This window comes from Pezoporus flaviventris, unplaced genomic scaffold, assembly GCF_033815535.1.
Source record: "Pezoporus flaviventris isolate CSIRO_AGI_PZ_B2104156 unplaced genomic scaffold, CSIRO_AGI_Pfla_v1 ptg000018l, whole genome shotgun sequence".
Taxonomy (NCBI): Eukaryota; Metazoa; Chordata; class Aves; order Psittaciformes; family Psittacidae; genus Pezoporus; species Pezoporus flaviventris.
The window spans coordinates 2,129,451-2,273,629 of NW_026892566.1; the positions used below are offsets into that span (position 1 = coordinate 2,129,451).

The window sequence follows — 144,179 nt, forward strand, 5'->3', positions numbered from 1 at the left end:
TTGCAGTTGCACCTGAGAGGAATGGCGCCAGGTGCAGAGCTTCATGGAGCTGTCCTTGGACAGCCCTGACTGCACACTTCTGCTACTGGATCCTCCTCTTTGTCCTTCCCCTTCGCAGCTCAATCTCCTCCCAGATAAACAACTCCCTCCATATTACTGTTCCTCCATTGGCTCCAGTTTTGCAACTTCCACACACAAGTTTGGTATTTCTGATACAGTTATCCATACCATCTCTGTCCTCTATGCTATTACTGATGCAGTTCCCAAGTCACTGCTGGCCTGGAAAGAATTGTTCCCTGGAAGACCCCCAGATGTTCTTTCCCTGTGAAGTTCAGCCACTTCTCACACCTCTGAATGGGCTGTGAAACCAGCCAGCCATCAGAGTGCCTGGAAATTCCCATCTTCTTCTTCCTCCACCACACTCTGTCCTGAAGAGTTGGCAGAGTCCCCTGCAGGGCCACGTCCCAGCACTGTCCACAGGTTATCAGCACGCCACCTCCACTCCTCTCCATCACAGCAGGGACAGAGGAGACACAGCAAGCAGCCACCCAAGTCATCCCTGCCATCACCCTGTAGAGGGTAGGAAGGGCAGGGGAGGGGGTGACTTGTGAGAAACAGACACAACTCAGCTGCCTTGTTAGTCACTTTCAATTGAAGCTTCTGTAGTATCCTGATGTCCCCAGTTCATCTTTGGAGACGCTTTTGGAGACTGGGCACAGCACCTTGTCCCTCACAGGTACTCCTGGTTGGATGGAGGTGGGGCCATCCCAGGTAGGTTTCATCTTCCCTTCCTTGAACAGTGTGTCATCCCAGAGCTGGGACTGGATCTGGAGAATTGCCCCACTCGTGTGAGTCCCAGAAGCTGCAAACTGCATGGGGGTCTTTTGCCAGGGCTGCCAGTGGTGGTGCTGCTGGGAAAGGGAAGTAACTGTCTTTGGCACCAAGAAATTCTCCGGAAGGAAACCCCTCTGGTCTGCGGGTCACTTGCCCTCTTCCAAATGCTCTGTTAGGAAAAAGGCCTCTCCTGCCTGGTCCAGCCTCCAAAGTGCTCCACTGCCAGCCTATGGGTTGGAGCTGTGGCTCTTCAAGTCCCACCACACCCCAAGAAGGAGCTGATGGGCCTTAAATCGGGATCTCTGCCTCTTCAGAGAGGTTCACTGGGAGCTGAGCGCCCTTTCTGCATGAGCTGCATCCCAACCGAGCTCAGGGGCAGGGGATTGTTGGTGAGTATTACACTAATTAACACTGCAGAGCAGCATTTATCTCTCAGGTTCATGTGACCCTGCTGGGAACTGATTCCTGCTACAGGGTTCTTCCCCAGGCTGGTGGAGCGAAAACCCCCAGGGAAACCCACTGCCTCCTCTTCCTCTCTGCTTGGTGCAAGTGTTTGACCAAGGGATTCAGATTTGCTTAACAGCCAGACAGGAGACTGTCCCCTTTGGCTAACCCAGGGCAGTGTGTTTCTCACGTCACACCTAAAACGCTGTTACAGACTGGCAGGGGAGCAGGCACAAACTGCCTGAGGTTGCTGGAGGGGTGTGAAGCTGCTGCATCTGTCACCACAACCAGGTTCTTCTTGGGAGGGATTCTCTACATGAAAGCAGTGGAGAGCGGGACAGCACGGATCAGCAAACGTCCCTGCAGAAGCTTGCTCCTCTTCAAGTTGTCAGCTTTCTTTTGATATCCCATTAAGCACTGCGGTCAGTTGATGTTCTGGTGCTTTCTGTGGGGGCCTGTCTTCAGGTCAAACAGTGAAGAGCTGTACTGACAGCACAACAGTCTGAGACAAACTGCCTTGTAGTTCCCATTCATCAAAAAGGAAAAGCTTAAAGCTATTAGACAAGTCTTTAGCCCTGCTCTGGATCCCCCTATGTGGATTAATCACTGACAGCCCCAGGGATCAGAGCTAATACTCATGTTCAGTTATTTCAAGCAACAGTACAAGCCAAACAGCTGTTAAAAAACATCTTAAGAAGACAGTAAACTCCTCACCACCCCCTCACACTTGTTACGTAGAAGCTTACAAAATCTCCTTTCTGTTGATGGGAATAAAGAGGCTTTGCTTTTCCCTCTCTCCAGTAGGTTCCTGCGTAGGAGTTAGTTGCACAGAAACAAAAATTACACAAGTTCCTGGCCTGATCTTGATGTAGGAAAACAGCACCCTACGTGGTAACAGATGTAGTCTATCTGGGCTTCTGTAATGCCTTTGACAAGGCCCCCCACATCATTCTTCTGTGTAAGTTGGAGAGATACGCATTTGATGGGCAGACTGTTTCAGTGGATAAGGAATTGGCTGGATGGTCAGTCACATCCAGAGGGTAGTGGGCAGTGGCTGAACGTCCAGATGGACATCAATGACAAGTGGCATCCCTCAAGACCTGTATTGTGGCCAGACAATAGGCTCTGCTTTCTAGCAGCCTAGAAATGGGCAGGGAAGCATCTGCCAATATCTGCACACTCTAGTTTCTTCCAAAGGAAATACATGCCACCTCTACTGGTAAAGGAACCTGATTCCCTCACTGGGTATATACACAGGCTTTATTTTTCTGGAAGCAGGAACAAAAATTATTTAGCATTCCCTAATTTCCAGAATAATTTTGTTTTTTTCATGAAAGGTACAAGGGTCAGATCTTCCCCTGAAAACAGCTGATCTTTGCTGCTGTCACAGCCTGGTCAGGACATGCCTTCACACGTGGGAGAGGTGACAGGTAAAGGCAGAAAGGAACCTTTTCTTTTTGCTTTTTAATCACTAAGGCCAAGTCACTGTAGCAAGTGCTATCTGGTTATCAGCAATACAGAGCGAACAGAAGCCCCTATAAATAAATGATGACTAGCTCTTGGCTTGTGAAAGGAAATGCCTGCCTTATCATTGCAGTTGGGATGGCTCCCAGTAATGGCTCCAGTTCAGTCCTGGGAGGACATTTACTGTCAGCACGTGGGATACTACAGAAATTAACATGCCACAGGTCTTCATCTCCTCAAAGGGGTGCACCCTGGTCGACCACCACACTCTGCAGAGCTGGGTCTGTTGTGGTGAAGCACCTATCCTGCCCCTGCTGCTCCAGAGTGTTGTGGAAGAAGGAGAAGGGCTCAGCTGCAGCCTGGAAAGACTTGTTCCTGTCAGTGCAGCCTGCAGGACTCTACATTACCAGGTACTGTGTGGCTCAGAGGAGCCTGCTTGGTTTTGAACTGTAATTCTGCAAGTCTAGTGTCTGGTGCATGGAGCTACTGGCTCGAACACACAGTCATCTTAGTAATGGGCTCCTGAAAATGCAGCCTTCTTCCCACCTTTCCTTTTGCTGTAGAAGCTGGCTCTGCTGACCAATGGGCCTGCGGGGGAAACCAAGCTTCTGAACAGACTTAGCCCCTTGTATATGTGCATGAGCATGAATCCCACTTCTGCTGCCACACACAAGTCCTGCACACTGAGCAACCACCTCCAGTGGCTGAGCCCTGGCCTGGCACCAAATCCCATCAGCGAACCGTGAGGCTGGGTCCCAGGCTAAGGCAGCCACTGGTAACCCTGTGAGGGCTGTCCACATCTACACAGTTGAAAAGGATGTTCTTGTACCACCTGAAGCCCAGGCATGGAGCTCTCTCCACTTCAAAGGCCCTGAAGAGGAAACTGGCTTTAAATGGATGATCAAAGGCTACCAATCAGGTAGCACTAACAGTGTCCTTGAGTGGTGCCTGCTGCACCCTCTCCTGAGCAGTGGGCTGGGAGAGGGACCTGTGGGTGCCTTTACAACTGATGAGTATGAGGGGGTTTGCATGTGCCCTTTTGAGGGGGTTTGTGGGGCCAGGGAAAGTCCCTTGCAGGTGAGAGGCTCTGCCCTGGAGCTGAGGAGGCTCCCAGAGACAAACCCCTTTGTCAGGAGTGTATGTGCCACCCCGCATCCACCACCTGGATGCCAAGGAGAAAACGTCCTGACTGACTGTCTCTCCCAGGAACATGTTTCTAAGGGTTCTCCCACAGAGAAAAACCTCCTGATCTAGGTCACTGCTGCTTCCTGCTGTTTGCGAACACCCTCAGTAACTGTGCCACTTGTTTCAGCACCATGCAGAAGTAAGTCAAATGCCTCACGAAAAGTCAGAGAAACTTGTGCCAGCCTGGATCTTCTGTGCAACCACTCCCTCCCTCCCCCCCCCCCCCCCCCCCCCCCCCCCCCCCCCAAACAGATCCTGCTCTAATGATGGCATCCTGCTTTCCTCCTTCTCCCCAGTTACTACCAGGTCTAGCAGTAACTACATTTGGGAGTTGTACTGTTTTAATGGTATGATAATCATTCCCCCTCTTGCTCTACTTCTGTGATCTCCAACATTCAGAAAGGTCAATGGTTTGATTCCTAAAGGAACTGAATATGTATTTCTTTTGTATCTGAAGGACTGAATAAAAAAGAGGGTGATTTTTTTAACATTCTATATTGGGCCTCACCTAAAACCTTCCGATTAGTCTAGTTCCCCTGATATACCTGCATTACACAGACCTCGCAACTCCAGCAAACAAAGCAGCTCTATCAGCAGAAGACAGCTTTTGCCAGCTGATGTAGAGCATCCATCTTTTCTATGGTAACACACCTTTTAAAGAGCAGCGTTTTGAAAGCAGAGGATGCAGCATCTATGTGACAACAGCCAAATGCGCAGGGAGGGGTGAGTGGGGGGACAGAACAAGCTGTCTGGGGAGCCTGGTGCAAGGAAGGAGAGCAATGGAGTGTGCAAAAGAGCTCAAGCATGGATTTGAGAGCAACCATGAACAGACTCACAGTTGTGCCTTAGAGAGGATGCTGAGCAAAACTTCCCCAAGGATCTAGGGGAGTTCTGGCGGTAGTGGAGGGGAATTACTAAGTGCTGGGAGGATACTTATGCCTGCCATGAACTGCCTGCCCTGCCTGAAAAGTGCCAGGAGCTAGAAGGAGTTCATTTGCTGTGCTTTATTTCTGTTTCAGTGACGATGAGCTCCCCCAAGAGAAAGTTGTTTAGTGCCTGTTCTGGCAAAAAGCTGCCCCAAGTGTGAGACTCATCATTGTCATCAGGGCTGCACCATAGGCAGTGTGGCCACAACAGAGAGATGACGAAAACATTCCTTGTGTTTGTTCAGACTTCAGGGTGGGAAGTGGGGTTCACTCCAGCAGTAATGGATGGGTGACTTGTTCTGCTTTCCTTGCACAGGCAAGAGGGAAGGAGACTGGTGCCTAGTGTTCTCCCTCCAGACCCAGCAGGCATAACGTCAGCTCTGTGGTGACCCTAAATGTCAAGCAGGTTCGTGAGGATGCAGAGCATGTGCTGTTGTTTAAGCAGATATCCCAGCCCCTGGTCTCTAGATGAGAACTGAGTTCCAAGGGTAGCTCAAGAGAATGCAGACTTTGCAAAGGAAGTGAAATTAGAAGCAGTGTATTGAAAGTGAACTGTGTATTGCAGCAGGTGAATTCAAATGAATGCACTATAAATATTAAACAGAATAAATAACATGTGATATAAATTCTACAAATATAACAGAAGGGAATACTTGTACCAAACATTCTGAAAGCTTGAAGATGTTAAACTGCCACAGATGGGTAGCAAAACACTGCACAGACTTCTGATGCAGCCTGGTTTTATTATTGTTCTTTTACAAGACCTAACTTGGCTCTCTATCTTTTAGTCAGTTCGAGAGCAAAATGAACAAACAAAAAGTCTGAATTACTTCTATAGCTGCTTAGCTTTTAGACCAGTAACGAGTGGTGTCCCTCAGGGATCGGTGTTGGGACCAGTCTTGTTCAACATCTTTGTCAGTGACACGGACAGTGGGATTGAGTGCGCCCTCAGCAAGTTTGCCAATGACACCAAGCTGTGTGGTTCAGTTGATACACTGGAGGGAAGGAATGGCATCCAGAGGGACCTTGACACGCTTGTGAGGTGGGCTGATGCCAACCTCATGAAGTTTAACCATGAGAAGTGCAGGGTCCTACACCTGGGTTGGGGCAATCCTAGGCACAGCTACAGGTTGGGTAGAGAAGAGATTCAGAGCAGCCCTGCGGAGAAGGACTTGGGGGTGTTGGTCAATGAGAAAATGAACATGAGCCGGCTTCAGTGTGCACTCACAGCCCAGAAAGCCAACCGTATCCTGGGCTGCATCAAAAGGAGCGTGACCAGCAGGTCGAAGGAGGTGATGCTGCCCCTCTACCCTGCTCTTGTGAGACCTCACTTAGAGTATTGTGTGCAGTTCTGGTATCCTCAACATAAAAAGGACATGGAACTGTTGGAACAAGTCCAGAGAAGGGCCACGAGGATGATCAGGGGGCTGGAGCACCTCCCGTATGAAGATAGGCTGAGAAAGTTGGGGCTGTTCAGCCTGGAGAAGAGAAGGCTGCGTGGAGACCTCATAGCAGCCTTCCAGTATCTGAAGGGGGGCTATAGGGATGATGTGGATGGACTCTTCACTCGGGACTGTAGTGACAGGACAAGGGGTAATGGGTTAAAACTTAAACAGGGGAAGTTTAAATTGGATATAAGGAGGAAATTCTTTCCTGTTAGGGTGGTGAGGCACTGGAATGGGCTGCCCAGGGAGGTTTTGAGTCCTCCATCCCTGGCAGTGTTGAAGTCCAGGTTGAACAGAGCCTTGGGTGATATGGTTTAGTGTGAGGTGTCCCTGTCCATGGCAGGGGGGCTGGAGCTAGGTGATCTTGAGGTCTTTTCCAACCCTAACTATTCTATGATTCTATGATTCTTGCTGAAGACCACATTCTCTGGTTCCTCTTTCCTATTTCATTGAGCTTAAGCTGAAAGTCTTAACATCATGCTGATTAACCTTCAGAGAAATCTAATGCATCTGAAAGAAATGCAAAAACATATTGCCTTTGTTACTTTTCTACTTTTTTTTTTTTTTTTGTATATACAACTTTGGGATTAAGAAATTCCCAAACATTCTGTTTTGTTTGCACAATACCCAGCTCAGCAGATTCAGCCCATCTCTGGGGTCTCTATCTTCTGCTGAAAAGGCTGCAAACCTTCCCTGCCTCCTCCAGACATCCATCAAGCTTGCATTCCTGCAGGAGCCCACTCTGGATCTATGGCTGACTGAAAAAGCACTACCAGATGCTTTGCTCCTTCACACTCCTTTGCCAGTTCTGAAACAGAGCAACTGTCCTTCCAAGAGATTTCTGCTCTCATTTATATCAGCTGCACCAGCTTGGGAAACAAGCACATTCCTGCTGCTTGCATAAAAACTTTGTGGTAGTGCTTGCTGCACCCCATCTCACCCATAGGGTGAGACACCAATGTAAACACTTGTGTTGTGTCCAAGAAGTAGACCATCTCCACTGCAGTGATTCCCAGCAGAGATAAAATACCACAGGATTTCTAGGCAAATATTGCTTTAATCAAAAAAGGTACCTGTCAGCTGCTGTGCTGCACTGCAGTCCTTAAGAAAAATCTCAGGGACCTGTTTGGAGATATTTGGTTTAAATGGGGGAACACTGTGTTCTGGAGGCTTTGTAAAATAAAACCTTGTTTGGTGGCATAATAAAACGTAAGGTCTGAAAACATTTATCCCGTGGTGCTATGCCATATTCTCCTTTCCTTGATTTCTGTGCGGTCTCTGGTTCCCTACAAACTTCAAATGAAAAAAATCCTTGCATTGAAAAAATACAACAAAGCTGCCACTTGACTATGGCTCTTGCATGTAGAGGTGTGCTGGTGCTCCTTTCCTGAAGAAGCCCTGGCTGCTAATGCACTGTTTTGTGACAGTCAGTGCCTGACTCCAACACTGGCCCTGTGCAAATAATTGAAACCTGCCACAGATTAGAGTTCTGCTCATTCTGAGTAGGAAAAGCACATCCTTGGTTAACTTTTGCTCACCCTATTCTTAGTGGCAGCAGTCCCCAGATGGCATTGTTTGGACACTTTATGTGCATTTTTCTTGTTTGCTTTTTTTTAAGGTTCTTCCATATATAATGAAGGGCTGCTTCCTAGGAGCCATGGCATATTTCTTTTTGTTTTTAGAATGTCCTCCATAGAAATGGCTTTATTCTTTTTGACTGTCAGTGTTTCACAGTGTTTACAGTTTCTCCTGTAACAGATCTTCTCCTCTCTTAACTTCGAATTTTCTTCAAGTACTGCAGGCAGCAAGAATCTGATAGCAAGACACCTGTATAGTATGCCCTGAAGCATCATAATCAACCTGGTATCTTGCTTTGCAGCTCTGAATTTCCATACTTTTACTGCTGAGTGTGTTTGTGTTTCTTTTCGGTTTTTAATGTCCTTTTTATGCCTGATTTCATTGTTAACTCATATTTCAACTACTTAAAGAAAATCAAAATTACTTTGATACATTTTTCTCCAAATAGCAAAACAAGCTAATAAGGGGCTTCTAAGCTGTTAATAACTGCTAAGATTTCTATTGCTATAATTTGAGGAAAAGCGTAAGAATAATTTTTGCTATTGCATTTAGTACCCAAGAAGAGGACACAGGACCAGATGAAAACAAGGTAACACAATGGACAGAAATGTTCAGGGAGAAAAGCATAGTGGCAGTGAAACCTGTTCCTGGGTGGAGGGGATTACATTTCTCACCTAGTTAAGGAAATGGTGAGGTTCAGAAAGAAAATGTCTGTTCAGTAAAGTCATTTTAAAACAACAAAATGAGGAAGACTGACTACTGTTATTCAGTTTGGGAACCTGAGGAATAGCTGATTTAGAGAAGGAAGGAGAGAGGTGATAGGCACTGACTGCAACAGCCCATTCAGAGACAGGACTGATCTACAATGTCCTGTGGGTTATAATTTGTTTACATTTTTACTAATAATTTTTAGCACAAGAGTTAGAACTGGATTATGTAAGGAGATGAGGGCAATGACACAGCATGAGTTTCAGTAACCTGAAGTGGTAAGATTATGCTCTTCAGAATCAGCAGCTGGAATCCTTGTTATCAGCTGCAATACATCAGAGGTAGTGCAGGAGAAATGAAACATGTGAGAATATGCCAGTTACAGGATGATCAGAGTACTGGTGGGGCACAACTGTGGGGAAGTTCTTCAGCTAGGTCATAGCCATTGCAGCAGGGAGGCAAGAGACACTTAAGAGTCTCAAGTGACCTATTGAGGCCTCCTTTGTGCAGCACTGGTCAGTTGCAATACCAAAATGAGTCCCAGTGTGACAAATGACAATCTTGGTGGGTGCAGCACAGCTGAAAGGGGCTGAGCTGCAATGACAGTGTCCTCTGCAAAGTCATCAGTGCAGGGGGATGGAAAACCAGCTGGGAGTGAGGAGCTAACTATGCTGGATGACATGCAGTGCTGCCGTATGAACAAGGGATCACCAGTATGTTGAACGTGGGAATTTGGAGCTTTCTAGCAACTGCAAGCCATCTTTTTGGAACAGCCTAAGAAGCTTGAATGACAGCAAGATGGACTATAACAGATTTATGGAAGACAGAATATAACATGATGGGAAAGGGATGGTTTTAGTGGCTTCTACTTCTCTGTGCTATTTTGCTTGAAAAAAAAAAATGTGATTTGTCATAATTAGTCCTTCTTTGTAAATTTTTTGGGACTGAGCTTAATTACTGTTACAAGTAAAACCCACACAAAACAGAAGGAAAAACAAAGAAAAGAAATCTTGCCCTCCTGTTGTAACTATTATACTATATGATTTTGGTGTTATGGATATTCTGATAATTACAGTTCAGCCTGCTGCAGTTTGAAATGGTGTGTGTAATGGAAGACTTCTGTTTCAATACAAGAGAATACTCAAGATGTCTGTCCTAATAGTAGAGATATTCAAGGAATAGAAAAGCATTTTTGCTAAGGGCTATATAGAAATCACATCTTCTGACACTTCTTGATTCTTAGTTACAGTAATTTGTGTGCTCACTGAAAGCTTTCAAAAGTCATTAAAATAGACAGAAAATACTTGTAATTTTTTTCCCTCCCCTACTATTAGGAACACCGGTGACCTTTGAAAATCTTTCAAAAGCTTAGCTAATTTCAATGGTGCCATGACCCAAGCCTCATTCTCCATCTATACTTCAAGAAAGGCACTGTGAATAGCTAAAGTAAGAGACAGATCACAGATCTTGATTAAGCCTCATTTCATTTGATGGATGTGCCAGAAGCTGTTTTGGAAATGAAAAGAAAGCTCAGACAAGGAAACTTTGTCAGTTTACTAGTGCAGATAAGCCTGCAATTGGACATAAGGACTCTTTGCCTGATTTCCTCTAGAAATAGGACTTATAAGCTCATAATGTCTCTATATGTCAGTGACAGTGCGTCTTAAGGTTTTAATCTTCTTGTCAAGTACAAAGAAACATGGTAGAGAAGCAGCAAAGCTGCATGATTTGAGGACACAGGTGGCTGAATAAAGTGGGGAGGTCCTAGAAAAGGCTAGAAGCAGTAAAGCGAACTTCTGTCTTATTAGACCTTAGGAACCCATGAGACTTCATAAATGCTTCAGTGGCAGGGGAAGCAAAAGGTCCAGCCATCTTAAGAAATGAAGCTATAGAAACCCTGCATGGTTTTGTATTTTTGATTGGCAAATCAGTTTTCTTGACCCAGATGCAGTGGCCAGGTGTAAATACAGTGACACGCAACACAAATGCAGTGATGCAGATGGTCTGTTTTAGGGACCAGCTTCACTGAGTGACTGCACCAGGCTTGGCTTCCTGTGACCATCCAGGCAGGCTGAGCTCCCTCTGCTACTCAGTGCTGCTTCCCAGGGCATGCAAAAACTGACTCTCAGCTTCCTCCCACAAAAAAATGCAGCACTCTGCCATTACAGCATCAAATTGGGGAACCCCACAAAGCAATGGTCTTGGAGCTATAGGTGGGGGACATGGAGGAAAGTGGGCCCATGTACAATGCAGAATGACTCTGGCCCACACAGGAGCAGCTAGCCTTCCCCACAGGGAAGGAAGTGGGTATGACTGCCTGACATGCTGTGAACTGGTGACAAAGCTACCAAAGCAAGAAGTTCTAGCCACAGGGTACTGGAAGTGATTTATACTGAAAATATAAGCACTTGAAAACCTATCTGAGAATTTATTGGTGCCACAGTTTGATGATGCTGATTCATTGCCCATGATGCTGATTCATTACCTTATGTGAATAAAGACAGCTACGTTATTGCTTCTTCCTCCCTCACAAATACTTTTGATTTTAATAACTTGCCCTCCAACATGTTGTTTCCTGTGCCTGCACAGTAACAAGCAGTGTTTCTGGACCTCTCTGCAGCCACTGACACATCCTATTAAGGACGCTTGTATACGTCCAGCTTCTCCCTGGGTGATGGCTTGGCTATTCAACATCAAATTTGAGAAAGTGCACACTTCAGTTAGCAAATGGGCAACCATTCTGTGCTCTTAATGCCTGTCAGCCTTTCACATTTTCTTCTTTCTTAAGCTGAACAGCTGAATACTGCCTGAGCATAAAGATCAGCAGGCTTATGATGCTAGCTTTGTACAGCTTGCTATTTCCCAGCAGTGAAAAGATCTCTCTCCTGGTAACAAATATATGTGATAAGAAGTGTCAGAGAAAAAGCTGGTTGCTAAAACGAGAAGTGCTTACATTACACGCTGGTATTTCTTAACATGAACAATGTGGTGTTTAGCTATTAATAAATATGTAGGCTTAAAGGAATTAAAAGACAGTATTACTGAACATCTGACACCTGCAGGTGAATTTTGAAGTTAGCACATTTTAAAATTAATACTTGGGCTTAGAGAAGGGAGAGATACAAGGCAAGAACGCAATAATGATAAAAAAAAGCTGGGCTAGGATTTCTTACTTAGGAAGGTTATTTCAGTAAATCCATATGTCATGGAAGAATGTAACTATATTTCCTACTTCAGCATTGTAATTGTTTATTACCATTGTTCATGGGGACCATGGAAAAGAGGATTTCTGCACTACGAGAAATTCTCTGTGGGACAAAGGCCACATGACTAAAGAAAGCCCTATAACACTAGGCAGATCAGGCAAACCAGGAGGGCTGGAGGGGGCTGAAGTTGTCACTTGCATGCTGGGGATAAACGTACTAATGTCATGGGGAGAGAGCAGCTAGGCAGAAAATGGGGCAGTCCTGTTTCTTTCGATTGTGGGCTGCAGTTGCTGGACTCCTAAGCGATCAAGATGCGAATGGGGCTGTTGCAAGTGTTCTGGTTGGGATGTTCCCATCATGCCCCTTTTCTCCCACTGCTCTGTGGATTCTTTAGCACCTGCTAAAGGGTCAGCTTACATCAGAGAGGACTTTCTTTGTGGGGGCACTGATAAGAGTCTCTTTGCTGTTTCCAGGTCCTCATTAAATCCGGAAGAACCAAGTATCACCGGGCCCCCTGTTTACTGCCTAGTGATGAGTAAAGGCCATTAGGAAGAGCAGGAGAGAGGCTGTCAAACATAGAACATGGCTACACAAGCTTTTTCATTAGGAATAAGAACAGAACAGGAAAGGAAACAGGATTGAAGGAAGAGACAAAATAATATAAGGGGGCAAAGTTAGAGGGAGAAGGGATTTGGGTCAATTTTCATGTGCAAAGTGAAGCTGTTGCTTTAGCTGTGCCCTGATTTGGCTCCTTCTCTCAGTGTCTGCCCTGAAGGCTAAGTGGCTGGCATTACTCTAGCTGGTGGAGTCTGCTGACTTTTCAGGAAGAGAGGGGTGTCAGAATGTCATCTACTCAAGTGGTTTTGGAAGATTTCCTTGAGGACTTCTTTTTTTTTAATTTGTGTTTTATCCAACCCATTTAGACTGAATGAAAAACTAACATCGGATCAGAGCATCCCAAGATCTGTTCTAACCAGCAGCACATGTGGGGATCAGCCTCAGCTATCCCAGCCTATACTTGAAGATCTCAGAGAACCTGCCTGCATGGGAGCACAACAGCAATTGTAAAGCTGGTGCTTTCTTAAGCAGAAATGGCTGTTTACATCTCTGTACAATTCTATGCAGAGAAAGGGGGATAGAGATATTGCTACTAAGCAGTGTAGGCTTTGAGTACAGGTCTCTGGGGGAAAACTAACAACCAGGCTCTTTTTTCAATTAGTTCTTGCTCTGCAGCTTTGCTTCCCCTTTGAAAGCAAGTAATTTCATACTGCAGCAAGGAGTAAGTCTGCAGTCTGCCGAAACAAAACAGATTTTGCTTTCCTACAGCTCACCACCTGAGGTTATCAGGGTTTATCTTCTTCAGTGGTCCCTGGCTGCCTCAATCTCAAATCCCTTAGGCTCTGTAAGCATGGTCTCCATAGTGTCTAAACCTGAAGGCAGCCTCTGTGCGTGTGCACGTGTGTAAAGATAGACAGCCAATTGTTTGATGTGGATAAAGCTACTGAAAGATTTTTTAATATGTTTTTGCTGTTTAATTCTCCTCTATGTGCAGAAGTTCTCATTCGGGCTCATATTTGAGAAGCAGGGTTTACAATGACAAGTGTTTCTGCATTGTCTTTTGTCTCAGCAACTACAAACCTCTGGAGATTTTGCAGTGCACCTGAAGAGAGGAGGAACAGTCATACTTCAGTAGACAGTCTTTGATAACCTTTTCTGATGTTTTATCATGGCTTAACTGCAGCAGAGACCAGACATACATTCAAATTACTAGGTACTGAAGAATGGAGAAATGATAGGAGAGAAGAAACTACTGTGTGTCCTTCTGATTTCTAACTACACAGCAGTACTTTCAGAGTGCCAGATTGCTTTGGAAATGTCATTTATTTATTTATTTATTATCACAGCTTCAATTTACTGTTATGCTACAGCACACTCACTGAAGGTAAAAATGGTGACTTTTACTTACACAGGTCAATTTTGAAACTGCCCCCATTCCTGCTCCTCCTGCATGCTCCCCAGTACAGTATTGTATGTATTTGGAACAAGTTTATGAAGTACCACTCTAATCATAGAATAGGGATGCTTGTTTAAAACACTGGCATGCGGTGTTCACATACCTGACCTTGTAAAGTTTGGACGAAAGTGCAGGTTTCACAGAAACACACACAGTCACATGTGAAACCCTGTTAAATTAGGACCACATGGGGAGAATATGGGCTGCAGTTCAAAGAGAAAGGTGGTAAGCTGCAGATGCCTAGAAGTTATTAACAGCAGGTAACCTGAGAGCAAGACTACAAGGTAATCAGTCAAGATAAGGCTCTTTAGGAAGGACAGGCCTGGCAGGTGGGGAGGGGGAGTTGCCCTTTATGTTAGGGATAGGCTGGAGAGTATGGAACTCTGTCTGGGGACAGGTGAGCAGTCCACAGAGAATTTGTGGGTCAGGGTTAAAGGGAATACAGCTATGGGAGACATTACTGTGGGGATCTGTTACAGACCACCTGATCAAGGAGAACCTGTGGATGAAGGACTCCATAGATAGGAAAAGCCTCACACTCACAGACCCTTGTTCTCATGGGTGACTTCAACCACCCTGACATCTGTTGGAAGGATGGTACGGCCCAGCACAAGCAGTCCAGGAGGTTCCTCGATTGTGTAGAAGACAACTTCCTTCTGCAAGTAATAGAGGAGCCGACAAGGAGAGGTGCCATGCTTGACCTCGTGCTCACCAACAGGGAAGGGCTCGTTGGAAATGAGACTCTCCAGGGCAGCCTTGGATGCAGCGATCATGAGATGCTCAAATTAGAGATCCTCAGGACAGTGAGAAGAGCGTGCAGCAAGCTCACTGCCCTGGACTTCAAAAGAGCAGACTTTGGCCTCTTCAGGAACCTGCTTAGGAAGGTTCCATGGGATACAGCCCTAGAGGGCAGAGGGGCCCAAGACTGTTAGTTGATATTCAAGGATCACCTGCTACAAGCTCAGGAGTGTTGCATCCCAACTAGAAGGAAGTGCAGTAGGAGGGCCAGGAGACCTCCTTGGATGGCTAAGGAGCTCCTGAGGAAAATTCAATTGAAAAAAGAGGCTTATAATAAGTGGAAGCAAGGACAGGTGGCATGGGAAGAGTACACGGATGTTGTTCAGGAAGCTAGGGACCAGGTTCGGAAAGCTAAGGCTCAGTTAGAATTAAACTTAGCTAGAGGTATTAAAGATAACAGGAAGGGATTCTACAGGTGCATAGCAAATAAAAAACAGACTAGGGAGAATGCAGGCCCCCTCAGGAAGCTCTCAGGAGAACTGGCTACACAGGATTTGGAGAAGGCTGAGGTTCTGAATGACTTCTTTGCCTCGGTCTTCACTGGCAAAGGCTCTGACCAAACCACCCAAGTCTTGGAAGGCAGACGCAGGGACTGTGAGAATGAAGACCTTGCGCCCACTGTAGGAGAGGAACTGGTTCGAGACCATCTTAAAAATCTGAACATGCACAAGTCCATGGGGCCTGATGAAATCCATCTGCGGGTCCTGAAGGAGCTGGAGAATGAAGTTGCGAAGCCGCTGACCATCATATTTGAGAAATCATGGCAGTCAGGTGAAGTTCCCAATGACTGGAAAAAGAGAAATATAACCCCCATTTTCAAGAAGGGGAAAATGGATGACCCGGGGAATTACAGACCAGTCAGTCTCACCTCTGTGCCTGGCAAAATCTTGGAGCAGATTCTCCTGGAACGCATGCTAAGGCACATGAAAATCAACAAGGTGCTTGGTGACAGCCAGCATGGCTTCACTAAGGGGAAATCCTGCCTGACCAATTTGGTGGCCTTCTATGATGGGGCTACAGAACTGATGGACAGGGGTAGAGCAGTTGATGTCACCTACCTGGACTTGTGCAAAGCATTCAACACTGTCCCACACGACATCCTTGTCTCTAAATTGGAGAGACATCAATTTGATGGATGGACCACTCGGTGGATAAAGAACTGGCTGGATGGCTGCATGCAGAGTCGTGGTCAATGGCTCAATGTCTGGCTGGAGGCCAGTAAAGAGTGGTGTCCCTCAGGGATCAGTGTTGGGACCGGTCTTGTTCAACATCTTCGTTGGTGACATGAACAGTGGGATTGAGTGCACCCTCAAGTTTGCCGATGACACCAAGCTGTGTGGTTCGGTTGATACACTGGAGGGAAGGAATGCCATCCAGAGGGACCTCAACACACTTGTGAGGTGGGCTGATGCCAACCTCATGAAGTTTAACCATGTCAAGTGCAAGGTCCTACACCTGGGTTGGAGCAATCCCAGGCACAGCTACAGGTTGGGCAGAGAAGAAATTCAGAGCAGCTCTGCGGAGAAGGACTTGGGGGTGTTGGTCGATGAGAAAATGAACATGAGCCGGCTTCAGTGTGCGCTCGCAGCCCAGAAAGCCAACCGTATCCTGGGCTGCATCAAAAGGAGCGTGACCAGCAGGTCGAAGGAGGTGATCCTGCCCCTCTACTCTGCTCTTGTGAGACCTCACCTGGAGTACTGTGTGCAGTTCTGGTGTCCTCAACATTAAAAGGACATGGAACTGTTGTCACAAGTTCAGAGAAGGGCCACGAGGATGATCAGGGGACTGGAGCACCTCCCGTATGAAGACAGGCTGAGGAAGTTGGGGCTGTTCAGCCAGGAGAAGAGAAGGCTGCGTGGAGACCTCATAGCAGCCTTCCAGTATCTGAAGGGGCCTATAGGGATGATGTGGATTGACTCTTCACTCGGGACTGTAGTGACAGGACAAGGGGTAACGGGTTCAAACTTAAACAGGGGAAGTTTAGTTTGGATATAAGAAGGACATTGTTTCCTGTTAGGGTGGTGAGGCACTGGAATGAGTTGCCCAGGGAGGTTGGAACTGGATGATCTCAAGGTCCTTTCCAACCCTAACGATTCTATGGTTCTATGATTCTATAAGATTGAAAGCACGGGAAAGAAGAAAAAAAGACTGAAGAAACTGGCTGCACATTGGCTGTATTGGAAACTAGAGAAGAGAGGAAAATCAGGTTTGTTTGGGCTGGTTGTTTTTTTTTTTTAATTTTCCCCCAGTTAAAATGTGAAATACAAAAAGTGAAACAGTCAGGAGAAATGGAGCTAACATGCAGCATTTCATTAACTGTGGAGAGTGTTGGAAGGTGGTGTGCTCTTCCCTCATGGGACACACCAAACTTTTTGTCTTAACCTGTGTTTTAATTGTTGCCGTACCCTTAGGGATGCCAGAGAGATTAACAGTATCACTTGGCTGCTTTAAGTGTTGGTTGCAAAGAGCTTTACCAAAATGTGTTCCTACTGGTTTAGTGGAACCCACGGTATGCCTGGTGAAGGCAAAGCTTGATAGGCCTTTTATCTGCCCACTTCTCAGCATACTTTGGGGCAATGCTTCCCATGAGGATTTGGCAGGGAGTATTAAATCCCTTCTTCTTCCCCAAGACACTCAAGTTTGCTTGAGTGGCTCTTCACAAAAACAGCATTAGCAACATGCTGCTCATGCATAGAAATACATAGATTCATCTTCCACATGAGTGAGTTGCGCTGTGCTTTAGAGGCTTGCTGGTGCTGATGAAGTGACAGCCTCCTGAACGGCATGGATTGCACTTTACTGCAAGACCTTTCCTGACACTCTGACATGAACGTTTTACCTTCTGAAGGCTATTTAAATTAGTAAACACCCATTGGCATAAACTGGTGCACACAACGCTGTTCATGTGCTTAGAAACTGGGGAGCGCACAAACATTTACTCTGAATTCTCATCAAATGAGCAGCTCTCACAAGGCATAAATCTGTCATGCACAATGGAAGAGGTTACACCCAAAACCTTGTAAAATGGGTAAAGAAATGCATATCAGCAATTTTGAGTACATTATGCCATAATATCCTCACAGATTCACAGGCAGTTACTCAGTCAAATCTAAAGTTTTGGGCAGCACTCAGTTTTTTTCTTAGCTATTTGATGCCTGCAGTGAGTGCAATAATAATGACCTTGAAAGCAAGTTGCTACAAGAACTTGCCAAATGCTGAGTGAGTGGAATGGTGATGCTCCTGATTGAATAGCCAAATAGGTACTAAGGAGTGTGAACCACATGCCAGCTAGTGTATTCATGTCTTTAGAGGAATCTTTTTGCATGAACACAGAAATTGGGATCTTATGTGGGAATTTTAAGGTGTGGAGCGTGAAGAAAGATGCAGTGTTTGGGGAATTTCCACCTTACTCCTGAAAGGGAATGTGCTGTATTTGTCCAGAAAATAAAAAGCAGGTATTTCTTAGTTGTTGTTTTGTGATTTATAAACACTGCATCATTAGGGTGTTTTGTATGTGTTAGTAGAGTTAACTTTTCTTATTTTCTGCTCAGAGAATCTTACTAGTTCAAAGTAAAACACAAAATGCTCATTAAAAGTAACAAAACCAGCTCAGTTTTCTGGACATAGAAATAACGTAAGTTTGAGGTGTGTTACATAAAGACATCTTAGAACTCGAAGCACACACAAAGTGGCTGCCAGTAAAAGCCAGAAGTTTGCTTTTGCCCTTACTAATGATTTAAAGCCTTGCACAGTCTCTCTGAATTTCACTGTGCTGTCTCTAGTCAGCTGCAGTCAATTACTGAATACTAACTTTCATGAGCCTTGCAAGCCATGTTTCTGTAAAGAAAGAACCAAACTGTATCTAACAAAATGCAGCTTCTTTTTTACATAATGGCTTTGCTTCTTCTTAGGAGATGGAAATGTTAGAAACAGTCTGAGCAGCATCATAACGTGGTAAAGGGGATCAAAAAAAGCACTTACTAGATGGCCTAAATGTAGCACACTAGCCAGAAATGTATCCCCAATCTGCCACATAAGCAGTGTGAGCCCAAAAGACACAGGCTCATTAGGACACCCTAGGAAAGCCTTGGAGGGATATGAAGTTATACAAAGCTTTCATCCCAAACCACTCACCTGTCTTTCACATCAAGGGAGCTTTGCCTAGTGACAGCTGTTGCAAAGTCCAGTATGAGCAGTTGGCCAGCAAAAACTGGCAGTAAAAGCACAAACTGATGAGTTTAAGTGGGAAAACACTCTCAGAAGTATGTACAATGCATTTGGCTTGTCCTTATGCAAAACAGATCTTATTTTGTGTCAAAGGAAATGACCCAGCAGAAAAACTGCTCTGGACCCCAATTATATAGTTCTTGTAGAGTCACATCACCAGGCACATAGCTGTAGGATGGTGGCTGTGAACAGGTGAGGTGTCACAGTGGCATCAAGCTGTCGCACAGCAGCTTTATCTGGTAACAAAATACAACTTAGGCCAGGATGGTGACTGCCAGACAGGCAGCCTGTGGCTGCTGGAGTGCTTCTCAGGCAAAACATGCTGCTCACAGGGCAAGCTAAGGAGTTACGTGTGCTGCAAATAATCTATTCCACATCTTTCTAGCAAAGAGTCAGGACACAAACTGCTCAGGTAGAGATGAAAAGCAGTTTTGTTAGCAGAAAGAAATTTCTGAGTTTTGACGCTGTTATTATCAATGATCATAGCGAGATCAGTATCAACGCTGCTTCAATCTGCAGAATGTCCTTTGTTTCCTTTTTCACAGAATTAAAGTTTTCTACAAATTTATGTCTCCTCTTCCACCTGCCATGGCACGCCCGCTAGTCTGTTTCCTATCAATGAAAAGGTTAAAAGGTTTAATACTACTCAGTAAAAAGAAATGTGTATGCATGTGGGGAGATCCTGCTTGCCACACACCTGCAAGTCACCACTTGTTTCTTTTCTCCTCCAACAGTCACCAACTTGTTCCTTTTCTCTCCTGCCACGCCGGTACTGCAACTTCACATTAAATCTCCCTGCCATCACAGCCCTGTTTTCCAACCTGTGTTTCAGGGCAAGCAGCTCTCAGCGCCACTTGTCCTTGGAGCAAGCACCAGCACCAGCACCAGCACCAGCACCAGCACCAGCACCAGCACCAGCACCAGCACCAGCACCAGCACCAGCACCAGCACCAGCACCAGCACCAGCACCAGCACCAGCACCAGCACCAGCACCAGCACCAGCACCAGCACCAGCACGAACCTTACCCCCCGGGACCTCCCTCCTCCTTCCGCAACTAGACAACCTCAACGCGCAGCTGCGAGTGAGGAGTCTACTTCCGCCTTGGGACCACGCCTCCCGTGGAGGGGTTGGCTGGCCGCTAGCCAATAGTAGTGCTCGGCGGGCAGGTACTGCGGGCTCTAATTGGTCCGCGGGGGCAGGGGTGGGGTGGTTGGTGTGCTCCCCCGAAAGCCGGCGGAACGGGGTCGGTGGCCGTCGGCCGTCGGCTCCGATCCGCGGGAGCAGGATGCGGCTGCGTTCGGGTGTGTTCGCCTCCTCCTGCCTCCTGCTGGAGGTGCTGGGGGTCGCGCTGTTCTTCCGTGGCTTCTTCCCGGTGCCTGTCAGGTCCCTGCCCCGCAGAGAGTCTAGCGGGGACCTTCCCGCCGAACCGGCCCCGCCCGGCCCAGGTAATCCGAGCAGCCTGCTCCTCCTCTCCTCTGTGGCTCCTGCTCGGCGGGGCAGCTGGCCGGGCCGCCCCGCCCCGCCCCGCCTCGCCTTACCCTAGGCAAGGCTTACGGCTGTCACCTTCCTCCGAGGTAACCCTGGCCCGGCGCGGCGGGGTCAGGGTCGGGCAGAGAGCCCCGGCGGGGCTGGGTGTCGTGCTGCTCACCGTCGCGTGTGCGCCGTCGGTGTGTGCTGGGTCACCGGGCTGTGGGGTGCAGAGGCGGGAGCAGCCGGTGAGAGCAGGCGGGACAACTGTCTGTAGCGTGTTCCCACACCTGCTTCCGAAGACGATTAGAACTTCACTGATTTTGCACGTAGCTGTCGGTCACTGACAGCAGAGCTTGCTCGCAAAAAGGGCCTGAGCATCAGCTGCCACATTTTTTGAGGGTGTGCTTTTCTGTCCTTTAGTCCCTTCCCCAATCCCGATGCTCTTTAATGGCAAGCTGTTCACATTAAATAATGCCATTTCAGTTACAATGTTTCACGTGCTTGCTGTGTTAATTTACTGGTTGCATTGTGCTGGAGAATCGTTGTTTCTGTGGTGTGTGGGTGTCTTAATGCCACTTTAGTGACACTTTGACACTTCAGTAGTGAGGAAAGCAACTGCAGTAACAAAGGTTTGCATCACAGTCTGGTCAGATTGTGAAATGCACAGTGTTGCTGTCCATTACTGTTTCTCTGAAATCATGGTCACTACAGGTCCTGCTTAGTATTTCTTAGCTGAAACTGTGAAATCAAAGTCTTCAGGCATCTTCTTAATGAAAGGTCGGTAGAGGATGTGCTGATACATAGCTGTCTCGTGTGTCCAGTCACAAGTTACATTAAAATAATGTGAAAAAGAGGAATGTGTACTTGAAGGAGTGTTCTTTACCAGTGTTTGGGGCTTGGGTGGAACTTAAGGATCAGTGGACAGCTGAGTTGAGTAGCATTTTGCACATACAAAACTTGCTCAGTACCACCACTTACGGTTAACTTGGTGGAAAGAGCTGTAACTGACAAACTGGGCCTTTATCTGCATGTTATTGTGAGAAAGAGTGGAGGGAAGAGAAGGTTGTGTAATTTAGAGCATGGTGTGCTGATACCAGTTCAGCAGGAACACTGAAAGACTCTAATCTGGTAACAGTGTGTGGATGCTACCAAATGGCAGGTTGCTGTTTAGCTGGAGGTTACCAAGACTGTCAGAGATGCTTGATAGGCTGCTGTGAGTGAAATGTTCCATTCACATGTGATTATTATCAGGAGACTACCATAGCAGGGGACTGTTTGGCTGAGAGGGAGGTGTCAGACAATTGGGTTTTGAAAAGACTGCTTTGAACTGAAGATTATGAATGTGTGCCCCAGGGTTCTACAAGCAGTTTAAATTTAGGCATGTCACTAGTACTCTAGGTAGATGTAGGCAGAAATGGAGTGACAGTGGAAGAAAACTTCCTTCCTGTAGTTCATGCATGACAGTTTGCTTGCAGAGTTATCTCTTGGTCTGGATTATAAACTCTGAAGGCAGAAGATTGCTTACAAAACCATGACACAGAAGGCTTTCAGTGTACTTTAGAGCTGTTCAGAAAATAGTATTTCTTCAGTGCTCTAAATTTCTTGAATGATTCACTTTGTGAGTCCTGACTGCCACTGGATCCATGCTGTCTTGCCTGTGGAAAGACTGTATGACAGTGAAACCTTACCTCATTGTGGTAAGTTTTTGGTAGAACCTCTGGTTTTCTTTGTGCCTTACAGAAGTTCAGATTGGTTTAAATTGACTGTTTTCTAAATAACCGTAGCAGGAATGAGTAAGCATGTCGCATGCCAAGAGTTGCACAATGTATTGCTTTAACTGTCTTACAATAAGTATTTTAAGGTGGCTTGTTGTCGAATCCTATTTCCTTTCCACTTTTCAATACTTTGACTCACTGAGGAATAACGCTGTAAGAGGGAGTTGTGAGAAGGATGTGTATGTGATATGAACATTTTTGGTGTCCAACAAGTTTTGTTTCCCTAGTCAAGTAGATAGGAGTAAATGCCAAGAAAGATTTAACTAACAGTATAGTACCACCAGTTGTGCCTTCACTGAGAGCTAAAGCATGTCTTCTAAGTTGATAAATCAAGTCCTGGAAAAACAACATTATAATTTTAATCAGGGTTGCTGGCACTTAGTGATTTGTTGTTGTTGAGACTTCCTTCTTTCCCTTGTTGTGCCCCCTTCCCCAGTTTCCTTATCTGGATAGAATTGCTAGCAGTAATGAGTCTGCGAATGTAAATTTATTGATGTTTGTCTCTCTACCCAAAACCACAGTTTCAGAGGTTGATTTTTTTAAGGTTTGTTTGTTAGACACAACATTATCTGTGACCTTTCCAACTTGTCAACCACTTACACAGAAGCACATTTTACTGTGAAGGAGTGTAAACCTGCTAACTTTATATAATGCATGTACTGAGAAGCTGATTCACCACAATATTGTTTAAGTAGAGATCGGTGGGTAAGATCCATTCTGCTTCCATTTTATCCTTCTGTGTGTTTTTCTGGTAGAGATATGGGACCTTTAGAGGTTGGGCCAAAAACTGCTGCTGTAAAAGCTAAATGTCAGTGTGTGGCCCAGGCTCAATGCAAATGAGGAGCTGCTGTAGCCAGTATTAAGTCCATAAAAGAGAAAGAGGTGGGTCTGAAGGCAAGACAGTGCCTATTGCCTGATGCACAGCAGCATTTTGCTGTGCTTGGTCATGTAGCATGTTCAGGGGATTTTGGAATTGGATTTTCACCCTGAAGCTGCCATCACTGAACAGTCCTGGCATACAGGCTTCTACCTTGAAGGGTGCCAGTGTGCACAGATCTTTTCCCTTTAAATTTCAACAGATCTGTCTGTTTGTAATTCTCATGTTCTCTTATGGTGGGATTTAATTGAGAGGCCTTGATGGAAATGGAGAAGTGGATATTAGCACAGGTGAGTGCTGCATCTTTTTTACTAATAAAAGTTGTATTTCAGATACATTTAGTTCAGTTTTACTAAATTCGCCAGAGAGAAGGTAGCAACTATTCCTTCTTATTCCTTTGAGCATTCTCCATTTCACAGCTTTTCCATCATGATGCTTCCCATTGTGCACTCCATTCATGTTTTGTTTCACTTCCTGGATGGTGTACTGTATTTTTTGTTGTGTCAGGCTGGATGGCCTGAAAACTCTGCTTCCTCTGATTACTTCTCATGTTTGCTATTGTTTGCAACTTCTCAGTTATGAATATAAATTTAGTACAGAAGTTGTCCTTTAGCATCTGTTTAGCCATTGTTAAAATTTGTTAATGACTTTTAATGTCCTTTTTTTTTTTGTTGCTGTTTAGGAATGGTTTCTAACTGGACCAGAATTCCACCACCACTTTTCAAAAAAGTTGTCATTGTGCTGATAGATGCTTTGAGAGATGACTTTGTGTTTGGGTCCAAAGGTGAACAGTTCATGCCGTATACTAAACAAATTATTGAAAAAGGGACATCCTACAGTTTCATTGCTGAAGCAAAGCCACCCACTGTGACTATGCCTCGAATTAAGGTAAGTGGGTGTTTTTTCCACTTAGGGTAGTTTCTCTCTTAAAAACTGAGAAAGTTTTTAAGGCTGGGTTATTTCATATGCTCGAAGTTGGCATAAAGGGTAGGTTTGCTGTGTTACTGCACTTTGTGGCTGGAACTCGCTTTGCTGTAGTGGTGTATGGGATAGAGTCCTGATTTGCTCTGGCCCAGAGGTTTTTCCTGAAAAAAGGGTCAGGTCAGAGGTCAAAGGAATGTGGAGGGGGCTGAGCAAGAGGAAGAAGTGGCAGCTTCAACTCAAGTCACATTGACTTTTTTTTTCCTTAGTTGGTAGCTCTGTGGTGGGCAGGTCTGTGAGAATCAGTCAAGGGCAGTTAAGGCCCTTGTGTTGGCATAAGTGATTGGTATAATCCTTCTATTTATAATCATGTGAAGGCAATAGCTTCTCAGTTATCGCATTTTCCAGTTGTCTTCTATTCAAGAGCATGTTCATTGCCATTTGTGTTCTTATAACTTCTGACAGGAAATCCAGTTTGGTGTAAATTTGTTTTGACATAGGGGTGTTTATGCAGAGCTTAAAAATGAAACTTTGCAAAATTCCAGGTAACTAAAATATGTATTGTGACTGTGTCATCAAAATACTTGATCATCCAGGCTTCTCAGTGATGGATCTGAGTGACATTTCTTGCACTGAAGAAGCTGAGGGAATGAGCTTTGGTAGGTCAGCTGGAAGGTCAGTGAGAGAGTGAAGGGGAGATAGCCTGGTAGCTCTTGATAGGGGGAGTTTTTTATTTTTTCCAGAAGATGCTTAACTACTATTTTGAATGTGCTTCCATTGTTATCTTAAGTCAGCTTACTTGGGTCTTCTTTTTGGTGGTTTACTGACTAGTTAATGAAGTGAATTTCATCTGGCATACAAAGTCTTTTTGCTGTATGTTAATTAAGAAAATACAGTTTTCACCTTTTTTTTTTTGCAAAGAAGTTATAATTTCTTTTGGTTTCTGTTCATATGTCTCTTTTATGTTCTTCTTTTATGTAGGCTTTGATGACAGGTAGCATACCTGGTTTCATTGATGTTATTGTGAATCTCAACTCTCCAGCTCTTTTGGATGACAACCTGATATGGCAGGCAAAAACAGCAGGGAAAAGAATAATCTTTTATGGTGATGATACTTGGGTTAAATTGTTTCCAAAGCATTTTGTGGAGTATGATGGAACAACATCCTTTTTTGTGTCAGACTTCACAGAGGTGAGAGGCTTTGTATAATCCCAAGTTAAATGAGTACAAACATAGTTGCAACTTCTAAGAATGAATGAGTACGACTATCCTTGTGTAATACAAACCTGACAATTAAATACAAAATGGCATTTATATGTGTTTTCAGTATTGGCAATGCGGAGATAACCGTTTCAGTCACTTGTGCATATGCTGTGGGAAGTGTTTGGATGATACAGTAACAAATATTGTGCTACTGTATAACTTTCCTAACATGTAGTAGCTTCACAAAACTTGTGTTAAGAAGTTACACTGCTTCCACTCTCCGTGTTTCCGGTTTGCCATCACATTTATATTAGTGTATGCCATCTTTAAAGGGCCAGTTAATATATAATCTCACTCCTGTGGTCTGACAACACCAACCTGTGTGGTGTGATCAACGTACTGGAGGGAAGGGATGCCATCCAGAGGGACCTTGACAGGCTTGAGAGGTGGGCCAGTGCCAATGTCATGAAGTTCAACAAGGCCAAGTGCAAGGCCCTGCACCTGTGTCAGGACAATCCCAAGTCCAGAGGAGGGCCATGAAGATACTTAGAGGGCTGGAGCACCTCTCCTGTGAAGACAAGCTGAGAGAGCTGGGCTTGTTCAGCCTGAAGAAGAGAAGGCTTTGGGGAGGCCTTAGAACAGCCTTCCACTATCTGAAGTTAGCCTACAAGAATGCTGGAGAGGGATGTTTCTTAAGAGCGAACAGTGCTAGAGCAAGGGGTAATGGCTTTAAACTGAAAGAGGGTAGATTTAGATTATATATTAGGAAGAAATTCTTTACTGTGAGAGAGGTGAGGCACTGAAAGAAGTTGACCAGAGAATTTGTGGCTGTCCCATCCCTGACACTGTTCAAGGCCAGGTTGCATGGGGCAACCTTTGAGCAACCTTGCCTACTGGAAGGTGTCCCTGCCAATGGCAGGGGGCTTGGAAGTAGATGAGCTCTAAGGTCCCTCCCCACCTAAACAATTCTATGATTCTTAGAGCCATACTTTCTATAGCATTGTTTTGCTTTCGTAGTTGCAATATGAGTAGTGTTTCAGTATGTTATCAAACAGGGAGCATAGAAAGTAAATGAAACAAAAATGAAGGAATTTCTTATTCTGAGCACACTAGAAGAGTAAATGGTTTGGCAATTCTAGTTTGTATTTTGAACCTTTACGTTTTGTAAAACCTGAGGCTATCAATCTGCTGCTACTGACATTAAGTATTCTTATTACCGTGTTTAAGGAAGTTAGATAGGTCTAATGTGCACTGGAAGACACTTTTAGTTGGTTGCAGTTACATGTCTCTCAAGCTCATTATTCAGAAAGCATAAAGATTGCCTATAGTCCATTAAACAGAAAGCTTTTTATTTTTTTTTTTTTTAGGTAGTTATATCCAGAGTCATCAAAATGCTGTTGCATGTGAAATTTTGTAAGGCTTCTTAATATCCAGGGAGAAACATATACAACTAAAAATAGGTTGTGAACTAAGCAGGAGGACATATGAATTAGGCCCCAAATAACACTTTCTGAATAACTCTTATTTTTTGCTGTGTTGTCAGTTCTTTTACCTACAGCAAGTACAATCTTTTTGTGTTTGCACAGTAGCAAAAATTGAGTGGAAAGAAGGGGAGTGGGTTTTTCCCTTGTTCTTCCAAGCACCAAAGAGAGGCTTTTCCCTATACCTACTTCTGAAATGATAAATCTAGAGTGTGAAGGATAGAAGTGACTGAATATTTCTTAAAGCAGTTATTAAAAGTATCTGTCGAAGCATGGCAACCTATTTTCTCTGTTTCCATGTAATCTGGTGCCTCGGGACCAGAAAAAGTGAAATGGGTTAAAGAGTCTGTGTTGTAGGACAGATTTTTTGACTGCTTGACATTGAAATAATCGATCTGATTTTCTTTTTATTTTTATTTTTGTTTTCTCTGTTAACATTGTGAGTGACTCTAAGTCTTATCAGCTTTTACAGAATTTTCATGGGTAGTGTGATCTCATTTTTCTGTGCTGTATACAAAACTGAAACAATTCTTGCCTTTTAATTGTTTTCCTTTTATTTCTGAGGTTGATGATAATGTTACCAGGCATTTGGATAGAGTGTTAAAGAGAGAAGACTGGGATCTCCTAATACTGCATTACCTGGGCTTGGACCATATTGGACACGTGACTGGGCCAAACAGCCCATTAGTGGGAACAAAACTGCGGGAAATGGATAACATCCTGAAGAAGATTCATACTTCTCTTCTTTCAAAGGTAATATAGCTCCTTCTTGAATCAATTTCTGTTAGTTGTGGACTAATTTTAAAATGCTTGCTTGGTTGTGGGTCGTGGCTTGTTTATTCCTAGACCAAAATGGGTATTCTTTTCCTTCCCTGGCCATTCCCCAGTTAATGGTATATAGTATTATTTTTAAGGATTTACTGACTGACCTTAGTAACATCTGTTAGCAGTCTCTTCTGAATAGCTGTGGGAAGTACTCCCCCTTGGTGTGCAGGAAGAGGAGAGTGAATGCATGCCAAATTCCCTTATCACTCATAAATTAAAACGGTAGTTGGTGTGCTTTCTGGTACTGAAATTCAGCAGAAGGACTAGTGGGCATGTATAGCTATTGGCTCTGATTTCTACAGTTGTGAAGTCATACCTAATTCTTAGATATTGAAAACATTAATATGGAAATGGTGGTTGTAAGCAGCATTTTCTTATGCTAAATGTAGCACAAAATACTAAAGCTGAATCTGGTTTTAGATATGGAAATACAGGATGTCAACTGAATAGTCTGGATTTTGAAATACTAAGTCCTAATTTGATGTGGCCTGAAGCTTTTTTTCTTGTTTGCTTCTGGCAACAGCAGTTCACAGTAGCTGCTCACAAAATTTCAATAGTATTTTTAGTTGGATAGTATTGTATGACAAGAGAGGTTAAATCATGCTTGTGGAAGCTGTGATTTAATGAACATTGCAGTGGTTTTGCTGCAGTCTGTTGGTATGTTTTGCTTTTGCCGAACATATGCAAACCTTTATCTCTGTTTTAGAATACAGAAATAATAAAATCATTACTTTTGGAAACAAGTAATACTGGTAATAATGAGATGACAAAGAGCTGCTTTGTTATGGAATGACAATATTTATTTTCTGCTGTCTTTGTTAGCTTGAAATTGTTGGAGAGGCTTCATTTATGCTTATGTTTCTTTTTCTTCAGAAAAATAAACATGATTTGAGTGCAGTCATGTCATATTTCTACCCCAAAGGCACTTGAGAGACTAGAGATTCTTAGAAATAGGATATTTTTTTATATTGCTTCTATAATACTTATATTTACAATACTAATAATTTTGCATTTATATTAAAAACTTCATGAAGTTGAAGAAATGGAGGGCCAAATACTTCTCTGATAAAGCTACTGCTCCTGGACTCCTGATTTCCCCCCCCCTCCTCCCCCCAGTACGATTATTTAATCCTTCAGTTAGTTTCTTGTGACTCTCTGTGTGGCTTTGTGGGGTTTTTTTTAAGCTTTTTTTGTGTTTTTTTTTTTTTTTTGTAATGTGCTGAAAAGTGTGTAGCATACATATGTGTGCCTTAACTGTTAAAAATTAATTTTATTGTATAGCAGTTGCAGATGACTCTTGTAATCTGCCCCAAGTGTTGTGAGCTAATTTAAAAAATGGAAATTATTTTGAGAAATATTCATATGTGAAAATAACAAAGATAGTGAGGCATTATGTATGCGCAACTTGTTTGTGCAATATCTTTAATTTTTTAATGTGACTTGCAGGAAGAAGCCTCTCTTCCCAATTTGCTAGTTGTTTGTGGGGATCATGGGATGTCTGAAACAGGTAGTCATGGTGGTTCTTCAGCTGGAGAAGTGCACACACCACTACTGTTTATCAGCTCTACTTTTGAAAAGAGAAGTGGTAAGGATCAAAAAATCTTTGACCTTTTTTAGAACACGTTGCCATCTCTATATTAGATCTGCAATTCTTCCTGAAAAGTTCCAGAGATATCTGGCAAAGTCATTATGTGTGACGTAGAACTCTGGTTTTAGGCCGAGTTTGCACCTGTATCGTTTTGAAACCATGATGTAGGCTTCTCTCTCACTGAGAGTATTGGGTAATTCTCAGATGGTAACCTTTTGCAGCACTGTCCTACTTGAGTGTTGAGAGCTAATGTGATCTGTTGTCAGGATCCTGGGATAGTGGTAAATGGATAGGATTAGAAATAATATTCTGTTTAGACTGAGTTTTGTCTGTCCTGGCTAGAATATTTCCCTGGCCTCCATTCTTCCATCTCAGAGAGCCAGCATAGAGGAATGAATGACAATTTCTCATTCTGAGTGTAACAGGAAAGAGGAAGAATTGCTTTTCCTCTCTGAATTTATCTCTGAGTTTATCTGTTTCTGAAACTTATTTTCTACTTGTGTAGTACAGCTTGAGGTAAGAGGCAAGAAGGGAATGGTGTGGTAGAGAATCTTTAATCTAATATGTAGTTTTATTTAAATAAACTCCTTGAGTGAATAGGTGAAATGTAGTTATACCAGGACTGAATATTTTCTTCAAAATATTACTTCCCTCTTCCTTTCATTCTGCCTTTTGCTTATGTCAGTCTGATTTCCTTGTTTTTAAAGCCAAATCTTGTTTGCAGAACCTTGTTTTGTTTATCTTGCTAGAGGTTTCTGCAGCATGGTGGAAGTACATTTATCTCTGTCATTTATAAAGCTGTTACTCAGCTACAATAGAAAGCTTTGCTTGAGGAGTCATTGAACTCTTTTCAGATATAAACCCAAAACAAAGTCAAGAGCTGACCATAGTGTTCAGGGAAGTTTTTGCTTTACAGATTTCATTATTATGTGTTAGGAATCGGGCCATGAGAGTGTAGATTCTGTAAATGCAATCGCCTATTCATTTGGATTAGTTTCTATTAGGTTTAAACCAAACATGCAGGTTTTACAATACAGTGAAATACCTCTTTTCACCTCGGGGATAGTCTTTGGGATCAGGTTTGTGATTTCTAATGATGCTCATGTAAATACACAGCAGCTTTCTCATTGCTACACTAATCAGAATTCTAGTGACTGCTCTTTATGATCCTATTGTAAACAAAATGTACTGTGGTTAATTTGGTAGATCTCAAAATAGTAATCCTGTGGGCTTTTGCATTTAGTATGCTGTCAGAATATTACTTGTGTAGCCTTCTATAGGAATGTGTCACCCATGATTGGTTAAATGCATTTAGTAGTTTGTCTTTCTTTAACCAGTGAAGAGCTTGCCTTTAAAGATGAAATCTGAAAACTGCTGATGTACAGGCACTCGTGCAAAGAGGCTTTAGGGATTATAGATGGCATTCTGTACAAGTATGGGATTAATCAGAGCTACACGAGAAATGAGGGAAGTTCTAATGCTCTTAAAGGGACTCTTGAGAGTTATAAAGACTGCATAGAAAATTATTTCTGTACCATACTTAAGTCAAAACACTTCAGTGCCTGGAGTTACAAAGAGAACAAAGAAAAAGCATAATAGAAAAACAGTGTTATGTAACTACTAAAGCACACAAAGAAACAATTGACAAGACAATCTTAAACAAAAGATTACTTACATTCGTGAAATCATTCATGTGTGTAGATGTCTGTGGGACTGAAGGCTAATCCATATAACTGCAGGAAGGTAATGGCATCCTGCACAGAACTCTTTAAAAATCACTAGGTTTGCCTGTAGAGAGCCATGGATTTGGGCTTCAGCATTCTTTATCTGACCTCTAATTCTGTTTGCCTAGCAACCTGATATTAGTTATATCTTGAGCTGTTGTCATTATCAGGAACATTCCAGAATGCTGTCAAGATTGTTTTAATTCTCATTCTTTGTCCATGCATTAAATTAGTCTACTGTAGTGCTTTCTATTTTTCTAATGTAAAAGTTATCTAACCCTTTTATGATGTGGACTGCAACTTGGTATTAAGGTGATCTCCTGGACCACCACCACAATATTAATGTTGTGTTTATAGCAGTTGCTGAGAATTGAATAAATTTTGTTTTTGCAATAGCAGAGAACAGCAGCTGAAAAAGATCACTCAGCTCTTTGTAGGTTACTCGAAACAGCTGATCTAACACCAATGGAAAAAACTTTGAAGCTAACAAGATGCCAGCTGTCTCTGGAGAAATAGAATGGACCTATTACTGAAACACCATCTTTCTTTTTCCTTTTTCTGGTTGATTCTAGGTCGTCTAACACAACCTGAACTTGTGCAACAAACTGATTTAGCTAGCACTCTGGCAGTAGGCCTTGGTCTACCGATTTCAAGAAACAGTGTTGGGAATCTTATATTGCCAGTTGTGAGAGGCAGGACAATGAGAGAACAACTGCGTTTTGTGCACTTGAATGGGTTCCAGCTTAGTAGACTGCTGCAAGAGAATACACCTGCGTATGAAAAAGGTAAATTGGCAAAAAAAAATGTTACGTGTACAAAAGGAAATTGTTCACAACATTATGTGGGCATTTACAGTCAAGAGCATAGCATGGGACTGCAAAGTAGCTATTCAGTTGAGAGTAGTGTTTGGAGAAATGATACCGAGTTCAATCTTTACCGTAACCTACTCTGGCACACTGTCTCTAAACAAAGGTTTTTTCAATGACTAGTACTACTCCTGTTAGGCAAAAGAGCAGAAATAATGCCGAGAGAATAAGATTAAATTGAAACTCCCAGTGTTGTGAAATTGTAGGGGTTCCATACTTGCTATCTCTAAGGTATCCTACACAGGGCACTGATTTTGAGCTGTTTGGAATAATAGCACAATGAAGCTGAATTTTCTAGTTTAAATAAAAGCATGCTTCAAGTAAAGTTAGGAAATAATTTAGAGTGAGTTATGTTTTTATTCATTCTTATGTATGAATTTATTTGGAGTGAAAATGCAGAAGACTGCAGAGTTGCTTATTAAAAATACGTGTGTGTGTGTATTTGAAGGAAAGAATAAAAAAACAGTGGAAAAAAATAAGCCAAATCTAGCAAAATGGAATATATTGTAATGAAGCATGTTACAAACTGCAGTATAAGTGGGGAAGCTAGTATGGTAATTATGTGGAATAAAATCGAGTTGGAGGATGAAGGAAGAATATTTTACCATGGACATTAGAAGAAGTTGTCTTTAAGTGACAGTGAAGCTTGAAGTCCTTGTCACGATTTATAATGTTGAATCATTAAAATAACTGAATGAGAATGCAGAGCTGTGTTACAGCTATGAATAATTAAAGTAGATAACATAAAGTTTAGCAAGATGATTAGTGTAGGTCAAGAATTAATTATCTTTCAACATCACAGCTTCTAATCATAATTAAACTCTGTCCAGAAACAAAACAAATGCCGCTCATGGTAGCAACATGTCAGTAGCAGGACCCATGTTCCATCAATTCTGAGTTGGTTTTCTTCTGCACAGATTTTCTCTCCTAACCTGTTTGTGTCAAGTGAGGAAAATTAAACTGTGGATGGAGTTTAGGATATGGCTGTGTTACTGAAAATTCCAACACAAAGCTCCATCTCACAGTATTTCTGCAAGCGCTGGTGAAACAGACAGGTTTCTAGTAGCTTCTGATTTACATCTTCACTTTCATTTTATTTTTGCCCAGGAGCAGCTTAATTTCAACTTGCAGCTTTAATCTGAGAAATTTAATCAAAATTGCTGAGGATGGAAATGTGATAAATTTTTATGCTGCTCTTGCTTTGCAAAGTGCTATGAGAAGTGCTACTGTACTTGAAAGGGGTTGGGAGCCAAAGCACCCCTCATGAGCTTGTCTTTCTTCAGTAATGGAGAGTATTAGTAGCAACTCAGGATTAGTGGACAGACGAACACAGGGCAATATTTTTGTGGGTGTCTGCTTCAGACAGCTTGATGGGAAGAAGTAGTAGCTCTTCAGACAACTTGAGGAAGCCCCATGTTCACTGTCTGTATTGCTCATATAATGCTTCAACCATCCTCTTGCAATTTAGGTTGGGTAATGGGATAGTGAGATGGATTGAGGACTGACTCAGCTGCTGGGCTCACAGGGCAGAGTACCTTTTCAGCAAGCCTACACACAGTTCAGAACTGGGAGGAGTGGTTGGTACAGTAGATGGGTCTGCTGCCACACAGAGGCACCTCAGGCTGGAGAAAAGGACTGAGAGGAACCTCTTTAAGATTCAGTGATGATGTGGCACTGACTGGCTGAAAAGCAGCCTGATGGAGAAGGACAAAGGACTCTTAGAGACACCAGCTGAACATCAGCCAGCAGTATACCCATGTGGAAGGAAGGCTCGGCAGGGATTGTATCAGTGTAGGTAGTATGTGATGGGAGGGAATAAAGAAGATTGAACCAGGGTCTACTTGGTGGTGGCCAGTGAGTAGGCAAGAGACAGTGGACATAAACTGATACACATGAAATCTTGTTTAAATGGAAGAAAAAATCTTTTTTATGTAAGGGTTGTCAAGCAGTAGAATCTGATGCTCAGAGAGGTTGTGGAGTATCCATACCTGGAGATATTCAAGACTTGATTGGACACAGCTCCAAGGAAGCTGCAGTAGCATATCCTACTCTGAACATTTGGGTTTTATTTGTGCACCATCGGGACACTCTTTAGAGTTGTGCTGAGAGATGGCCAAACCAACCACCTTCCACAGACAAGGTGTCTGCCACTTTCTTTGAGGGAAAGAAACTCCAGAAGGTAACCTAGTTAGACATCTCACATTTGCTGCTGCAGGTTCAAGCTTTCCAATGCTGGTTCTTGGCTAGAAACAACTGAAGGATCATAACATAAATGATAAATGCTAAGAGAAATGCCTATGACCGGATCTTTGTTTTAAAGTGAGAGATACTTGCAGGGATAGCCTAAACTTTGTTGCTGGTTTGTTTTGTTTTTTTCCTAGTTGTTATTATTTTTCAACTCCTCAGCACAAAAAGAGTAGGTTCTTCTGTAAGGGGAAAACATGGAATTCCTGCAAAGGCTATTGTAATTTGCAGCACAAAGATACGGCACCAGCTACCAGTACCTTGAATATGATGACTGAATCATAGTAAGAAAAAAAAAATCGCACAATTTAAGCTATAGCATAATGTATACATTCATTCTCCGAGCAATGTTCATTCCTTTTAGATGGAAAAAGATTAAGTTGGATGTTGATTAAGATGACTCACAGTCAGCTGGAAAGGCAGAATGACCTTTACATGCTCTTTTATGAAGAAGACATAGAGTGCTCTGGATTCAGCCACTCCAATATTAAGTACAAACCAGAGCAGTACACAAAAATATCGTATTGTTCAAGTGTGCTTTCAGTGTATCTGTTTAATAAAGAGCCGAATGGAGGCAGCTCAGTAACTTCTCTCCTCTCCCCCCAGTGTTTGTTCATGCAAACACATTTTCAAACCAAGAGCTCGTACAGCATTTCATGGGACTTGGATTTTGAAGTACAGAGGAATCTTCACGGTTAAACCTATTTTTAGGTAAATTTTTAATGAGAAACTTGAAGCTCTACCAAAGGCATCATTATCTTGAGAATGATTTTTTTGAAACATACTAATAAATGCTAATGTGAGACATTAGCTTTTCTTTTGATAGAGATGGACACATGCAGCTAAAAAAATCTGAAAAGGAGGATAAAAACAGCTGACAGAAATAAAGCAGCTGAAAGAGGAAGTATCTAGAAACTCTGAGAGAGTTCATAGCTCCCTGTAGGGTAGGCAGCTGTAGGTAGTAGTGTTTCCCTTATTCTGAACTTCTGAACATGACACCTGAAGTAGGATTGTTACAGGATTGTTTCTTTGAAAGGCACTTCGTAGTGGAATGAAGAGTCATGCTTGAGGGGTAGTTGGATGTTGTTATTAAAATGAATCTCTTCAATTTGGAACTAATTCTGAACTTGTGTCAATTGGAATAAATTGATTGTTACTGGAAGATTTATATATTGAAACTGGAGGAATCACTTGTACGTTATTCATTCTTTTCTTACAAATATAACTTTCTTTTAAATTGATTGCTGCCTGTGAGTGGAACTAAGTGAAATTACTGCCAAACAGATGCTTGAGAAGCAGAGCCATTTGCTTGTGATAACACTGCTGAAGTAGAAATTGCTAGTGAAATACTATGCAAATAAACCATTGCCAGTGCTTTGGGAATCATGTAACTCATAAGCTTGCTTTGGATTTTGCTCCAAGTTTAACTTGTGAATATCCCATGCAGAAATGACTTGCAAATGTTTCTCAGCAGATACCTGACTACTTCTTCAACAGAGTCTATGACCTGTCTCATTTTATACTTACTGCAAACAAATGTACCATTGAAGAGATTATCATTGGAGTTCTCAAAGGAAGTTTGGTAGTCATGGTCCTTTATTTCTTTCTGTAGGATCTTTAAATCATTCACTTAATGTATCTCAAAGATATAAATGTGGATCTGACTAAAGGAGTCCTCTTTCTTAATGTAGACAGTGTGGGTCTGGTGGACAGTTTTATGGAAAGAGGTTGGTTTAAGGTTGGTTTCAAGGTAGGTTAGATGGAGCTTTGATCAACCTGGTCTAGTGGAAGGTGTCTGCCCATGGCAGGGGGTTGGAACTAGGTGATCTTTAAGGTCCCTTCCAGCCCAAATCATTCCATGATTCTCTGAACTGCTAAGGTAGATGAGAATGAAATAAAAATGTTAGAAGGAACAAAGAGGTAAACTGAGCATGAAGAGGGAGCAGAACAGGAGCAGAATATCTGGAGAGAATCAAAATGTAACTTGAACTCATTTCAATGTTCTGTTTAATGAAATAGTGTCAACTCAAATCTCAGTTTGAATAGTGTCATTTCAAATCTTCCGGTCCATTTGTTTGAAGCTCATTTTAGAAGATTCTGTCTGGATTTCTGGATTTCATCAAAAGTATGAATATTTATCTCACTTCAGATATACTGGAAGAGGAACTTTCTGTGGAATTCACTGTTCAAAGAACTACTCTAGGACAGTGAAAGGCCCCATGAGCACTGACAACTATCTCAGTATACAAATGTTTGCTGCCGGCTGAATTGTACATTTTAGCAGATACCCTCTGTCATAGCAGAATCTGCATGCTTTGCGATAGCTTGGGAGACTAAAGATAGCTTGGACATTCAGTTAAACATTACTTTCTAAAATTCTAACTTTGAATTCAGGCTGTAGTAGACCACAAATTGTCTTGCAATGATAAGAGACTTACAAATGGTAAGCACAGTTCTTTCGTAACTGTACTAGAATCGTGAATAGAAATACTTCATTTTCATTCACTTGAAATAAAATTTAAAATTTCTGGGTTTGGGAATGCACTTTTGCTGAAGAGGCTTAGCAAAGAACATGGTATGTTTTTCCCAAGTCTGATATACTGTTGATCTACCAGGAGTAAAAATTAACTGTAACTTAAGTTCTTTTGACACCAAACCTTACTTCAGTCATTGCATTAACCCTTGTCATCTGAAGCTACACAGCAAATGTGTTGCCCTACTTTTAGTTAAGAAGGTAAGGGTTTCAAGATGGGAAGACGGTATCTATCTAAATCTGAAATTTCCAAATTGTCCTTTTTTTTGCCTTTGTCATTAGCTTACAAGTGAAATTGCAGGGAAATAGTATGGATTATTAATGTGAAGTGAAACCAAACATATGTTTCTTGCAAATAATGAAGATGTATGTGGATGTTCACACATAGCATAATGTCCAGTGAGATACAAGTTTCTGAAAGTTATGCTCATGTTGTCTTTGTGTTGTTGACTAAATGCATGCTGAATGAATCTGATTGCATACTATATACAAATGACTGACATTTTAAACACTGTATGGCATGTTGGACTATGGGGTGATGCCTTTGTAAAATGAAGAGGGAAAACATGTCTTAAGTGCTTTCAGGAACAACACCATTTTTCATTTACAGTAATACATAGAACTAACCTAATTGTTCTATTTAAAAAAAAAAAATCTTGAAATTAATCTGGCGTGTAGTGAATAGAATGCTTTTTAGGTGCGTGTGGGATCCACAGTAATAATTCTGGCAGAAATCGTTTTCATTTTATTTACTTATACGCTTGTAATGAGCACTCTACAATTTTTTTTGAATATGTGAATATAGCGATGCTCTTCTATTTTCATCTGCAGAATCTGGTTATTGTCACTGCTGAATATATCTTTTGGGGAAGTAAGCAGTCTATTGAGACAGCTTTTTGTGCTGCAGCTTTTTGTTTAAGTGTTTTGTAATGGGAAAGTTGATGAAAATCAACATTAGTTGGTGGGAGAACAAAGTGGTAGACTACTTTCATGTGTCTTTGAATTGGTTCAAATCACCCTTTGGTATGTATGAACAGGAAAAATTACGTAAAGTAAGGATTCTTTGGAATAACTATGGAGGGGAATATATGTAGGAAGAAAGGTACTACAGTTGTACTTGGGAAGGACTTCTAAAATGTAGGATTTGGCTGTTTGCTTCTTTCCTGTTGTCCTTGCTTAAGCTTTTAAAATACATTTAGAGAGAAAAGAGTAATGCAGACATGTTTCAACAGTACGAGAAAGAAAAGAAACTGTATCGTCTCTGTACCTATATTAAAAAGCATACTTGCATTGAAACCTGAACCCTCAGAATTCAATGGTTGATTTAAAATTATTTCCTTCAGGGACATAGTCTAGGGCTAGTCATGTTCTCATCTGTGGTTCTGAAAGCAGATCAGAGTCTTGGTGTGTGTTGTGAGTGTTCAGCTTCAATGCATTTACATGTATCTGTATCAGAAGACTTAATTAAAACTACATTTCTAAAGAAAATATTACCTAGGTATAGACAACAGATACACGGCCTGGAGGGTTTTTTTCCCCCTCTTTGTTTTATTTTTCCTCTATTGTTTGGTTTGTTGTTTTTTTTTTTTTTTGTTTGTTTGTTTGTTTGCTTATTTGGCTGGTTTCTTTGTTTTTCTTCAGGTCAGGTTTTTTTTTTTTTCCAGATAGGTCACTATGAAATCACTTTGCACCACAAGGGTCTTGCTTTCACAGGTTGGTAGCAGCCATCAGGTTTTCTCATTTTTAATGAAGTTAAACTGTGGGCCATACTTATACTATGGCATAATTACTAAGTTTCACGGCTGAGGATTGCTTTTCACTAGCTTCATAGTACAAATGCCTGAAGCCAAACTCTGCACTTCAGCTGTTAACTTTTCTATTACTGCTTCAGAATCTTGCATCCCACGTGTTTAACTTCATGTTAGCAACAGATTCTCCCTAGTTTTGCTGCAGAATCAAGGCCTCTAATATGATGTGTATGTTCTTTGGTGTTTTGTCCTGAGATCACCTATTTGATAATTTCCCATTTGACTTGTACAATTTGGCCTGGATAAGAGTGGCTCCAGTGGAAAATGTTACCTTTTTTTTTTTTTTTCTTCAGGATTTAAAGTATTTGAGTAAGTTTGTCCTGGAAACCTTTTGTAAGAGTAAATGGGTGTTTTAATAAATTTATCACTTTTAGAAGTCTTGACATTTTATTGGGTGAGAGATTAATTGCTTTTATTTTGAGGAACTGGCTCATTACGGTCTTGCTGCAGAAGGATAATGTAACGTTCTAGGTGCGAAAAACATTTCAATCCCCGTAGCAATTTCTTTTAAAATACTATACAAACCAAAATACCACATCTCTAATTAATCTTCCTTTGTTTGTGGATCCTCTTACCTTTCTTTTTTTTTTCTGTTTTATTTTTTCCCCTTCTCCTTAGATCCTGGATATGAACATTTTAAGATAGCAGAAAAGTCTCATGCTAATTGGATCAAACTGTATTTAGAGGGGAATAATTCAGAAATACTCTTGAATCTTGGCAAAAAAGTCCTGAAGCAATATTTGGAGGCCCTGAAGACTCTGAGTTCTTCACTAAGCAAGCAAGTGGCACAATATGACATGTATTCGATGATGGTTGGGATTGTCATCATTATGGAGGTAGGAAAATGTATATTTCTGTGAAAAAGCTAAGTGCACTAATGTAAAAGTTTTTTGGTTTTTACTATTTTGTATATCCTTCTATTGGTCTTTAGAATTACTGAGTATGAACTCTTAGAGTTGGCTGACTTTCTGGATGAGGTTAGTATTCTTGTATGACCTGGTCTCTAAAATCATTCAAGAAAGCTTTTGATAGAAGCTGCTTATAGTAAATATGCAGATGTGCTACGACTTAAACTAGTCACATCAGTTAGCCTTCTACCTTTTGAGTATCCTTACTGTATTAAAAAAAAAACCCAGCATCTGTCAAGTAAGTTCCTACCCGTTCCTCTTTATCTAATAGTGGGCATAGCTGCTGAGAGCAAACAATACCTTGTATGGTCAATTTCCACAATTCTCAGAGTTGTTCTTCGTACTGATAGGTGTAGAGCCCAGAAATAAATGCTGTAAGGTGCTGGATTACCACTTCATATCTCATGTAAGAATAAAGATAAGATATCACATGTCTGGAATTTTAAGTGGTTGTCTGCAATTGATAATTTGGTCTAATCTCAAATGCTAGAAATATGCTCTGTGGGAATCCTTTGAGAATCATGCTTAAGGGAAAACAGGCATGGACACTGAACTTCTATGTATCAGAGCTTGCACTGACCTTCTAGAGTTTCAACTTTTGTAAGGGTAAGCACTGTTCCATTGTTCCATGGAAATACCTACTTTAAGCTTAATTTAGTAATTGCGTGTATATAGTGCTGTCCAAGACCTTAATTGCTATAGCACTGGTCCTCTTCAGTGCCTGGAACAAATAACAGTACATAAACAGCTATTTAGTATTTGAGCCTCTTTTGTCCTGGCAAGACTTTATGCTTTCTGTATACACTGTTCTGTTTAGAGTATGTCTGAAATGGTTTTCTGGTAGACTGCTCTGTGCGGTTTATCACACTGCTAACCACTTCACAGGAATTAGTTCCACAGTGTCCTTAGAAAATGGATGGTAGGTTCAGTTCCCACTCTGCAGAGGTATACAAACCTCAGTGTAAAGCTTAAGTGCTCATAGTTTGTTCCTTTGCTTTGAGAACCTATACGTTCAAGCTCTTGACTGTTACTTTGGACCTGAAATATTGGTTTAAATTTTATTTTTTTTTTCCTGGAGTGTAGTTGTAGGCATTTACTGCTTCTACAAAACAGATACGAGGTATTTTACTCAATGGGCCTTCATCAAAAGAAATGTGCAGCTACTAACCATGGAAATTTTCATTGAGAAGAGCTTGCTCACCATCACTGTAAGACTGGGTGCAAAACTGTGACAATGTCTTCCTTTCTCCAGTGCAGTGCTCCAGAAACTGCCTTGCTTTCCAAAATCTTTTTGCCTTGATATGTATTTTCCAACCTTTACTGAATAAATAAGGGTAGGGAATCTCACAGGTGGCTTCAAACTACACCATTCCATAAATGTAATTTATCCTGCATTTCAGATGAGGATAATACCTCTAGGACATGAATTGCTAGCAGTGCATTTGCTCAAAAGAGCTAAATTTAGGTTTGTAGATAGCTACAGTTCAAGTGTTTTCCTATCATGTCTGCTGTTTATGTTTTATGTGTTGTGTTAAAGGTTAAGACCTAAGCCAGTTTGGTGCTATGATAACTTAACCTTTTCGTAAACAAATGAACTGTATGAAGTAGAATATGAAGAAGAAGAAAGACTGCGGCACTGCTTTGCATTTTTTTTTTGGTCTGCTTTACCTCTCTGTATTATGGGAAGAAGTTTAGGCAGAGGTCTTCTAAGTGCTAGTGAAAATCACAGGTTGGCAATGGTCTGACATGGTTTTTATCTTGATTTGTTTTCATTTTGCGCTAGCTCAAACTGATCGAACTCAGTCTAGTCCTAGCTCCACCTGTGCCCCTTGCAAAGCATTTTAGCATGTGGTTGAATTTTCCTTTTACCTGTAAAGGTTTGTACATGGGTAGCAGAAATTATTCATGATATTATTAATCTCTACTGCTACAGTTACTTGAGAGGAAACTTTGAATTCTTCCTGATCTGTGTGCAGGTTAGGTCAAAGTGAATGTAAAACCAGTCAATCAAATGAAGATGAGAAGAGGTACAAAAAAATTAATACCAGGAGAATTAATAAGCTTGAAATACAACATACACTTGTGTGATAGTGTAAGAACTTTCCCTGATCTCGGAAAGTAACTCTCAGTATCTCTGTGTATGTGTATCTCTCACATTGTGAGATAAATGGCCTTTGGCAGTGTGTGTATGTAGCTTTAGGCATTTATAGGTGACAAATAATAAGTCAAATTTGTTCACTTAGGAACTATTTTGATATCGGGTATTAAACCTTTAACTTTTGCAGGGAACAAAAATCATGCATGTGATCAGTTGCCACAGGTAAGGAACTCTGCTAACTTGTGTGTCCAGGCCCTTAATAAATAGAAACAATTTTTATTTCTTCCATTTATATGGTAATATCTTACTGGGGATAAAAAAATCCAGTATAGTTCTTCACAGATTTTTTTTATGAATTGTGTATATTAGCAGAATGACATGGTATAAGCAGAATCACAACAGTGTGATTTTTTTTTTTTTTCTTTTTTTTTTGGTATGTGTATGTGTGACTTCTCACTCTATGTTTTAGCTAACCCAGATTCTTTAAGTATTATTTCTCTATTTTATTCTAGGTTCTGCTGCTGCTTTTGCTTAGCATTCCAAAAGCCCTGAGCAGCAGGGCAGAATTTGAAGTGCCGCTTTCCCCTCCACTCTTCTCCCTGCTGTTTTACTTGATGTGTCTGATGCTTTGTGCAGTTCACGTCATTGTATGCACATCGGCAGAAAGTTTATGCTATTTCTGCAGTATGTCCTGGTTCACAGCAATTGGTGTGATGGTGCTGATATCTGCACTCATGTGTGGTATTTTGTCTGCCATTGCAAAGATCCTCGATAATTCTGGACTTACAGTGAAGGTGAGATCATGCATTAGTTACTGTTCAGAATGTTTCGCTCATTATGGCATACTTTCAGGTAAGCTTTATGAAGGTTTTCTTTGTGTGTACTTAAATAATTATTTGTAATGTAACTTGAATAATTAAAACGTGTAATTGAAAGATATTGTATTCACTGTGGCCTGATACTGATTTCTGTAAAGAAGATCACAGAAGTGCTTATTTTTACATTACTTAAAGAAGTGTTCTAATTAGCATAAATTATTTTGCAGTTAATGTGGGAATTTATGCTGTTACACAGTGATATTTCACAATTGCAATTAAAGTGGATCTATGATATTTTGCAACAACATGCAGTGGTGATGATCCATCCTTTCGCAAATACCACATACATTAGTGCTCTAAGACTAATAAGAAAACATTTTGCTAGTACCCTTTCTTATATTTGTATTCTTAATGCTTTTTCAAAATAGTTTTGAAACTGTAACCGAGAAAGCAAAATTAATCTGGCTCTTCTACTTTTTAAGTTAACTTAAGAAGTTTTTTAAGTTTATGAAATTGAGTTTGTTACAGTCTTTGGAATGCTCAGAAATGTTCTCAGTTGTGTGAGTAGTTACCATCTGTAAAATAGGTTGATGAGCTTTATGGTTGTATTGTTGAGTAGTATTCAGGTAATATCAAGGAAATAGAATTTGCAATGTCTTATTTAATTGTTAAACTTAGTGTGCTAAGAACTGTTAGTCATATCATAAAATCAGTCTCTAGCTGTTTTTTTTCTGATGTTTGTTAGTGGTATCTTTCAAAGGTATATGAAATTCAGTAAGTTTAATGTTCATAGTGCTCTATTCAGTGCTGTAGCCTCTGTGCAGTACTGTTCTTTGTCAATCTGGGTTTCTTTGAATCACTTTTGGGATTTTGTATCTCTTTTCTTAGTGTATGACAATGTGTGGAAAGTGCATTGCTTTAGCGATATGATGACATTTCTCCTAGCTAAAAAGCAAACTTTCTGACTTAAGCATCTAATAACTGCTGTATTCATATAATTCAGAAAACTCACTGCCTCTGAGTGGAGATTAATGCTGCACTCAGTGCAGTTCGTTTCAGTATATTGAAAACTATTAGAAAGGGAGTTGTTGATACAACATGGTATTTCATTCCCATGTTTTTATTTGTTGACCACATAAAATTTAGGTGTGTCTGTTGATCATTTAGAATCACAGAATCATAGAATGGTTTGGGTTGGAAGGGACCTTAAAGCTCATGCAGTTCCAACCCCCTGCCACAGGCAGCGATACGTTCCACTAGACCAGGTTGCTCAGAGCCCCGTCCAACCTGGCCTTGAACACTGCCAGGGATGGGGCAGCCACAGCTTTCCTGGGCAACCTGTGCCAGTGTCTCACCACCCTCATAGTGAAGAACTTCTTCCTAATACCTGATCTGAATCTCCCCTCTCTCAGTTTAAAACTGTTACCCTCTGTACTGTCAATACATGCCCTTGTAAAAAGTCCCTCTCCAGCTTTCCTGTAGGCCCCTTTAAGTACTGGAAGCTGCTCTAAGGCCTTCCTGAAACCTTTTCTTCTCCAGGCTGAACAATCTCAGCTCTCTCAGCCTGTCTTCATAGGAGAGGTGCTCCAGCCCTCTGAGCATCTGCATGGCCTCCAAAAGGTCTACGTCCTTCTTAGGTTCAGCTCCAGAGCTGAATGCAGGTATTTAGGCAGACTAAAATAGAGGAACAAGTCAGTTAACAGTGCCTGCTCAGTTAAATCGGGGAAAGAAGTTTCAGCTCAGATGTATAACTGCAAACAGAACAGTCTTTGTCAGCGTAAATCACAGTTTGCTTTTGGTACTGAAAATTTTTGTGTCAAAGTAATATTAATGGTTTGCTGCCAAAGCTAGTGATGCTTATGGGTTCGGTTTTTTATATGGCAGATAAAAGAAGAAGGTAATGTGAATGGAGAAATCTGTTGAATGAGATGACTAGCTCTACAGTGTATTAGCACTGCTGGTACATTGTTGTGTGCTGGTCTTGAAATGGACTCAGTTCACTTCTGCTGTTTCCAAACATTTATTAACCCACAGATAATTCCTTGTGACACGCACTGCAGCAGGACTAACTTTAAAGTAACCTTATATGACCCAGGTAGAATGCTTTCCTACTAGGTCGAAGAATGTAATCTGGGAAAATAATTCTATTCCTTGGCTATTACTAAGTTTAGAATAGGCTATTGGTTGACAGGTACGAGGTCTGCCTTTTTAGTTTGTTCTGAGTCCTTGGGTTTCATTCCAATCTGTTCTTGGCATGTTTTCATTCTTGGTGGGAGACAGCTGCTGGTGTGAACAACTTCCTGTATGTGGCTTATATATTGCTAATACAGCAGCTCTGTCAGTGATCACAGCAGCAACTGAAAAATGTCTCCTGGAATTCAAAACTTGAATTCAGTAGAAAGGCTTTTCTTATGAAAGGAATTAATTGCTGGCTCCCTGATGGAGGCAAATAATTCCTCAAGGTACACATACAAAGAATCACCCATACAACCTGTTGGAAGCTGTTGTGCTTCTGGAATGAATCTTTCTGAGGAACTTTAGAGGAGAGAGTTCTATTTACCATATTACCCATAATCTGTTGGCCATTTCTGATGATTCCTCCTCATCAGCTATGCACAGGGAGAATGGACAGGAGTATGTGTGCAAAGTCACAGAATCACAGAATCCTAAGGGTTGGAAGGGACCTCAAAAGATCATCTAGTCCAACCCTCCTGCAAGAGCAGGGTAACCTAGAGTACATCACACAGGAACTTGTCCAGGCGGGCCTTGAATATCTCCAGTGTAGGAAACTCCACAACCGCCCTGGGCAACCTGTTCCAGTGATCTGTCACTCTCACAGTAAAGAAATTTTTCCTGATGTTCACATGGAACCTCCTATGCTCCAGTTTACACCCATTGCCCCTTGTCCTATCACTGGACATCACTGAAAAAACCTAGCTCCATCATCCTGACACTCACCCTTTACATATTTGTAAACACTGATGAGGTCACCCCTCAGTCTCCTCCAAGCTAAAGAGTCCCAGCTCCCTCAGCCTCTCCTCATAAGAGAGATGTTCCATTCCCTTAATCATCTTTGTAGCTCTGCACTGGACTCTTTCAAGCAATTCCCTGTCCTTCTTGAACTGAGGGGCCCAGAACTGGACACAATATTCCAGATGTGGCCCCACCAAGGCAGAGTAGAGGGGGAGGAGAACCTCTCTTGACCTACTACCCACACCCTTTCTAATGCACCCTAGGATGCCGTTGGCCTTCTTGGCCACAAGGGCACATTGCTGACTCGTGGTCATCCTCCTACCCACCAGGACCCCCAGGTCCCTTTCCCCTTCACTACTGTCCAGCAGGTCAGCCCCCAACCTGTACTGGTACATGGGGTTGTTCTTCCCCAGATGCAAGACTCTATGCTTGCCCTTGCTGAATTTCATCAAGTTCCTCTCCACCCAACTCTCCAGCCTGTCCAGGTCTCGCTGAATGGCAACACAGCCTTCTGGTGTGTCAGCCACTCCTCCCAGTTTAGTATCATGAACGAACTTGCTGAGGGTACACTCAGTTCCCTCATCCAGGTCGTTGATGAAAATATTAAACAGCACTGGTCCCAGCACCGACCCCTGAGGGACTCCACTAGTCACAGACCTCCAGCTAGATTCTGCCCCATTGACCACAACTCTCTGCCTTCTTCCTTCCAACCAGTTCTTGATCCACCTCACTACCTGATCATCAAGCCCACACTTCCTTAGCTTATCTGTGAGGACGCTGTGGGAGACGGTATCAAATGCCTTACTGAAATCAAGAAAAACCACATCTACTGCCCTACCATCATCCATCCACCTAGTTATTTGCTCATAGAAGGCTATAATGTTGGTCGAACATGACTTCCCCTTGGTAAAACCATGTTGGCTCCTCTTAATGACCCCCCTCATCCTTGAGCTGCGAATTCCTTCTTTTCTGATGGCAGGAGTAGAATCCTGGTTCAGGGTTTTGCTAGTTAAAACAACTAAAAGTATTTTCTAAGCTCATGCTATATGATAAAATGTAGGTATTTTAAAAGTAACTAAGATAAGCTCTCCTGTTAATGGCTTCAGAGCTTTTTTTCTACAAATTGTTTCCGTTCACATCTAAAGATTTCTCTGAAGTGCTTCTCATTTGTAATGCTTTCTTTCCACTGTGGCTGAATATAGAAACTGATTACCAAGTTCATGAATTTTCTGAAGACCAGTGCAGGCAGTGTTAGCATCTGCTTCCTGACTGTTGTTTATAGGTTCTGATTACTATATTTCTAGCAGCACCAGTCCCTTTTTTTAATGACACTTCAGGCTTTAAATAGTTCTGCAGCCCTTTATGAATTACAGAAAATTGACAAAAATTCTGACTTCATGGTTCATGGTTTCATTGTAATTGCTTGGTAGTTGACTTTAAGTATGGTATTTACTACTAGTAATTGTATTTTTCCTATTTCTGATAGAAATAAAACTGATATTTTTTTAAAAATGGAACATAAAAGTTAATGCTTGTCAAATACAGCTTTTGAGAATTTTCATTATGCATAATTGTAGTGTTTGTTTTATTATGTAAACAAAATATTCTTCTGTTTATTTTAAACTGCCCTTTTTATTTTAAAATATTCTCGTTTTTCCTCTTCTCTGTGGCATTATTGTTGAATGAAACAATGAAACATTTTTATGCAGTTGTACCTTTTTTTTTTTTCCCTTTTTTTCCTCCTTTTTTCTTTTTTTTTTTCTTTTGTTTTCCTTTTTTTTTGACTTAGGGAAAAGCAGTAAGTACAGGAAAATGTGGTCTGTATTACTCTGTCATAGGAAAGTTATGATCACTGGGAATCAAGAAGGTGCAGAGAATTCAAATTTCAGAAGGGAACAGAATGATGAGTATGTAAATTGTGGGTGATGGTTGAGCATGAAAAATAAATCGTTTCTCTTCCGAAAGTGATTGAAAAATTGCTCAGGTATTAACTTTGGATGGTTAATATTCGTGAAAAAGCTTCAGTCTCAACCACACAGAAGCCACATCAGTGGCACTGGAGGACCAAGATGATAGACTACAGGAGGTTTTATTTCAAACTGAAGAAAATGAAAGTTTCATAGGCAGACATTCATGTATTCAATTTTTTTATGTTCTGGCACTTCTGCAAACTAGCAAGATATGTTCAAAGATAGGGCAAAGAGGTCCACTTCTGTATTACTTAGTTACTAATGCTGATACATTGAATGATAAAGCTACCTAGGCTTGGGAGATAGTAGGCTTAAGTTGAAAGTCTGGCATTTATAAATTTCTAAACCAAAGATTCTGTATTAAATTTGTGTGCCAAGATACTGGTGCAAGTCATATTAGTCTTTTGGTATCTGGAGTGCCTGCTGAGTTCTTGAGGGTTGGAGTTGTTCAGCAGCTAGAAAAACAGAGCTGCAGCTATCAGAGTAGGAGCTACATTTCTGTGTGTGTAAATGAGATCTAAAAAATTTAGTATAAGCAATCTGATGTCAGGCTATAAAAAACCTGATGGCATTCCTAATAAGGCACAGTACATACATGAGGGGTTACCAATGCATTTAGAAAAAAATTTATGAAGTTGTTTTCTGTATTCTTAGATCAGGAGGTTATAATTTTCAGGTAAGTTTTCATTTTGCATGTGGCATGTGGCAGTGCAACTCTAATCTGAAATGTGTTTTATCAATAAATGCCCCTGGACTTTAATCCTTTGGGAATATAGTAGTAGTTTTTTTTTGTTTTTTTGTTTTTTCTCTCCTGGAGTTTTGAGAGTCAGATAACCAGGCAAGAAATACGGATTTCTGTCTGGCACTGGGACATTCACGCTAATACCATCTCTTTATTGAGACTTTTGCATCTTTGCTGTTGATAATACATCACTTTTTCAGTTTTCCTATCAGTTCTAACAGCAACCAAATACAAGAGAAGAATACTTATATGGATTTTATGTTGTCTTATAAAGAAGACGAATTGTATTGAAGTCTGGTTTGTTCTCATTTGTTGAGGATCTCTGATTCCTTTGTCTCTGCAAACAGATGGTGCTTTCGTGCTCACTCATTATTTAGTTAGCCAAGATCTTTAAGGTCAGCCTGATGAAATTATTGGAGTTTAAATTTTCTGTAGTTTAGTCATGTACTGATTTTTGTCTCAGCTTTGTGAATTTCATGGTCTTTGGTCTTTGCATGGACTAGCTTGTCCTTTTATTCCAAATACCAGCTTATGGTGTTTAGTTTTTCAGAGTAGAGTACTAAACAAAAAGGAGTGGTCTTCAGAGCACCAAAGGAATCAAATGCTAGTAAATTTAGACTCATAGAATCATAGAATCATAGAATCGTTAGGGTTGGAAAGGACCTTAAGATCATCTAGTTCCAACCCCCCTGCCGTGGGCAGGGACACCTTACGCTAAATCATGTCACCCAAGGCCTCATCCAACCTGGTCTTGAACACTGCCAGGGATGGAGCATTCACAACCTCCCTGGGCAACCTATTCCAGTGCCTCACCACCCTAACAGGAGAGAATTTCCTTCTTATATCCAATCTAAACTTCCCCTGTTTAAGTTTAAACCCGTTACCCCTTGTCCTATCACTACAGTCCCTAATGAAGAGTCCCTCTCCAGCATCCCTGTAGGCCCCCTTCAGAAACTGGAAGTCTGCTATGAGGTCTCCACGCAGCCTTCTCTTCTCCTGGCTGAACAGCCCCAACTTCCTCAGCCTGTCTTCATAGGGAGGTGCTCCAGTCCCCTGATCATCCTCATGGCCCTTCTCTGGACTTGTTCCAACAGTTCCATGTCCTTTTTATGTTGAGGACACCAGAACTGCACACAGTACTCCAGGTGAGGTCTCACAAGAGCAGAGTAGAGGGGCAGGATCACCTCCTTTGACCTGCAGCCCAGGATACGGTTGGCTTTCTGGGCTGCAAGCGCACACTGAAGCTGGCTCATGTTCATTTAGATTGTGTCTGGGCAGTTTTTCAGATTATGTATGTTCTTGTGCTAAATTTAGAGTGTTCCCCCCTCCCCCCCCCCCCCCCCGCCTTATTGTTGTCTGTAGCCTCATGGGGAGTCCTTTTTTTTTTTTTTTTGTTGGTGGGGTGGGTTGTTTTGGTTTTTTTTAAAGTGTTTTTTTGAGGGGTTCTTTTTGTTTTTGCTTTTTCTTTTAAGTGAAATGACTTTGTAATATATTTCTCTTCATCAAGGACTATAGTGATAGGACAAGGGCAATGGGTTCAAATTTAAATGGGCGATTCTTCAGCTTGACTATAATGAAGAAATTCTTTACTATGAGGTTGGTGAGGTACTGGCACAGGTTGCCCAGAGAAGCTGTGGCTTCCCCATCCGTGGCAGTGTTCAAGGCCGGGTTGGACGGGGCTGTGAGCAACCTGGTTGAGTGTGAAGTGTTGCTGCCTGTGGCAGGGGGCTGGAATTGGGTGATCTTAAGGTCCTCTCCAATCCAAACCGTTCTGTGGTTCTATGATTTTATTTCTTTAACAGCACAAGAAATGGAGGGGATGTTGAGTACTTGATAACTTTAACTATACCTTCTTCGTTCTTTCACATCTTTAAAATCTTGATTTTTGCAAAATTTGTTTTCCTCAAAGCAAAATTCCAGATAGTCTTAGCTTCTTGCATCAAGTATGTTTGTTGTTCTCTCCATGTTATGTAGTTTTGCTTATTGATCAAAAATACATATACTGCTGTCAGTATATCTTAAACATAAGTGAGACTGTCATCTAAGATACTCAGATACTTGTATTGTTTACAGCCAATTTCTTGTACCTGCTCTAATATTAGTGAGTTTCTGTATTCTTCTAACAAATTATTTAAACAGTTCAGGAATCGCAATACACTGTGCATCTTTGAATGTGAGTACATTCTCTATGAGATATATCTCTATGAATATTCAAGGCTGTCCTTTAAAGCTTGTTCATAAGGTCAGATGTAGGAGGATGATGCACTTGAAGTGTGCAGTTAAGGAAGTACATGAAAGTAGGTTCAGAGATCCTTGTTTTCAAGAAAAAATGGCATGCAGTAGTTTTAATGTGGCTTTTAAGTTGTTTATTAGGTGTTTAAAATACCGGTCTGAGATAGTCTGTGACATTTTCTAGTAGAAGCAAAATTGAGAAAATAAAATGGTAAAGGATGACTTTTGACACTCCCTTTCTCAGAATGCTTCACAAGTATGTAACCCTGTTTGTTAAGGCATCTTGGGAAAGCCCTGCTGGCTCCAGTGCCCTCCACAGCTGGGACATTTGTCCTGCCCTGCTGCTGGAGCCCAACTGTATGCAGTCAGCCTGCACCCATGTCCCTGCCTCTGGATCAGACTTTGAGGAGAAGCTAAACAGGCAGAGGTGTGTCATGTTACCTTTCAGACATAGGTGTGCACTCTGAGCCCTCCAGCTGCTGATGGAGCCCTACAAGCTTGATGATCCATGGTCACTTCTGTTGCTGACACCCTGACCTCTCCTGTACTCTGATCACCCAGCTGCTGATGCCTCGGGCACACAGTCCTATGGCCTGTGGTCCCTACTCAGGTCTCAGGCACATGGACCCTCATGTGCTGCAGTCACTGGCACTATGGAAATGTGGGTCCGATGACCCATGATCCTGCCCCAGTTGCAGGCATTTGCTTTTACTTGCTCTGTCTCAAATTCTGGCATGCAGGCTTATCCTGAGTTACAGTGAGAACTTGCAGCACCCACAAGTGGGACAAGGAGTGGAGTTGCACAGAAAGATAAGAGAGGATTTAATAACACAGAATAGACCACAGTGATCAGGCACAGAGCTCAGCCAGTGAAATGCATTGAATGGCACCTGCTTATGTGTGACTCTGGCTCCTTATCCCTTCCTCCTCTCACTTTGCCTCCTGCCTCCAGCTTTTTCCTCCCCCACCTTTGACACTTTCCTGAAGCTTTGTTTAGTGAGCTTGCATAGATCTACAGGTGCCATCAGGCATCTGTAATACTCGTGTTCTGTCACTTCCTCCTGATCTGTTACAAAGTCCAGACTGATGCTCTTCACAGCTATGCTTGTGGTTTCTTAATGGCCTGTCAGTTAATGGCTGAAGAGTTTTGGTCATCTTTATGGTCTCCTGTAGTGCTTACTTAGCAGGTTTGTGTCTCTGTGTGATCTTTTTATGGCTTTCCCTGTTACTTTGTATTCCCTGTGAGCTGAAAAGGTCCTTTACTTGATAGTGTCAGTGGACCAGATGCTCTCACCTTCCACATGCCCTTATGCTCTCTTTTTAGCTGCATCATCAAGGGCAGTAATGATGAGGCAATTCCTAGTAGCTGCTGTGAACAGAAAATCAAACTAATGGAGGCTTTAGAGAATTTTGTGGGTTTGGATAGGCACAGCATGTGAAATAAATAATTGATGGCTAAGGTTTAAAGTAGATTTTATGATGAAGGGCATGTTTTGAGCTCTGCAAGATTAAAAGGTGCCATCATGCTATCTGCAAGTAACTTTTGTTAATTTTAGTAGTGAAGGCTGTCACTGTACTGAGTTAAGGGTAGCACAGATTGAAACTATTAGAAAATTACCTGTTTTCTATGTCTCAGGTTTGATTTCTGGAGGATTTCTACTTTAATTTCTACAAATATGCAGCGGGGAGAGAGCTTGTTTCAAACCTACTGTCACAGGGTGGTAGGGAATCTTAATCAGTAGAGTTGTGATGATTATTTGTAGAGCTTTTTCCTTTAAAAAGAATGTCACCTTAAAAGGTATGATTATGTTGCAATGCTAGCTAAATAGCCTACACCAAAATGATTCTTTTATAAATTTTTGTATTTGTCAAGATAGAAATAACTTGTCTTGCTGTTTTCTTGGAAGACATTTTTGTAAGCATAATATGAATGCTTAAACAAGTGAAATTTGTGTATACTTTCACCAATGGTTTGTTGTTTTTTTTTTTTTCTTTTTTGTTTTTTTTTTCAGAATTCAGTTTTGTCCAGTTCCAGCTGGTCAGAAATTGATGTGCTGATTCTGGCTGGAACAGTTGCCCATGTTTTGAGTTTGGGGGCAAGCAGTTTTGTCGAAGAGGAGCATCAAACCTGGTATTTTCTAATTAATACGCTTTGTTTGGGGCTGAGTCAGGAACTTTGTAGGAACAATTTTCTTCTGAAAGAATATGACCCTCAGCATAGTACCAGTGTAAAACAAAGTTTTGGGAAAGCCTCTGAGTACAAGAACATAGACATTCCAGCAGCAGATAATTCAAAATTGGGCAAGACCACCACTTCAGCTGAATTCAGTAGAGGATCAGATAAGTGGATAAGCTTAGCGAGTCCATGGATCATCCTTATTTGCTGTCGGCTTCTTCGATCCTTGAATCAGACAGGTGTTCAGTGGGCTCATCAGCCAGACTTGGGACACTGGTTGACAAGGTGGGTATTTGATTTATTGTCATACTTTCTGTCTTAATTAAAAATTAATATATGTTTTCTATGGTAAAATATATATATGCATTTCTATACAGTCTCTTTTTAGAAAGTGCTGCAAACATGCAGAGCAGGTAAATAGTGAAGTAACATAATGCATTTTTCACTTCTATTTCCTGCAGGAGTAATTCCTTGTGTACTATCAATAATAATCTCTGCCCTGCACCATGGCTTATCTAATTAATGCCAATTATACATGATAGGTTTATCAAGGCAAAAAGTAAATATTTTCCATGTGCAAGTCAACAGTGTCTGGTTTGGAAATTAAAAATCATGTAATGGAATTAAACCCTTGAAATTAAGGCTGAAGGTTTTGCTTAGTTCCAAACTTTATGAAGCTGAAGAAGATGCTGCACATAGAATTCTTCCTTGTCTTTCACAGACATAAAACGTATGGGTGGAAACCTGAAATTTTTCAAATGTAGTATGATGAACAAAAAAGCATTTTTTAAAACTTCAGGTGTAATTGAGAAGGGCTTCTACTTTTTCTACTAGCTTCTAGTATTGTGAAGAGCTATGGTCATTATTGAGATATAAGGAGTACTTGATATTTGAGCTGTCTACTTCATCTGGCGGACAGAGATACAATACCTGGTAGCTGACTAGTCAGGGTTTTGCAGATAGCAGATGGGGGAGGGGGCTGTGCTATGTAAGATAAGTAGATTTCTTGCTAGTATCTTGTGGAAGAATTCCACATGGAAGGAATGTCATTCGTCATTCATTAAAAGTGACATGAGCAAATGAACCAATATGAAACTTGTTACTTATTGTCAGCCTTACAGATAAAATGCTAATTGCTGTGACAGGCATGGGTGCTGGAGACATGAGTTACGAGGGAATTTATTGCAGTATAGCAATTCGATACCAAAGCTTTTGCTATGCATTCCTCCTCTTCAGATGAGGCAAGGGATTGAGGAGGGAATGCTACATTTCCAACATTAAGTCCCACACCACAGAGAACTCAAGTTGTTATGAGCTTAAGCAAGTGTGAGAGCAGGATTAAGTGTGATTTGGTGCAACTGGGAGGATTTTTTTAATTAATCCTGAGACCTCCCAAAGATCTATTGCTTAGATCTAATCTAGATCTATTCTGAAGATCTGTTGCATAGATCTAATCTAGATCTATTCCTGGGTCAGATGTCTTCTTCAGAATGTCAGCCCTTTCCTTTGGAGGGGAGTAGTGCCACAGAGCTGAGAACCAAGGAGTTGACATTCTTTCAGCTGAAAAATTGCATTGTTATAGAGGTACACTTTTGCTCATATGGTCCCCTGGGAATGTTTACTGATACTTGGAAATGTTACCAGCCTTCTAAAAACTGTGCGTGTGCTCCTGGACTTCTGAGAATCTGTCTTGGTTAAGTGTGCTCCACCTCTGATTTCTTGGTGCTAGGAATGCCTGTAGAGCAGCAAAACCTCTTATAGCCTTGGGCTGTAGGGACTCAGGGAGACAGCATGGGTAGAATGTAGTCTACAGCTAGAGCAAGTGCTTCTAGGGCTTCCTGATTTTATAACAAGAGCTGGGAGATTCTGTATGCCCAGCTCTAGCACTATTGCCTCTTAGGAGCTTCCAGGCAATGCACTCAAGTAACCCAAAGCTCCTAACACCTGATCTGGCTTAGTCTTTTTGTAGTTGTTGGGGAGAGAGGGGGGAAAGAGAAGGAGGAGTTTTTTTTTTTTTGTTGTTTCTTTCTTCTTTTCCTGTGATTCGGTGTGTTTTGCAGAATTCCTATCCATCTTTAAAAACCACAGAATCACAGGACGGCTGAGGTTGGAGGGGATATCTGGAAATGGTTTGTTTCAGTCCACCTACTCAGAGTGGAGTGATCTTGGACAGATTATTCAAATCTGTGTCCAGCTGGGTCTTTGGTATCTCCAAGCATGGAGACTCCACAGCTGTTCTTGGCAACCTCTTCTTCTTCTTCTTTTTTTTTTTACCTCCAAAATTTTCCATCTGTTTAAACAGAATTTCCTTTATTTCAGTTTGTGGCCATTACCTCCCTCTTGTCCTTTTGCTGGGTACCATGAAGAAAAATATGGCTTCAACTTTTTTTAACACCTTCCACCTCCAGTGAGGCTGGTAAGATCCATACTGAGCCTTCTTTTCTTGAGGCTAAATGGTCTCGGTGCTTTGAGCTTTTCCTTGTAAGACAGATATTCCAATCCCATCACTATCATTTTCGTAATCCTTCACTGCACTTCCTCCAATATGTCGATATGGAAGGACCTCTTGCCTTGTACCTGCTGTCTTACTCCTCCCCTCACTGGCCCTGTATTTTAACAGCATGGCTGTTGCTTTGCCAGTATGGTGAGCTAAGTCATTGAATAGATGTGGCTGGAAAAATAACCCAGAATGGTGTGGGGGACTATTGGCTTTCACGTGGACCACTTCCCACTCTGATTTACCATCTAGCTCCACAAGTAAATGGGCTGGCTTAGTAATACAAATGCAGGGAGGGAAGATTGTGCAAGCCAGCACTACTGGTGTTGAAATTCCTGTAGGGAAAAAAACCTCCAAACCTGGAAGTATCTGCATCCTTTTAAGTGCTACAGACATGAAGAGTTTTTAATTTCTACCACTGTCAAGCATTCATTATACAAACCCAGTTGTCTTTCAAATCTGATTGAGAAAGAAACAATGATTCACAAACTTACTTTTGGGGGCTTTAAGAAGTTTATGGAACAGTTCAGAGTGCCATGGCAGGCTAAAAAGTTGTGCCATTTGGGCTGCCACAGTTACGCTTTCTTTCTTTCATTGGTGTAACGGCTGCCATGTTTAAGGAGCAGGTGAAAGAGCAGAACCCTGGCAGCTCTGGCACAGGTTGGCTTGGGCTGCTGTGGAACTACATCCTGACTTAAATCAATGGAGCAGTTTTTAGATTAAGAGGAAAATGTAATATATGTCACCATATTGATGTATACTTCAGTTGCTGTATAGGGTTAAAAGATTGCTCAAAATAGCAGCATTTGAAGTGTACAGTTTTTGAACTTGAGTGATGTGATGTAGGTGAGTTTTTTAGTATGAAATCATTTACTGTACAAGCTCTGGAAAGATCGGTCAACAATGCAACTAAATATTTGCACATCCTGTGGTTTGTAGAGTGTCTGTGAATTCCTATTCAGCAAGCATGCCTGCATTTTCTTCTGTTGGAAGTCTTAACATCTTTGTTGCTTCTCCTTCACAAGAGAACAGGGTGGTAGAAATATCTGTTTCCCTAGTGTGTTGATCAGGGTTGAGATGATGTGTTTTCCTTACAGTGTAAATTAAAAGTTGGTGATAAGCCAAGTTCCATAAAGCACTTATTCCTCTTCCCAAAATGCATTGCTAGTCTGTAAGGTTGATTGTTATTCTATTTTAAGTATGTGTTTAATTTGCATAGTTATGTCGTAATAGCACATTTTTTAGTGATGCCTTTTAGGCATCACACTCAGACTAATATTTTGTTTATCTGGACAGTGCTCAAGGGGCTCAGCATTTGAGAGAGACTATTGTGCAGGTTTGTGCATGGAAAAATGTAAGCAGCAAAACCCAGAAAATCAATCTAGCTATAGTGTGTTGAATTTGGTTACTAGAAATGCATTCAGCAGTGCTGAAATAAGGGAAATGTTCTTTGTTATTTGCAGAGAGCTCTGTGAAACCTGGTACATGGTACAAAGGGGAAAAAAAAAAAAAAAAAGACTTTGGGGAAAAAGAGCATAATAAAATCAGACAGTAGATGAAGCGGAAGAGAACATGCAATTCCTAAATTTTCTTGGAAGTTGGGTTTTCTTTTTAATTAGTTGGTATGCAGTTAGCTTTATTTGGCTGTTAATCTTGCTCAGAACTGATACTCAGATGTCAGAGCTGCTACATGGCTCAGTGTGGAAGGGGAAAGGTGTCGATGACAGCATCAGCTTGAATAGAACTGATGAGAAGCAGCACCATAGGAAAATGGTAGTACTTTCTTTCAATAATGTACTTAATCATCCCCAAATACCCTTCACCCCAAAGTTAGCATTCCGTGTGACTCTTGTGCATTCTATTGTACATAGTAGAATGAAAGTAAACAAGCAAAAAAGACTTTATCCGCATAAAATGTGAATTTCGTGCATACGTAATTTCTTTCATTCTTGATTTCCAATAGTGAGGTGAAAACAAAGCAGTGGAAGGAAATGTTTTCAACCTTCATTTTGATAGCAGAAGTATGACAGTGTCGACCACAAGCTGTTACTGTAAAAACATTATAGCTGAAGCACTCTTTTTTTTTTTTTTTTACTTTCCCCCTCCCCAGGTTCTGTCTCAGAAAACCATTAGTCCTTCAGTTTCAGTTTTGTGGTTTAGGCAAAACCCAGTACATTTCAGCTGAGATCAGTTAATGCTTGTATTTCTGTGTAGAATATCAAAATCACTCAGAGCTTTGCTCAGTGACTGGGCTCTGTTGAACAACAACAATACCCTTTCAAAATATGTGTTAATTTGATATGCATTTAGCGGCATAACTGTAAGAATGCTGGCTGCAAAGCCTTGAAAATGTAGCTGATTTATACTGAACTGACTTCACTTACTATAAAACCTTTTATTGTATTTTTGTTTTGTTTTATTTAGTTTTATCAGCAAACTCTAAAACACTGTGGGGGTTTTTTTTGTTTGTTTTTTTGGTTTGGTGATTTTTTTTTTTCCCCTTCTTTTTTTTTTTCCAACAAATTTACATGGTTCTAAAAAATTTAAACCAGAAAACACAGAGGACTGTTCCCAGAAAATTTGTACATGAGTTGGTTATAGACTCCTGTGCTAGGAGTTAAGAACACACCATTACTAACTGATGGCAAAAGGACTTTGAACCTTGCTGCCCAACTGGGCCTTCTCTGAGAATGTTCTTTCTTTTTGAGGGGGTGAGAGTATGATTTCAAGTGTTCACTCTAGAAAGTTGCAGCTGTTAGTGAGTGTCTTGCTTGATATAGCAGTTACTTCTTGCAGTTAGGAATGCTTATTTTAATTTTTATGTGTTGCTATGTTGGGTTTGCCTGCAAGAGTCTCCTAACAGAAGTGGATTGACTATTTTAGATAAAGATACAAAGATGACGATGATGATGTGCTGTTATTTATCTGTGATTTATCTTGCTCTCATACGATGAGCAGCCAAGGATAATATAGCCTGAAACCTTTTAAAATTTTCCACAAAGGCTCATTTGAAAAATGCAGTGGCTGCTAAATCAGTTCTGTGTGTTGGCATGGGGGCTGGATCTTAAGGGCCTTTCCAACCTTAACTATTCTACTATTCTGTGGTCATAAGAGATGGTAGGTGCACTGTCTTGCTGCAGCAGTGTATTCACTGCTTTTACTGGCTCTTCCTGTAGTTAGGAGAAACATCAAAACTACCTTTTCTCTCCTGTAATGTTCCAGTGTTTATTCCTCTCACTTTCTTTTACTGGCCTGCAGAGAACAGTGCATCTCTTGGGAGTCCTATAAAGTTGTATGGAAGGATTCTGCAGGGAGGACTAACAGGACAATTTTTCTGCCCCGTATCCTCTCCTCTGTGAATTCCAAGCACAATAGGTCAGACAGCTATTGGTGAATGTCCTGATAAAGCGTATACTGGGGAACAGGAAAGAAAACCTGTTTGAAGCACTGTAATTTTGATTAAATCATAGGTAAAAACTGGAATTTCATAAGTGTTAATGCAGGTAACAGCCAGGGCTTACTGTCAGTTTGCTGAAGTTAGTGATCTTTTATCATGGCATTTTGAAGTGCGGAAGACAGAAGATGGAGCCCTTGGCTCTCACACTATACACAATGTTCTTTAAGTAAATCTAACAAAATAAGTGGTTCTAGGTCATTTAGGGTACTGGGGATATTTGCAGTAAGCAAATGTTAGCAATTCTTGGATTACAGTGGGCTTTCTGGAATTGCATCACCAGCTGTGGTAGGGGTTGAGTTCAGATCTTTACCTTACCCCATTACATTTTGCAGTGGTAATTGATAATCACTGTAGATTTAAATACATAATGTTGGCAGCATGCTCAATGAAATGCCTTTGATTCTGGAATGAGCGTTAGCTATTTAGGATGTAGGGGAACAAACAAACCATGTCTGCAATCTTCTTGGCCATAATGCAAATTTAGTGTCTTTATTCCTTGTATGTATTGATCCAGTACAAGTGCTGTAGTTGTGTAAAGGAATTTTACTGTGATAATGCATTTGGGTGTGTATATTTTAATCTATGTAAGTACACTTCTGGTAATTTTGGTTGGGTAATGTTTTGTATGTCTAAAATTAAATTAGCAGTTATTTAAAAAGAGAGAATAGGTCTAATTCTATAGTGCAAAATTATTTTATACCTTATGCTAGAAATTGAAATGCTGTACTATAAGCAAAATGCACTGTTTCAAAATGTATAAATAACAAAATGCTAGTTTAAGTGCATTAGTCCCTTTTCCATTATACAATATGCAGCTCAGTTTTTATATAATTAACACAGTAAGTAGCATATGGTAGAACACAATAATTATACTTTTAAACATGCATGCTTGAAGAGAAAACCTCATTTAAAATACTGCTTTTCTAAAAATACTAAAATATTTTACTGTACCTCTTGGAAAGTTCGTAACAGATGTCATTGCAGTCATTAATTTAGATATAAAGTGCTGTAGCTGTGTCAAATGTTTTAAACAGCAATTACAGTGGTTTTAAGGGGGTTGTTTGCTTGTTTGTTTTACAGCTCTGAACATAAATCCGAACTCTCCTTCTTGGCTGCAGTATCCCTACTTATGATCTTCTTTCTGGTTCAAAGAAGATGCTCCCTGGTTTCAAAAATTGCTATGGCACTCGGGCTCCTGGGAGTCTACAGTTACAGGGCAGCGATTGGAAATGTCATATTTCCATGGCAACATGGTAGCAAAGATATTTCAAAGTAAGTTAATCAACAGATACGTAACTCTATTTCTAGAGAGGTGTTAATGCTTTGGATATCAAGGAATGAAGTGGGAGGGGACACTATGTCTAGTCTAAAATCGCATTCTTTTGAATAAAACTCTATTTTGTAGGTGGCCAGCACTCAGATTTTGTAGTGTGTGCATAATTTTGAGCTCCATGAAGTGTCTTTTGACTGTGACAGTTTAGAAGCTAATCAGATAAGAATTAATATGAGGAAAACCCAAATATTCATACCCTGTATTTTTGCTGCAAAGAAACTTCAAATGCACTATTTCCTCTTGTTCTAAATGGACTTGCCACATTTAACAGAGCATGTGCCAAGCTCATTTAGCTACTTCTTAATTTTGATAAATGCTTAGGCAGTAATTTGGAGAGTTACTTTTCCGTATCTTTCATTTGCTGGTGACTCTTCTGTACTGTTTGGCCTTTCAAGATGTAACCAAATCCCTCTTGAGGTCTAGGCTGTGCTTCAGAATGCATACTAAGGATTTTTATGTGGATATTAAGTTTCTTATAGAACTAGTCTGTAATGGTAAGGAAGCTGTTAGCTGTTTCACCAGCAGGTGCTTCTGGAATATATATAGGTATAGCTAAGTGGACTTACTTTTATTATGATACTTTTTACTGTTGGATGGTCTGGCTCTGCAGCCTCAAGCTTTTGTACATGTCAGAGAGCTGTGGAAAACTTCTAGAATCAGTTAGGTCATTTGATGAGGAGGAAGGGATTGTGAAAGAGAAGTAGTAAACCAGTCATTTTCTGGACTTAATAATCTTTCTCTCAACTTATTTTTTGATATTTTGATATGGAATTTGATATGGATACAAACGGTTTCTGTTGGCACTTCTTAATCAGGGGCCAGAGATTCTTAAGATATGCAGAGATGGAAAAATCCTCTCCTTACAGGAGAAGATCTTAGGACGTATAAAAGATCAGATTTGCTAACAAGGCATGTTTTATAACAACTGTGTATGTATGTATATCTAGATATATTTACATACATTCTGTCTCTCCAAATATTGATGATAATTCTAGTTGTATACTAGTGTTAAGCTAACATTGTGTGCTATTTCTCCTGGATGTGAAAGTAAGGGTTATCTATACACAGTCTGCAGGATTTGGTTCTGTATTTGCAAATGCTTGATTTCTGAGTGTGACCTCTAGTTTTGCTTTTTGCTTTCTGTTTGAGTATAGTCCCTGGAGAAGAATACTGTCCTTGCAGTGAGAAGCAAAATACTGCAGCGTGGGACTGAACATTAAATACAGCAATTGATCCACAAATAAAATGCCATTAGAGAAATAAATGGGGTACTTACATACTAAAGGCAGAGAATTTACTGTGAACCTGTTCATTCTATAATCAGTATATTGATTGCAATTATAATAAGATAGATACTGGCTTTTTGTGTTACTTCACTGTAAATAAATAGTGAACATGGTGATTTGCTTAAATTACGCTAGGTCTTTATCTCGGGTTATAGACTTGTCTAAAAATTACTGTTTTGTTTCAAAGCTTTGTACCCTTCAGATTCTCAGTGTAAGCTGGTAGGGTTAGCAAATGCAGGTTCTGACATTTGTGTTGACACGTGTTTTGCACCTGGGGCAGGAAGTGTCATGCAGGATTAAGGTCACTTTCCAGATTTCAGTAAGAAAGGACCAACAATAAATGTGTGACAAAATAGCTGTTTTATAAGATAGAGTAAAAAGAGGAATATAGGTAGTGAGTATCTTCAGATGTTGGTAAACCTACTTTTTTTCAGCGTCAGAAAAACCCCAGATGAATCTTCCTATGGCATGCTGTGGCACACCGGTCCCATGTGTGAAGAGGTTCTTCCTCCCTCCCATACTATGATGCCTTTTATTTTATGTTAAAAAAAAACCAAAAACAAACCAAAACAAAAACCCAAAACAATAAAACTCTCCAAAAACCCAAACCAAACAACCCAGCCAACCAAATCAAACCAAACCCATGTGTCTGCTCCTACCCTGTCAGAATTATCTTTGTTGTAACACCCCCCCACCCCCCCCCCCCCCAGCACACAACACAGGCCATCACAGGGGCTCCAGCATGGTCCCTTGCCAGAACATCGAGAAGCCCATGATAATGTGGGTTTCTCGATCCTGAAGTACAAGGCCAGACAGTACAGTATAGAGCAGACATGATTTGCCCAAGATCAGTAACTTGTCAAACATGTTATCTTTGTCAAGGCTCCCAATACAGCATGTCAAAAAACATGGTACACACATCTTAGTTTTGAGATGTTAGCTGATGTGTTGTCATAGTAATCCTAGCTCATCAGATTGCTGGTGTGATAAATGGTAAAGGCCTGTTTAAAATACCACCAGGAGCAAAACCAGGACTTTCTTTTAAATATGTCTAGAAGTACGTTTATTCATGTGTGTTCATGATGTGGAATAACTCCAAATCCAGGTGCAAGGAAGAGGTAATTTTGTGTAACATGAGAAAAAGCTGTAGGCAGCCAAAGCATTTTTCATACCTGATGTTTGTTCTGTAAGATGAAGAACTTTTGCTCTGAAACTCCTCGTCTCTGTACTCTTTACTGAAGATAAGGTGTTGGGTTTTTTTCTCTGAATGTGACAGTTGCTGGGAGGTAAATGAGGGACAAGAAGCAATTCAAGTATATCACATCTTCTATGGCTTACACTAAGATAACCTCTAAATTAAAATATGCAAGGAAGTAATTTGGCTTTCCATTTCTCATTGTTTAAAAATGATAATTTGTGAAATGAAAAAGATAGGTATCGTACTAACTCAAACAAATAATAGTAGTGCATTTGCTGAGAAATTGGTTTTTTAGTCTGAATTTCTATCAAGTGGTTAATTTCAGTTTTCACTTACCTCATTTAATAGTGACAAATACCCAAAGCTATGTCCTAAAGTTTTACTTCTAAGTTGCATGAATGTATTTTAATGTTTTATGGTAATAATTACATCGGAATTTCCAGAGATGCTGAAAAAGGGCACTGAATTTCTGCCTTCGCCAGAAATGGAAGAACTGTCTAAACTTTACGGATTTTGGTTTGGGTTGGTTTTTGGTTTGTTTGGTTTTTTTTTTGTTTATTTTTGTTTGTTTGTTTGTTTGTTGTTTTTCACATTTTTTTTCCCCCTAAAGGAAAAAGCCAATTGCCCTACAAAGATTTTAGAAAGGCTTGATATTTAAGGGAATAAAACAGTAAAGTGCCTTTGCTTATACCATTATGTATGAGTTTGCAACTCTGAAAGCTAAACCACAGAACATAGCGCTGTATTCAGGTTTAGAAAGCCCACATCACTGTCATGAGGTGGTTTAATCTTTTTTCTTGGTTCTGTGAGTGCAAAAAGAAAACTGAATTTATAAATACTGTTGCTTATTATTTCTCTTCACGCTTTTTGGTTCTTTTTCCTGTATGTAGAAAATAAATACTGAATTCAAGCTCATTTGTTAGCAGTAGTTGAGAAGTGGCCTTCCAAAGTCTGAAAAAAATAACTAAAAGAAATTTATTTTTAGAAATTTTTATTAGTGGTGTTTTCTGTTGTCAGCTGGTTACATTAGTTCCACCAAGTACAACTAAGCTTTTACTATTTTTAGTGTCATGGTCTAATTCTCCATGTATTATTAAGTCCAGATGACTCAACAATCTTCAGTTCTGAGTGAATTATGTTAGCTTTGTAGGAGAACATGTTTGTTCACCACTCAAGTATAAAGTGACTGCTAATCCCTAAAGACGGTGTGTATTACCTTATGGATAAAATGTGTAGATAATGTGTTTTTTTATCTTTTTTAAAACCAGCAGATTTTTTAATATGCTCATTTGGTGAGTTCATTGGATTATTATTATAGTTTAATAATCTAATGATTAGATTAATAGGATCTGTAACTTTTTTTTTCCAGTAAACATAAGAATATCAGTGCATTCTGGCAGATATCTGCATTTACTTTCTTTGTTCCTTTGGCCTTGTATTACTGGAATAGCAGGTCACAGCTTTTATGTTTACTGGTCCTTGTCTTTGTCAGCTGTTTTGGACGAGATGCTGTGTTTTTTTCAGAAGCCAGCTTTCACTGGAAATGAAGAGGCCAATGAATTTATAGGTGCAGTGAACATAGCAGTAGATTCTAATTACATTTACAACTTAAAGCGTTCAAATTTTTTGCAATGGGATTGCTTAGGGATTTGAAAAATGTGTACAGTTACAAGGAAAAAATGTGCTGGTATAAGCCAGTAAGTCTCACTTCATACAGCTGCACAGATATAGAGAAGATGTCTGAAGTATGCAGAAATTTCAGAGTGAAAAAAAGGATCTTCAAATACAATCACTGTCTTTTCGGTTGGCTAAAAAGAAGTGTATGTTTGTGTGAATGTTCGGTGGAAGATTACTGAGCAGCTTAAAGGGAATAGTAATTTTTAAGTAACTTTAATTCCTGAAATGAAGATTCCATATCACTCTAAGGAGTATTTTTGGGGAAATTCATTATGCCATATAAATGGCATATTTATATGACCATATTTATAGATTGAGACCTTAAATAGTAATAACATAAATTTATTTTTGTTATATTAATTGACATGTCACACTAATATGATATTTTATTTTATAGGTTAATTTTTTTCTCACAAGCTGCTTTCTTTGCTAAAGTTGATTTGGATGTCTTGCAGTTTAATTATAAGCTATTTTTAGAGTTTTGTATTTGAGAAAGCTGTCTCATGAAATTGCCAGTTACTAGCTTTAGAATTTAACCTGTTTGGCAGAACTGCATTGGTCTGCACCTCTCTTGAAAGACTTTCTGACCTCTGAAATAGACATTAGTAAGTAGCTAATATTTCTGTTTTATTTATTTATTAATTATTATTACTTTTTTTTCCCCCTCCTGTTTAGGGGTATTACTGAAGCTCGTTTTGTTTATGTCTTTGTTCTTGGCATAGTCTTCAGTGGTACCAAAGACTTGCTGAAGTCACAGGTTATTTCTTCAGACTCTGGTGTGAAGAGTACAGGATTATGGGAAGTATATAGTGGATTGGTTCTACTAGCAGCCCTTCTATTTAGACCTCACAATTTACCAGTCTTGGTGTTTTGTCTGTTGATTCAGACAATGATGACAAAATATATCTGGAGACCTTTGAAATTTGATGCAGCACAGATTACTGTCATGCACTACTGGTTTGGCCAAGCTTTCTTCTATTTTCAGGTAAGCTGAATACTCTTTGTTACAGGGGTGGGAGGGAGACCAGTTTTTGAAAGAAACAGTGTTCATTGTGAGTAAAATGCCAGCTAAATCTCAAAAAAAAAAAACCAACAAATTTACTGAGTTCTCAGAAGGGTTTAGTTTCTAACTGTATTATTAATGTTTGGTTTTCAGAATAGGGGAAAGATAACTTATCCTCAGTACAGGTTTCCAAAAGTGTTAAAAACATCAGATACCTATACCAGGGGTAATTTTGGTCTGTTAGTGGGCCTTCTTAGTACTGTTCTGGTAACAATAAATATAAGAATTTCAGCTGAGTTGATTAATACCAGTAAAGGGCAGATGTCTTTTGTCCCTGATTCTTGAGGCTTATGAAACCTTTGGTACCATCACAATACATCTGCATACAGTTTACGACTGAAGGGAAGTTCTGTGACAAGGTAAAGTCTCTTACGAGAATCAGAACTAATTGCCATTCTTATTGTATCAAATGGTATCTTCATTCCTGAGGAGGCTTACTAATTTCAATAACATTGTCTCTGCATTGCAAATAATGTTGCAATTCCACAGACTTTCCTTAGTATTGAAGCTGGAGAGGTTCTCTCCACTTTTAATAGCACTGAAAACTTCTTGTAGCAGACTGTCTTAGGAGGGCATTTGTTAAACTGGGAATTGGGTTGTTTAAGGTTTAGGAGGAGAGGCTTTCTGATTCGTTGCAAAATGTCAAGGTGAGACCTGTGTTGGCTTTACTTTTAAGGCATGGCAGAGGATGTTAAAGGTGTAGTCAAGCTTAGGGTACTTCCCTACTCTGTTTCTGATCCTGTTAGCACTTTTCCAAGGACCAAGGATTGGCTTGACTTTCCTGAGTACATGTGAGGACAGGGAATTGCTGGTGGAGGTTAAGATCATCATGATTCATCCCTTCCTACCCAGTTTTCCTGCTCAGAGGACATAACACTTCCTGGTTCAGTAGCTTTTGCATGGCTTGAATGTTACTGTTTAGGCAGTCAGCTCTGATTATGGCATTCTGAGAGCAGGCCTTAGTGGGGCTGTCAAGAGGCTGAAGGCAGGGCCTCTCAGTAGTAAGGTACAAAGCAAAGTAGCTGCCACAAGTTTCATGGTGGGTAGACTAGCAATAAAATCTAGGCTGTGAAAAAGGGACTAATAAAGAATGGCTTGAATGTTTTCATAAAGCACCCATTTTCAGTGATGATGAATTCTTGGTACAGTTATCTGCGAATTTCAAAGAACAACCAGATTACAGAAAAATTGAGGCTGGAAGGTGCCTCTGGACAGCATTTGGTCCAGCCTCCATCTAACAGGTCAGCCACGTCAGGTGTCCAGTCCTACAAGGACAAAGACTGTGCAACCTCTCCGGACAGTTGGTAGCAGTGCTCGAGCACCCTAGCCAGGAAAAAAAACCTTTTCCTGGTGTTTAAACAGAGCTGCTTGTACTTCAGTTTGTGTGCATTGCTTTTTATGCTTTCACTAGTCCCTACTGAGTGACTTAGAAGGTTGGAGTCTGACTACGTTTTCTTTACTTCCCCTCAGCAGGTATTTAGACACGTTATTATGATCACTGCTGAGCCTTCTCCTCTTGAGGGTAAACAGACCAGCTTGTTCAGATCGATGACATATGCTTTGTTCCCATCATGATCTCTGTGGTGCTTCTGTAGACTTTCTGTGCTCCATCCATGTCTGTTCTGTGCGGAGGAGCCCAGAACTGGACCCAGCGGCCCAGATGTGATCTCACTGTTGCTTAGTAGAGGGAATGAAGCATCTCCCTCAGTCGACTCATGCAGTCCCAGATACTGTGTCTTTGCACAAAGGGCACATGTATAGACAACATGGTGTCCACCAAGACCCCATGTGCATCTCTACCAAGCTGCTTTCCATATGCCCAGCCCCTAGCCTGACCCAAAGCATGGATTTCTTTTCATCCCCGAGTGCCAGATTTGACATCTTGTTTGAAATTCATGAGTTTCTTGTCAGCCCTCTCTCTAGCTTCTCTGAATGGTATCAGACCCCCCGGTGTATCCAGTATACCGCTCCTCCCAGTTCTGTACAGTGTGCATACTTGCTGGGGGGGGAGCACTCTGCCCCATCATCCAGGTCATCAATAAAGATGCTAAAGAGTATCAGCCCTAGTGTCAAGGCCTGTGGTCATTTGCTAGTGGCTGGCCTTCAGGTGGACTTCGTCCTGCTGATCAAAACCCCATGAGCCTGGCATTTGAGCAGGTTTCAATCCACCTCACTGTCCACTTTCCTAACCTGGACTGCATTAGTTTGCCAGGGAGGGCGTTACGGGAGAGGTGTTAAAGCCTCCTTGTAAGGTGAAAGTGCTCAACTTCAGTATTGACCTCTGTTAAGCCTGCCTTGGTGCCAGCTAGTCATTTTTTTACTACTTCTGAAGTGAGTGATACCTGTGCTAGAGTGCTAGGGAAAAGATGTGAAGGAAGCACAACTGTATTATAAGGCATGATGTGCACTGCTAGCATAGATGTAAATGTCTTCCCTGACTTTCCTTCCTCAAGTTTTATGGTTGAGCAGAGTGGTAGAGCTACCACTATTAAACTGGCTGGGTTCACAGTGTTGCTAGGTTTTTAATCACCAGACAGGCATAAAGATCTAATGTGGCATACAAAAATGGTAGCAGGTCTATGATTGAAGTACAGAAATGGAAAAAGCACTGAAATTTGTTGTTGATATACATGAGACTGAATACTAAATTTAAACTGTGCTAGCTAAATGAGCCAGGAAAAGAGAAATATAAACTAAATCTAAAACCTTTTCATCTGGAAATATGAGAGATTTAGAGAGCTACTTTTTGCACATGTCCTGATGTGATTATGAGAAGAATGAGACTTCTTGCCCGCGTTGCTGAGCCTTTATTAAATCTTGGTTGGCAAGAGGGTATGTAATGACAAAACAGTCACTCTGTCTTGCTAAGTGTTGAATGTGATGGCCTTTTGAATATGATAGTGAGTAAAAATAGCCTTGCTCAGGATAGCATATTTAATGAATGAGGCAGTGTTCTGCCAAAAAATATTGTAGTGTCCTTAAAGACTTTATGGAAGTACAGCTGTGAAAATCCTGTGTACAGAGTAAGCAAGGTTCATAGGAAGAAATACTATTTTTCATTAATCAGTTGGTATAGCTGATGAAAGTGTGTGTGTGGGGGAATCAAGTGCCTGGGTGTGGAATCTAATATTTTGATCTTAAGTAGAAGTAGAAAGAAAACCAAAGTAAGCATGGGTTGAAATCAAGTGCCTTGAGCTTACACTTAGTTTTGCATTCCATGCTTCATCTCTGCTAGGACCCTGAGAACATCTCCTGTCTAGGAGCTTAGTTTAGTGGATTTCAAGGTGATCTCCTTCACTGAGAGGAGCTGTTGGGGGAAAAGCTAGAAGGAAAGGCCTGGCCCTGCTGTTCTGTAAGACCTGCTTTTAATGTGATGCTTTACTGGCTGAGCTGTGTCACAGATGTGTAAGCAGGTATGTTTGTGCCTATCTCTTACTCTCTTAATCCTGATCTGGACTTGGACATGGTGTCTGGCCTTTCTGGCCTAATGTGAGACCTGCTGTGTCACTACAAACCTTGCTGTGTAACCCTTGGACTGAGTCTGGCCCTGATCACTGTCTCTGGATCCAACTGTGACCTGGGCATGTTGCTTAGCATTCCCAGTCCTCCTGACTTACTGCTCTCACTTGCTTTGTTTTCACGCTCATTTCCCATCTTAACCTTCCCATGCAGAACCAGCTTGCCCTTGCTGCTTTCTGACAATGTGAACTTAAAAGGCAAATCTATTAACCAGTTTTTTAACTTGGGAATACTAGACATAAATTTGTTTTTCCAGCCCTTCAGCAAGACTTGTGAATATTAAGCAGTGGAAAAGGTTACTCACACTGATTGTGCAGTCTTCACACTTGGAGGTTTTCAGAGCTTGAGTAGCTAAAGTCATGTATTACTTATGTGGAGCTGGATACAATCACTTCTTTTTTTTAGGCTTGTTTTAGTAGTTAGGATCTTTGCTTTATTTATTGTTTTATCTAATTCAATGAAGAGAAGCAAAGTTAAAAATATTTGACTATTGTCAAAAAGCTGTGAAATTAATACATTTAGTCAGAATGCCACTTATATGTCAGGATGTTATTGCAAGCTTTGAGAACCTCTTGATGAATGTTTAACAACATTGAATGATGGATTGCTTTATCCTAAGCTCTGTGTTGTCCACGTCTCATAACTCATCAGTCACTTCCCAGAAGTATATTATATCTTTAGCATTGCTATGTGCCCTTCAAATACAACAAGAATAAAAATAAATATCTTGGTTGTTTCTCTCAACTACAGCAGATCCTAAAAAAAATTGTTGATGTAAATATGTCTTAAAATACTTTTGTTACTATGTGAAAGCTCACAAATGAACAAAAATTCCATGTATTTGTTTGTCTTGCAGGGTTTTGTTTCCATCCTTAGAGCAGTATATCTGCAGAAGAGGAGAAAAAAAATACAGTCTCAAAATGTTTAAGACTTGCTTATACTCTGTTAATTTTAATTATTGGAGAAGAACAGAATAGGTTTCTACATTTTCAGAAAAATTTGTATCCAATTCATCTTGCCTTTATGTAAAGAGAGAGACTGAGTGACGTTTTGAAGTGGTTGATAGCTTTCTCTTGTTATGATTTCAAAGCGCTGTAGGACAATTTAGATGGTAGAGGACCTCAGCAGGACCACAGTTCAATCCGTTCTCGGGGGTCGTACCAGGTTGCTCAGGGTCTTGAAACCTCCAACAGTAGAGACAGCAGAATTGTCTCAGTTTTATTTTTTTCAAATTATTCCACTTTTTTTTTTCTCCTTAAATTATTTGTTTCACATGACTAAATTCCTCATTCTGTGCTTGTTCATAGGGTTCCAGTTATTAGAAAGACAAAAAATTATGTGTGAAAGTGCGATAACAGTCTGCTATGCTAAATCAATTGTTAAGCCAGAAGTATGTCATTTCTGTCTTGCAGCTCTGCACCTCTCAGTTCAGTGACAGTCATTGAGACACTGCTCATTTTCAGTGAGTGATGTGATATCTGCAGCATTTTAAGAAAAATCATTGCAGCTTTGAAGAGGGTTTTAGATTGTTTCATTACTGTCTATGGAGGGATTTTCCTTTGTTACTGTTGCAAATACGCTGGACAATTTCTTTAGCCAGTGTTCCTGTATTTGTGCTTCATTGATCTAGGTGATGATGGATTATCATGGAAAGCTTCTATGCAATAGTGCATTGTCTCCTGTCACTTCCTGCCCTTACCACAATAAGCTATTAGACCATTCAAATACTTGAGTGATAATTTAAAATAAAAGCAGACACTCTGAATTGACATTTATGTATTGTGTGGAGTATTAGAAGTTACAAGCTACTAAAATTCAGATCAAATGTATGAACTGGTCTTGGCAAAACATATCTAACATGAAGAAAAAATGCTGCTGACTGCTCAGCAGGGCTTTTTCAATAGTGGCTTTGGAGCCGGGTGAGAGTGAAGTGTTTGGACACTTAACATACAGTGTGGTCAGATTTCTAAGTGTGTGGATTCAGGTGTGCACATCTTTGTTTCTCTTTGTTCTACAGCTATAGCACATTAAAAAAAGTCAAATGTAGGTGGAGTGAGCCCTGTGTGAAAGGAAGTTGAGAAGGTGGAAAGCACTGTTCCTTCCTCTGGTTCCTTCCTCTGTCCTCAGTACCTTCCAGAGGAGAGTACATCTTTTTGCTCTTTTGTGCAGGACCAGTGACATGCACTCCCAGTTGCTGTATTTATTCTTGCTTCTTCTCACATGCAGTGGGATGGGGAGCTGCTCCAAGGTGCCATGGATCAACCATGTACATGTCCAGGAAGAGCAAACAGTGTGAAAAGACCTTTCAGCTCTTCATAAGATGAGCGGGATTGCCTGATCTCTCAGCTTTCCTGCTCTGCATGCATTATACAGAGAAGAAGGAGAGAAGAGAAAATAAGTAGATGTGGTGGGGAAAGACCTGTTACTTTGGACAAGGACTGGGGGAAAAGAGAGCAGGTTCTCTCCCTACCTGTCCCTGGCAAACTTACTTGTTGAGGAGGAGCACCCTGCCCTCCTCTCAGACGGTTGCTCTTGACCTTTCTGCTCTTGCCTTGTCCTCAGTCTATACACCTTCAACCTGAGGAGGAGCTTTGCTTTACAGCTTTCTTTTCCAATCTCAACTTACAGTACTAGGGCATAGATCAGCTTTTACTTCAGTGGCTCATCATAGTTATTTGCTCTGCTCCTGTCATTGCTGAACATTACACTAAATGCATAACAATAATGTGTTACACTGGTGCAGTGTAACAGTCACTACAGTGGTCCATGGTGAAGGTCAAAATGAGGAAGACTGACATTCATAAGTCAAGATCTTTCTGCTGTATGGTGTGTTGGTAAAATCCATAGCCTACTGCCTTCTTACAGCTTCAGTTTCCTCTTACATTCTGGGGCGACCTTCATGGTAGGATTCACAGGGAAAGTGCTGGTGATGAGCTCTGAATTGTTCTGTTGTCATAGATGGTCTTTTTCTTCTTAGTTATGAGGGCTATTTCAGAAACAGTTTTTCCTGTCCCTCATGGCTATTTACTTATGTAGTTGAAAAAGCTATCTGGTCTTCGTGCTTCCTGGTGTGCTCTGGGTTTTGTGGGCAGCCCAGACATGTATTTGATCAGAAGACTTCCTTGCTGGGATATCTTGGTGGCTCAAGACTGCTCACTAAGGTGAGAGGAGATCAGGTTGGAGGGAAAGGGGGAGCTGCCATTCCTTATATGCTTTGTTGAGACTGGATTTAGGGTCTTGGTGGTTACAGCACTTAGTTTTGTGTTGGTCTGGAATTCTGTAGGGGGAAAAGGAGGGTTTGATGACTGTTAGAATACCAGTGCTGTAGAAACTGGTGAGCTTCTCCAGATATGGCAAGAATATATGAGAGCTTTTACACTAGTCTGAGGAAACCTATCTTTGACCTGCTAAGAAATATTCTGCCTTAATCACAGGATGTGTTTTCTGCTTTAGGTGTTTGAGTAAAATTAAATACTTAGGCATTTTCAATAGAAAATACTTCCCTCAATTTTTTATTATCCTTTGTTACTTTGTGGTCTTAGTCACTGGAAAAAGAAAACTAGGTAAAGCATACAAGTCTTGGACAGCTCTTAATACTTTCATTACTGTATGTTCCTTCTGTTTTTCTCTTTCTACATTTTAAATTTCCTTTATTGATGATTCAGTCTATCTAGGCTGACTTTTGGTCTGTTTCAATGCAAATGTGGTATAGAATCTTGGAAAGCAGAAACCTCTCTGAATTTGTAAGCCTTAATCTGGTTACATGCAGCAGCTTGTGTCATGGGGCAGGTGGGCAGTGTAGTGTTCCTCTACCGGTCTAAATTGGAGCCCTTCTGTCTCTAACAGCAGGAAATATTAATCTCCTGGTATAATTTTGGGCAACAAGCCTAAAATCTTGGGTTTGAAACATGCATGATAAAAAATGCATTTTTAATTTCATTACTGTGACTGAAATCAGCAGGAGTAGCTGCTTGCTTTAAACTCTTTTCTTGGATGTAATTTATTAAACAATAGCCATGTTAATTTGCATAAAAAATAAGACAAATAAAGGATCATGCTGTTTATGCCCTTATTGGTCTGTAAATCTTCAATAAAAGCTCTTGTTTGGTAAGCTGCTTTATTGAAATTCTGATGTAAAGAATATGGTTGTATTGTAAAGTGGCTTAAAGAGTAAGTGTTCAACTGGTACAATAAATAATATTATTATAATGTATTCTAAATGTTTCTTCAGAGGTATTTGAAGCCTTACTTTTTTATTCCTGTTTTCAGGGAAATTCAAATGGCATTGCTACTGTGGATGTTTCAGCAGGTTTTGTGGGACTAGAAAGTTACGTGGAAATACCAGCAATCTTCCTTACAGCATTTGCAACATATGCAGGACCTTTGCTTTGGGCCATTCATCTGCTGTGCTACTTGAGTTCTGAAGTTAGCAGGTAATCATGTTTTGTATTAAAGTAATACTTCTCTCTATGTACTGCACATAAAAATGCATCCATATAGTGTACTCCTTGTCAAACAAATAGTGTTAGTCACATAATTTTCTTCCTTGGAAGCTAGTTTTCTGGTAAGAAAATGCATGTGTTTTGTGGTTTTTGTTTTTTTGTATGAGTTTGTATCACCTTGCTCTTCCTTTTTCTCTGCAGAAGTTCTGCACTGGGGTTATAAGTGTGTGTTTTACTAACTTTGTTTCCTAAGGAGTTCTCAGTTTGCTGTGCTGAGTTACTTACAATTTTACTATGTTTTGTTGTAACAGCATGTGCTGCCTAAAAACGTTCTTCTTGGAACCTACTAAGTAGGAGAATTGAGAAGGACTTTTTAAAGTAATAGAACACAATTCAAACTTAACTAATGGGCTGTTCTTTGAATGTCTGTCCTTGTTTGGCATAGTGACATACGTTTTATAGATAAACCAGATTTATTGTATGTTACTGGTTATTGCAGTCATTTGTAGCTAAAATATTCATACTTTTTGGTATCTTGTGTGGTGGATTGGTTAATGGAAAATTAATAAGGGCATTTGAAATTTTAATTGGAATATACTCATGTAACTTAGAGTGTGCATGTAAAATCTAGTTGGACTCTCTGATATTGCATTTAACTCATCTTCCAGGACATTCAAAGTGAGATGCAGTATGTTATAATAGAGGAATTGTAAATTCCTTACTGTATGATAGCAATACAAAAAGTTTATGTATTTTAACAGACGTAACATTTGACAGTGACTAAGTTCTTACCATCCCAGAGTCTTTTCTGTGTTATCTGTGGAATATAAATGTACTTTTTCTTTTTCTTTCTTTTCTTTTTTTTTTTTTTTTTTTAATGGGGGACAGCCTCTGACTTAGCTTTATCTTCAGAGTGTCATCCAGTCTCATCCTGTTAGTGCTTTTTGTTTTCTGTTTTCTCTTCTCTGTTTGCTTTTTTTGTTCTGGGCTATACCTACACTGTGAACTTCTGTTGGCATGTGTGTGTCCATCAAAAATGTAAAGGCGAATTGACCCCCAGCTGACCAAGCTGGATAGACTAGTGGAGGTTTTTGAGCCAGGAAGGACCTATTATAATAGGCTGTATTTCTGCATAGTCATTGTGTCCATTGCTCCATATTAGCAGGCACCTTTTAGCAGGTAGAGTTACTGTTTACCTTAATTCACCAATTTGCCTGTCTGCCATATTGCTCTGTAAAGATGTCCGTCTCTCTCTACTTTATCACAGTGGAGTTATGCAGCCCAGTGGTGAGTCATTGTATTGCTCTAGTAATGCATTCCGTAATGTAGATTAAGACAAACTGTAGAATATTGGCTCTTAGTCTGAGGCCACCTACCTTGAAGTCATTTTTGCTCTTATATAGATTGGTACTGTCTAAGTGCTGGTCTTTATCTATAATGCCTTTGAAACCCATCACTTTCTCTGTTCATTCTGATTTTTTTTTGCTTCAGAGGAATACATGTGAAATACACTAAATATTGATGTCTGGATTTGTATAACCACAGAAACCCCTTCCTTGAATTTTCCTGTCGGGTGACTTGACACCAAACTCAGTATTAAATCCCTGTTTCTAGTGCTCCTAAGTTTACATTTAGTTACTGCTTTGCTCCATCAATGCATCTTCCCAGTATCAAAGCTCTTCAGGTTTTCTCCATTCTTTCAACTCTCTTTGAAGAGAACTATCATGTATCTCGTATAAAGCCCCATGTCTTGTCTTCTAGTAAATATGTGACCCATGACCCAGGGTATTACTTACATTCTAGTAATCTACTGTTTTCTCCAACTCCTTTATACCTCTGTCATGCTTTGTTTAAAATAGTGCTAGACAGTTTCACTGGTCACATCCATGTTCCCATGTTGTCTATTTTTTTTTTTTAGCAGTCCCGCTTACTATTCTTTGTTATTACACTGAAGATGCTTTGGAACTGGAATTTTTTACTTGTGCTTAGAGGGCTCTGAGGACAGAGGAGTAAACTGCCTCAGTGCCAGTTTCTGGGAAGGGAGAAGGAAAGAATAAGACCACCCATAATATTTTTAAAGAGCTGAAGTTTTAATGTTGTTTAAACCTTAGGCTGCAGACTGTGATGAACACTAACATAAAATGAAGAGAAAATGGTACCATACAGCATGCTTTTTCAGTGCTCTACTAACAAAATAATAAAGAACTTTAACAAAATCTGTAAGGGTCTGTACTTGTTTAGCATTGTTTCAAATAATGTGCCTCTGTAGTCATGTTGGTTGTTGTTCTGATGTTTTCTTGATTGGATTTTTGCAGATTAAAAGCTCAGCTAGTAGTGTTGCCAGGTACAGTGCTCATTTAAACTGCTCTCAGGTGGGTAGCTGTGACCTGTAATACCCGCATCACTTATGTAAGTAGATTCCACCAAGCAGCTCTTGTCTGTAGCCTTTTTAAAGTTCATTTGGGACAACTGGTAAGGTTGTTTCCTCTATGGAACAGTACATAACTCTGGACTGGAATATCTGTAGCTGCTGGAACTTCTTTAAATTGGTATGTGATGGTGCTCAGAACTTGGTCTGTACACTTTTTATTTTACTCTTCTGTTTCATTGTTGCTGCCCAAATTACTTTGTTATTCCTTGAAGCCAAAGCTGAAACTGCAGAAGGCAGAGGTTCAGCTGCTTCATGTGTTTTCTTAAACGTATAGGAGAGTGAAATTTTAAAGTTGTGGAAGCTTTTGAATATTCTTCATAAAGGATTCTTATTCAGTGATTTATAAACAATATGCCTTGGTCAGTGAAATTCAACCCCCTTTTTAATATGGTCCTGAATGCAAGATGAAGATCCTTTCCAGTCTTCCTCCAGGTAGGAAGGTCTAATCCAGATGCCAGCTCCAACAAAGAATATGCTGAGTGGATCTCATTAGATAACCACAGGATGTTATTAGGATTCCTGTGCCATCCTGGTACAGTCTTAGCAGAATGGGTGTGCCCAGAACTGCTCGGAAGTGTCATTCTTGACAAAGTCCTTGGCATCCTGCAGCCTGTTTTAGTACTGTTGCATCTGAGGAAGTTGACCTGGACAGGGAAGCCTGACTTCACTGCTAACTGCCTTTGTTTATTCCAGACATTTAGCAGAGCTTGTGTAATTTACAGCTGCATCAGTTGGGTTGGCTTACCAGGGCTTCTTGCTGGAGATTTTAGAAGCTAAGCTCTATTGGGACATATCTTCCTAGGGGCAAATATACGTGCGTATCCTTCCTTCTCTCTGCACTTTGCATTTTTGGAATCACAGAATAATTGAGTCTGGAGTCCATCCCTCCTGTCCAAAGGAGGGTCAACCAGAACAGGTTCATCAGGGCCATGTTTAGTTGGTTTTTGAGTATCTCCAAGGATGGACACTCCAGGGTCAACTTGGGCAACCTGTTCCAGTGTATGACAACCCCCTCAGCAAAACAGCTGTTTTCTGATGTTTAAGGGGAATTTATTACATTTCAGTTTGTGTCCATTGCCTTTCATTCTTTCACTGGGCAACACTGAGAAGAGTCTGAGTACATCGTCTTATTTCTGCCCATTAAATGTTTATGAACACCGGTGAGATCCCTGATGGGCCTTCTGTTCTCAAGGCTAAACAATCCCTGCTTTCTCAGCCTCTTATTTTATTCAGATGCTCCAGTCTCTTCCTCATCTTTGTGGCCTTTCAGTGAACTTGCTCATACACCCATGTCTGTCTTGTACTGAGGAGCCCAGAACTGGATCCACAACCCCAGATGTGATCTCACCACTGCTCAGCAGTCAGGAAAAATCACCTTCCTCAATCTGTTTGTTCTTCTTTTCCAACAACAGCTGGGTTGGTTCAGGGGAACATTGCTTGCTCATGATCAACTTACTATCCACCAGGAACAACCTATGTCCTTCTCTGCCAAGCTGTTTTTCAGAGAGCCCTGAGTCTGTCCTGCTTAATGGAATTTTTCTTCCCCAGGCACAGGATTTGGCATCTCCCTTTGCTAAACTTACTGAGTTTCTTGTCAAATGATTTCTGCAGCCTCTTGGGGTGCCTCTGAGTGGCAGCAGACCCATCTACTCTATCAACCACTCCTCCCAGTTCTGCATAGTGTGCATACTTGCTGGGGTGGCACTCTGCCCCATTGTCCAGGTCTTTAATAAAGATGCTAAAGAGTATCAGCCTCAGTGTCAAGCCCTGCGGTTGTTTGCTAGTGACTGGCTTTCAGATGTACTTTGTCCTGCTGATCACAGACCTGTGAGCCTGGCATTTGAGCAGGTTTCAATCCACCTCACTGTCACTTTCCCAGCCTTAACTGCATTAGTTTGCCTGGGAGGTTCTTATGGAAGAAGGTGTTAAAAGCCTGCTTGTGAGGTTAAAGTACATTAAATGCATGCAGCCAATGTACCTTTGGCCAATATAGTAAAATGGAGTAGAAGATAACTCGGTTTTGAAATAATGCATTTGCTGTGGAAATGTAGCTGTAACTCCTTAAACAATTTGCTTCCATCTGATCAAACATGTGGAACTATGAAATATTCTTCTCATATGGAAAAGTAAATATGTTTCTAAAATAATTAAGTGGCTTGTGATAGACAGTAACATGGGTATTACTGCCACTTTTAGTCCTTCAGGCTCTCCTGAGAAACTTGGCAGCTTAAATGTGATGGGATTTGCACAGACAGAAATAGAAAGAACAACTCTCTGGCTTCAGTCTCCATGGAAACTGTGCAATAACTCTTGAAACTATTTTTGAGACAGAGAGTACTGATTAAACGGATGTCTGAACTTAACCAAGTATTCTGTGTGTGACTTGCATAAATTCCAGAGAGCACCTGATTCATGTGAAGAGTAGTTTTTACAGTGGCTACTGTGTTGCTCTGATCTGAAGTAGAATTTTGGATTTTGGGATCCTTATGTTTAGGAAAAGGGCCATGTTTTTGGATAATCTGACCTATATTAGTGATTTCACTGTGCAGTACACTCCAGATGGATTCAGTTTTCAAGCTCCCACCCAAAATTGTCATGTGGGTGCCAGTGTTGTGTAATTACCACTCTTTTAGCTAGGCATTGTGCTAGTTCTCAGATTTCTAGCACATTGAAATCTGTGTTTTAATTGGTTTAATGAGTCAAGTGTCAGGATGAACTGGTGGACATCCCTATAGCATTAGAAGGCTGCATGCTTATTAGATTTTCTTCATTAGCTATCAATAGTTTTAACAGTGCTTTGATGTTAGCAAATGGCTTTCAGGTATTGAAAACAGGAGTTATGCCCAACAGAAGGATGTTAGTAGTTGACAGACTTGTTATGTTGTGACTTTGTTAATTTAGAATGCTGGCACAGCAAGCTTAAGTTTTGCTGTGAATTCTTTTATAATGCTGATCTAAACAGAATTAGGAAGGCAGCTAGCTAAGGGAATTTCAGCAATCAACATCAGCTTTTGCCATCTTCAACCTAATGTGTTTGATTCATAGGGTCCCCCATTCACAGTCGATGATTATACATTAATTCCTTTATCTTTCTGCCATAGCCTGTCTGAAAATACTGAACCCTTTGGTATTTTACCAAGTAGTTTTTAATTCTGGTTTCACCCATTCTCTCTTAATTAATTTGGTTAATTAAAGCTGGAAGAATGTTTGCAGCTATGAATATACTACTGCTTTCTCTAGAATGGTAATATCTCTTACCTATTGTGTTTGCTAGTAGTCCCTTTCTGTAAATAAATAAACAAAATTAAAAAGGGTATAAAAGAAGGTACCTACCTTTTGTTGATGTGCATGAAAATCTGGAAGTGATTTGATAAAACTGGAATGGAGTTTTATTTTGACAAGCTTGAAGAGTATTTTACTCAGGTATTTCTTGATATGCTGTCATTGCAGTGATGGCTGGAGATTTCTCTTATATGTTGTTAGTGCTCTCTCTTTATTCATTCCTTTGTCATGCAGGTGAGACACTGACTTTTCCTATGTGGTCTCTTTTAGGCAGCCATGGCTCCTACTACTGAAGAGTATTTTCTTAATGAAAAGTGATCCAGCTAAGTAGGATTGCCTGAGTTGCCTCTACGCTATAAACAAATGACAGATTGCTTCAAAGCCATTTGCAAAATAAATGTCATCCTCTTGCTCCCTGAACCAGCTATGCAGCTGTGTTTTAGGAGCTGAAACACTTTCTATGTAAATGTTAGGGAAAGTTCTGTGCACAAAATTTATAAATGCACAGATTTGGCCTGGGTTAGGTTATTTTTGCTTTGTGTAGATAGAAGTAAGCATCTGAACAGATTTGGAACTTCGAAAGTTATGATCTAATTTTTTGGTAGAATTGGCATATCCAGTTCCAATGAGGCTTATTTTCTCATAATGACTGATGACCCTAATTGAGAATCTGTGGTCCAGTGTGCTTGCTACTACCCAAATGCATTGTAGAGTTGGCCACACAGCTTTTAAATGATCTTGTTGATACTGTGTACTGCCATTACTACGAGATTTGTTCTCATTGATGGAACTGCTGGTTTAGGTAGAGGCCACTTTAAGTAAGCACATCAGAAATGCTTTTTAGTTTTTTAATTTTCTGTCACTTTGTGGGTAGTCTTGAATTGAAAGATTTATTTTTTTTTTATTTCTCCCCAAGCTCTAATTTGGGGGATTTATGGCTCTTTCCGTAGAGGTACTTTCATCCTCTCTCATGCACGGGTATTCGCCATCTCTTTCATGTTGCAGGCTTTTCTGACCTCTCATGTGTGCTTCCCACCTCTTGCACATGTACTTCCCCTCCTTGAGGTGCTCTACTCTCTCTCATGGGCTTTCCCACTTTTGCTCTTTCCTCTTCCATGCGCTTCTGTACCTCTCGTGCTTTGGCCCCTTTGCAAGCATTCTTCTCTCGTCTTGTGCTTCTCCATGCTCTTTCCTCCTCAAACGCTTCCTTCCTCACACTCGCCGCCCTCACAATCACACATCATGCGTTTCCCCTTTCTCATGCATACTTTCTCCCTCTTCATTGTGCTTTCTCATTCTCATGCACACGCTCTCCCTTCCTTGTTTGTGCTTTCTCCCTATTCACTTGCACATCCACCTTCTCTTGCACACTTCTCCCCTTCTCAAATGCATTTCCATCTTCTTTCATGTGCTCTCTCCCTCTCTTCATGCCTGCTTCCCTCTCCTTTGTACTCTTCCCCTGGCTGACATGCTGACATGCTTCCATCTCTTTTGTGTGCTCCTCCTCTCCTTTGTGTGTTCCCCTCTTGCATGTATCTCCCTCCCTCGCTGATTGCCTTCTCACACATGCACTCTCCTTCCTGCGCATGCATGGTTCTCCTCAAACGTTCTCTCCCTCTCTTACTTGGATGTGCTTTGTCTCTCCCTTGCTTTCTTTCTTTCTTGTGCACTTTTGCTCTCATGTGTCTTTCTTGCATGTTCTCTCTCTTGCTTTTCCTTTTTCTGTCTTCCTTTCCCTGTATAGATTTTCTCCTATCTTGCATGTTTTCCCATGTCTCACTCATTTTCCATCTCTCTCACACACACTCAGATTCTCACAAATTTAAATAACTTGCATTTTCCCTCTCCGTTGCATGCTCAATAGCTTATGTCTCTCTCACCTTTTTTCTCTCACCTGCCTTCTTTATCTTGTACTTCTTTCCCTCATTCACGCTCTGCTGCTAACATTCTCTCTCCTTTGTATGCTTTCCTGTCTCTGACAGACTTCTTCTTTCTTGCGTGCACTTTCCCTCTTTTAATCTTGCAGTCTCTCCCTTGTGCTTTCTCCTTCTTGCTAGCTCTCTGTCCCTTCTATATCTACAGTTCTTCCTCTCAATCTATAGAGCTTCCCCCAGACAGACCCTACTTTCTGCTTGTCTTGGACCTGCTTTCCCTCCCTGTTAGCTTTGCGTTTTCCTCTCTGGGGTTATTTCCTGTCTCTTGGATGCACTTTGCTTATGTCTTTCAAGCTTTATGAGTCCCTTCTCACACACACTGGCTTTCCACCTTCTCTCATCGCTCTTCATTTTCTCCCTTCATTTCTCTTCCCTCTCTCTGTTGGTGTCTGTGTCCCGCTGCCTCTGAGCTTCTCCTCTCTTTCTCTGTGCTCCCGTATTTCCCTTTCTGACACCCTTTTCCTGTGTGCCTTTTGCCTTTCTCTCTGATGTGCTTTGCCTGCCTTTATGTACATCCTTATCAGTGATCTGGACTTGGGAATTAAGTGCAACCTCAGTAAATTTTCACACAGCACCAAGTTGGTTGAGAGTGTTGACCTGCTGGAGGGTAGGAAGGCTCTGCAGAGGGATCTGGACAGGCAGGATCCATGAGCTGTGGTCAGTGGTATGAGGTTCAGCAAGGCAAAGTGTCAGGTTCTATACTTAGGCTGCAACAACCTCATGCAACACTCCAGGCTTGGGGAAGAGTGGCTGGAAAACTGCTTTGTGGAAAGGGACCTGGGGTGCTGATTGATGGAGCTGAACATGAGCAGCTTGTGCCCAGGCAGCCAAGAAGGCCAATGGCATCCTGGCCTGCATCAACAATAGTGTGGCCAGCAGGGCCAGGGCAGTGATCATCCCCCTGTACTTGCACTGGTGAGGCTGCACCTCGAATCCTGTGTTCAGTTCTGGGCCTCTCACTACAAGAGAGACATTGAGGTGCTGGAACAGGTCCAGAGAAGGGCAATGGAGCTGGTGAAGGGTCTGGAGCACAAGCGTGATGAGGAACGGCTGAGGGAGCTGGGGTGGTTTGGAGAAAAGGAGGCTCAGGGAAGACCTTAAGGCTCCCTACATCTACTTGAATGGAGGTTGTAGCAAGGAGAGTGTTGGTCTTTTCCCAAGGTAGTGAGTGACAGAACGAGAAGAAATAGCATCAAGTTTACATTGGATATTAGGAAACATTAGGACTTGATGATCTTAAGGGTCTTTTCCAACCTAAATGATTCTATATGTCCCCTCTGTTATGCTTTCCCTACTCCCTAATGCTGCATGTTTTGCCTCTCTTGGCATTTAACCTGTCCTATGCGCTGTGCCTGTCTGATGTGATTTTTGTCTTCTACTTACCCTCTTCCCTGTCTCATTATGTCACTTTGTCCATTACAACACCCATGCCTCTTGTCTGCGCTTTCTTCCATTTGTGTGCTTTCCCTCTTGCACACTTCCTCACATGCATTTCTCTCTCTTGTGTATGTTCTTTATCATGTACATGTTGCCTCTCTTGCACACACTTTGCCTCCCACATGTTTTACTTTCATGTGCTCTGCCTCTCCCTTGCTTGCACTTTGCCTCTCGTGTGTGCACTTTACTTTTCTCCCTTTCTTGCATGCATATCTACTTTCCACCTCTCTCCCTCACTTCTCAGTCTCTTGTGCTCATGCATTACCTCATGCATGCAAGCTTTGCTTCTTTTGAATACGATTTGCCACTCTCCCTCTCTGTTACACACTTTGCTGCTTTGTCTTACTTTGCTGCTGTTGTGTCAGTTTGGGCGCTTTGCTCTCTCATTTTCTCTTGCTTCCCTGTCTCACGTTCTGTCCTGTCCTCTCACATATTTCCATCTCCCAGCTTTTCTCTCTTACTTGCAGTCTTTCAGAATCTCACTGTCTCCCTCTGTTGCACTCACTGTCCCACTCTGCCCTGCCACAAATCTCTCACCACCACACCCCTCTCTCAGTCACCCCCCCAACCTCTTTGTAGGTTCCATCTCACTCCCCATCTCTCTCTTCCTGCCCCCACTGCCATTTTTCTCACAATCTTAAACATGCTTTTTCTTTTTCTGATGTACTTTGCCTGTGACAGACTTTGCTTTTCTCTTGGTTTCCTTACATTTTCTTGTGAGCATTCACTCTCTTGCAAGTTTCTTTTCCATTTTCTATTTCTTCCCTGCTCTGCACTTTTACATGCCCCATCTCCCTGTTGTTTTCTTTTTCTCTTGCTCTCACTTTCCCTATGTATTTTTCTCTTCCCCCACTTCCGTGCTTTCTCAGATATGCTTTCCTTATCTCAGGTGTATGTTTTCTCTTTCTCTAATGTGTTCCTGCTTTTGTGTTTTCCTCTTTTGCTTGCATTTATGCTTGGTCTTCTACTTGTGCTTTTCTTTCCTCAGTCTTGTGTTGTTCCTTGATATTTGTTGCTGTCCCACTCTCACATTTTCCTTTTCTCTTGCTTTCCTTGTGTCTTGGGCTGTCTTTGCCTATGTCTCACATGATATTCCATCTCTGACATATTTCCTCTTGTATGTGCTTGCCTTCTCATGCTTGTGGTTTCTTGCTTGTAACCTCACTCTACTGTTCACGTTTCACTCTTCCTTGCTCACTTCTTCCTTCTATTTCTTTCCCTCTCCTGAGCTTTCCATTTGTCTGACATGTTTTCCTGCTCTTTTGAATGTGCTTTGCCTTTCTCCTGGACATGCTTTCCCACTCTCTCGTAAACATTTCCTGTTGCATGTGCTTCTCTTTTCCCAAGGGAGACTTTCCTTGCCTCCCTTGTGCACTCACACTCCCTTGCATACCCTCTAGCATGTTTATTCTATCTTGCTTTTTCCTTCTCTTGCATGCTCTCTCCTCTCTGCCACACATACCTTACAGCTGACCCACCTCTCCTTGTACTTTCCCTCCCTCTTTCTTTTGCTGTTGCTCTTGATCATGTACTGTTCCTCTCTCTAACACACCTTTCCTTTGTATGGCTTCACCTCACACACAGTTTGCCTCTTTCATGTGATTTGCCTCTCAAAGGGGTTTATTTCCTCTCTCCAATGCATTTTTCTTCTCTTGCCCTCTGCCCCTTGCTTGTCTTCCCTTTTGGACATAACCTCCCCTCTACCCAGCCCCTTTTCCCATCTTTTCCACTCTCTTGTTCTGCCTCATTCTCCCTCTCCTTCTTTTACTTTGCTACTCTGTCTTTTGTTTTTCCCCACCTCTTGCATGCTTTTCTCTCTCTGAAACATTTCCTTCCTTGCAGGCACTTTCCCTCATCTGTTCTTTCAGTCTCTCTTTTGTGCTTTCTCCTGCCTGTGGCTCATTATCCCTCTCTATTGCACAACACGCTCCCCACTATCCCTGACATTTACACTCTCATGCTTTCCCTTTTCTCATGTGCTTCAGCTCTCTTGCATGCCTTTCTTCTTGCATTCCACTACCTCTTTTGCCTTTCCTTTCTGTGTCTTGCTTTCCCATTCTCCTTTTTTCCTCATCTTGCACGCTTTCTCCCTGTTGAGCAATTTTCATCTCTCCTGCTTGTAGCTTTCCTATTGCTTGTGCTTCCTTTACCTTGTGATTTTCCCTCCATTTCTTGCTCTAGCCCGTTCTAACCCTTGCTGTCCACCTCTTTCACTTACTTTCCTATTCACTCTCTCCCTCTCCCCCTTCTTTCTTTCTCCCACTCAATTTACTTCTGCTTTCCCTCTCCATTCCTTTTGTTTTCACCTCTTCTTCTCACTACTCTCCTCATTTGCCCTCTCTCTCTTTCTGGCACAGCTTTCTTCTGTATAATTTTTGTGCTCTCTTGCATAATTTGTCACCTGCTTTCTTTTCTCTTGACCTTCTGTCTCACAGGTGCCCTTTCCCTGTCATGTGCAATTTTTATCTTTCTGTCATTTCAGTCTTGCATGTTTCATTTTTTTTCCTGCATTTTTCCCTCTCTTCCCCCTCCCTCACATGCTTTGTGTCACATAATACCTTCCTCTCCTGCTTGTACTTTCCCTAGCTCATCTTGAGTTTTTCCTTCCCCTTTTGTGCTATCCCTATCTCTCACCATCCTTCTTTCTTAGTGGCCTTCTTTCATCTCTTTCTCAACCTGTTGTCTGTCTTTCCACCCTCCAATTTCTTCCCTTGCTGTCTCTCTTCACCCTCCTTGTTTCTGCTCTTTCTCACACACTTTCTTCTTCCACTTTCCCACTCACATTTCCTCCTTTTGTCTTACATTTTTTGCTTCTCACAGATCCTCTTATGTCCATTGTCTCTCTCTCACATGCTTTGCCTCTCTTGTGTGTTTTACTTTTCCTTGCACTTCCTTCTCTTTGCTCTCATTTTCTAGCCCTTTTATGTTTTCCCCTCCCTTGGTCTTTTTCCATCTCTGGTATGTTTTTCTAGCTTCTTGCATTTACTTTTCCTCTTGCTCATTCATGGTTGCAGTCTCTGGCTCATGCTTTCCCTACTTCTGTCACTTGTGATCTCTTTTTCTATTGCTTGCTAGCCCTACATCTCAGCATCCCTCTCTTTCTCTTGCTACCCCCTCTTTGTCTCTCTTGCCTTCCCAGCATTGCCTCAGGCATGCTTTCCCTCTCTCTCTGATGTGCTTGCTCTCCCCTCTTCCCTCTCTTAAGCTTTCCCCTTGTCTTGGCCACCTCATCTGACTGATATGCCTCATCTCTGGCATGTGCTTTGCTTCTCTTGTGCATATGCTTCACCTCTTTCAGATGCTTACCTGCTCTTGTGGATTTGCTTTGCCTCTGTCACATGCTGTTGCATTCTCTGGCATACTTCCTCACTCTCTGATATGATTTTCTAGTTGCTCATGTTTTCAGGCTCTTAGTTGTGCTTTTATTTACTTTATGCTACCACTCTGTATCTCTTGCCACCCTCTCTCTGATTCCAGTTCTGATTCCAGCTCTTTCCATCTCCCTCCTTCCCCTCTCCTTCCTCCCATTCTGTCCCTTCCTTACCCCCTTAACATTCCCTCTCACATGTCATGTCTACATCATTCCATTTGCATGTCTCTGCATCTCGCTGCCATGTAATTCCTCTCTTCCAGACATGCTTTACCTTCCTCTTTTTATTGGTTTCTTACATCCACTTTGCTTCCGTCTTTGTTCCCTATCTCTCATGTGCTTTTGCTTGTCTTGTACCTTTATTCTTTATCAGGTGCTTCCCTCTCTCAAAAGCTGTTGCTTTTAACATCTTTATCTTGCACCCCCCCTCCCCATACGCTTACTGCCTCTCTCACACAATTCTTTTTTCTCTTTTTATTGTACTTTTCCTCTGGCTTGCATGTTTACTTGTGCTTTTCCTCCCTCCGCTTCCTGCTGTCCTTGCCTTGGTTTGCTTTTCTGTTGCTTTGCCTCTTTCCCTCTCCTCCCCCCCCCCCCAAATTTCTCTCTCTCTCCTTTCTTCTAAGACATATCTTCCCCACATACTGCTTTCCTTCTCTCCCTCACATACTCCCCTACTCCCAAGTCTCAGGTGGTTTGCATCTTTCACCTTTGCCCCTCTGTCACATGGCTTGCCTCTGTCTCTGCCACCTACTTTACCTGAGCCTCTCGCATACATGGTTTACCCCTCTTGTGCTTTCTTCCTCCTGCTTGCATCTCCTCACACTCTTGCATGCTTTCCTTCTCTCTTACGTGCTTTTCCTCCTGGGTGCTTTCCCTCTCTCCCACACACTTCCCCTCTCTCAGGCTTCCCATGCCCTTTTCCTCTGCTTCTGGTACACCCTGTGTCTGTCTCTCAACAGCCTCTCTCTTGCATGCATTCTCCCTCATGTGCTTCCCTCACACATGAATTTTGCCTCTCTTTCATGCTTTCTTTATATCTCATGTGTGCTTTTCCTTGCTTGCTGTTGTCATTGTCTTTCACCCCCTCAACTCATGTGTCTTATTAACCTTCTTTGTCTTTCTCGTCTGCTGTCTCACAGTTTCTCTTCTTGCTTGCACTTTCCATCTCACTCATGCTTTCTTTTACTAGTGACACTCCTCCCTCTCTCTCCCTGTCCTGCTATGCCTCTCTTGCTTCCCCATGTCTCATCCCATTCCCTCTTTCTTGTCCTCGGTTCCCCTTTCCTCTTTCTTCAAATCCCACCCACCTAATCTCTGTCACTGCCTCCTCTCCCTCACTCACGTGCTCACTCAGCATGACAGTTTGCCACTCGTACCCACTGTACCTCTCCGTGGTGTGCTTTTCCTGTGTGTCATGTACCCTACCCCTCTCATCTCCCCCCTCCCACACTCACTATTACACGCTAACCTCATCTCCACATCATGCATTCTTACTCGCACACATCTTGCTTCTAGCTGCCATGCAGTTTGCCTGTCATGTGCTTTGCTTCCCTTGCATGCATTTTCTTTGCCTTGTCCTTTACTGTTTACCCTTTTCTTTCATCTCTTCCTCTTGCTAACACCCACTTGCATCTTTTTCCACCTTTCTCATACTTTTCCTCTTTCTTGCATGCTTTTTCCCTTACTCATGCTTTCAGTCTTGCTAGTGCTTTTCCCCTCTCTTGCTTTCCATGCATCTCTTGTGTGCCTCCATTCTTGTGTCTTCGCTCTCTTGCACACCCCCTCTTAGTTTGCTTTTCTTCTTGCGTGCTTTCCCAGGCACTCAGTCTTCCTCTCTCTCACTCCCAATGTCAGGTTTTCTCTTGTCCTCCCTCTCACCCCATCCTCTCCCCCATCCCTGTCTTCCTGTCCCTCTGCCTCTCTTGCTGCTCCCAAATAACTCAATGCCCTTTCTCCCCGTGCTGCCCTCCCACTTCTCTAGGTGCTCCTCTGCCTCTCTTGTTGGCCCTCTGTCTCTCATGCCATCTTTCTCACTGTTGCCCCCTCCCTGTCCCTTTGTCTGTCTCTCTTCCTGATTTTGCTGTTCCTTTCTCTCAAATGCTGTCCCTGCTCTCTTCCTTTCCTCTTTCCTGCTCAGTGTCCTTCCCTCCCTCTCTCACTTTCTGTGCCTCCCTACTCTTGCTGTTTATTACACTCATTTCTTCATCCCCCACTGATCCTTCTGGTCTTTCCCTGCCCCTGTCCCTGATTCTTCCCCTGCTGCTGTACCTTCCTGTCTTTCCCTCTCACTGCCTGTACTGCCTCCTTCCCCCCCCATTCATTCTCCCTGTCTTGCTTCCTGCCCCCTTCTTTGTCTTGTTGCCCCTACATCTCTTTATGTTTCTCTCACCACCCGTACATTTCTGTCGCACTCACTTTCCCTCTCCCTTTCTCATAATTTCCACACATTTACACTTTTTCTCTCTCATCTGTCACTATTCTTTTCTCTGTCTCTCTTGTTCCTTTTTTTTTTTTTGCGTATTTTCCTTTCTTGGACATTTTGCCTCTCCCACAAGTATTGTGCCTGTCTTGCACGTATTTTGTGGCTCTGGCATGCTCATTCCCTCTGCTGTATGGTCCTTGCTTGCAAACGTTTTGCGTCCCTTAAATAAGCTTTCTCTCTCTGCCTTACAATCTTTTTGACTCATACTTACTCTGTTACATCCTTTCTGTCTCAGTTTCTGTATCTCATGCTTTCCTTTTCTTGAACATGCCATAATGTGCAACTTGGCATTCTTGAGCTCTCTTAACACACCCTTTCTCACACTCAGACTTCTGCAACCTCTCTTGTCATTTTCGTCTTTCATGCTCATATACTGTGCTTCTCACTTGCGTGTCCCATTTCATGTAATTTCCCTTTCTTCTGCCTTCTCTCCAGTGCTTTTTCTCTTGTGCTTTCCTTTCCACAGGTGTGCTTTCATGCTCTTGCATGTGTGCTTCCCTTCTTGGTTGCATGTACTTTTCTTGTCTTGCATGTGCTTCTCCTCTTATGTGCACTTCACCGCAATTGCATGTGCTTTCCCTCTCACCAGCTTGAACTTCTCCCTCCATTTCTCACACATGAATTCCTTCCTTGTGCGTGTGCTTCTTCCTCTGTATCTATCATGTATTCCCTCTGTTCCTCTTGTGAACTTCTCTCACCCCCTGTGCACTTATCCTCCTGCTCATGCTTGTGCTTTCCCTTTTGTCTGTTGCAGTTTTTCTAGCTTTTTTTGTACACTTTTCTTTCTTTTGTGTCAGTACATTTACTTTATTGCTTTTCCCTCTTCTCTCAAGCTTTCCTTCTCCTACATAAATGTTTTCCTTCTCTACTGTGTATTTCTCCTCTTTTGCAAGTGCTTTTCCTCTTTTGCATGCTGTTGCCTTGTCACTCTCTTGCACCTTTGCTCTATTGGCTGTGCTTTCCTTTTTCCTTTTTCCTTTCTTGTTTGCACTCTACCCCTCCTGGGCACATTTTCTCTCCCTCCCTTGTGCTGTGTTGCATGCTTTTCCTCTCACTTGCACACCAGCTTTCCCTCTTCCATGTGCGCAGTCCATTCTGTCTGTAATGAACATCTCTTCTTTATTCCATAAGTTCCCTCTCTGATATATTTAATCTTTTTTAGTGTGCCTTTGCCTCTCTGGCACCTTTTCCTTGCTCTTTCTGTTGCACCTTTCTCCTCTTATGTGCATGCTCCCTCTCCTTCTTGGTCCCCCCTTCTCATATCCACACTCTTGCCATCCCCACCCACTGTGCTGTTTGCTTTCTCTTTCTGTCTCTGGCATGCTTTCCCTTGCCTTCAAGCTTTTTGTCTTTCTCTCATGCACTTTCTCCCAGTCACAGTTTCCTGCTCCATCATGCACATTCCCGCATTCATAGAATCATAGAATAGTTAGGGTTGGAAAGGACCTTAAGATCATCTAGTTCCAAACCCCCTGCCGTGGGCAGGGACACCTTATGCTAAATCATATCACCCAAGGCCTCGTCCAACCTGGTCTTGAACACTGCCAGGGATGGAGCATTCACAGCCTCCCTGGGCAACCTATTCCAGTGCCTCACCACCCTAACAGGAAAGAATTTCCTTCTTATATCCAATCTAAACTTCCCCTGTTTAAGTTTTAACCCATTACCCCTTGTCCTGTCACTACAGTCCCTGATGAAGAGTCCCTCCCCATCATCCCTATAGGCCCCCTTCAGATACTGGAAGGCTGCTATGAGGTCTCCACGCAGCCTTCTCTTCTCCAGGCTGAACAGCCCCAACTTTCTCAGCCTGTCTTCATACGGGAGGTGCTCCAGTCCCCTGATCATCCTCGTGGCCCTTCTCTGGACTTGTTCCAACAGTTCCATGTCCTTTTTATGCTGAGGACACCAGAACTTCACACAATACTCCAGGTGAGGTCTCGCAAGAGCAGAGTAGAGGGGCAGGATCACCTCCTTCGACCTGCTGGTCACTCTCCTTTTGATGCAGCCCAGGATACTGTTGGCTTTCTGGGCTGCAAGCACACGCTGCCAGCTCATATTCGTTTTCTCCTCAACCAACACCCCCAAGTCCTTCTCCGCAGGGCTGCTTTGAACATCTTGTTGATATGCAAGCAATAACTAAAATATTGGTGTGTTTTCTCTCTGTTTTCCTCCACCCCTCTTTTATTCTTCACCTCTCTTTCATGCTTTCCCTCTCTCTCGTACAGTCTCCTTTTCTCTTTGGCTTGTTTTCCTGTCTGTCTAGCATATGGCCTTTTCCTGTCATGAGCACACCTTCCATCTCTCCCTTTGTCACTCACGCTTTGTCTCTCAAACACACTTTTCTGCTCATTCTGTGTACTTCCATCTCAGAAGTGCTTTGCTGTTCTTAAGGCTTTCTATCTCTCACATGCTTTACCTCTTCCTTGCATGTGCTTTCCTTTTGTTGTATGTGGCAATGTTTACCCTTACGCTCATGCACACTTTTCCTCTTCCCTGCACATGCATGCTAATTCTCTAACTTGTGCTTTCCTTCTTACTTGTGATTTCTCTCCTGTTCGCCTCCATCCATTTACTTCTGCTTTTTCAGGTCTTTCTCCTCCCCTGTGTGCTTGCTCTTTCAGTCATTCATGTTCTCATGCTTCTTCATGCATTCCTGCCCTCACACTTTTCTCTTACTGTGTGCTTATCCTCTCTTGTGTGTGATTTTCCTTTCTCGTATACTTTTCTCTCCGTTGCAGTTTCACTTTTTTTACGCTCACAGTCTCATTCCTTCTCTCTTGCTTTCCCCCCATCTCAGTCTCTCAAACTTTCCTTCTTTCTCTTGCATGCTTTTCCACTCTTGTGCTTGCACCTTTCCCTCTCCCACACTTTTTGTCTTGCATACTTTCCATATGCCTTTTTTGTATGTCTCTCTTTTGTTTTCCTTCTCACACAAGCTTGCTTTCTTGTGCACTTTTCATGCTGTCACTCTTTTCTTGTTGCTGCCTTGCTTTTCCATCTTTCTCAGTGTGGAGCTGTACCTCTTTCATGTGCTTTGCCTTTGCTTCCCACTTATGATGTCTCTTCCTTGCTTACGCTGTCCCTCTCTGATGGTTTCCCTATGCATTGCATGCTTTCCTTACTTCACCCATTCATGTTTTCCCTGTTTCTTGTGTGTTGTTTACCTTTTTTGCACGCTTTTACTTTTTTTGGAGGCATTTCCCATCTCTCTCTTCCTCCCATGCTCCTTCCCTCTCTTGCATGCTTTTTCCTTCTCACTGTCTTGTGCCTTTCTTTGTCTCTTGCGCTTTTCCTTTCTCACTGATGTGCTTTCTATCTCTTCTCCCTCCTCACTCCCCAAATGCTTTCTCTATTTTGCAGGCTTTACTTTCCTGTCTTGCCTGCAGTCTCTGCCACCCTCCCTCCCCACCCCCCTTCCCTCTCTGGCACTCTCTCATGCTTGCTGCTGCTGTTCCTCGCCCCCATTTTATGGTTTCTCTCTGTCTCTCAGTGACAGATTTTCTCTGTTTCTTTGTGCCACTTGCATGTGTGTTCTTTCTGCCACTTCCTTGTATGTGTGTTCATGTGTTCTCAGTGTCCCCTCTCGCTGGCATATTCTGTCCACTTTCTCCTAGTGTGCAAGCTTGCTTTCTCTCACTATCATGTGCTGTGTTGCTCTCTCTCGTGGCTTTACCTCCGTTATGTGTTTTCCCTCTCCCATATGCAGATATACTCCGCCCCCCCCCCCCCCCCCCCCCCCCCCCCCCCGGTGCTTTCCCCTTTTTCCCTTTATCTTGAGCATTCTTTCATTCTCTTATGGGCACACAAATCATTCTCTGTTGTTTTCAGTCTCACATGTTTTCCTTTTCTCTGTTACGCTTCCCCACTCTTGCATGCTTTCCCTTATGAGCATGCTGCCCTCTTCTTCTATGTACCTTTTCTCTCACATGCTTTTCCTCTTGTTTTCATGGTCTGTCCCTCTCTTTGTGTGACCGTTTTGTCTCTTGTATTCACCCTTCCCACTCCTGTGCATGGCTTTCCACACTCATGCACACTTTCCCACTTTTATGTGCTTTTTGTTATTGTTGTAATTTCTCTCTTGCCCACTCTTTAACTCGCAGTCTTTCACTACTTTCATCTGGCTCTCCTGCTTTATTTCTCTTCCTTTTCCTCTCTTCTTTGATCTCTTTCACTCTTCCCTTATTTCTTCTCTGTCACTCTGTTATGCTATCTTGTCCTCTCTCACTCTGCCTCTCTTTGTTTGGTCCCTTTTACTTTCATGTGTTGTTTTTATTTTTTCTCTCTATTTCAGCTCATCTCTTCCCCAGTGTCCTTCTCTCACTCCCCGTCTCATTTTCCCTCCTGATTGCCCTGGCTTGCAGAATCTCTCCTATCTGCTTCTCATTTCCTCTTGCTTCCTTTATCTCTCACTCTTTCCTCTGTCTCTGATCCCCTATGCATCTCATTTCTCATCTTTCCTACTGATTTTCTTTCATATCCATTTTCACCTTCCCACTTGCTTAGTCTATTTTTCTCTTTCCCTTTCAGTTGCTCTCTTTCCTGCATTTTGGCACACTTCTCTCTCATTCCCTTTCCAGCTCTCTTTTCCTTCATGTCTTGGTTGCTTTCCCCATCTTCTTTGTGCTTTCCTCTTCCTCTCTTCCACTCTTGCTCACGCTTCCCCCCTCTAGGTACCTTTTCCTATCCCTGTCTTTCAATCTTGGTTGCTCCCTTTGACACTCCCTTTCATTCTTGCTCTTTACTTCTGCCTCTTTCACTCTTATTTCCTCTGCCTCTATGCCATATCCCCCTCTTTCTCTTTTCCCCACCTTTCCCTTTCGCTCTCACTACTTTCCCTTTTGCTCTTCTCCTTCTCCCCCTCCCTTTTCCTTTTCCCTTTCCATTCCTCTCATTCATGCTTCATGGAATCACAGAATGGTTTAAGTTGGAAGCGACCTCTGAAAATTGTGTTCTGTCTGTTTACTTTACATTTTCTGTGTCAGCGAAGATTAGCATTACAATATCACCAGAGCTATGGCATAAAAAGTCTTATGTTGATTTTTCTGCATTTTTCTCAGATAGAGTCCAGTGAGGACAGAAGGTCAGCAGCTAGTCTATAAAAGTATCTTCCTCAAAAATCCAATTGGTCTTGACCTCAATTTCTTGCCAAAGTGAAACCATTTTTGTTTACTGTTCCTTTTGTGCTTAATAGTATTAGGATTATCTCATCCTTTGTAGAGAATCATTTTGCTTCCAAGAGAAAGTGTGTGGGGCTCTGCAGTCTTTATGCTAACGCTGAATATTGTTTCTAATTATTCAGCTTCATGCGAGTTATTTCTAAGTCCAACACTCATATAAACTTGTCCACATAAAAAGTATATATAACACTTGGGCTCAGTAAGAGTATTCTTGCATAATCTCAGAAGTCATCTCATTGCACCACTAGGAATAATGAGTCTCTGAAGATGAATCCACTGCACATTGCACCAGAAGATTCTGTGAGGAAAGCTGGGGGCAATACTCTGATACACTGCATGAAGTATACACAGTGCACTAAAGGAATACTCTCCCTTTTCTCTTAATTACTTTGAATATTCCTTCCTCTTAATTCTGTAACTGTAATCTTCAGACTGAAGCATAGTACAAACTTTATTTCTTCTCTACAATTAGTAAGGGCTGCACATTGAAGCTGGGTTGTCAGTGGCTTATGTGACTGCTCAAGCAGGAGCAGAGCCATTCATGGGCAATTCTGGAAAGAGAGGACCATATTTTGAGACTTTTATTTATAATTTTTGTAGAAATGTTTCTAGATATAACCTTATATTTTCTAGATATAACCTGTACTTTTTGCTGTTAATGGTTTTGTCTTACTGTTCTAACTTGCAGGTTTTTCTCTCTCACTATTTGTTTTCTTTTTTTTGTTCTGTGGCCAAAAAAACTGACTGCTTGGTTCTGGTAGCTGTGGGTAGGACTGTATATGGGATATGGGATGTTGTCCTTCTGCATTTATCCAGGATTTTTCTATCTTCTTTTCTCACACCTTTTCTTGAAGTGCACAAATTCTTTTCAAATGTGTATGGTATTGGGGTGGCAGGAGTAATTTGAGGAGAGAGGTGTTATTCTAGTTCAGTCACATGTTTTAAAATAGTTGCTGTAATGGAAAAATACAAGAAAGAACAAATTCTGCCTTCAGTGCAGAAGAGTGAGTGTTGCTTCACTGAACTATAGAAGGCCCACATTGGAAGGGACCTCACAAGATCATCTAGTCCAACCATTTGTGAGAAAGGGAGCCTCGATGGGATCATCTACCACCCCATCCAGCTGCATCTTGAAGACCTCCAGTGATGGGGACTCTGTCATGTCCTTGGGGAGATTATTTCAGTGACTGATTCTTCTCATGTGAAAAATGTCTGCCATGTACTGAACTGAAATCTCTCCCTTGTACCCATGGCCTCTTGTCTTCTCCATGTGGTGTACCTGATGAAGAGAGCACATTCATCCTCTCTGTAGCCACCCTGTTAACTACTGGAATACTATAGTAAGATCTTCCTGAGCCTTCTCCAGGAAGAGACCTAGGTCCTACAATGTAGGGCAGGCTCTCCAGCCCTTTGATAATCTCTAGCCATCTTTAGGACCCTCTCTAGTCTGTCTGCATCTTTTTTGAATTGTGGGGACCAGAACTGAACACAGTATTCGAGGTGTGGCCTCTCAAGCACTGAGTAGAGTGGGATGATCACATCTCTCTCTCTGCTAGTGATGACCTTGTGGATGCAGCCCAGGACCTGATTTACCTTTGTTGATGCAGCAGCACTCTGCTGACTCTGTTCAGCTTGCTGTCCACTAGCATCCCCAGGTCCCTTCCAGCAAGGCTGTTTCCCCACCACACAGATCCTGTACTGGGCCCTTTGGTTATTCTATCCCAGGTGCAGGATCTTGCACTTGTCTTTGTTAAATTTCATACAGTTCTTGCTAGCCCACTCTTCCAGCATGTCCAGGTCTCTCTGTAAGATGGCTTTCCCTTCTGATATGCCCACCTCGCCACCCAGTTTAGCGTCATCAACAAATTTGATGAGCATGCTTTCAATGCTATCATCTAGATCACTTACAAAAATGTTGAACAGCTTGGGGCTCAGTATCAATCCCTGGGGAACCTTCCCTAGGAGTGCCTTGTGACACTGTTCATATGTCCCATTAGGCTGATATATTCTAAACTGTTAAGTTTGAATTTAATTAAATAACATGGTAACTGTTTATTTAAGTCTTTTCAGAGCCTTCCTGTCCAGAAAAATTGTCATATATTATTTTTCTTTACATCTTCATCTAAGTTGATGAAGAAGAGCTGTTTGTTTACAAAGTGGGCAGGAAAGCCTGTAGATGCACCTTACCAGAAAATCAAGCTATAGTTTCCCTTTTATTCCCTGCATGTATTATGCTGATGTAAAATGCTTCAGGATTTTTTTCTACTGGAAGTCTTTAGAAGCGCTAACTTGATTTTAGAAGAATGCTTTGCAGAAAATTGACTAATGTTGAGCTTTGAAATACTTAGGATTTGTGTTTTGCTTGTTAGGAATTTTAATAATTTGGTTTATATCTTGTTGCTTTAAAGTCTGGGCCAGTGACAACAGGAATAGACTGATTTAACTTCTTTGGTTTTCTTGGAGCTGAGCAGAGTAGCGTGTGTTAAGTATTAAACTAAACAGAGCCTTATGAGAAAGCTTGAAGCAGTGGTAACAGGCAGGAACAGTCACTACATATATACCAGCATGGCCTGCCATGAATGAAGAAAATACCTATAATGAAGAAAATGCCTGTAAAGTAGAAGAATTTTCTTCACTACAAGCATGTAAAATGACAAAGGTATCTGCTGAAAAGGAGTAAAACTTCTCTGTGGTGAAGAAATCTATATATTGCGTGGCCACATTGCCTAGAGTGCTATCTCTTTGCCTGCAATCCTGGAACAAACATGGATGATCTAGATTGTGAAGATTTTCTCTTTTCTGTAAGGGAAGGTGAGGACTGATCAAGTAAAAGCTGAAAAGCAGAGAATTTCTAGTCCTTTGTAAGTTGATTGCCATAGGATCTGGAGAAATGAGCAGATGCAAGGGGTGAATTGGATGTAGTGAACATCTTTCCAGTTAGGTTGCCAAGATTTCTAGAAACCATTACTAAAGGTACCCAGTTAAATAGTGATGGTAGCCATTAAGAGTGGCTTTTCAGACCTTCTGGCCCAATGTCAGCATAATTGGATTCCTACTTGCAATCTAATGTAGATCTTTGTTAGGTATCCAGTTTAGGGAGTTCCACTGGAACTGTTTTCAGGGGCCAAGCCTGACTGAAGACTGGAAAAAGAAGGCTGAAATTTCATTGATATGTGCTCTGTATTTTAGATAGAGCTCTGTTCTAACAGGTTAGCTGGTAGTACATGCCAGCAAAAAGAGTTAGCTCTGCTGGGTGACTGTAGCTACTTCTTTTCCTGACAGGAAACTCCCGGCACAAATGATTATGTCAGCAATGAAAACAGGCAAAACTGTTGATATAATCTTATTTTTCCTGCTGTTAATGCTGAAATGAAGAATATTTAAGATTCAGGTGTAATAGCCTTTTACAGTTAAATCTTTATGAGAACCTGCTGAACTCTACACTGCCTTCCAGACATAGTACAGTGTGCTGTAACTTACTGCCATGGACATTTGACTTTGCTCAGGTAGGTAGTTGTAGCTTCTCCACCTTTATTACTGGGAAAGAGGATGCATGGGAAAAACAGTGGTCATCCCCAAGCTGTAGAATATACTCAATGACTCTTTTAGATGGGTGCCATCTACTGTTTTTGACATCTGTCTGTTGATACCGTTTGGTGTCAAAAATTGTGACTCTATAGAATTAATGTTGTTCTGATTGACAGCCTGTAACAGAGTTGATCTTGTAAATTTTCAAAGGACTCTTGGTTCCCTTGAATCTGCTAAAAATTGCTTAAAAAGTGTTTTTCCATGACAATGCAGGATTGTATGCTACAATCTAAAATAGCACAGCAAGGACTATACTAGGTGAGAATACAGGATGTGGGAGAGACGTAGCAAGTTTGCTGTTGCTGCTAAACTAATTGGTATTTGTTTAGATCAGGGGAAATTCTTGTAGATTGCAGGTACTCTATGATGTCACAGACTCAGTTGGGAGTGTTACAGGATTTGTTGCTGACTGCAACCCGTTATTAGTATATAAACAGGGCAGATTAACAAAGCGCCAATTATTTTTATAGGTCAGTAAACAAGAAGATTTTGCAAACTGAAGGCCAAGAAACCCTAGAATGCAAAATGCCATTAATACAGTAAAAAATGTTAATCCACTCAAATTGCCTTCAAATACACAAATTCAATATCCCTGTAAGAGGTAATCTAGGCAGTGATACTCAGCTAGAAAAAGCAAGCTGGAAGGATAGAAATGCTGGAGGATAACATTTACTGAAAGGATTCAGCATACTTCATACTGAAACCCTACAGACTTGGCCCTCCCTCCCCTAGTCCCAGAAAAATTACAATCCTAGGGTATTCTTCACTCATCTGCTTGCATATTTCTAAAATGTTTATTTAATATGGTGGATTAGAACAAATGTTGGAACAATGTAAAATAGTGTATTTTAAAATTCCTTGTGGAAGCATTTGTAGGGCTGCCTGCAAAGGGTTTTTGCTTTATTTTTAAACTACAAAACTTTTGCCACCATCTGCCTAGCATTCTACGTAACTGGGAGACATGCTTTTACAAGAAAAGAGTGTTTTTTCTTTCATGCTTTTGGCATCATAGTTTTTTCATCTTATAAACCTTGTATTACCCATTTTAATGGCACCTTAGAGACAGATAGGGAGGTGAAAGATTTGTTGACAAACCATTGGCAGTTAGATCTAGGAGATGCAAAGCATCAGAAAAATCTATTAATAGCACACTTTCTTGGCCATATTTTTCTAGGTATTAAATATTCAATTAAAAGAGAGGATTTTTGTTGGAAGCCAGTATGTGCTCTAGACTACTTGCAGTCTAAATATAGCGTGTTCAGTGATGTGAATCTTCAGTGTTCTTTGCTTCAGAATTCTTCTAAGGCATTGTCTTTTCTGGACCTAGCGATCTTCAGCATCAGTCTCATCTGAAGTTTGGATATGCTTTGTCATCTTTAACACATTTGGATTTCTCATTCAAGTCCGAAGAAGCTAACTAGCTAAGTGAGCTCAATATCAGAGGCTAGGTACTTGGTTTTTTTTCAACTCCTGCATTAGGCAGTCTGGTTCTGTCAGAACATGGTGATAATGTGTACAGTTTACATCCCTCTATGTTCTTCTCCTTTGAACAAGAAAAGGCATTGACTGCTGCAGGGACAGCTCTGTATGGAGTAGTTACAGGTTTATGCTTTAGATGTGCCTTGTAATCTTCTGTTGTTTTCACTGAAGCAGCACTGAGAGGTTGCAAGGTTATTTATTACTGGCTGCTCCAGCCCATAAAAGGTAGGGTACAAGTGGCATGCTACAGCTAGCTTTCTGTGCTCTCCTCGTGGCTTCTTTTGGAATACTCGAGAGCCAGCTGAGCTGCCTGGATTGCCTTGGTCATGTTAGCGGCAGCAGCCTGATCCCTATGCCCTGATCCCTATGCCCTGTACCTTGTGGGCACTCTGTGTGTGTAGAATGAGTAGGGTGCATAAAGTCATTATTCTTAGCTATTCAGCAAATGGGTACCTGGCAGAAGCAAGAAGGCATGGGCTGTGCCTTAGCATCAGAACAGCTGAGTAGGTCAAACTGCTTGGGCTCAGTCATTCTGGTGCTGTTGCTGCAGCAACACACATGTGAAGTCCTATACCAGCTCCAAAATAGATGGGATTATTCTGTTAACCCCATTAACAGTTCAACTTTGTGAATACAGTATACTTTTGTTGCCTTCTCTAAATTGCACTGCTGCATTTTACAGTGGAACTGTCCCAAGATTTCCTTCTGCAGGTAGGTGTCTATGTTTTTTTGAGAGATGAAGAGAGTTCTGAGACCTTTTGGAAGTAAAGGTATTATATAAGCAGAAAAGCGTTCATTATCTTTACTGTATCAGAATATAGAAATTGTACCATTTACTTACTGACTTGGGGATTCTTTGCTAGAAATCATAATGTGAAAATGCAGAATTTAAATGTTGCTAGTAAAGATTACTTTGTGCTGTCATTCTAGTTTAAAATGCTAGTAGGTAAAATACCGTATCTATCTAATTTTTGAGCCAAAGAAATGAGTGCACAGAAATTCTATTCAAAACAATCTTTCATTATTATCTTCCAGTGATATTCCAATAATACTCCAATATAATGATCTTTCGATTTAATTTCTTCATAATTAAAAAAGTACTTTTCTTTTTCTTTTTCTTTTTTTCACTTTCAACACCACTGATTTAAGACTAGGAGCTTTCTCACAATAGGGCACTGAATATGTTATTAGGTGAACACAAACTAAGGAAAAAGATATGAACTGAAATTTAAATTTAAAATGCAGGGCTCTTGAAAGACTTGAATGTATAAGTTCATGGGTACTCTCACTTCCTTCTTTTAGGATTTCCTTGAAAATCCCATCATGAGCTTAATAAATGTGAAAGTCACTACCACTGATAGCCTTCATCTAGCTGGTCAACAAAATGCTTTTTTTTTTACTCCAGAAAATGATTTAAAAATCACCTGTTTGCCTATCTGACTCAGAACCCATTTCCTCTGTTTATTCAGTTGTATCATCCAACTACTACAAATACTGTTTTACTCATACAGCATGAAAACAGCTAAGAATGAGTGAACTGCAGTTTGTTTAATTCTCATCAACAAAATCGGTTATTAAACATAAAGCTGGTTATTTACACAAGCTCACTGAAGAATAAAATAGTTATGCAGAAGCAGGGAGCAACCTAGTTCACTCCCAAGCCACAGTTTCCTTGGCTAAGCAGCTAGGGAAATAGTTTTCTATGAAATGAATATATGTTTTGCAATCATTCACACTAACTGTTTTTAACTGATTTTTTTAGCTTCACTTTCATGACCTGTTTTTCTTTCCACTGAAAGGCTTGGGAATTTTGCTCTTGACTTTGCTAGAATAAAGAACTGTATCCCAAGTATTTTGATTTATAAATAACAAGTTTAATAGTTTTACTAGGTAAAATACTGCATTCTGTGGCTTACTTAGTTGTGACTAATTCACATCTCACAGAAGTGCTAATCATCTTAAATTTTTATTACTTGGAGCAAGATCAGAATTAAAATCTGGGAGAAGCAGAACAGATTTTCGGATCAGGATGTCAGTGTAAATCATTTCTGCCTTCAGCTGATACATTCTTTTGGGACTGATGATGTAAAATATATTGATGGGGAGAGAAAAATGTTCTGCTTATTATTTCAGTGAAAAAGCTTTACTCTTCTCTCTGAACAGGTAAGCATCTGAATTTGGTGCAAATTAGTCTCTGCAGATGTGGTCTGGGGAGAATGGACATGTGCCAACCCAGCATCATTGCTGTGAGTTGGCACTTTGGGAGGGAACAACAATCAAAGTGCAGAAAACCCTTTCACTTAATTTCCATCTGACTCCTGTCACCAAATACCTTAGTGTGACAGGTTTGGACCATGTAGGTTACATATGGGACAGACATTTCTAGCAATACAATGGACCCAGTTGAGCTAATCTGCTGTGACAGGAATGCATCACTCATGTAAGCCTAAGAATGTGGTGTTCTCTGGAGAATGTTATATTAGCTAGCTTTGCAAAGTATGGTAATAGCAGTTGTTATATTGCTTTGTACAGTGTTACTGGCTGGGGGCTTCAGTGTACTCTAAGAAATTTTATGCCCTGTACAAAGGGAGCAGTTATCCATTGTACAGGTTAGGCAGCTTTGTGAAGAGTACTGAAGTCTTTCTTCTCTGCCTCTTACCATCCACACACTGTGAAAAGCACTGGAAGGCCAACAAGAGATGAAGCTATCTTGAAACTGCTTAACGGAGACTTTAGCAATTAAAACAAAGTATATTAAAGCACAGAACCTTCTAAGTGTGAGGTGAACTACTGGGTGCCTTTAATGCGGAGGCAGTTGCTATACTTACACTTAATGTACTTACGTGTTACAGGATATATAGAGACGATAAGGACAAACTTTATTAGTTACATCGTTCCATCAGTAATCAGTATCCTGACACAAAGTGGAGGTCTGTGAGTGTTCTTTGGTTGGGAAATAATGCTAAAGTAGAGAAACTGTTAAGTCTTTACTGAGTTTGCCTGAGAATGAACTCCTCTGTTTCTGTTCCCAGGAATTCAGCAGCAGTGGGTCATGGCTGTTTCTGCTATGCTCTAATGCGTTCCCTTCCAGTTGCCATATACATAGTTTTGGTGACAGGTCTGCGTTACCACCTGTTCATATGGAGCGTCTTCTCGCCAAAATTACTTTATGAGGGAGTGCATGTGTTCATCACAGCCGCGATCTGCCTGTTCTTCACAGCCATGGATCACAACCATTCTCACAAAGTGCAAGATTGAAAGAAGTGTGCAGTGTGCAGATCTGGATTGCAATGTCTGGTGCGACACCGAGATGGAAGAAGGATAATAATGGCTTTAAATTTTTGTGCAAGATTTGAAGATTAACCTAGTTTAATTTAGTCAAAGTCAGGATTTGAAGGGCCTGTGCTGTTTTAAATCTTGAGTTTGCTTTAAAAATGTTTAATTTAAATAAACTGTTTTTTCATGAATAACTTTTGTTCTATAGCTGTCATTATAGCACTTTCCAAATCACAGAATGGCAATATTATATGATTAAAATTTCAAAATGTACATCTTAATCTGAGTAAAGACCACAGGCACTGAAAAAAATCTTTTGCACATACAATCCTTTTTTACCTTCTTAGATGACAGATTCTTAAAAATACCCAAGAGAATTTCTTGGTGCTGTTCACAAGACTTTGCATTCATTAGCCTTGGGAGATTTTTGTTTGTTTTGTTTCTAGCATGTGCATTGAAATTGTTATTAAATTATTGTACAAATATTCCAGGTAAAATGGAATATTTTTTGTTTTGCATATGCAGCATTTTTATTTAAAGGCTGTATTTTCTTTGTAAGATGAGTGCAACCATTGTCTGCGATGTATTTCAATCTGCCTATCCAGTGACTTCAGTTACTGGATAGGAAGGACTAACGGGCTAACAAAGCAATGATTCTTTCATGGAGTCTATCCACTGCTAAAATATTGCATTTCTTTTTATTAATGTCTAATGTTTAACCAGGTTCATGGCAGCTGTGCTGAACATTTGGCCATGTTTTCCATGCTAGGGTAGAGAGTTATGACCCATGAGCACAAAATAGTTTAATGGCTAAGTTACCAGCAGAATAAAAGGTGTGTTTGCATCACCTTCCCTCTTAGTGGCCTGTCTGGCCACCTAATTTGAGTGTGCTATAATTAATTCCTAACAATGTTTTCTTTGTTTCTGTCAAGGGGATAAACATTGATGACTATCCTGTCAGTATTCTTTATGTGGGTTTTTCTTCTTTCCTCATATTTTTGTCCATGTTAGCAGACAGTAGGATTTAATCTAAATGTATTAGAGATGCAGCAGAAGAAAGGCGCACAGGGAAGTTTAACTTCTGTTATAAATCTAAAAATAAAAAGCTTTTAAGCCCTATGTAGCCAGCAATGCATTTATTAGGATCACTGATAAACTTTTCATCTCATGTTTCAAGTAGTGCAAATCTCAAAAAATAGGCCTTTAGTTTATAAACATTAATAATGAGCCATCTTAATCTCTAAAAATGAAACTTTTTTCAACTGTAAAACAACAGAATTTTCAGTACTCTGGCCACGTACTGCTGTTTGCCTGGAGAAGAGACTGAAGGATCTTAATGTCATTCACTGTGACCAGTTGGGAGTTTGAAAATTAAATACTTTTAATAAAATGTTTTTTATTGCAAATTGTGGAATACTTAAAACAGTTTTTATTTGTGAGTGTTGTACACATTTACCATTTTCATCATTCTCGGTATTTTTCTGGTTATCTGTTGGCTAGCAACCATATGGGGATTATTGACATAATCTCTGCTTACTTGGCTAATTCCTAAGCAATCCTCCCTAATATTCATACAAAATATCTTTACAAAAGATTCAACTCAGAGGGAAAGGGTGATAATAAAGAGAAACAAAGGGTGGAGGGGAAGTTGCTCTGGGGTACAGAATCCTAAAGTAGTGGGAGTTGACATCCACAAGATCTTTTATTCCTTCTTTCTGATATTTTTTGCTTCTAGTTTATCTCTTGGACGTTTTATCAAATAGTGGAATCTAAACTGTTGTGTATTAAGGTTGCATTTCTTTATGTTACTTAGTTAAATAATCATAGTGTCCCCTTTCTTCTCTGAAGTTGAAAGATGTCCAGATTGAATCTACACTTGGAAAAACTTTTAGGTCTTCAAGACCAGGAAGGGAAGGAGGAACTTAGACTGCATCTCTGTCTTGAGTTACACATGGGTGATACCTCAAGAAAGCATGGTGCTTTCAACTTCAGAATTGCCATTTTTATTCCTTTTCACTTTTATCTTTGGGTATAGACAAATTAAATACTGTTTTAATTTATCAGCTTTTGGTCTATGGCAGTGCAAGGCTGAGACAGTGAAGAAATGCGCCGGTTCTTGCCAGAGGCAAACAGACTTGAACTGGGGAATTATGTAAAGATAATTTTACTTCAAATCAACCCAAAATTTTGGCAATTGATCTGAATGTACAGAAAAAGCAAATGCCTGAATGCAAATTCTAATCTCACTAGTTAGCTGTTCCCCTTGCCTCCTCATCCCAATTTTTCTTGTCATGTTTGGGTATGCCAAACCATCAGACAAGGAAACAAGTGGTATGAAAAGCAGGAATGATACATGTGATGATTTCTGCTGTTATTAACATACCAGTTTCTTCTGTTCAAGTCCTTTGTAGCTGCTGTTCCAATATTAGCCTGGGCTGCAGCTTCCCCAGGAGTACCCTGTGCACAGCACAGGCTCCTCCTTAAATACGTTCTGAGCAGTGATATTGTGTACTCCTCTTGCTTGGCTAAGGTTTTGACAAATGGTTTATTTTTCCATGCAACTTCTTTGCTGCTGGTCAGAGCCAGGTTCACACAGCTACAGTGGTCTGTATTATATCTGCTAGATTTTTCCTAGATCACCATCGGTCAATGCAGCTCACTGCCACTCAAAGCTTGTACCATCCGTCTGGTAAGATCCTAAAGATCCAGAGTGTGATGAAGTTTGAGCTAAGAAGAGACCCTTGTGAATGAATTCAGTTTTAAGAAAAACAAACAAACAAATAATATTCAGATAGTACATATCTGTATATCTGCTCCATAGAAAAAAAAACACCAAGTTTTCCCTGGGTGTGTGTAAGCCATGGTTTGCAGCCATGGTCCTGTTGCTGGTATGCAGACCTCTTACCTTACTGGTGAGTCCAGCTTGAAGCGCACTGGTGTTCACACATACCGACTAAGAGTAGAGACTGTACTCATAAATTAGGAACTAATGAGAGGTTGGGGCACACAGTAGTGATGAAGGGCTCCATCAGAGAAGTACACTGACTAGCAACCTGTTTATAACCAGCCCTTTTTATCCACTTTTTCCTCTACTTCCCCATGTTTTTTCCTCCCTGAGGAAATCCTCAGGGATGGATCATCTTGATCCTTCTTTTTCCCCTCCTTTGGTCCATTCCCTAAGCCTTAGATAATGTTAGATGTTTTCCATCAATCCCCTTAAAAGTACCCCATAAATTTTACAGAATTCCCATGTGCTCTTGGGGCATCTCAGAATGAGTTCTACATTCCTTCAGGCAGTAAGATCCTTCAGTCTGCAAGGACCTCCAGAAGAAGAGTTTTTATGGTTGACTGCTCCTGGTGGGCTTCACACCAGGGACAACTGACTTATTGTTTAGTGAGTGAGTATTATCATCTAAATAAATTACTACAAATTACTGATTAAGTGATTAGGCTATAGAGATCCTCAGCATGTCCTTGTTCATCTGACCCTCTCCAGACCTTTCTGTTAACCGCAAGTAGTCTTCAATCACCTGCGTTCACAGTGATTAGTGCCTTGCTTCAGCCTAGGGATAAGAAAGCATTGGGGAGCTCTTTTAGCTGCAGTCAGCTCCCAGGATGGAGGGCATGGAGATGATGGAAGTAGACGCTGCTCAGAAGGGCACAGGGACAGCCCCAAAGGCAACAAGCACATGTTGCAGGACAGGGCATTGCCAGAAGGCCAGAGGGGCCTTTTTTCCTCTGGATTCTTACTGTCTGGGATGGAGCCCAGACCTCCAGCCTTTGAGATCTTCCCATCTTGGAGCAACCTCAGTTAGTTGGCCTTGCTGTGGGCTGGAGGTTGTATTTGTTGAGCCCCAGAGGTCTCTTCCAGCCAGTTTTATTTTATGTAGCCATACATTTATATATTAGATACAAGGAGTGTCATTGTAAGGTGAGCTTTAATGCCATCTGCCTTAGCCATGCAGGCTTCATTGCCTCCGCAGCTTCAGGATTCCTAGATTCAAAGACAGAGGGTCCCGTTTTGCCATTGCTTCTGTTATGATTCAGATGATTCTTCAAAATGTTCAGCTTGCTATGAGGGCTGAACTCAAAGCTGTGGCCTTGCTGTGGTCTCTGTGGGCCCATGCCCTGCGTACATTTTGTAGGACATGCAGTGACTGACTTTCTGAAGGTGTTTTCCTGGCTTCAGACCAGGAGAGTTAGGCCTGCAAACATTACTTCCTGCATTTTGCCCAATGGAGACATGGGTTCATCCTAAAGGACCTGTAACCTCTCAACATCTGATAAAAAGCTTGGGTTGTGATGAGGAGCAGTAGCTGACTCCCCCACTCAGTGTAACACAGTTGTCCTCTCCACTGGAGGGTGTTGAGGACATGTGATATTAGCTTAAAGTGTAACTCAAGTCCAATCCTTAGCTTAAAGCACACCTCTTTTAGCATAACAATGTTGTCATCTTAAGAATGAGGGTGCTAGCCATTAGAGATGGGCTTCAGCATGATGCTCAGTCTCAAGATGGGCTATGTATGATAAGGCTATATATGGTAAAGCTTTAATCACCTATGCCTATTTTATGCCTCTGATTTTTAACACTGCAGCATGTTGTATTTGGTGATATCTGCTGCAAAGACCACTGGTGGTGCAGAACACAACACAGCACAACTCATGCAGCAAATGTGCACACAGGACTGGATGGATGCTGTATTGGTCACCAGCAGAAAGGCACGAGGTCCAAAACACTCAGAAGCTGCTAGAGCTGTTACCCTGAGAGTTGGTTACGGTGAGACAGGAAGGCTTGAGATGAACTCTTCCTGATGCAAAAGATGAAAGCCGCTTGAAGAGCACTGTCATTGAAGGCTGTAAGACTTCCCAGTGGATCAAAATAACCCTATCTGGTCCCAAGCTTTTGCAAAGCTCTAAAAGCTTTTTGTCTGGGATGGTCCTCTGAAAAAGCTGAGCCTGTGGTCCTGAAAATGGCACTGGTGTGTGGCATTGTATCTGTAGTTGTTTAGGCTTGCTTGCTTGGCACAAGTGATTTTGTCACCATTTGTGTACAGCAGTTGCTGAGCAGAGTTAGTCTGTAGATCCTTTGGGTGGTTGGGCACAAGATCAAATTAAAGACAACATGCCACTGAATCATAAAACTGAAATCAACATCTTATTCTCTAAAAGCTGTCTTTAAAATGGAAAGTGACAAAGATCTACTGGCCCTAATTCTGCCTCAGCCCCTGCATGTAGGACTTCCTACAGTCAGCTGTAGACTCCCAGAGGTGCTTGACTGATGGGAAACACAAGGCATGGGGACAGAATACATTTGCATGTATTGAGGGTGGCTTTTTGTTTTGAAGAGCAGCTTGAAAAGAGACCAATACAACTGATGCAGCTCTCTTGGCTGGCATCAACAGCCCAGAGCAGCAGCTTAGGAGTAAGAAAGCATCCTCTTGCATTTTGGCTGCACATGAACTCCCCCTGCACGTCACTGATCAGCACTTTTGGCAGGAGCACCAAATGCGTCATTCCTCCAGAAAAGCCATGCTTGTCCATGGAGGAGGGTTCTTAGGACTCCTCTTCCACAACTGGGACACAAGACACAGCGGCTAAGAAAAGGCAGAGGCCTGCTAGAGAGAGCTGCCACAGCTGGGGATGCAGTTATGACTGGCATTTTGTTGTCTGCAGCTCTGCCAGTGACATGTTTATGGGGATGTGGACATGCCTTTCTGCAGTGGGTATCAGCAGGCAGCATTGCCCATTTAATCTTGCTAGGTAGCACACCATAGCACAGAAATCCTATGCTTCTCTCCTGCTTTCCCATAAACTTAGTGGGCTAGCCTGTGGAGATACGCCACGGGAGGTGAACATGCACATAGCACCCAGGAGACCACAGCACAGCATTTCGTGTCTGCGTGTGGTAACTCCCTTGGTGAGCAGCAGCATGTGGCACAGCTTTGGTTTACAAATCACAGCCTGGTGTGCAGAGCATATGTTAAGATGTGGAAAAGCACTCTCCTCTCACTCACGTATTTAGAAGCAGGCACTGATGGGTGATAAGGACTTCCACGCTCTTCAGGCCTGAGTGCACGGAGGGGAGTATGGGGAAGTCCTGTGAGGGCACTGGGGCTCCCCAGGTGGGATGGGCAGAGCACTTCAGGTAAGGCAGAGCTGTGGTAAGAGTGGTACAGGGACAAAACAAAGAGTTAACTGGGGGCAAGTGGGAGGAATTTTCCTGTTGTGGGGTAGTTTCTGCAGGGTGGGCAGGCAGAGGGAGAGTGCTGTAAATCACATCTGCCCTTTTAACACATGCAGCATCTCTGAGCAAACCAAAATGAAACGATTCTATGAAAACGCCAGAGGGGGGAAGAAAACAAAACAAAAACTCAAGACAGGTGTCTGACTGGGAGTAATGGTTCACCTACACATAAGCTCACAATAGCTGACTTCAGTATGCTTTCATTTCAGCATCCTTCTCAGAGAAGAATTTTACTGGTGGGGGATGAAGGGGACATAAGACAATAAAATGTGTGTTCAGTGTGATGTTATTCATGCTACTGACCTGTCTCAACCAAACTTGGAGGAAAGCAGAGGTCTTAGGATAACCTGAGTTCCCATGCATCTCTCTGCTAAGCATCAGCAATGTGTCATGGACAAGGATCTCAGGGCATGGTCCCATTAAAGACTGGGCAGGATTTAACTCCTGTCCAGTCCACATAAAAGCAGCTGTCAGACCAGTCTAAGCAGGTATGCTTTGGGCAAAGGATACATGTTGAAACCAGGCTTTGCTAGTTCCCCTGGTCCTGCAACAGCTTTCTTTAAATATATACTGAAGAGGCTCCTACAATTTCCTCTTACTTGAGAGAGCTGGAGTGACCTGACAAATGTGCCTCAGTAACAGAATTTTACTGGGCTTTGGATATAGGCTTCCTAGCTCAGACCATGGTCAACACATGCAGCTCTGCCTTAGCATCCTTGCAGTGTAGTCTGGACAGCTGCTGTGGCTTTCGAGTACAGGTGCAGGGTAGAAATGAGACATCCTTTCCTCCTTGGCTGCATTGTTGCATTTGTCACTGTATGTGACACCGGCTGTGATGGACTCTCACCAGAAGTGCCTTGAGCTTGGACTGTGAGGTGGGGTGAAAGCCTTTTCCCCTTCACAGCATGTTGTGGGGACATGCCTGTGGAATGTCTGCTCCCAGAAGGGACACTTGCAGATCAACAGAGGCGCACACTTAAAGAAAGGTCAGTCTTTCCTTCTGCATCCTCTGGGAAACTTGTGTAGAGCCTGCTTGCTTGCCCTAGGGTGAGTTTTACAACACTGTGATACCGAAAGTATACCATGTGCCATGCCATGGCTAGCAAACAGGTATAGCACAAACAAGCTATTTAAAGCCTGAAATTCTGATGATAAAATACTGGATGATTAGCAGAGTAATTTTACTCCATTTCCAACAAATGTGCTCATTTGCATGAAGAGTGCAGTGAACGTAGATTAGCTGAAACAAAAGCACAGAGATTGGGCAGTTTTCCTCTTTGATGCAAAGATTATAATTAGTTCGTATTTTTGTATGTGATGGTTTGGAAATGTCTTAGCTGAATACAGAGCAAGTGTAACTTCTCCAGAAGAGTTTCACCTGCTGTTGGATGCTTAACCCAAATTGCTGGATTCTTTTAATGAGATCAGTAGGATTTTCTTGCATTCTTATATGTGACACACACACACACCTCCACCCCCACACCTCCCCCAAAAGATAATATTTGCCTCAAATGGGCTTTTTGATGTTATTGTTTAACAGCCGTGCTCCATTCCCACTGAAATCGGGATTTTTGCTCATCCTGCCAAGAGAGCCCTAACTTGCGAACCATTTCCAGTTCCCATCATTAAATTCTTTTTCTTGCCTGATGCTGTATTGTTTGATATGTCTTAAGGACTCTTAGAAAATAAAGGCCAAATCAGTTTAATTCTGCATTTCAAATGTCAGTGTCATGCTGCTTTTATGTAGGCATATGCATATTGAGCATTATTTTCTGAGTGTAATTGCCTTAAGTGCTGTTGATCATGCAAAGAGAATGATGCATTCTCTGACTCAAGGGTCTAGGAATCAAAGATACAAATCCTCCAAATGCTTAAGCATGTGTAGAAAGCCCTCTCAAGGGATGACACAGACATCCAGCTACTCTTGTGTTCAAGGCTGGGGTCCACATTTAGCGCACTGAAACCAGCAGAAGCGCGCAGCGTCTCATCTCTGAGTAGTACTGCTCATTGGAGAGAGAGGTTTGGCAGGAGAGGAGAAGGACTGGTGAGGATTGATGGAGGTAGGAAAAGAGCAGTGCAGATGGAATGTTTGGAATCAGATGGAAGCAGCCAGGTGGTGCGCAGAAAGCACCGGGAATACAAATACATGAAGGAAGAAGAAAGGAAGACTAGGAAATGTGTGAACCCAGCTTCAGGCACTGATCCTTCACCTTAGTGGTGCTAACATGAAAAATTAGATTGAAATCTGTTTTTTTCAGGTGTTGTAGAGGGCTTGTGACAAGCTTCACTCCATTCTATCGTTGAACTGAAATACCAAGAAAATAAAGGGGGGTGGGGATTGGAAAGATATGCTGAACAGAATGAACAGTGCTGAAAAACGAGGCCAGTTTGAAGACCAGTGGCATTTATAACAGTTACCAATTCAAACTGCCTGCTTTTACTGACTACCCCTCCATTTTGAGGAACACACATTCTGTTCTACATTGCATGATTCCTCGTAAGCAGTGTCCCACATTACAAGCTTAGCATGCTGAGATCTCATAATTCATAGCAGTTTGTGTGGCCTATTCATCTTTTTCCTGTTTTATTGACTATCCAGCTGTCCTGGGTTCAGCAGTAGCAGTCATGTTTCTCCTCCTTGGTAGCTGGTGTAGTGCAGTGTTTTGACTTTCAGCTCGGGAACAGAGCTGATAGCGATGTTTTGGTGGCCAAGGACTTTGTGAGCCTCATGCTCTGCCAGGGAGGAGGGGAAGCCAGGAGGAAGCAGAGACAGGACACCTGACCCAAACTGACCAAAGAGGTATTCCATACCACAGCACGTCATGCCCAGGAGGTAACTGGGAGTTAGCCGGAAGGGCTGGGAGACTGCAGGGTTGGAGGAGGTATCGGTTGGAGCTTGGCCGGGCTTGGGGGGCGAGTTATCGGTCAGCGGGTGGTGAGGTGTTGTATTCTCTTCCCTTGTTATTTTCCCTTATCATTGTTGTCGTTGGCAGTAGCGGTGGTGATTTGTGTTGTACATTGGTTGCTGGACTGTTCTTGTCTCAACCCGTAGGAGTTGCACTCTCTCGATCCTCCTCCCCGTTCCTCCGGGAGCGGGGAAGGGGAGAGCCCCGGTGCGGGGGGGGGGAGACGGACACGGACCTCGATTGTTGTCGGCACCACTCACTGGGAGTGAGGGAACAAGTTACCTGACTGGGTTTAAACCACGACACCAGCACTTCACGAGATCTTTTCATGGCCACCCACACAGTTACAGACATGTTCAGAGCACCCTGTCTTGATGTAGTGGAGGTAAAAAAAACATACAAGAAAGACATGGACCTGTAGAAGGAAGTCTAGAGTAGGGCAACAAAAACGATCAATTTCTGATCAGGAGGATGGAACATCTCTCCTATGACGAAATAGCTGGGGATGTTCAGCCTAGAAAAGAGAAGGCTCTGGGGGAAACATTGTGGCCTTTCCATATTTAAAGGGGGTTTATAAGAAAGGTGGGAATTAATTTTAATATGGCCTGTAGCAGCAGGACAAGGGTAATGGTTTTAAACTAAAGCAGGGTAGGTTCAGACTAGATATAATTTTTTAATGAGGGTGGTGAAACTCTGAATCAGATTCTCCAGAGAAGTTGTGGCTGCCCACCACGGGAGACATTCAAGGCCAAGCTGGAAGGGGCTCTGAGCCACCTGATCTAGTTGAAGATTTCCTTGCTCATTGCAGGGGGCTTGGATCAGATGACTTTGAACGTCCCTCCCAACTCAAACAATTCTATGATTCTGTGAAAAACAGGGAGGAAGTAGGAAAGCTGTAAATGTAATGTAGAAATATCCACTGATGTTACATTCTGAGAATTGCTAGAGTTGGTAGTTTTGAACAATTTTCTTTTCAAGCATGAATATTTTGCAAAACATTCATTTTACAGCTCTTACTTCACTGAGTTGCTGCTCACTGACAGTCATGTCTGAGGAAAGGCCCTCCCACAGCTTGTGAATGAAGGAGGGAAGACTGTTTTAGGAAGGATCAAGCCAGAAGTCTTGAAAGTGGCTTTTCTTTGAAGTGGAATTTCTCTAAAGAGAGAGTTTTCTGGTGAAAGAAAACCCACAGCAATCTGCAAAGAGGTACTACAGCGGGGAAATACCTTTTTTTCTGGACAAGCCCTCTCGCAGGTACATGTGAGATCACTAGAAGTGAAAGACAGCATGTGTATTTTCTTGGTTTGCCTATTTCTTTGACACCCATTCTAATGTCCCAGGCAACTTCTACTCTCTGGTGCAATCTACTGCAGCTGCTGCATCCCTGTACTACTCAGCTGCACACAGGTCAGCTTGTGAGAAGACTGCTGTCAGTCATACACCTCTTCCAGGGTCCATCTTTCAGCTTTGTCCATGCCTTTCTGTGTTTGTGTTTGTCCACCTCCTGCATTTCACATAGCTATGTTGAAAGAAACCCCCTTAGCTTTAAGAGGGAGAAAACCTCTTGAAGATAGTAGTCTTGTGTCTCTACCTCCACTGGGCAATTACTGTCTTCTTGTTACACACACACATGGGGTGCGGGAGGAGTGTCTGGTATCCTGTTCCAGTAACCTAAATGACAGAGATAACACTCATCCTCTTCTGCATGCTTCATAACTGCATAACTATGTTGTGTGAGGGCAACATTGACGGAAGCAAGTATTTAAGACTGGTAAATGTTAAGGTCAGTGGCATGCTACTGCCCAGCAAATGTAGCTGGTCCAGGCTCTGGTCCTGCAGAAGGAGGCATAATGAGGGCAGAAAAGGAAGAGTCATCCCATACTTTCTTCTGCACTGTCTGAGTAATGTATTTCCAGGAAAATGAGTTTCTAGCCATGCTCAGCTCCCCCAGTTCAGACTGAATTCATCACATCAATCTTATGATTGGAGGGGAAGTGGAGAACTTGGAGTTCAGTCACAAAATGGGGCTGGGGCTGAAAAAGGGCAGTGACACATCTTTCTCCAGAGCCTTCTGATTAGAGCACTGAGCATTGGGAAGACAAGGGGACAGTGGATTGAGTTTCTGCAGCTCCCAGACGGTCAGGAGCACTTGCGCCAATATCACTGGTATGTATTTTTACCCAATTCTTCTGACTCTGTTCTCCTTTGTATGAAGCAGCTGAGTGTCCATTGGAGCTGTGGCTCCTCCCCACCAGTTAGTGAGCGTAGTCTTCTGTGTGCTATGAATATTTACATGCCTCACACAAGCTGAAGAGCTTGGTGGGAAATCAAGGAGAGCTGCCCTCAGCACAGCTCACAGTGTGACCTGCAGGGATCCAAGCAGGATGTCTGTGTGCACAGGGACAGTCTTTCTGGAAAGGTCAGATCTGGAAAGGGCATGTTTTTTTGTAATGTGGCTGAAAGAAAGGAGGCAAGGCTTGCAGGGAGAGGGAGCAAATTTTATAAGTTAAGGTAAAAATCAGGCAAGTTCTTGTATGCATAGGTACACATTGCACATGCATGTGAGGGAAATACCAGGGGTAAAGGCAGGGCGGAGGAAAAGGAAACTATGGGCAACCTTCCAGAAACCCTAACTAATGATGTCTTCTAATATATGGCCTTCTGCAAGGGCTTGTGAATCAAGCTGGCATGCAGGAGGGAAGGGCTTTTGACTGGTGTCGTTGGAGACAAGGCTCAGCAGTCCCATCCAGACTTGTGAATGCTCATGTAAGTGTTTAGACAGGAGTGATTTCTCTGGTGTATCTGCGGCTCTGGTGTGTGGGGCAACATTTCAACCTGGGAGGAACTTGGAATTTCCAAGTTCTTCCCAAGTGCTGAAGACTTTCCTGCGGGACAGTACAAGGGCCGGAGCAAGCCTATCCTCGATGAGCTGGCTTTGTGTCTTTGAAGTGGAGGAGGGCAGGAGAAGAAGGAACTTGTGGTGGAAAGAAGGAACTCGGCTAATGACTGGAGGAACGTGCAGACAGCAGCATTGAACCAATCAGTACAGCAGTAGAAGTGCGTGAACACAAGGCAGTGCCTTATCAGAGTGTTTCTGATGGAGCATGCTCATAGAACAATAGTTTAAAAGCCTGTTAGTGAAACAATAAAGGTCGTTGGCTTATACTCCGCCAGAGTCCGTGTCATCAATCTCCACACTTTCCTGACCCCAAGATCAAGTGTTTTCATGGCCTCAAAGAGAACTTGTAAGGAAAAGGCAAGAATTTTTCTCTGTGTGGAATGAGCAGGGTTATGTGGTCCAGAGGGACAGCTTGGAAGAAAAGCAACACAGAATTATACTGGGCCTGTGTCCTGTTAACAACAGAGTAATCTGAAGGTGTGCACAGACCTCTGGTATTTAATTAAGCAGAGAGGGTGCTGCTGGGCATGCTGCTCTCTGGAGTGCAGCCAATGAAAGCAGCAAGTCAGTCGACGAGGTGCTGACAGGCAAGCTTGCAGCTCCCTGGGGACATTGCCTGGAGAGCTGCAAGGGTGCCAAAGGATGAGACTTCCCAACTGAAAGGGCAGATGGGGAGCTTTTAATATCTGCGGCTGGCTTCTGAAAGGCACCACTGTTTTACCAGGTCTGTAAGTGCTGGTTTGAGAGGTTCTGTTTTTCAGAGTGTGAAGTTATAGCATGGGTGGGTTGTGAGGGAAGACAGAAACCCCACCTCTATAATGCTGGCCGCCGACACTGCCTGGTGGTCATGGTGCTTCTGTCTCACCATGATCTACTCCAAGGGCCTCATGCAGCGGTGCACAATTCAACTTGAAAGTTTCAAGCAGGTTGTGAGGTCCTTGGGAAGAAGGCCAGCCGGCGCAGACATGGATGGCCGAGGTCTGGTTTTGGTGTTTATGCTGAGGCATAGATGATGGTGAGCAACTGCGGTGTGTAATGGAGTGGGTGTACAACTCTGCCCTGCATCAGCGAAGTCCCTCCACAGGCTGGTTTCAGTTGGTTTTCACGACGTCCTTGAACGCGGGTGCATGCCCACACATTGCTTGAATCTGGGATCCAGCCCCTCGCCTCCTGTCTTATAAAGGCTGCTTCAGGGTCTGAGCAGCTGGAGGTCCATACATGGAGCCTGTGCTGAGATGTGTTCTCGTGAGCTGAACAATAAACCAAAGCCCAGCTTTGCGTTCGTTTGTCTGCTATCTGCTGCCATCAATCCACTTGAGATAATTTGGCAGCAGTAACCAGAACGCATTAATTTGGGTTTCCAGCTGTCCAGTGTTTTACCACAGGCAGATTTCTGTTGAGTTTGTGGACTTCGGAGAATAACTGATGTTTAGAACATCAATATATGAACTTCATGTCTTGTGTTTTGTCTGTTCACCTGAGCCACAGCAAGATGTTATGTGTGTGGCTGCAAGCCTGCAATTCAGTGCTCTGCTGCTCTGCCTTGGGTCCCCCATCACTGGTGGATTGACCTCACTGACTTTTTGTCACCAAGGTGTAGGCCTTCAGATATTGTGTGCTGGGCTTTGCTCTATTGTTGCACTGGAGACCTGCACATCCTTGGCCTCTCCAGGAAGAGACTGGTACTGCTTGACAGCCACTTCTTTGGGGCTAAGCAGTTATTCCCTGCAATTCAATCTGCTTTTTCCACTTGCAGAATTCCCCTCTGCCTAACGGGGACCAATCTTTAATGTTGGGAGTAAATCAGCTGAATAGAAAGAACAAGCTATGAAGAAGGGGCAGAGGAGTTTGGGGACATGGTGAGCTGCTGTGAACCAAGCTGTTCAGCTGTTCAGAGCAGAGGAAGGGCAGGGTCCTGCGCATGTTGGACGGGGGCTGCAGTCTTCATGGCCCAGTCCAGCAGCAGTGTGGTCAGGTGAGCCCTCGGCAGCAGCACATCCGAAGAGGATGTGTCGTGTTTCCCTGCCTGCCCGAGCATTATGATACTTACCTTTCATACCTGGACGACCATACATTTTTGTAATAGGCTGTTTGGCTTGGGTGGACACAGTAAGGGCAACTGGAGTAACAGGAGGCTGTGGCAAGAGTCTGGAGTCTGGAAACCACCTGCTGAAAGGCAGGTGCTTGGAAACTACTGTAGAGGCTGAGATCTGCAGTCTGCCTTTCAAATGGGTGGGCAGACATTTCCTACAGGCTTTAATAGGAACTGTTTGGAAACAAACCAACACAATTACTCAACAGATTTGTCATCTGTGTGCCTGACATTAGTTATCACCTTCATTTATATCCAGGACTGTATTTTCTTCCTTTTCTACTACAAAGAATCTTCTGTGTGTTTCAAAGTGGGAATTTAAAGAGAGCCAGGATGAAAATAGAGGAGGTGCTTTGGGTGTTCTGCTCTTGATCTTGCAAATGCATTTGTCTGAGATGTTGCAGCCTGTCATGGGGTCTGTGAGATCCATGGAGAAGGCTGTGTTTGACCACAATAGGCCCAAATTTGCATTGGCAGGAGCCTGACCAGCAATCCTGTGTTCAGAATTTATGGCTCCATTTCCCTTAATAGCTGCTGGAGCAAGCCTTGTACTAAGTCTTGGATAGACTAATCCTTTGACCTTACCTGCAAGCTGTGGCTTAAAAACATGAATAAGTTTTTTAATGATTTAGATAAAACTGACTGGTCATCCTACACCTTCCTATTTTCAAACTAGGAATTTTTAACTGGACAGAAGTATAGATCCGTGACAAGAAGAGATGGCAGCAAGAACTGTCCTTGTGACTGATTTTGCATTTGCAAGTTACTATAGAAAACTTTTCAATCCAGGAATATTTTAGCTGGCACTTGTTTAAATTGGATCCTCTTAAAATAGCATGGTTTATTTTAGAAGCCTTTTCTGCCTTGGTCTTCTTAGTACCTATTAGGAAATATTAAGTGTGCATTCACTATGCTAAAAAGAATAATGGAGATCTCAGAGCAATCAGTTCTGTGTGGGATGCTTAAAATGTTAACATAATTTGAAGTGATTATTTCCAAATTAAGATAGCTAGAGTTGGAAGTGATCATAATGTGACTTATGTGGTGGAAAGACATAGAGTAGGAAATACAGAAAGCTGGCAGCATCTGTGTGTGCTGAATTGGGATTAAGTGTTTATGTGTGCACTCTCTCAGCCCATTGCTATAGCATTATTAATATCCATCCATACATAATTGATTTAAAAGCTACCCACTCTAACGGTCAGTTTCTGTGATCCGAGAACTTCACAGGGAGCTACTAATCTTGGCCAATTTAAAGCAAATAATGTTGTTATTTGTTATTATACAGCCAGTTTCATTGTTTCCTTTTTTGTATATGAGAAGAAATTTTCTTTTCAATGGGAAAATAACCATTGCTGCCACAGCAGAGAGAACAGCCTTTGCCTGCATCTTAATTTTGGATGGAGAGGCATGTGCTAGAGTAAGCCACATGATGCCAAGGCTGGCATGCTCTGGGGTGAGCTTCTGTCAGGCACAGCTTTGGCCATCCTGCTGCCCTTCGGGAGCCTTGTGATTCTGGGAGCATCAGTAATTGCTTCTCTCTGTAAACCCCAGGGAGCTTTGGGATGCCCAGATGATCAGGGGCAGGAGCTCTGTGTAGCAACCACAGTAACACCTTCAGGCTTTGAGATGCTTTTTCATGCTGCAGTCATGAGGAGGTGGCAACTTCATCTCCCCGTGGAAAGCAGGATGCTGGGACCAGCAGCTGAAGCAGCTGACAACTAGCTGTTTGCCTCCTCCTGGGGCCAGGGCCAAGTCATGGCACGGAGGGAGAGGATGGTGGGAAAAAGAGAGACCCACAAACCTCAGACCAGCATGGTAAGGCAGAGTGGAGCAGTGTCAGGAGGTAGGCAGCCTTGTGTTACAGGCTCTAACAACAGCAGTGTATTTTTGCAAGCTTCTGGGGGCTGTTCTGGAAAGAAATAAGTATTGCAGGGTAAGGACAACCTCTAGGCATGAGGAAACTAGTGCTCATTTTCCCTGTAAGTCACAGGGCCATCCCTGAAGCTCTGCTTGAAGCATCCAGAATGGACCTTCCTCTGCTTATGTCAGCACATCCCCACTTCTGGGACTGTTTTTGTAATGAATTTATAAAGATCATAATTCTCCCCCAAAACCAGAAATTGGTGTGTGACAGAAAGCTTGGCTTAAGGCACAGCATGGAAAATATTTCAGGTCCTTTCTTTTTACTTGTCCTGTTGCTTGAAGCTGACAGTTTAGGCATATCTCTCTGTAACTGCGCAGATCTGAAGGACAGAGGTTTCTATCCATTGCTGGGGCTGCTGCAGTTCTTCTGCTGTCCACCATATTGCTGAAGTTGCTGCTACTTAGTGAAGGAATTCAGCATGAACACACATCACAGGTGCACACACAGTTTGTTAGCCCTGCATGACTCTTTATCCAAACCACAAAACTGTCTGGTCTGTATTTATTCTAAAAATTGACCACTGGTCTATTCAATTGATGGTTTTTCTTCCTTACACAATGTGCTAACAGCTATGCTGTTAGAACTGAAAGGTAATAACTGCACTTGGGATTTTCTCCTTACACAAAATTGCCTTAGCCTTCAAGTTCCTTTGTGTTGTGTTTAGTGCCCTCTAACCGTGCCTCCATATTTACCAAAGGAAATGCCAGGTTTTTCAGAGTGTCTTGAGTAATAAGGAACCAAACAGCTTCTGGTGGGCGTTAAAATACAGAAGAGTATTTTAAAGGTTCATACAGCAGACACTTGTTAACAAAAAAGAGCACTGGTTATTGGCACCTGCTCGAAAGGCAATAAAATTAATTCAGAGCAAATTGAAACCCATTGTGCTCGTGTCTTACCTGGCCTGTGTTAAATTGACCTTGAGAGGGTATTCAGCTACACCCCCAGGAAATTTCCATGAAAATGTCTTCTAAATGAAAAGACAGTAAACAAGTGTTTGTCTAGAAAACATTGCCCTTCCTGCCCCTATGCCTCAGAGCATTTTGGACTCACATTTGTGCTAATCAAAATATTTAGATCTGTAATAACTGCTTAAATGGGTACTCTGGAGAAAACATGTAATGAAGGAGAGAAGTGAGACAGTAACTGGATTTGAGCCATTCAGGGAAAGCTCTCTGGGGTCTGCAGCTGCATAGTAGGAGCTTTAGCCCCAGTTGTGATCATGGAGTAGTTCTATTTTTCTAACACTCCCTGATGACTGCCAGGTGGCTCTTTTCCAAGCTTTCCAAGCACAGAGTCACTGAGGGACCCACCTGTTCCTGTCTGCAGGATACAAATATGGACAAATCCTGGGGCAGAGTATGGGGCAGACCCTTTCACATATTAAGCTCACAAAAGCCTGGGAATACCTTCAAGGTTGGTTTCAGCAGCTGGCCGTGGAGAGGGAAGGATAATCCACCTTTTTATCCCGCTCTACAAGAGGCTACCCTGAACTTTGTAGCAGTGATTGTGGCATTGCTGCAGGTGGATGCTGGGTGAAGGTTTGAAGACCAGCACCATGAAGATGACCTTGACCAAATCCTGGTTGCCCACATGCTCAAGTAACAGACAGCAGGAATGTACATTGGCCATGACACAATAACATAAAATTAAGTGGGAGGTGGGGATGCTGTGTCCTTGTGTGGACATCAGCACTCACATGATGATGTGAAATTGCTGGTTTGTGTCACTGATCACTGACTGGCTGCAGCATGGCACAAGAGGGATGGCAGGTGGCCAGAAGCATGGATCCTGCCTGCAGTGTTGGTCCTCTATGTCAGTGAGGCCATGGCCACGGCATGCTGCCCATCTTCCTTGCTTTTGGCTTTTGCTAAACAAGGTGAAGAGGTGGGGTCCCCCACTCCACCTGGGAAAGCTTGTCTCCTCCAGGAGGTTTTTCTGTCAGATCTGGCATATTTCAGCCAACCATGACAGGGTCTTGCTCGTAACATTCACCCAGGAGCTTCTCTCACACTGACAGCTTGCTGACATGGCCTGGGATGTATGCCAAGACATCACCCATTGCTGGATAAATTTGCCCTTGTTGTCAGGAAGAGAGAATCAGAATCTGATTAGAAAGACAGAATCCTGCTGTCCACTGTAAGGAAGCCAAATAACATGCTCCCCCACCCGCATGCTCCTGGGTTGGATAAAGGCTTTAAGAGGCAGAAAAGAAGTTACAACACAAAGGCTGTGGTAAACACATGTGAAACGGAAATCATTCCTGAGGTCAATCACTTCTCTGTGAAGTAACCTGGAACCTATTTCTAGGGGTGCAACAAACCATTTGAACAAACAGAAGTCTTTCACCTGGCAGCAAAGAATGCAGTCCATATTCAGTGTGACAGAGTTTGTCCTGGACATTCTCATGGAGGAGTGTCCCAGAGCAAGGCTGGGACACAAACAGCAACACTGGGGTGGAAGTGGAGCACTGGTGTCACCTCTGTGCTTGCTGTGGGAGTGACTCCAGCAGAAATGCTCTGTGCATCTCTGAGCCTCAGAAACACACTGCTAATCTGGAGGAGGCTCTGAGAAGAGCAGTGAGAACAATCTGGGGACCAGAAAACTGCCTTTGTGATGAAAGACTTGAAAGTTCAATTTACTTGACATCACCCAAGAGGCCAGAGCCTGACTTGACCCACATCTCTGAGTACCCACAGGGAACAGGGATGTGATGACAGAGGGCTCTTCAATCAAGCAGGCAGATGGATAAAAAGACCCAGATACTGCAGGTTAAATTAAAAAAATCCAAAACAGCAGTGAAGGGTAGCTTTTACCAGCTAGGTTAATTGAGGGCTGTGGTGGGGTCTCAGTCTAGCTCCAGAGGTTGCCCTTGAACCTCAGCTAGATGGAAGGGAACTTTGTGAAGGAGCAATCCCTGCTTTCACCTAAGGAAGAAAGGCTGGCAGGGCAGTGTGGGCTTTCTTTAGTCCCCGGGGCTGTGCAGCTCTGTGGATGGCCCCACTGGGGCTCAGTCTCCTTCCCCACAATGACTTGCAGATGTATCATCCAAAGCACAGGAATTGCACAGGAATGCAGCAGCAACCCCTCTCCTGCACTGTCTCAGCTCATGGGTACGTGGGGCAGGCTGGACCACTGGCAACCTCTGTGGCACTGGCACTGCAGAAAGCACTGCCCTGGCTGCTCTGGCAGGGGTCTGAGGTGAAGGTGCTGCCTCTCTTCTGATAGGTGCCCAGTGTGTCCAGCCTCTTGTGTACTAGGGAAGGGACTACCTGCAGACTGGGGATCGAGCACCATGTCCCTTCAGTCCTTTATCTCAACATAACCTTCTGCTACTTCCCCTGGCTGGCAAGAGCAAGGCGTTTCTGTCCTGCTTTGGCTTAGCTGGTGAGAGCAACAAGGGAGGGAAAGGGGCCACAACTGGCTGCCTGGTCCCCCCTTTTCTCCTTGATACTTGAAGGAGGGGTGAAGCCATGCAGGTAGTACCTCTGCTACTGGACAAGCATAATACAGGAGATAATACTTGGTGATAGTTTCTAATTCTCCTAAAATCCTATTCTTGACACCTTGGGAGCTGAGTGAAGAAAAACTATTTTTTCTGTTTTGCGGCAGGCTGTTGTGGAGTTGAATGATGCCTTTTGTTCTGTGATGTGAGACTACTGATTTCCTTACTGTCGCTCCATGACTATCCTCACCTCCCTCAACTGCCCCTCCTTGGCTGAAGTCCATGTCACCTCTCCTCATGCAGGGGACCTGTCCTTTCCCTGGCCCCTCCTTCTGCCTCTGGTCCCTCTGCCCGTTATGGCCGCCACTGCAGTGCCAGATGGCAGGTTGCCTCTTGTGAATGCAACCACTTCCCACTCGCTTTCCCAGCTCTTGATCTCACATCCTCATAAACACAGAACCTCAAGCATCTTCTTGGGAAGTGGACTTGCAAGATCTCCCTGATTCACTATAAGCTGCAGGTGAGAGAGTAAATTTTAATTACCCTCTGAATCCAATGGGTTGGACAACCTCCCCCTGCAGCCAGAAAGTGTTGTACATTCTGTTCTGAATGTGCTTTATTAGGTCCACTGTAGCAGAAAATGCAATGTAAAACTGGGCATAGACTCATTTTAGAGACAGTAGTAGCAGAATTAATAAGGGAAACAGCTTTGACTTACTGGGGGAAGTTATTTAGGAAGAAGTTGGAATGGTTAATTATAGAAAATTATCTCAATCTAATATTTTAAGGCTAATTTAAATGCTCCACTCTCTTCCATGTAAGGAAAAATCTCTTTTAATAGATTAGATAATTATCAAGGGATGTATGTTTAGCAGTAGCAACAAATCTTAAATTTTCCATCTGGAAATATTGTTAAAGTTGTACGCAAAATATTGCGACAGAGATTTAAAAATCATAGTGAGCTTCTTTTTCTTTTTTCTTTTTTTTTTTTTTTTAATTTTTCTTGGTGAGGTGAGAGGTTGAACACAGGGAGAGGGCAGGGAAAGAGATTTATGAAGCTTTTCAGATTTTCAGAAACATTGAATCTCTTGTCCAAATCACAGGATTTATAGGCATATTAGTACAAATGCTTCTTTTTCACAGTAGATACCATATTACAAATTCCCAAAACAGTTTGTTTAGTTTAAACTAAGAAATTAAAGGAAGCCTCAGGTTAATTACCTACCCTTCATTAATTTAGTTTTTTTTTACCCAGCCTCCCAGTTATTAATCTAGGAGCTTGGGAGTGATGTTTGAAGGCTTTCCCAAAGCAGAATTCTGGCTTTCACATGCCAAAGACCTGAAGTTTTGCAGGTTTTGCTGCCTGTGAGGTGGTAGTAGACCAGTGGTTCCATTACCACTATGTTCCAGCCTCCTTTGCCTTGGTTGGAGTTGTCATTTCCTCATTATTTCCTTTGCTTTCTAATGTAGTAGTTTCCCAGCTGAAGGAACTTGTAGGCCCACTGATGAACGGGATGGGTGCCCTGGTGACAGAAGATACAGAGATGGCAGAGTTACTGAATGCCTTGTCTCTGTCTACTCTGCTGCAGGCAGTCCTGAAGAGCCCTGTACCCCTGAGACCTTAGATGAAGTCAGGTCGACAGAGCGGTTTGCCTTAGTCGATGAGGAATGGGTTAGAGAACAGTTGAGCAATCTGGACATCCATCAATCCATGGGTCCAGATGGGATGCACCCGCGGGTGCTGAGGGAACTGGTGGAAGTCATTGCTGGGCCACTCTCCATCATCTTTACCAAGTCTTGGGAAACGGGAGAGGTGCCTGAGGACTGGAGGAAAGCAAATGTCACTCCAGTCTTCAAAAAGGGCAAGAAGGAGGACCCGGGTAACTATAGACCGGTCAGCCTCACCTCCATCCCTGGGAAAGTGATGGAACACCTTACCCTTGGTGCCATCTTAAGGCATATGAAGGATAAGAGTGTTATGAGGGACAGTCAACATGGCTTCACCAGGGGGAAATCATGTTTGACCAATCTCTTAGCCTTTTATGAGGAAATAACACGGTGGATGGATGATGGCAGAGCGGTGGATGTGGTCTACCTTGACTTCAGCAAAGCATTTGACACAGTCTCCCACAGCATCCTCACAGCTAAATTGAGGAAGTGTGGACTGGATGATCAGGTAGTGAGGTGGACTGTGAACTGGCTGAAGGAGAGAAGCCAGAGTGTTGTAGTCTATGGGGCTGAGTCTAGTTGGAGGCCTGTAACTAGTGGAGTGCCTCAAGGGTCAGTACTGGGACCGGTATTATTTAATATATTCATCAATGATTTAGATGAGGGAATTGAGTGTACTATCACAAGTTTGCTGATGACACTAAGCTGGGAGGAGTGGCTGACACGCCAGAAGGCTGTGCTGCCATCCAGCGAGACCTGGACAGGCTGGAGAGTTGGGCAGGGAGTAACTTGATGAAATATAACAAGGGAAAGTGTAGAGTCCTGCATCTGGGCAGGAACAACCCCAGGTTCCAGTATAGGTTGGGGAATGACCTGTTAGAGAGCAGTGTAGGGGAGAGGGACCTGGGGGTCCTAGTGGATGACAAGGATGACCATGAGCCAACACTGTGCCCTTGTGGCTAAGAAGGCCAATGGCATCCTGGGGTGTATTAGAAGGGGGGTGGTTAGTAGGTCGAGAGAGGTCCTCCTTCCCCTCTACTCTGCCCTGGTGAGACCCCATCTGGAATATTGTGTCCAGTTCTGGGCCCCTCAGTTCAAGAAGGACAGGGAGCTGCTGGAGAGAGTCCAGCGCAGGACAACGAAGATGATTAAGGGAGTGGAGCATCTCCCTTATGAGGAAAGACTGAGGGAGCTGGGTCTCTATAGTTTGGAGAAGAGGAGACTGAGGGTTGACCTTATGAGTGTCTATAAATATATAAAGGGGGAGTGTCACGAGGATGGAGCCAGGCTCTACTCAGTGGCAAACAATGATAGGACAAGGGGTAATGGGTACAAACTGGAACACAAGAGGTTCCACTTAAACTTGAGAAGAAACTTCTTCTCAGTGAGGGTGACAGAACACTGGAAGAGGCTGCCCAGGGAGGTTGTGGAGTCTCCTTCCCTGGAGACATTCAAAACCCGCCTGGACACATTCCTGTGTAACATTATCTAGGTGTTCCTGCTCCGGCAGGGGGATTGGACTAGATGATCTTTCGAGGTCCCTTCCAATCTCTAGCATACTGTGATACTGTGTAACTCCTCCCACTGGACACCTGAACACTTGCTAAAACTCTGATTGTCCAAGAGAAGCCTTGGTTGGATTTTACTTATTTCCCAGTTAGAAGAGACTGTCTGCCTAGCATCTTGTGCTGCCCAGCTGTCCCAGATGATGCACATGATGCAGTATATTAGAGAAAAGGGATAAAACAGAGCCTGGAGATGGGCTGTGACTACTGCTATCCCTGTGAGAGTACCAGACCAGCATCTGTTGCTGTCAGGACCGTACATTCTCTGCAACAACACTAATCATTTGGGTGCCAAATCTTCAGTTCCTACTTTCATTTACCTTCATTCACACAAGAACTGCAAGCAAGCCAGTTGACATCTCTTCCTTCATCCAGAAACCCGCCTTCCTTCCAAAATCAGTAAAAACCTGTTGCACAGTTATGTGTTTAGGATGAGTCCAGGCACCAGTTTGTGTATGGCCATTAGGCCGTGCCTGAGGGAGAGTTTGTATGGGAGACTCCAGAAAACTACCTTAATGAGTCAGTACAGTACAGCCCACACAGGGGTAGCCTTTTATTTTCTCCTGAGAGGTGGTAACATATTAAGCTACTCTAAGATGCAGCTCTACCCTCACACCTCCAGGAGAGAGAGTGCCATTTAGTCACTGGGTAGATAACACATGTCTCATGACAGTATCTGCAATTACCTAATGAGAAGTTGTAGGATATTTTTTCCCTTTGGGAGATACATTTTCAATGTAATTATGCATCTCCTACACCAGGGATGCTTTGCTTCAGCTAGTGTAGATTCTGCTTTTCACTGCAATTTTTGCAGAGGAGTGGGACAGATTCTGGTGTCTTCGTCTAGAATAAATATGCAGTGATTCATATTTTCAGTAGAATAATTCCATTATGCTGATGTTGCTATAATAAACTTGTCATTATTTTGTGTGTGTGTGTGTGTGTGTGTGTATGTGTGTAGCAGAGTTCTGACAGTATTGTGCTTTGCAAAGCATTAGAAGAGTGGATTAATTTCCATAAAAGTGGTCAGCACTCCACTTCTTACATAAGCATGATGAGGCAGCTTTGGGACCAGAATACAAATGGCTCTTGCAGGTATGCTTTTACCTACGAATTTTAATGTCGGAAACTCTAATAACAATGAAATGCCATGATGACTCTTCGTGCCACTCTGACACAAAGCCGGAGAGCAGGGCACAATGCTGAACTGATAACTGCAATCCAAAATGTTCCTTAGCATTTATTCTACAACTTGTGTAAATAGGACAAAAATGGGTATTCATCTCAAATTTCAAAAAGGAGTTATAAGAAAGTAATGAGCACATTCAGAGCTGTATGTATGCTTTCAGGTAGAGACCAGCCTTCATCCTGCAAATGGTTGACTTGGTAATAACCAAGTGCCCAAAAATGTTATGTCTTTCTATGCAGAAGCTGATTCTGACCAAAGGATTTTAGCTCAATACACCACTGGAGTTTTCTAGTATCACAGTGCAATAAAAGGCTTTTGGATGTAACAGCACAAGGAGGAAGAACTGAAAATAGGGCCAGATTCTGATTTCATGTGGAGCAAATCCAAGAATTTAAGCAGAATAAGTTCATGTACAGCTCTGTAAACTGAACCTGTGTTTGCTTCAAGCTACCATGCGCCTCAGTCCACCCCTGTCAGCTTTCCTCTCCAGTTCTCAGGCAGCATGCTAACCTGATGTTGTGCTGGCCACAGTGACATGGGTGCTTCTTGGAGGCACATGCTCCTTCGTACCGTGTTTGCTCTGTGGCTGTGCAGAGGTTGAGAGTTATTGGTCCAGATGCCTATATGAGACTCAGGCTCCTGCCAGTCGTTGCCATCAGAAGGCATGGTAGCAATGAGGCTGTATTCAAAATTATGGTTTCATATACCCTCTGCCTACATCTGTGATGCCTTAAAAATGCCTGTACAAATCCTGATGGGGAAAGCAAGCTTGCAGGAGTAGGATGCAGATGCAGAAGCAAAGGAAGACAGCAAAGGCTGACATGGCAGAGAAGAAGTGGGGAGGCTGCGTGTGTAAAGTAGGTGCAAGGAATAGCAGGTCAGAGCTGGGAAAGGCTGGGGAACAGAAGAGGCTGGCAGCTGCTAAAGTGACTTGAATCAGTGTGGAGAGCTTCCATTGAACAGGCCAAAGGGAGAAAGGGAAGTCTTTCATCCTATTTTTAGCCAAGCAGCTGAACTGCTCTACTTCCCTGGCCACGGGGGTCAGGCAGTAATGGAAGCCACCCTCTGAGCATCTGCCGAGGAGGAGTAGGGCTGTGCTTTGCCCGCAGGTATGGCTGATTTCCAGGCACTGCACGATGGCACATGCTGTGGCGCAGACCTCCGCTGAGCTGACGTTCAGGAAGATGAAAACATTGAGAGACCTGGTCATGGATGGGCATGTGCGTGCCGGGGAGTCAGTGGCCACAAGTGGTCCTTTCCTCTTGACTGCTGGGAGACAGCTGTTATGCTTGGGCAGCGTGCAGGTCAGCTCCCGGCCAACATGTGTGGAGCAGCCAGCCTCCATTTCAGAGCTTTGTCTATTCCCTGTGCCCATCATTTTGGGTATCTTTGGTAAGCACAGAGCTATCTGGGGAGATTATCCTCCTAATTTATCAGCAAGCACTTTGAACTCTTCTAGAGGGCAATTCAGTGCAGCTAAATTAGATTCCTGCCTTGCTTTGTGCTTTGAAAGAGTGTTTGTCTAATAACTGCAGAGTACATGCTTCCATCTCACATGCTTAAGTTAAGTGATTTCCCCTGGTCCCTGTCCAGGAATTAAGACCATGTATTTCTGCCCTTGTGGGAAGGTATTTGTCTCAGAGATACAGGTCAAGGGTGTGCCTAGATGAACAGATAGGACAGGAGATGATGTGTAGGGCTGAGGGAAATAAAGGAAGAGAGAGGATCAGGGCCACACTGACATGAGTGTTAATCACACTTACAAAGATTTGTCTGGGTTTCCTTCTCTACATTCCTGGTAATGTATTCTGTGGCTTGTGGGGAAGTATAAAAAAATCTGTTAATTGTGCAGATTTTTTCTTTTTAATTAACATTTTTTATTTTCACTGTAACTGTTTTTTTTCTGTCATCATAACCCTGAACATAGTGTTTGAAGAAGAAATGGATGAACTGACATTACATTTTTTTGTCCTCCAGGAGAGAAAGAGGAGACAAAACATAGCAGGTAATTCACCATTGCCAGGATCATATCTTCTATGCTGAACACGGCCATCAGGTTTAATTATTGGGGTTTTTTTTTTGATTTTGAGTTACTAGCCACAAATGTTGGGTGGAAGGGGGGCACAAAGCATGGGGTTCTTGTGTCTATCCATTGAGATAGTCCCTTCCAGCTCAGCCTGTAGCTGGTGAAAGCTGGCTTTTGCTGAGGCTGTGTGATTTGCCAAATGCAGGCAGCAGCATGAATTGTGACACCATTGCTGGTGGTGCCCTAGGAAGAGGCAGAGCTAATTCATCCCATGAATATGTGGTGGCCATAACCTAAATGGACAGATCCTAATTAAAAAGGGCCCTATCAGCATCACAGGGCATCCATGGCCACAAAGCAAGCCACCATGTCCTGCCATGTCTGCTGTCCTTGCTTATTCTACACTTACAGCTTATGGGGAGGAGAGCAAAATCTTTGGGAAGAAGCTGATTGGAGGGACGTAAGATGAGCTGGTGCTGAGTTACAGGCAGCAGCAACCGTCATTTTTCCTTCCACTCCTGTGTGGAAGTGAGAAGCTTTGGCAAAGGTTAGCGTTAACCATTTCTGTTCTGAAATCAGTACAGATACTGTGTGCCAGGGTCTTTGGGCGATTAGTCTCAGATCAGCATCTTGAGCAATTGGGGACAGTGCAGGAGCACTCAGTGCTAGCTTCTCTCTAACATGTAGGAAGCAGCAACTTGTATGATATGCCTGGCTAACTATGTGGTAGCTCTGGTGAATCCTTTCCTTTGCAGGTGCCTTGCAGAAACAAGGTATTGATGGCATAGTGCTTTTTCACCTATAATTACCTTGGCCTGGGGTGGCTGATGAATGCTGTCACCAGCATGTAGTAAGTATCATGTGCAGTCTCATGCTTCTGTTTCTCTTAGCTTCTCCTGCCCTTGTCCCAGGACAAAGCATGTATGAAGACCATGAGCTTTTCCCCAGCTCCTGCTGCAGATACCAGCAAGATGGGATGCTGCTGGCGGCACCCTCTCATCCTACTTGAATTAGCTGCATGGCTCTCTCTGAGTTTGCTTGGGCAGGGCTATGGGTCGTTTGAGGAGATTGCAAGGTCAGAATTCAGGCAGACAAGATGCAACGAGAGGAGTCACCCCTGGGCAATTTTGGGGATACTTTCTGGGCTCTTCTTGGTATGTTTCTCTCAACTCAGTTGCATAGGGGACTGCAAGTTATGCCACTCTTGCAGCCCTGGCTGCTGATCTGGATGAAAAGCTTGGTAAGAAAAGAAGAAAACTTGAAAGCAAACCAATTGCTTTTCTTCGCCTATGCCCAATCTTTACAGGAGCTACAGGAAAAGCCAGCTCAGGCAGGCTTAGGTTTTGAATAACTGCCTTGGGCTGGATCTGGGCTATTTAGCCCAGTTGCTGCTCTTGTGTTTCAGCTCCCTGCTGAGCTCCACCAAAACATGACCTTGCTGTGGCAGCTGCCTTTTGCCACTGAGACACCATACGCTTCAGGTGGTACCTCACAGCCTGCTTGGTCCAGGGAGAAGCTGGGCCCCTGGCATGCTGCTGCATCCCATCTCTGCTCTGTCTTATCTCTGCTCTGGGGCAGTACCAAGGTGGGACTGACTGTTGTCGTTCTTCTGCAGGGTAAGTTGCTGCAAAGGGAGAACCACATGCACTCCATTCACAGGTTTTGACCAGAGGAAAGACATACTGAACTTTCAGTCACTCAGCATCTCTGTCCTGGCTTAGAAGAAAGCATTGAGTGAGGAGTCACACCACCCTGGTTCCCATCTACCCTCAGACTGAGCTTGGGGACACCAAAGAAGTTCACGGCTCTTGGAAAGGAGCCAGGAAATTGATTTTCACTGGGGATTCTAGGCTTTGGGGGTAAGCAGTATACCTCCCACAGAATGGCTGGATATATGCTTATCTGCCTTCAAGAAAGGGCTACGGGTGGCCCCAGAAGCAATGGAAGGATATAAAGGAGTTTTTGGAGCTGTCTGGTACAATTGTTTTAATATTGCTGAGTTTTTAGTATAGCTGTGATGTGTTAGGGCACTGAGAGCCTTGGGTAGACATCATTTTATTATTGTTTAAGCTGACATGATGAATTGCCATTGGTACCTGATCTCAGCTACATCTGACACAGTGGATTTCTGCACCTGCTGTTCCAGTATTGCAGCTTTTTCCATTGTGCACTTTCTGCAGATAAGACCTGTGGTGTGATTTGAACATGGGGTATTGGCGGTACAGAAAAAGCACTAAGGTTTCCAGGAAGCTGAAAGATAAATGAACAAGACTTCAGTGATGTTGTGTGTTTTGATTCTTAGCTCATCTTAGCTCATTTGCAAATCCAGCAGATGAAATCATCTTTTTCAAATTTTGCTCTCAGAGGAATCACAGGTATATTTGGAATACTTTCCCTTTTCTGGCATTACTTCATAATTCCAGCCAGTTTGGTCTTTCTTCTGCTTCAGGCCTGCTGTTCCTCAGAGCCTATTTCAGCCTGAGTCCTCACAGGCAAGCACATGAGTCATGGGGATTCACAAGAAGACATTGTCTCTAAATTGAAGAGACATCAATTTGATAGGTGGACCACTCGGCGCATAAAGAACTGGCTGGATGGCCACATGCAAAGACTGTGGTCAACGGCTCAATGTCCAGCTGGAGATCAGTAATGAGTGGTGTCCCTCAGGGATCGGTGCTGGGACTGGTCTTGTTCAACATCTTTGTCAGTGACATGGACAGTGGAATTGAGTGCGCGCTCAGCAAGTTTGCTGATGACACCAAGCTGTGTGGTTCAGTTGATACGCTGGAGGGAAGGAATGCCATCCAGAGGGACCTTGACACGCTTGTGAGGTGGGCTGATGCCAACCTTATGAAGTTTAACCATGCCAAGTGCAAGGTCCTACACCTGGGTGGGAGCAATCCCAGGCACAGCTACAGGTTGGGCAGAGAAGAGATTCAGAGCAGCCCTGTGGAGAAGGACTTGGGGGTGTTGGTCAATGAGAAAATGAATGTGAGCTGGCTTCAGTGTGCACTCGCAGCCCAGAAAGCCAACCATATCCTGGGCTGCATCAAAAGGAGCGTGACCAGCAGGTCGAAGGAGGTGATTCTGCCCCTCTACTCTGCTCTTGTCAGACCTCACTTGGAGTATTGTGTGCAGTTCTGGTGTCTTCAACATAAAAAGGACATGGAACTGTTGGAACAAGTCCAGAGGAGGGCCACGAGGATGATCAGGGGACTGGAGCACCTCCCGTATGAAGATAGGCTGAGAAAGTTGGGGCTGTTCAGCCTGGAGAAGAGAAGGCTGCGTGGAGACCTCATAGCAGCCTTCCAGTATCTGAAGGGGGCCTATAGGGATGCTGGGGAGGGACTCTTCATTAGGGACTGTAGTTACAGGACAAGGGGTAATGGGTTAAAAGTTAACCAGGGGAAGTTTAGATTGGATATAAGAAGGAAATTCTTTCCTGTTAGGGTGGTGAGGCACTGGAATAGGTTGCCTGAGGAAGCTGTGAATGCTCCATCCCTGGCAGTGTTCAAAGACAGGTTGGACAGAGCCTTGGGTGACATGGTTAAGTGTGAGGTGTCCCTACCCATGGCAGGGGTTTTGGAACTTGATGATCTTAAGGTCTTTTCCAACCTTAACTATTCTATGATTCTATGATTTATCTGTTTGGCTTTATCTCAAATACTAATTCACTATGCACATTTTGAAGTGCACAGCAGCAGATACCTCAGGCAAACAAGTAAGAGTGAGAGGAAAGATTGTGCTGTGGATTCACCCTGGAAATGTTGCTGTGGTATGTAACTATGGAGAACCTGGTCTGGATGTAGGTTCTTGATTAAAGCCTTGAACACATCCTAGTTCTCCCAGCAGCCTCAGACTGAGCTGCTGATGTGCACAACAGCTTCAGTTCAATGAGACGTAATGCACATGGGTTTAATGCTCTTTTGCCTGTGACAACCCTCAACAATACTCTTGTTTTTGGAACAAATCAGCAGTAAAGCAAATAAAGGCATAAGGAGAGGAGGCAAGAGAAACTGCTAATAGCAGTTTCTGTTCAGTTCAGGCAGATGAGAGCTTTTGATTATCCTTTGCACAGTATCCAGGGGAACCTCAGGAGCTCCTTAGCAACAATGCAGCAGGAAAAGAAAGTGGCTTAATTCCTGGAGCAAGTGTGTTATTGAAGGGCTGTTGGCCCATGGGAGCTATCTGTCCTGGCTATAATGGAACTGAGAGATGCAACCTTCTTCCACAGTAGTGCCAAGCAGCAAAATGGCAAAGGCTGCAATTTCTGGAGCTGAGAAATACGAAAAAGAGCAGCATGGTCTAAAGGACCTAGTGTTTGCTCCATGAGGAAATTCTTCTCCACTCATTAGCTGAGATGCACAGCCAGACTGTATATCTTATAGAATAAAGCTGTTCTTAAATAAACCTCCCCATTCCCCCTGCTCTCAGAAAAATCCACCTTTTCAAGTTCCTTCCCTCCTCTTCTGTCTCTATTTAATCATCCCTCCATCCAAATCTGTTTCCTTGTTTCTGAAGATGCCATACCTGATCTTTCCATTGTTTCTGGTTTTGCTCTGCTATTAGTAGATCATTATCAGAAAATGGGAAACTCTACCCTCTCTGTTCCCTCAGGATTGGCTTATAAAGGATTCCAAATTTCCTTGATGGCAACTCTTTCAAAGACAACATGCAGCCCTCTGCAACAAGCAGGTACTAAAGTCCTTTAGGAACTGAAAGACCACTGACACTGCAGACAAATAGCTCCATGTATAAATGTCACCTTGCAAGTTTGATTTTAGATTTTTAATTTCAAAAATGTACAACCCCACTTTATTATATAGGCCATCAGTGCATCTTTAATTTCCTTTGTATCTCAGATTTGTTTACCTGATGCAATTTCCCCAAAAGGCACCACGACAAGGTGCACATTGCTCATGTTCAACTTCAGATGAAGGCAGTTTCTGAGAGTTGGTTGTTTCCCTGCAGTTCTTCCAGCACTGTAATTTGCTTTGCTTGGCTGGACTAACACATAAACATCTGTAACCAAAACCAAACTGCTAAGAACCCCCTCTTTCCTCATAAAGTTTTGAAAAACACCATGTTGCACTGTTATCTCCACATGTAAGCTCTGCTCTTGGCAGGCACAGGCATGTCCTCTTCCAGAGATGGGATTGCTGAGAAAGAGTTTGTATTTAGTCGCAGGTGTCTGTGGGACTGGTAGCTCCTTTCTGTTGCTCACCATGATGTAACTTTGAGGCACCTTGTTCAGGCAGGAGCTAAAGACACCTGGAAGAGAACCTGACTTTCTGCTTGGGGAATATATAAGGCATTTTGTCCAAAACATTGTTTTTTCCTATAGACTGTTCTGACAGTTGGAAAAGGATGGAGCACTCCCTTCCCCCATGGGTTGCATTGCCTTTCCATGTCTTGACAAGAAGAGTTTTCCTGACTAAAGGAGGTATGCTATTAGCTGGGTAATTTTGCTGTTTTCTAGAGCACTCTGACTAGAGCAGAATAAAATTTGCTTTCCACAGATGCACACTGCACTGCAGACACCTTGTCATGGTATAAGTATCTCTGCTTTATTCAACTCTTCTATGGGTATCTGCATACTGTGCCACTTCCCAGATCAGCAGGGTAAAATTTTGATAGCTTGATGGACATCCAGCATCCCCTGTGCATGGTCATTTGGAGATGAATTCGTGTCCCTCACAGTTCAGTACTATGCAGCATTTGCAGCCATGATGAGCTGAGCAGAACTTCGGCTGATGATTCATTACTGACAGAGTATTAAGCATACAAATGAGAGGGTACAATCAGCAGTGGATCTTGTTTTGCGTATTTCTGTTCTGCTTTGCTTCACTGGCAGGAACATTTCTAAGACCAGCCTGCAATCCTCTGCAGCTCAGATGGCCAGCTCTCTGGTGATGTAGCACTGTAGAGACTCCTCTGACATGCACAGGCAGTGAAAGGAGCCTAGTACTTACAGACTGAAGTGCTGCTGACATGCACCTACGCTAAGTACCTCCTCTCCCGATGGCCTCTATCAGTGCTTTTTATTAGGGCAGTTCAAACAAACACCAGAAGAAAAATAATAGACATATGCATCTCACTGCCCTCCTCTTATAAATCAGTGTGCAGTGATGAACCCTTATTACTTGTGTGCTTCTAGCTACTTGTAGATGGCCACAATCCAGATTAGATGTGCCAGTACATCTGATTGTCAGTAAGAGGCAGCTGGACTCAGCTGAAGCAAAAGCTTTTTCTGTATATGACAGAAGAGCGTTGCTAAAGTTGGCTGACTCCCGGACTGTGTAGGATATATTCCAACTAAAATGTTTGGGGGGTTTTTTTGGCTGTTTTTTTTTTTAACATCTTCCATCCTTTTTTTTTTTCTTTTTTTTTTTTTTTAAGAAATGCATTCAGAATTTCCCATAAGGTATTTGACAAAGCTGACAGTCAGCAATTTGCATGCTCTGCTCCCCTTCTGATGGAAAGAGGCAGTTTTTAGTGTAATTCTATTGACTGCAGTGGTATTGTTTACATTTGTCCTCATCACAGATGTCGGAATCAAGACTTGACATTTACCCACTGGTGGCAAAAAGGTTGGTGCTGTCTGAAAGGGAGGTTGGGGTGGAAGGGAACAAGCCTCAGTGAAGAGCACAAAAAGATCACAATACCAGCCCTGTTGCCAAAAACTCTCCTGTTAGAGAGACTAGTTAGTGGCCAGCAGAACTCGGTGGTTCACTGAAACCAGCAAGTGGTGGTGTGGTAGCCCAGCCACACACCGATTTTTAGTACAGTTGCCCATGCAAGCGTTTATGGTGCTCCTTTGGGAAGCAGCTGAAGCGGACTATTATGCTGCCTCCCAGGTGCAGGAATACCCTGTTGTCTCTTTGCATTAGTTATTTGTGTTGAGGTTCTAGTGGTATTTCTAAGTTGAAGTGGTAAATGTTTGTTCTGGAAATGCACTTTGATGCCCATGTCCTCTGAGCAATACAGTTATTCATAGAAATGAGGAAATTTAGCATGCAGTAGCTCAGGAAACTCTCTCTCTCCTATTTGGAGCTCTAATTAGAGCAATTAATCACTGCTGCCTCTGCCATCTAAGCTTCCAGGCTAGAATATATTGTCCTCTCTTGTCAGAGCAAAAATGTAAAATTGGTTTTCCTTTACCTGACACTTTGCCAGTACAGCCTTTATCAGTGTCTGCCTCTTACCAGCTTCTATCTTGCCTGAGAGCTGGAGCTGAAAAAGTAAAGAACACATTGACATGACTGTTCCAAAAGAAGGAAGAGGTGTGAAATTTTAAGAGCTCAGCTTAACTCTGTGGTTTTTAGTTGGATTTCTACACTTGAGCTACCTTTCTTGGAAAGTTCTTGTGGGTTTCCGTGTTGTTGTAACAAGATGTCCATTTTTGGGGGGGAATACGTGGACATTTCCACTGTAAAGTGTGGTTTTCTTTCCACTTGATGCAATTAAAACTTCCTCACCCCAACTTCCCTACCTATTGAAGTTCTCCAGGTATGTGTTCAGGGCAGGGTGAGAATAAAGTTGCTTCTGTGTGTTTTAACTCCATCTCTGCTTCTTGGCTAGTCCATCTGTGCTTAATTTAAGTGGTTAAATGTGTGAATTCCATCCCAGTACCCCTACTACCCCATGTATGGCTGAGCATCAGATGATCAGCTGTAGGGGTGCGGATCACAAGGATGACAGCACAGCACCATGACCCTCTGTTTCAAACTGCAGCTCTGTAAGTTAGGGATATGAGTGCTTTAGTTTCTCTTCTGTGTGGTCTGTTAACTCCTTTGGAGAAGAAAGGCATTTCTTGTGGCACCTGGCCTCCTGGTGTGCTGTGCCCTGTGGCGTGCGGAGGGCCTCTGCTACCAAGTGTCTCACTGGCCTGAAGGTAAGGCAAGAAGCTGAAGATCTCAGCTGCCCTCCTCTTGCCTCTTCTTTCTCTTTGCACAGGTCCTTCTTGAGACCTGTGCAAGTGTTGTGGTACCTTCTTGTCCATGGACCTGCAGGTTTGACTGGGGTCCCACATGGAGTGTGACTGGGGAAGAGTCAGCTGAGGCTCCATGGTGCTGGAAGTGCATGCGCTTCTGCTGAGATTTAGTCTCTGAGTCGCAGTGCTCTCCTGCTCTGCAGCAGTACCAAAGAGAATGGGTGAGTTTGCCTCACCAGTGGCAGTGACCTAGCTAATGAAGATGGTCATCATCCACAACCGCACATTTTAGTGTATACACACCAGACTAAAAAATCTCAGTATGATTCATATGAACACAGTAAGTACTGGGCTGCAAGTCTAGTCTAGTCATGTATAAAATAGTTTTTAAATAGTCATCGGGAGATTTCCAGCCGCATATGTAAAGCAAGCTGAAATTTCTGCTATTGTTAGTCTCTGCTGCACATCATGAACAGTGTGACAGCAGACTTGTGAAATATCCATTTTCCTTTAGTGTAACTACCTTCTGCTGCTTCCTTATCATTCAGCTTCAGATCCTCTTAAAATGAAGCAATTCTCTGGATCGGAGATGTTAACACTAATGTTTGTCTTTTTGCTGTCCTTGATGAAAAATTAATGATCTATGAATGAACGAACAGTTCTGCCCTGTTTATACTTTTTCTTCTCATGCTTGAATGTTGAGATGCATTTACTAAAACAGGGCCAGGGTTGCTTTTTGACTTGGGACGGATCTGTTCAGGAAAACTTTGAACAGGAATCCTCATTCTTGGAGCTCTGGATCTTGCAGACCTTAGGCAGATAAGAACTGCCACAGTCTTCAGCAAAGGACAGCCCAGAGCATTATAGAGCCCTTGTAATATGCCAAACATGGGACACAGGCAAAGTTTTTTCATGCCTTGCTGCTCATTTCTATTTACTGCTTCACCATATGATTTAATAATTCAGCACACCATTGTCAGACTCTTCCCCTAAGCACAGAGGCAGTAGGGAGTATGCACTTTGCCATCCTAAGCCTGTGTGCACATTGCTCCTCTGGAGAACTGTAAGGGGGAGCAAAGGATGAAAATTGAACACAAGACAGTACTTAACACATCTGTTGGGAAGATCTGCAATTTGATCACTTTCCTTTCGCATATGGGGCAATAAAGACAGTCCTTCTCTCCCCATTCCACTTGGGCATTTTGCTTTTGCAGAAGTGACCCAGGAGCAGCTCCCCACATGCAGCCTAGGCCTCTCCACATCCAAGACCACTGTGTAACAAGTCTGGAGCCCTGGCATCATGACAGCAGCCTGCCTTCCCCATCCTGTAACACAGGACAGTGTTTCACCTGGGCTGCAGCATACCTTGCCTTACCTTCTCTCAACACACACACAGAACAGTGCCACAGTGCATCCATGTGTCCAGCATATGCTGGCTTAGTGGTGACACAAGAGATAGGTCCTTGTTCCCACTGGCAAGGTAAAACAGCATATGGTCCACTGCATATGGGAACATGAAGCTTAATGCATTAAACAATGGTCCAGGTAAGCTTGGATGATGATGGTGGTGCCTTACAATATTTTTTGGTACCTCTCCAAGGACTTAACTGAAGAGGAACACTCTCTGCCTGCCAAATGCATTTCTGTGCAGCTATCTGCTCCCAGTTTGTTGAGAGGAGCACCCTTCTGTTCCATTCAGCATAACAAACCATATTTCTTAGCAACAGTTTCACAAAGTGGTGTATCTATATTTCTTTCCTTCTGATTATTATCCTTTCCCCAGTATATAATTTTCTCAATGCTGCAGTCTTCTTTGGCGGTAGTAATTTTTCAGTTACTAGTAATTTTGACTGCTCAGGTCAGCGGGTACTGCTTCTGGAATTAACATGGCTCTTGATTTTATATACCAACACAAAAAAAAAAAAGGAGAAAAAAGGAAAGATTTGGAGACTGAGTAGTTTGCAACACTCGCATACAATTTAGATGATCTGTATGAGCTGGTAGCTTCTGGGTCATTCAGGAAAAGGTAGGTATTCTAAAATGCAACAAAGTAGAAATTTCTTGGTGGCCCTCTCCTTTCTAGTGCAAGCCTGACCTCTTGGTAGGTAGGTCTTTTCCATGTTTCTAGGAGCTGTTTGGCCTAGAGCTAGAAAGTTGAGCCTCTACTCGGTTCCACAGCTAACAATCCCTTGAATGAGAACATTCATTTTTATCTTGAATACATGGCAGTTACATACACCTTAAGACTGTATGTAGCTCATCCAATATCCATGACTGTCTGGTTGCCTGGGACCGGGTATTATAATCTAGAAGTTTCTTTTCTATAGTAAAACTTTATTCTGTCGCCTCTTCCATTTATGAGGAAATGGCAGAATTTGGATAATGGTATATAAGGCCCCAACCACACCACGTGCCAAATCCCTTACATGAACAAGGGAATAGGAATTGGTGTATAGGAACTGGTGGTACTCTGTAATTTGTAGGAAAGGTCTACTCAATTTCCTTAAATGTAACAACTTAAGTGTCTGGACATTTCACTGTGTATTTTTGTGACATGAGCTTTCATTTAAAATGTAGAATCTGCGAGGAAAAGAAAATTCTGAAGGAACCTTCTCTAAACCCAAGTATTAGATTTCCAAAAATATATGCCTGGAAAATAATCCTTTTAGTTCTTACAGGTATCCTCCCATGACCAGATCCAGTGTCTTAATATAAAACCAATGAATGTTTTTGAATGTGTAGTCTTCTGAACCCACCAAGAGTATGACAGTAAGCTTTTTCTCCTCCTACACTTCACTTTTATCCTCTGCTAACAATGGCCACGGAGACCAACTACTGAGGATGCTTGTAGTCTTTAGTAGGTGTTTAATCCTTATGTGCTGTAGTGAAACAGATTATCCTTTTGCAAAGACCATGAAATGAACTTCCTGATATCCCCAGTAGACAGAACAATGCCAGTAGAAATCCAGAAGTGAAACACTATGGACTTCTGCTAGATTGTATCGTGACTGGATAGTTTCACTCAGGACATTGAATTTTCTTACCTGGTTTTGAGTCAGAGCCATTTTGTATGTGGGCTGTTTGTTTTGTTTTGTTTTGTTTTCACTGGAAGTGTTTGCTTCCATAAAACTTATGGAGGTCTTCCAGGTATCTAAAACTCAGTAAGTGAAAGAGTAGCAGTCTGCAGTGTCATCTCCACTCCTGCCTCAGGGTGAACTCAGTGAAGTTTAAGGCAGCTGGATCTGAAGAAGGAATGAAAGATGACATCAGTTGCTGGTTTGTTTTTTTTTCCTCTGTAAAGGAAAATACACTTTTCTTAGGACAGTCTTATGGGCTTCTTAAATGACTTGATCTTCAGTCTGAGATGATCTAGGATGGCATCATGGTGACCTACCTATAAACTTCAGCAGAACTTCACCAGGTGCCTGAATATTGGGTGGAAAGTACATAGCACAGCTGGCCTGCAGAAAGTAAAGCAGTGATTTTAATCAATTTTTTAGAACACCAATTTATGGATTTCGCTGTTAGGAAGTTATGCAGGGGAGGAGTTCCAGAGATAATAGAAAGAACTGCTGTAATAGAACATACAAACTCCCTGCACCCAACTTAAACTCTCAGATTTCTTCTGGCTACTTTGTTTGGGCAGTGCCTCCTTTTGGGTAGGAAACTGTATACCGAATTGCTGCAACATGCGCTTGAGGATTTTTTCCCCAGCATGACATCAGCCTACGGGCTTCATTTTACCTGCTGAACTGTTATTAGATCAGGTGTTACACTGATTCTGGAACATATACTAAGCACTGGTTATATGCCATTAAGTACTGAGAGGTAATGAAGAAATCTAAAAACTGGACAGTAACCATAAGGTTAGAGTTACTCACCCTTATGCATTTAATTAGAAATATCAGCCTGAGTTAAGGAGGGGTAACTTTTATCACATTTAAAGAGTGCCATAATACGAAATTAACAGAGCTAGATTTTTACTAATTGTATTTATCTAAAATATTGGGAAATCCTGTAACTCAGAAATATTTTACTTACAGAAACTGACTCGACTTCATAGTAAAACTTGGAATTTTATGTCAAGGTTCCACTTGTACAAGTTGCAAATTCCTGAAAAACACATTTTTATAATAAAAGTGCTAATTAAATCCCTAGTTTTAGTTGTACTATTAAACATCCATCTAAGACAATGAAGAATATGAAATGAAGAGCATTAGGCTTTTTCTTATAGGATATGCTGTGCTTTAAAATGTATTTTATTGATCCTAAAATTACAAGATCAATTACTGACATTTTCTTGAGGATCAATCTCAGATTAAATGCCAAAATGAAGAAAAGGTTTTCATATGTACTATGTCCAAAAGCAGAAACAGATTGCCATACTCATGTGAACATTCAGAAACCTTTTCTGATGATTAAACAGTATGTCTGAAATATATCTAAGTTATACCAGCCACCATAGCGCTTTTTGGTGAACCAAAGAAGTCCTACAGTGAAATCAAACTTTTGAGTAAAATCTGTACTACTTTAATCCAATTTCCTTCTAACATCCTTTTTTCCCCTGTTTTTAGATTCATATATATTCTGTCTGTCAATTACAATGCAAAGTCTAAGTAACAGATTTAAGCAAGAATGTTTGAGTGTGAAAATAATTAATGTGAATTGCTAATAGGCTGGTGGGAATATGTTTTTCCACATGAAGGGAGCATGTTGCATCAAAGACTGCAGACTTGATTTTCCACCATTTCATCCCTTGACTAACTGCTATTAACCTGCAAAAGGGATGGGAAAGCTGGGAACAGTCTGCTAGCAAATCAGTACTCTGCTGTGACCAAAACAGCAGTATTGCATCTGTTCTTTCCTCTCTTTGAACAGATGCAAGTAATGCTCTAAGCAACCTGAAACAACAAGCTACGGGGCAAAAAGCAGTCTTGTTATTTCAGCTAAGCAAAATGGAGATTTGATAGCACATACACGATGTTTCTCTTCCATGCTCCCTGGTTTTGCTACTTAAGGCATAAGCCTTGCAGTTAACATCGTCCAGTGACATGAATCGATCAGGCTTGCATTTGCCTTGACAATCATGTGATGGGGCATGGAAAATAAAGGGACAGTATGAATCCTCTCAGGCAAGTAACCTAAGCTCCAATGCTTCCCACACCAGCCTATTTTCAATTTTGTCACAGTACGGTTTATACACTCTAACATTACTGCTCAGAAGACAGAGTGATGATTCAGGTTTACTAAAAATGGCTTCACAATACTGCAATTATGCCTGTGAAGCTTCATCTTGAATCATGTATTTATAAGTTTCTTCTCACTGAGAAATAAATACGTGTGGTGTTTTATCAGAAAAGTTAGTCACCAGATACCTGAAACACTTGTATACCATCTTTAAGAAAACACGGCTTGTTCAGTCAATTTGCTGTCAATTTATATTTTTTTCCATTTTTTTTTTTAAATATGTATAATACCATAGGTGACCTCCCTTAATACTGCTGTCCATACAAATAAATAACTGAGAACTAATATGCCACTGCTGCATCCTGTCATGCCAGAAGATCCACATTACTTTAAAGATTATTTAGAGTAGGTACCCAGACCCACTGAAGTCAATGAAATGATGCCTACTGGCTTCTGTGGGAGTCCAACTTGAACATTATTCTGGCAATCTGTCCACCACTAAATTAAACTACTATGGGACATAAAAGCCCAAATGAAGAAAAAGCAGAAATTCAGGAACTAAAAGTGAACCACAAATAAATGTCCTAATTCAATAGCATTCTGAGCAGACTTAAATAAAACACACACTTACACACGTGCATACACAACCAAATATATATAAAAAAAAAAGTTATGAATTCAACAATCTTAAAAATTTATAGTTTAAAATTGTTTACATTTAAACAATTGAGTATAATAGGTAGCTTTCTTGACTTTCCATTTATTTCCCTGAGCACTGATCTTTGGAACATCTGGAGTTTCAGAACTGTCTAGTTCATGATTCCTAAAATAGTTATCTTAAGTAAAACACTGTCTTTTTATGTCAAAAATCAATTCCTTAAGTAAAATCAAGATACAGCTTCCATGAACTACAATGTATATAGCCAATCTTCTTAAAGCCAACAACTATTATTACACTTCTGTGTCTGTATTTAGGCACCCAGCTGGCCTGTTTTCCAAAATCACCCTGCAGCCTAGCAGTTTCCGTTAAACTCAGTACAGGGTACTATGCTGTCTCATTAACTCTTCTAATTGGAGACTTACATGAGAACTTTTGCCTCCTTGCTTTAGTTATTCATTTTGCAAATTCCCCTGTACGAACAATACAGTATGTTACAGGATTAGTTTTGTGCCTAAGTTAGTATTAAAGGTAAAGTCTTCAGGACTTCCCAGTCACTTCCCTGTAAAGGGTTAAGGAAATGCATCTGCAGAGAGCCAGCATAAAACCTATCTTCAGTACTAAAATGGGACTTAGCTAGGGCATATGTTTTAGGCTGACGTTCTGCACAAGAAATCTGTTGGCCAGAAAGAGCTGTGTCTTAAATTTCTGCTATTTAGAACTACTTGGCAAATTGGCAATGCTGCTTTTAACTGTCTCCTCTAGATTAGAGCTTTGACTGTGAGCTTCACAGACTTCACTTTGCAATTTTAAGACTTCTCAGGCATTCTGCATTTTAGATTATACAGAGTGTGCAAGTCAAAACACTTTAGAAAACAAAACAGTGCAGAGATTTTAATATTTTTGGGCTAAACTCTCCTCTATCCAATTCTAAGGCTGTAAATTACGTCAGTCTCTCTGAAGCTAAAAATTTAAATATGATTTTCCGTCGACCACAGAAACACACTGTAACTTTTCACTCCCTTCACTCTCTCTGCCTCTGGATAACCGATACACTGGCATTATGCAGCAGGCTCCAAACACAAGATTAACAGAAAGGGAAAGGTTATTTTGTAATACTTCATTTCAGTATGCTGTAATTGGGGGAGGGGATACTGAACCAAAAGCAACCTGAAAATTTGCTTTTGGTTCTTTGTGGAACATGAAATTAAGCCTTTACTTATTCTTGAATGATGTGATGAAATATGCCGTATCTCTTCCCTTTAAGTAGCACTTTCCTGCACTAGCAGTTACTGGCATTCCACAGCAGAATCCAAAAGGATTTGGCAGTTTTTCCCTTTGCATATAGCTTTTTCAATACCTCTAAACTAAGAAAGAGTTAACAGCATACCATCCCATTATTTCACCATCCCACCCTCCCTTTCAGGAATTAAAGTGACCTTTAAAAAAAAAAAAAAAAAAAAAGAGGAAGAAAATACTTGCTTTGTTATAGGAGTATTAAATATTGTTTTGAAACTCATTTGGAAGATGTCTTCCAAGATGGTTTATCTTTTTGTTGTTGTTGTTGTTTTTGTTGTTGTTGGGTTGTTGTTTTTTTTTCCTTTAAAACTGACCATTGCACCAGTTAAGGCTGTTTTACAATACATATATTTCAAATAAAACTTTTAATATTCAAGCTTACCAGATTGATGAATTGTAACAGGTAAAATGGAACTCATTACAAGGTAAACCATGTAGTTGTACAAAATAGAATTAAACCCTTCACCTGTGTAAAACAAAAATAAATCCTGCCTTGCATTAAAAACACAGAACCTGTTTACAAAAAGGAATGTGTATGACATTTGGACTTCCTTTTAACTGCCATATCCTAGCAACATCTCAGTTGTGTTAGTAAAGGAACTAATCATCGATTTTAAACTGCAGTGAATTTACCAAACATTTTCACTATAGACTTCTGAAAGCTTTTACAGTAAGAAGTTATCAACAAAAGCAGGCACATTAGTGTACAAAAACGTTGATTTTTTTTTCCTGTTTCTTTTTCAAAGTGCAGGTTTTTCTCAATGTGCATCTTACAAGACCAATGAATGTTTTAACTCACTAAATCTTAAAACAGAACTCAATTCTCCCAAGGAGTAGTGTAAACGTTAAAGATCCCCAATACATCTCTAGTAAACGTGACACAAATGTCTCTGCGTTGTTTAGAAATTTAGCTCTTTTGAGAGGTAAAGAAGCTTCATGACGCCTTTTCCTTACACTGGCTGGTTATCATAAATGGGTAACTCTGGACTGCTAAAGCTGGAGACTGATGAATCACTTTGAAGGGAACTAAACTTGGCTACGGAGGAGAGGCAGCGGGAGGAACCAACCCTTCGGCGCTTCTTGCGCAGCCTTCGGAAAATTCAGCCGCCGGCGGACGGAGGGGCCGGTGGGACGGAGTGGGGAGAAGGAAGAGGACAGCAGGGAGGGAGAGGGGAGAAGCTTCCGCAGAGCCAGAGGCACGGCGGCACCTGCCCAAGACCCGTCCCGTCGGTGGTGCGATGGCCGTCCCCGGGCCCCGCGTCTGAGAGGAGCTGGCGGACCCGCTCCCGGTCCGTTCCGCCGCCCGGTCCCGCTCCGGCTGCCACAGAGAGCCAAGGGCCGGGCTGGCAGTAAGGGGTCCCGCCGGCGGTGGGCGCTAGGTGCCGTGGGCGCAGGGCTCCCTGGGGTAGATCTCCTCGTAGGCCGGCGGCTGCTCGCTGGGCAGCGGGTAGCAGTAGGGGTAGGAGGCGTTGAGCTCGGGGTCCATGGGCGAGTAGCCAGGAAGCTCGACGGAGGGATGCCCGCCGCAGTGCACCTCCACGCCAGCCTCGTCGAAGACGTGGAAGACGCCCACGTTGATGTACGACACGGCCTGGAAGGGGCAATCCCCGGGGCTGAGCTCGGGCTCGCCGCCGGAGAAGAGGGAGCCCTGGCTGTGGCGGGGCGCCCGCCGCCCGCCACCGCCACCGCCGCCGCCGCAGGGGCCGCCCCGCCGCCGCCGCCGCCTCCCGCTTGCCGCCGCTGCAGCCGCTGGGGCCGCTCGACGCCGGCGCCTCCGGCGTCCGCGCTGCTGCGAGGCCTTATAGTTTTTGACGAGGAGCAGGTTAAGCAGGCCCAGGAGGCACTCCAGCGCGTTGAAGACGGTGGAGAGCACCAAGCCTTGCTGGTAGTCCCGGAGCTTCTGGCAGCGGAGCGCCACGGCAGAGCCGTCGGGGACCGCTGGGCCGCTCCGCGGGCGGGCCGCGCCGCCGGTCTGAAGCAGACAGTAGTGCGAGTACTTCCTCTCCACCAGCGACACGGTGTCGCCGTCGATGACGGCGCCGGCGAAGGCGCTCAGCACGCCCAGCATGAACACCAGCACCCCCAGCAGCAGGAAGTTCTGCCGCCCCCCGGGCGGCGCCTTCTCCACTGGCCCCGACGGTGCGGCCGCCG

At 42.3% G+C, this 144,179-nt stretch overlaps 2 protein-coding genes across 4 annotated transcripts in view; one reads left to right on the plus strand and one right to left on the minus strand.

Moving 5' to 3' along the window:
* The first annotated feature begins 20,108 nt into the window (after positions 1–20,108).
* On the plus strand, positions 20,109–102,399 carry PIGG (phosphatidylinositol glycan anchor biosynthesis class G (EMM blood group)). Of its 3 annotated transcripts, none has more exons than XM_061455062.1 (13): positions 20,109–20,275; positions 23,635–23,840; positions 24,855–25,064; positions 27,122–27,310; positions 28,829–28,967; positions 31,267–31,479; positions 38,764–38,981; positions 41,664–41,945; positions 51,899–52,347; positions 59,097–59,288; positions 64,186–64,495; positions 72,362–72,525; positions 100,750–102,399. In XM_061455062.1, the coding sequence occupies exons 1-13, from the start codon at positions 20,116–20,118 to the stop codon at positions 100,973–100,975; spliced, it is 2,958 nt and encodes a 985-aa protein (XP_061311046.1). In that variant the 5' UTR covers positions 20,109–20,115; the 3' UTR covers positions 100,976–102,399. The 3 variants fall into 3 exon arrangements, with proteins under 3 accessions (XP_061311046.1, XP_061311048.1, XP_061311047.1); XM_061455064.1 differs by lacking the exon at positions 100,750–102,399 and adding an exon at positions 72,846–73,053; XM_061455063.1 differs by lacking the exon at positions 20,109–20,275 and adding an exon at positions 21,599–21,997.
* Positions 102,400–142,313: 39,914 nt separating this feature from the next.
* The window catches only part of TMEM271 (transmembrane protein 271), a 2,237-nt gene continuing 371 nt past the window's right edge, over positions 142,314–144,179 (minus strand). The window contains exon 1 of the mRNA XM_061455065.1: positions 142,314–144,179. This exon is cut by the window's right edge and continues 371 nt beyond it. Coding sequence (XP_061311049.1) covers positions 143,404–144,179 — 776 coding nt within the window. The 3' untranslated portion in view covers positions 142,314–143,403.

What these genes read in the sequence shown, in the direction of transcription:
- PIGG (XM_061455062.1), top strand. Translation starts at nt 20,116, where the DNA reads ATGCGGCTGCGTTCGGGTGTGTTCGCCTCCTCCTGCCTCCTGCTGGAG. An exon ending in ATACTTCTCTTCTTTCAAAG is followed by an intron (nt 27,311 to 28,828) that starts GTAATATAGCTC and finishes TGTGACTTGCAG; the next exon opens with GAAGAAGCCTCTCTTCCCAA. An exon ending in TTGGGACACTGGTTGACAAG is followed by an intron (nt 52,348 to 59,096) that starts GTGGGTATTTGA and finishes TTTGTTTTACAG; the next exon opens with CTCTGAACATAAATCCGAAC.